Below are 144,179 nucleotides of genomic sequence, written 5' to 3'. Positions count from 1 at the left end.
CCGAACCGAGACCTTTCATCAAGTGTTTTGCGAGACAAATCCGAACCCCAAAAATAATGAAAATCCGGATCCAAAACACAAAACACGAGATCTCAAAAGTCACCGGTGCACATCCCTAGTCTGGATATTGTAGATCATGGATTCCAGGTTTTTCTATTTTGGCATTACCATTCCAGGAGTTAGTCTCATCCTCAAAGCCTGAGTGTGTTACACACACAGAGGGGTCAGAGCAGGCATCTTTAACCTTAAAGAGAGTCTGACTAAACCACCTGCTTTAGGAATACCTGACTATGAAAAGCCTTTTGAGTTATATTGTATGGAAGCTGATGGTTGTGCAGCTGCTGTCTTGACACAGAAACATGGTGACGCTAGCAGACTGGAAGCATACTACAGTGCACAATTTGACACTGTGGCAAGATCACTCCCAACATGTTTAAGAAGTGTAGCAGCAACTGCTCTTTTGGTAAGTAAGAAGAGTCCTAATATGTAGTATTAGGACATGATTCAACTGTCTATACACCACATGCAATATCTGCTCTGTTAAATTCAGCTCAAACTAGACATGTCTCCTCAGAAAGGTTCACAAAGTGGGAACTAGCTCTGATGGCACCTGCAAACATCACCATCAAATGGTGCAGTACTTTAAATCCAGCTACATAACTTCTATATGTGCCTTTCAAAAAGGGTGAAAGGAGAGGAGACTCTAGCTGAAGGTGAATTTTGCAGGTATACTGATACACATGACTCTATGGAATATCTGAACCAGACTTTTACTGCGAGACCTGACATAAGTGATACCCCTTAGGAAATGTAGATTTTATGTTTGACATGCATGGGAGTTGTCATAGACAGACACAGGAGAACTATTTATCAGTTATGCTATTGTAGATGATGAGGATGTTATAGAAGATGAACCCCTTGGCCCACCTCACTCAGCCCAAGTGGCCGAACTCGTGGCACTAAGGAGAGAGTGTGAGTTGGCAGAGGGTAAATCAGCTAATATATACACTGACTGTAGGTACGCTTTTGGGGTAGTGCCTGATTTTGGGGCCCTTTGGGCACCTTGACAGCAGCAGGCACAGCAGTAGCACACTCACAGCACATAAAAGGACTCTTGACAGCGATACAGTTACCTAAGGCGGTAGCCATCATCAAGTGCAAAGTCCACACATACGAGGAAGACCCGGTATCAGTGGGCAACAGCAGGGCAGAAAAAGCTGCCAAGTGCACAGCAGGGTTATCTGTAAACATGTCAACTGACAATATGATGGTTTTCCAGACGACAAACATACAAAAATGAATTGAAATGCAGATTTGTGTTCCCTACAGGAAAAGATGGTCTGGAAGGCAAACAGATGTGGTCAAGAGTCCTCTGGATAAGGTAAGCCTGTAGCTCCCAGAACATATTTCCCAGGCCTAGCTGAGGTAGCATATGGTCTGACTCATCTGGGTAAAGAAAGTATGTGTAAGCTGGTTAGAGCATACTGGTGTGCACCAGTCTTTTCTTCTCAGGCCAGTAAGAAGGCAATGCCCTGTCTTACCTGTTTAAGGAAAAATGTCGGGAAGACAATACTAACTGAGCCATCCCATATCCCTCCTACAGATGGACCACTTCAGGTAATACAAATTGACTTCATCCAATTACCAACTTGCACAAATCTTAAATATGTATTAATGTGAACTGATGTATTTTCTAACTAGGTAGAGGCATTTCCAGCTGCCACTAATACTGCTGTTTTTACTGCTAAAATAATTGTTCTGTAATTTCTATGCACATATGGTATACCTAGAATTATAGAAAGCGATAGGGGTACTCATTTTACTGGTGATATCTTTCAGAACATGTGTAAACTTATGGGAATTGATAGCAGACTTCTTACCCCACACCAACACAAGCCAGTGGTAAGGTGGAAAGGGTAAATGGTACCATTAAGAACAAACTGAGTAAGATAATTCCTGAAACTGGATTGGCGTCCTCCAGAGCATCAGAACCGCTTCCAGACCTCCTCTTAATCTGTTATTTTTTGGCAGACAACCTCTTTTGATCATAGGTCCACAGGATGATTTAAAATGCAATAATGAAGTGACTGTTCAATATCTCATAAAAATGAGCAAGCAGCTAAGACAACAGCAACAGAAATTCAAATTGTTGTCACCTGGTATGCCAGAAACAAACTGTCACAATGTTGAACCTGAGGAATATGTCATGACCGCAATTTCTTACGCTCAGGTTGTTTAACAGACCATTGGGAAGGCACGTTCCAAGTATTGATGGCCAGCACCACATCTCTGAAAGTAGCAGAAAGAGACACTTGGGTCTATTCTACTCACTGCAGAAAGTTCAACAATTCGGAAAAGGTGCAAGGCAAAGCCGAGACTGACACCACAGATCTGTCACTCATGAACCTGTTCCGGGAGACCTAAAGACTGCAGCTACAGACACCTGAACCAAAGATGTTGTACAGACTATCATCCCAGCATGGAGTGGCAGTTCTTCTACTCTTCTTCTTCCAGGATTTATCTCATTTTTATTCTTTTTAGGACATTCTACTCTTGTGATGGTGGACAGATGATGGACAGAAGGTCCGGTAGTGATACTGATGAATTGGAGTTGGAGGAGAGGTTGTTAGAACAATCAGTACAGCCCTTTGTCAAACTCAGTTCAGGGGTAATGAAAAGAACTACTAACTCCGGAGACAGTATGAGGGGCTATTGTCTGAGGAATATTGTATCTGTAAGTACTGTGACTCCCTAGTTGAAGAGAGGTGCATCCAGCGATGCCAGCCCAATAGTAATTTTGATTTCAGCGGGCATCCCCTAGATGATTATCACTCCCTAGTAGGTAAGGTCTTAAACCAAACTGAGTGCTGGATGTGCTCTCATGTGCCTCAGGGACAGCATAATCTAAGATTAGTAGAGTTCCCATTAAATATCTCTCAAATTAGGGAGGCCCATATAAGGGAGATAAAATATCTCTAGGTCCCCTAGTCTAAAGCACCGCCATTACTCCATAGATCGGTCATTGTTATGTCTGAATTTTTCACATGAAAAGAGGCTAAAGAATTGGGAAGCTGATCTACTTGATCAGACAATAGCTTACCACATCCTCGGCACACGGGCAGCTGCCGAAACTCCCAACGCCAGTAGCTTCTAGAAGCAAAAATGACACACACCCAGAAGTCTCTCCTGCAGGCCTTCTTAAATGGACAGCATTTCCTGTGCGGGAAATCCCTCCCTGCAGGGTTATCCACAGGTCACAGCTGCTGGGATTGGCTGGGAGGTATGAGTGGAATGGAGATGGGAGTGGAGAGCTGTCATCCCCTCATCGCTTTCCCTCCTGCTGTTTTGGAGTCTAGGAGTCTGACACAGTTCCAGGGAGAACAATAGCTGCTCCAACAGTTGCTGATTGACTTATTCCTGGTTAAGTAAGAGAGACTCCCTATTTTAACCCCTTTCTAGTCATTTGTGATGTCAGAGGGGCTCCAGCTGCTTTCAACTTCCTGTCTGTAAGAGGGGGGGGGGGTGATGCCTTGATCAGAAAACAGTACCATGTTGTAATCCGATATGATTTTCAGATGAATACATGTAACCCACCTGGCTTTATTTAAGAAAAATATGGTTAACTTAAGTCCATCTTACAGGTTTTTATACACACTTAGATAATGTAACAAATGAGGTTAATAAATTAAAGCAACCCAATGTGCTTAAAATGACAGATGGAGAAAATGATGGCTGTCAGACCCATCGTGTCACAATTAGCAATATTAGTAAAGAGGCATTAATATTTTTTAAACCTTGTCTTGGACAATGAAATTACAGCACCCTCTGAATCCAAGAAAGCAACAGAATGAAAGGATACCTCAGAGTGTAAGATCAAATCATCAACAGTCAATTTTGATGACACTCCCAAGGATCATATAAGGGTGTGTTTCTGCTCAGAGAGATTAAATCGATCTACTTGCATTGGTTCCTGAGAAGAATGAACACAGGTATTCCCGAAATTTGGTTCCAAAAGAAGAATGACTACTACTACTAGTACATTGTTATTTCAGCCAAGCTACAAAACCAGTGTGCAAAAGCAAATTCCATACTGTCCTGCAGTCATAGAGCCCTGTTACACATGTAATAGTCTAGGAGAAGAGGAAGAGATCCAACTGGGCTCATTGAACATTTTCAGAAAATCAGAAGCTTTGTGTACATTTTTCAGTCAAAAAATACTCTTTATCAGAAAGTAGGTGATGTATGCCACCTTGGCTCATTTGGGGAAAGTTCTCAGATAGCAATTGAAACTAAATGGTATACTTAGTTAAGAAAACCACAGAAGACTTGATGATCCCCATTATGTTGATGTGGCAAATTAATATGCGAGTAGAAACTGGTGGTACAGGTGATGACACGGCAGGTTTGGGAACAGAGCTGGTACTTGAACCTGCTGTACTACTGGAAAATGATACCTAACCATGTAGGTAGGCAGTTCTTGCAAGCACTGAATTATGTTGTCATGTTTTTCCTGCATGTTTTCCACACTTTCCATGTTCAGGCAGGTCAATAACAGGTAAAGGTAAAATTGGTAATAAAATGTAAGCAAGGTCCATGGGTTGTACAAATTGTCAGACTATAAGTGATGTTACAACCCGCGGGTGTTGTGGAAGTGGCCCATGGTGCAACTAGTGGTTGGTGCTTATCTGACTGAGGTGTGGTTGGTGTCTAATGAAGGTCCAGTGCTTACCAGAAACCCTAGCAAGGATATGGTTAACTTCTTGGTAAGACACCCACAGATCATGATCACCAGGTTTGCTCTGCTAGGAAGAAAAGAGTATTACATATCACATGCTGCTCATGCCCCCTTATCTTGAGAAGGACTGGGTGGCACCAGAGCATGCTCTTGCTCCGGGCACCATTGCTCTATGCTACACCACTGCTGCTGTTAACATTCTAGTGATTTGATTGGATAACAAACTGTTGAAGTCCCAGATAAGCAGGAGATAGAGATTGATTACTACAATGCTAAAAGCACATAAAATATTTGGCACACAGAAGAGGGAATGTAGGTGATGTTTTTGAACAAAATTCAAAGCAGGATGAAATGCATCGAATTTAAATCTATCTGCTTAATCAATGCTCATTTAGAATTATGAAACCAATATGCAGCTTAATGAATTTAAAGGAAATGTGAACCTTGGTAGACGATGACGTACATGTGATTATTCACTAACTTAGCTTGTTCTTTATGCTGCCATCTGAAGAGGAATACGCTGTTATATACTGGGTCAAGTGTTTTCTGGTCTTACTCTATATCGTTTTCCCAGGTTATTGTACTTGGTCATTACTAATATGACTTTTCTTGTATTTCATACAGCTATCATCTGACTATGCAAGAACTCAGTTTATAATTTATGAACTCCGCTCTGTCACCCTAGGCATATTCAGTGAAGTTAGCTGTCGGCATCCTGTTGTGAAGACCAAGCACCAATTGGAGGTATTCATGATAAATACTGGGTACCTGTTAGATTCTGTACCCAAATTAACTAGCACAAACCACATATGGCTCAGTGGGTACATTTTCCAGTATCAGGTATTACAGGCAAGTATTGCCTTTACTACCAATTTATTTACTTCCCAATTGCTTTAACCCTTTTGGGAGGGTAGACACTTAACTTGCACTTTAAGTTTCAAATTAGACAATTAATCAGCAGGAGCCTCTCCAACCTTTAGGGACTCCTTTCCCTACATTATTTGTATATTGTGTCATTTTACTTTCAAGTCAATAAATACTGTATTAAAACATAAGAAGTAAAGAGAGTTATTCCCACAAGAGCTTGCAACTATCAAAATAGATCAATTCAGGTACTATTAGCACAATGGTAACTTGACTGATGACAACATAATATGTGACATAACAATGGGTGACATTACTGAAGACATCACAATGGGTGACTTGATATTATAGTTGGTGAAATCACTCATGAAAGAAGATGAAGAGATGGCTGATGACATTAAAATATATGTTTCATTAGTTCACATCATTGATGCCACCATGATGGCTTACATTAATGTTACCATAAAAATGTATTACTTTTTTAATGTGTGCTATCAATTAAAAATGGATTACAACACAAGTGGGTGACATGAGTTATATCACAGTTGTGACATCATCAGAACACATTGCTTATTTTGATGTGATGTATTCGGTTGACTTCACAATTGTTGACATCATAAAGGTTAGCATCCAATGTGTGACATCACTAATAACATATGCAGAGTTATATAATTGATGGCATCATAATGGGTGACAATACTGGCATCACATTTTACATATCCAATGGCATAAAAATAGATTACTTAGGGTAACCTTACTGATGTTATCATAATTGATATCACTAAAGACACCACTATGAGCAACACATTGCATTACTGTTTGACATCACTGATGATTTCACAAAAAGTGATATTATGGAGGACCTCAAAATGTGTAACACCACTGATAATTGGTTACAATACTGAGGAACAAGAGTACTGAGAGTGGCACAATACAGCCTTGAAAAAGGTTTTGGATTTTCGGATTTTCCCTTAACATAATGTTTTTTGACCTGCAGTCCCCTCAGAGCTCTCTAGAATGAACTCAAAGTATGAGGGTGCCATGGGAAGTTTCCCTTGGTGCATTGGACTGCAAGAGTTTCATTTCTATGCTAAAGACTGTCTTTAGAGCATTTGTTTTATTGCAACATTCTGCCTCCTCTTAAACTACAGTGGAGGAGAGTGGGCATTTACCATGTTTCAATGCTAAATACTGTAGCTCACAAGATTTCTTCCAGGAACATTTCAGGGAGATGAACATCAGGACAACCTGGCATAAGTGCACATGGGGCAAAAGGATCCAACAAGGACTTTTGACTATATGCACAATTTCTAAATATACATTGTATGAGTCCATTTCTGGGTTCTGTGCTATACACTGTAGATTGTATAGGGTCGTAACTATCACCAGAGTAGCCCATGCTGGTGCTATAGGGCCCAACATAGAAGGCATCAGCTCCAGAGCCCCCTCTTCTTCTTTTTTTTCTCAGCAAGCAAAGCGGTTGGTACATGCGTAATGGAGCCCTGTTTAGACCTTTAGCGCTACTACAGGAAAAATAAATGCCCAAACAGGCATTCACTGTTTGGGCATACACTGGCCCCATGGAAGCTGAGACAAGCTGAAAGAGGGGACTCTGATAAGAAGACTAGTATTGCTGGGCCCAAAAATTGTGTTACCGCTCATACTGTGCATTTTGTTTAAACATTTGAGCTGTAAATGTAGTTTCTGCACCTATAGCACAGCTTCATATGGTCCTGCACAGTACTACCCAGGAGATTTTATGAGTTTGCTGACCCTCTTATTTTCATATATGGTTCTTTAGGCATTTGTATCAGAGTTGAGGCTAGGACAAAACTGGCGATTTTCAGCCTCATGAGATTAATTGCTTAGTAAATACTGTGTTGTTTTATGCTACTTTGTAAGATCACAGTATACAGTATAAACTAGCATTTAAATGCTTGAAGTTAATACAACGCAATTAAATTGTGGCATTGCCTGATGAAAAGCAATATTCATGCTATATAGCCAGTGTATATTAACATATAGGAAACATGCTGCTGCAAAATGGTAAATCACAGGTAAAATTATTTGTGAATGTTTAATTAGTTGGTTTCAGTGTTCAACATTGATATTGGTGTGAGAGAGATTTTTATAGTGAGTGCTAAAAAATTCTAGTGATGCTCCTTGATTCAGCATTACAGGGTGTCAAGAACATAAAAAAATAATTACACTTTATATGAGCCAGTCCAGGTAACAGGCAGACTCCTACATCACAGACCTAGGAAGATATTATCTTGAATCTATTTTTTTTTTTTTTAATTTTCCTGAATGTATTTTCTACACTGTCAGAAGATATATTGACCTCAACTAGTTATTCATTTTCCTTGGTCATCTGAACAACTCCATATATTCAGAAAAATAGGTATATATATTTTTTATAATTCTTTCTTTTTGAGTGGTCAATAACGTTGCAGGTAATAGTGGAATGAAACAAGAAGCCAGAGAGCTTCAAATGTCAAATACATAATACATAATATGGCAGCGTCAAAATATTCTATTGTGGAGATATTAATTTATTTCCTCTATTGTTGCTATATAGCATTTTAAGTGCGAATAGAGATGATGGGGAGGAGTTCTTCCAATTGAAAGCTAGTAGACATTTCGCTGCTGCCAGGATGTGCACAACAAACTTTCTAGAAAATGTATCAAGATCTTGGGGTGGGTAGCACAGTAAGAGTACCCTAGTATTCTTTGGTACCGGAGCCTCAAGGAGGTCATTCACGAGTCTATGAACTTTGTACCAAAAGGGAGTGATCACAGGACATGCCCACCAAATATGGACCATGGTGCCCTTATGACCACAATTCCGCCAACAATTAGGTGGAAAACAACAAAACATTTTAGGGGGTATAGTACCATCAATAGTAAATTTTCTTGTAAGTTTCTTTTACCTTAGTTGATATGGAAATTTTAGCAATCCCCAGTCTCATGTCCTCCCAGGCACTCTCGTTTGGGAGGATGTCCCAGGTCCATCTGACATTCAGCTTCATGATATCTCTGTGAGGGACGGGTAGTTTTGAGGAAAATACTATAAATTTGGAAGATCGTGCCCTTGTCCAATGGATGGCATCTACAAAGTATCTCAAATGGAGTGAGATCCCGAAGCATGTGGGTTGGGGGAAAAGAGCAGAGGAACTGGCGTATTTGGAAGAATTCAAATGCGTTTAGTATCTGGGAGTGAAACTTCTGTTGGAGCTCCTCCAGGGATAGTCATTGTCGATGCCTGGAGAGGTAAACAGGAAATTTGAAATCATCTTGGACCTTGTAGTAAATGATCCATGGGGGAGCGTGGGATTGTGCCAAATGGGAGTCAAGGGGAATACTAGAGACGTGAGCTTCAGCTTTATGGAATATAAATCCCAGATCAAATTTGAGAGCAATTTGGAATTTGGTGGCAGAAGATCATTGCTTATTAGTTAGGCCTCACAGGGGGGTCAGTTCAGGCAAATTTAAGTGGTCAGATTCGATATCAAGCTGAGAGGCTGGGCATGGGGGAACATACAAAGCAAGGATCTGGGAGAAATGTGAGGCCAAGTAATAGAGCTTGATATCATGATATAAGGGAGACCCCTCCTACCACTATGAATAGATTTATTTATATCTTTTGATTTATTAGCTGAAAGCCTCGGGGGTCTGTTATTTCAGGTGAAGCGAGTAAGGGCTTTCTGAATGTTGTTTAGGACAGAGAATGGAACAGTTACTTGGAGAGTTTGAAAGAGGCAGAGCCATTTTGGGAGGATATTCATTTTAACTGCTATGATCCTGTCCAGTCAGCTTACATTTTGGAGAGAAAATTGGATTTTTATACTTAGATTAAATCATGTTCTGTTAATCCATGGGGAACACTGGATCATGGGTATAGTGCATGTTTTAGGACATGAACAATTTAAATTATTCTAAGAGGGAAACAACATAATTCCTGAATTTTGTAACTTTGGAAAACTTTTTCACAGGAGAACTAGAGCATAATTGGGTGGGTGCTTAGTATTTCCCATGGATTAAGATAAAAATATTTAATGCAAGTATAAAAATAAATTTTCCTTTGTCATCCACTGAAGGACACTGGATCTTGGGAATGTACCAAAACTACTCCTTTAGGGTTGGTACGCTCATGAGTTGTAGTGCGCAGCACCCTACACCCAAAACTTGCTTCTTAATATTATAAAATAATTTTTATTAGACCAATTTATTGGGAAACCCTTAGAGTCATAACACGTTAGGATTGTTCCTGATTGTACTATGCAAGAATGCTTGGTTATACGGGCTTAGTAAAACGTGATCCTTTTGGGTGAGAAATTGTACAATAACAATAACATAGAACCGTGTCGGATATTTCAATCTCTTTGAATAATTCGGTCTGTGTGTCCTTTTTCGCTGATTAATGTGGATAATCTAGTTAGCCGTTTAATCCTTTGATTATAATATGGAGACTGAGTCAACTATGTGAAATACTTTTTATGTGAAATACTTTTTATGGAATATGTCTACCTAAATGTAGATTTACTTATTTGGTACCTATACTATTGATTGATAAATGTATCTGGAATATGCATTGTGAATGTGTTTTACGGACAGAAACCTTTTTATATTTATCTGTGTGTATATGTGGATGTCCTCACATATCTCCGGATTACCACTGACTAGCATAATGAAATAAACCTGGAAGGTCATATGACCATTTTTTAAACGAGTTGCTAATTAGAGGACCGTTGGGTCTAGGGGTTAAATACGAAGCGGTGAGGACATCGGGAACATGCTTCTGATGAAACGGCAGGCGCCGAGAAACGCGTCAAGCAGTTCCGATTTTACGTTTTGGAGAACATATGCTCTATACGCTTGGCATAGAACAACCCCGGGGTTTCACGTTTGATAGCGCCTGGAGAAAGACTCAGCTTATCCGCCCGTGAGGACGAGGACAGGGAGTATCAGCTGTATGCTGACTACAAGGGCTGGTATTACAATGTATCCGGCATTTCATCACAAGGTACCTCTTCTCACAGAGAAAACATTGTTGCGAGGCACTGTGTTCTAACTACGTGGATTAATTGCACAACAGATGGAATGTGTTATATAGTGGATATGATTTGAATCTATGTGGAATCGACTCGTCAATACAGTCATTACATGTATGTATAGTGGTGTGTGTGTATACCTAAGAACAGCTGATCACGCCTATACATAATATTAGAAGACAATTGTTTGCAGGAAACTAATACCACTCTTTGACTGTTCATACGGGCAGAACTCCATGATATACCTTAATTGGATCCAGTTCAGCTGACTCAATACATAAAGGGTTTTGTCCCTATTGTTAAACAGTGGACACTTCATTTTCCACATGATCCAGTGTACTTATAAGCAATATATCATCTCATCTATACAATATGCTAAAAATCTAAAGGTGATATTTATGAGTCAAGACCATCTTTAATCATCAGTGCTTCAACTCAATACCCCTAATAAGGTGTATTTGCTATATTCTATACATTGTATGTTTTGTTATTTATGCCCTGTGGGGGTGTTTATGGCCATAACCACTGTGTATGTAATTGTGCATAATATTTTTATTAAATTTTTGTGTGTTTTACCTAGCGCTTTATCATCTTTTATCTTTGTTTATCTACCCCATGGGTCTGGAGCCCATTTAAAGCTGCTGGTAAATCATCTTTTAGGTTGCATTAGCGCCCGGATGTGTTTGTTTGTTTTTTAATATTATAAAAGTATGCAGAGAAGCCAATGTGGTTGCCCGACACAACTGCTCAGCTGAAGCTCTGTGCCACGCCATCCACAAGACACTCACAAACTACAACCTTAAAAAAAACCAGTTGTGCTAATCTCTGCCGTGGTTATCTTTGTCAGTCTGGTGCATCAAGTGCACTTGGACTACTTCCCATTTCATCCTTTTTTTAGGCTCAGGAATCATGCCAATAGAGGGAAGAGGTAATTAGCTGAAATAACCATCATAACGTTGACAAGTAACAATTGTGGACCCCTGGTCCTTTTATTGCAAGGACGTTATTTGTGCCTCCCTGATGGTTGATGTATGGTGGTGTCTATTTTTCCATTTTTCCATTTATCTTAAGCTTTCTTCATCTGGGGACCACAGGCCCTGAAACGTAAAGTGAAAGTAGACAGTCCCCCAATGCTAGAGACTGGCTTCTGTAATCCCAATTATCCAATTCCACATGGCAAAGGGACAGCCCCTGGTATTGTTCACACCCACTGTCAGGAATGTGTAATTGGCTAGCAGTATGTCCTGGCATTTTAGTTGGTCCATAGAGAGACCGGTAGTGAGAAGTTAGAACATTGATGTATCCTGCTGAATCTATAAGTCCACTCACACAGGAACCTGATGTAGAACTGAACCACTGATCCTTATAAAGCAGCAGAGCGGCTCCCACCCCACAGCCTCTACAGGTGGGAAAAATGTACGTCATGTAGCATGTTTAACTGAAGGCTTGCTGATGGCTTCTTAGTGGACCAATCCTGGCTACCGTCCTGCTGTCCTCCAAGAGGTGCTGAGAACTGCCGATTCCTGGTTCTGTGAAAAGGACTGAAACCGAGGGTCCTGCACTCTTGGAAAATAGGAAACAAAATATTTCCATCCGTCGCCTGGCTTTTCTTATCCAATTTATGCCTGAATAAGACATCACAAACAACAATAAATGAGGGTCGCGCTGCTAAAAAGTCAAGTCAGTATTAGCTAAATAAACACCACAATTTGCGGAGGATCTCCTGTCGGGCAGAAAGATTCAATTGACAAAATGCCAGGTAAGTATAACACTGCGTTTAATATAATTGTCAGTAATCCACAATCAATTAGACTTAAGATAATGCTCCTAGGTCATTCAAATAAGCCCTGTGATAGGGTATACATAATTAAAAACACTGTATTAAAAACACACATATAAAAAAAGACACAACCGCGGCTGTAGAAAAAGGTTGGTGTACACAGAGAAAAAAACATCCAGATATAAGGTAATCAGTCATAAATCCGGAACATCCAAAGCATTCAATATGTGCTAGTAGAATGCACACTGTTTTATAAATAATGTATAGAGTAGCTCATAGATACGGCCTCCTTCGAAATCAGACAGTGTGTGTGGCAAGATAAAATCTCAGTCACCTTATTTATGTGATCCGTCAATAAAGCTGATAATCCGTTTCACAGATGATATCGTTCCCTCCGAGGTTAGCCGGTCTATATAGCGCGGACTCCGCTGTACAACACAGATCCAGTAATAATGTTGTCTCAATTCTGGCTGGAGCGCGCTCAACCCAATGGTACAGGTGATTGGAGCCAGTGGTATTAAAGGCTTCTTGTGGACCAGCAGATATGGTATAATACCCCAGAGTATAGTATGAATAATTAAAGATGAATCGCCACTTCAGTAAACACACTTGAATGGTACAATCGAAGGCACACTCACATCCATGTATAGGACACACAAAACCCCCTGACGCGTTTCGTGCTTCTCAGAGCACTTTCTCAAAGCTGATGAGGGGTTTGTGAGATGACCTTAAGAAGAGGACTAGTCAGCGGATATATTAGTTGATTGGATCCTCCTCCGTGGTGTTCCATTATTTAATTAGTGTCTTAGATACACACATCGGCCTTTAGGGCACCCTTTCTAGGGAGTGGATAGTACGCGGGGATTCAGTTGTATACGAGCACTTATGTGCATCTCCCCACATAAACTGTACTCATTATAATTAATGCTATATATATATCCCCAGGTCATAAATAAAAAGAAAACGTTACTCCTTAACACGGAGGTGTAATACACACCAGAGTAGCCCCCTGTTGTAACCTGTAGAATAAGGGCTAATTCTAGCTTTAACATAGTGGAACAGAACTTATGCCTCTCATTCTGTGTATGGGTAAATCTCATAAAACTGCTATATAAATGTGTTTAAATATTTAAAGACCTTCTTGTCGTATCCACAGTTTCACAGAGATATATATGCATAAAAAAGCACGGATCACTGAACGGTGATCATTAATATGTTATTCTAATAAAGGACTACCGTCTCATAAGGCAGATATCTTAACAAAAACAACTTAATATATAGCCATGTATCAATGCACGCAAAGATGTATAAGCATGTATTTATATGCAACATAAATATATATACACACACATAAATGAATATATACAGACATAGTAAATGAGTACTCCTCAACCATGTTGCTATGAGTTGTATATTTATAACAAGTATTTTACCACTGCCCTGAAAGAAAATAAGTTCAGGCAGTAATGGTCCAGTGCTTCATTCAGGCCAGATGGATATAGAGTGGCCAATTTAAAAATCCATGATGATTCGCACAGACATAGTTTAGTGAAACGATCACCCCTTCTCTCCGTGTTATTAACCTCTTCTACTCCGATAAGTTTGAGACCATTTGGGTCATCCCCGTGGTGTTCGGCAAAGTGCCTAGAGACACTATGATTTTGAACTTTATTACAGATGTTCCTCTTATGTTCTCTAAAACGTGTTTTGAGGGATCTGGTGGTTCTCCCCACGTACTGGAGTTTACATCCACACTCCAAGACGTACACTACATAATTAGTCTCACAGTTAATGAACCCTTTGATTGGAAACGTAACACCAGTATGATTAGATGTAACAGTTTTAGATTTATTAGAAATATAGCCACAGGTCAGGCAGACTGATTTTCCACATTTGAAACAGCCTTCAGGAGGTTTCGGTAACCAGCTGTTAGTTGGGTTATCTTTAGTTTGTTTCAATGAACTAGGTGCCAATATCCTTTTTAGATCCAAATTTTTTCTAAAAATAACAGTAGGCTTTTCCTCAATACAGTCACTTAGAATGTTATCCAATCTTAATAGATCAAAATTCTTTTTGATTATATTAGTGATATGTGCCGATTTAGAGTTATATTTGGATATAAAAGCTGGTGTTTTATTATTTATACACAGATCCTTAATTTGTGATTTTTTATTATTTTTAGTATGAGCAAGTAGGCTTCCTCTATCCAGGGAGAGTGCATATTTTTTCGTGTTTTCTAGAAGGGTTTATTAGTGGGATTGAGCTGCCCACTGTGGGTCTGCAGCAACGGAAAAGTCTGCCTATTATTAGGTTTCTCCATCTCCTATTTCCCTCATATTTACTACGGTGTAACCCCTATTTTTTCTCCAGTGTGCGCCCTAACCCTTATTGGGATTATCTGAATAAGACATCACCAGAAAAAACAAAGACTCTGGAGTATTTTTTGACTCTGCGTATGCCTCCCAAGCATTAAGCCAGAAGCTTGCAAGTGGAGGCCATCAAAGCTAAAATTCTGGCTCCGATCTGACCAGCATCTAGAGATGTGTCCCCAATATATTTAGAAGCCTCCTGCACCTGTACCACCAAGGTCGCCCTTACAGACCTCCCAAACATCAAGCCTTATAAGATTTGCTCTGGCCACTTTTCCTTGGCCTTGTCGACAAAATGCAAGGCTAAAATGGGTCTCAATGAAGCACCATCTGCCACATAACTAATTTTAAGAATGGTCTCAAACTTCCAGTTCCTACCAATCTTAAGGACTGTAGTATTCAGAATAAGAATAGAGGTGGCCTTAGACAATCACGCTATAGGGGCATCCACTCTTGGTGGAATTGTATACTACTTTGGTAAATGTAAAGGATCCTCAATCTGTGTAAGTGGAAACTTATGTACAGGTTTTGTCTGCGACTCGCAAAGCGATTTTTCTAATTGCAGAGAAATAGGAAGGAAACTGCTTTATCTCCCTTTTAAACATTGTACTTCCAGACTCTGCTGACTCTCTGCTGTCCTAGATGTGTAGTACCTGGTGAACTGCCCACACACAATAATCCACTGCATACAGTCTTGCAGAGTGCTTGTCAAAACACAAGGAATTCTAAATGTCTGATTGCTCTGCTACCTTAATCTCAACTTGACAGGAGCACTCAGAATCCGACGTACTCCAGGACCAGACCAAGACAGAACTCTGATTTTTCCATGACTTAGCTGGTGTGGCATTTTCTAGAATCCTCTCTAAGGAGGAAGAAAACTTTACAAGACTCTAAAGTGATTTAGCCAGACATATCACCCAAACCGGCTCATCTTGTGGAAATACTATGAGATGCATGAAGTAATTGGCTAAAGATTCAGTGAAAGAGATGGAAGGACAGGTCGCTTCACCTACAACCAGGGCATGTTTAGCGAGAAATAGTGTATTTTATGGTATATTAAGGGTTAACGGCTAGTTATGCTTAAATCAGTACTTTGATGTTATAATGGAAAGCACCTATGGCAATATAGTTGTAAGGTACTTTCTGTGCTTTAACACATATAAGCAGTTTAATGCATACATTAACCAATGATATACAGCTATTCATGTTTATACCTTATATGTATGATGTGTCCAGGTAACAACATCCTGTATCTAGTATAGAAGTATAAGGGCTAGATCTACTAAGATACAAGTATGGTGGCGGTTATAAAATGCCACACCTCACCAGCGGTTTAGTAGTCCACGCCGCCGCATTTACTATTTGGCGGTTTGAGGCTGCAATTTAAAATGGCTGCTGATGTGTGGCGGATTGAAAACAGCTCAACCGTTGGCCATCCAAAAGGTTGTTCAGTACCTGCTTCTGAATGACTTGATAGCTCATACATGCTGTTTGTGCTATTCTGCCATTTAGAATATATGAGGAAGCACCATTGGTATTTAAATTATTGGGGCAATCATTATTTATTGATTAAGAGGCAAAATTAATTTATAATTAACTTATGGGGAAATTTTATTTTTCATTATTTTAAGTGGACAAAATTATTGAACTATTAAGTCATTTGGGTACTATGTAATGCCAAATTGACCAACAAAAATATTTTTATCCACCATTAACAATCAGTTAATATTATTATATATTCACATTTCCCCCATATTATAATGCAATACTAGTGTCCCCTTAAAATAAAGGAAAAAAAATCCCCAATAAATTAATTAGAAATTAATTTTGCCCCTTAAACAATTAATAATGATTGCTCCAATAATTTAAATGTCAATGGTGTTTCCTTTAATGTTCTGAATGGCAAAATAGCTCAAACAGCATGCAACTTGAGCAATCTCGCCTCTCACAGCCACCTCTTTTATTTTGCCCATTTGAATGGCGGCTTTGCAAACTCCAGCTTAGTAAGTCCAGCGGTTTGTATGTTGTATCATTGTTAAAATCGGGATGGCGATTTGTAAAGTGATGATTTTGTAAAATGTTAATTCTGGCTGTTTTAATGGCGGTTTGGGCTTTAGTAAATGTGGCGGTTTTAAAACCACCAGAAAAATCATCATAAACTATCTTGTCCTAAAGCTGCGTTACAGCAGCAGCCTCATCCCGGGACTGACTGCAGTGGTGCCAGCAATAACCTGACTTCCAGCACTAATACAGTGATGGGGCTCTTGGAGCATCAAGCTTGAACTTTTACACTGTCTTCATATTTGAAGTTGTGTATATAATCATGTACGCTCAATATATTGTTATATTTGATTGAAACATGTTTCCTTGTGTTTGACCTGATTTCACTGGGAACATTATTCTGGCATCACAAACAGGATACAGGGGGTTAAATACACAATGAGTGGAATACGTAAATAGTATAAGGGCCAAGCTGAATGGCCAAAATACCCCGCATGGTATAGTAGATCCGGGCCCAGATGCATTGTGATAGAGGAATGTTGTAATTATATTCAGGCTATGAAATTTGATAATCCTTCTGATGCAATAGAAAGTATTGATTTGTCTGTATATACTCCCCATCTATATTATGTAACTATATATTGTGAAGTATAATTTATAACAAATTAACATAATGTTATCCCCTCTAAAACATGTTCAAGAAAGTAGAGTCTGAAGGGCTGTCTACTTACTTTGTTCTAGCTGCTTTCCACAAGCACAATGTCTTTTTGTAACTACGGTCTGCCAGTGGTCGTAGTGGGGGTGTATACGGTGCTATGCCATACCACCACTTCTCCTACTGCCTTCAGTGTAATACTATAAAATTCCATTTACTTACATTCCCATTTCATTTTCCATACCACCACTTCTGCTGTCTGCTATAAGTTTGTGAGAGGTTTTCCCCTCTAGCAGGCCACCTTATCTAATCTGTGTGCACATGACACCTCCATTACAAGAAACTCAATCAATATTACAGTGGATTCCATAATACTAAGAGCAAGATGGAAAAGTATGAAAATGCAAGCAAGAAATAAGATGAACCTACTATAAAACCTGCAAATCTGCAATTATTTCTATAGTTACTAGTACTACAACTGAAAATGTTTATCTTCACTGTTATCACTGTTCCAAGATTATCTGTGTCATATACTATCCATGCTAAAGGTTATATCAGTCTGCACAGAAATTATATATATATATATAGTTAAAAACATAACTAGTCTGCAGCAGTAGGCTGCAGACAGGGTTAAAGGTTTCCTGGGATCCTCTTTTAGCACACACACACACACACACACAGGTGTTCCACATGGGTGTGATTGGTTTGCTGTGATTTGTTTGTAGTGCTTGGGGTGGAGGATAAAGACACTGTCTGTATGTGTGGGTGGGACCACCTATGCCAGTAAGTGCAGTGGCGGATCCAGGGGGGGGCGATCTGGGCGATTGCCCCCCTAGCAGACACATGCTGCCGACGGCTGCACAGTATGTGCAGGTCCGTCCAGCCGTGACAGGCAGGGACAGTGTGCTGCCCGGCTGCTCTGACTGTGTTTAAAACACAATCAGAGCAGCTGGGCAGCACACTGTCCCTGCCTGTCACGGCTGGACGGACCTGAGCCGTCGGCAACCTAAGATGTTAGAAAGGGGCGGGGCCTAAATCCCCCCCCCCCCCCCCCCCCCCCTAAATCGCCCCTGAGTATGTGCCCGGCTTGCAGACAGGGATGTAATGTCTAGCCAGATGTAGGTGGTTGTGAATTTTTGTGTACTGCTCCTGATATGATTGCTGAACCAGCGTTGGAACTGTTTTACCATCCTGACAACTGCCAATGGTTACATGGTTCAGTATACCTGTGTCGGATTCCTGTGGATGCTGTACTTTCTCACAATATGTGTGTGTATATATATATATATATATATATATATATGTGTGTGTGTGTGTGTGTTAAAAAAACATACTGCATTGCTAGTGTGTGTGTATATGTATATATTTGTTCTGTTATTTACTCCCAGGTCCAAACTCCCAATTCCTTGTCAATCTCATTACCAGATCACAAATTTCCTATTCTTTGACATTACGACTTTCATACTAGGTGATTTCCATATTCCCATAGACTCTGCTACCACAAAACTTTTTTTCACTTTCAATTCTGGTCTTCCAGTGGACTTCACCTCTGAGCCACTGTGGTGCACACTCCTGTAATTGATCCTGCTTCGTCTCTAGTTTCTCCAACCTGGCCTTCCCGCTTTCTCACTACAACCTTCTTTATTTCAGTCTCGCCTTATCTCAAGCTACCCCTTTACCCAAATCCACACACAGCGACACCTAAATGCCCTTGACCTAATTCACTGCTCATCTTTACTAAAGCTACTCCTCGCTCCTATAACTACACTGTCCTGTCGTTATCTGGGTGCCTCTTTCTACAGTAGTACACTTAAATAAAACAACTGGAATTGAAGTGTCTCTTAATTCACCGGCCACTTGTCTCTTTGGGCTCCGATTGAAGGGGAAAGTTAATAAACTGACAAAAATGTACATTTCACAGTTATTGATGTTGGCTAAGGTCTGTATAGCGAGGCTGTGGTTGGCCCCGACGAGTCCTACGGTTAAAAATTGGAAGGCACTGGTCAATACCACCATAAGGCACGAGAGATTTGTTTATACTAGCAGACAGGCTCTGAAGGAATTTGAGAATATATGGTACAGATGGTTAGAGTCTGCATTCTATCCTATGTCATCTAGTACAGATGCTCTATCTACTTAAATGTATGGCTACCGCAGTTCTTATAATAAGTATCTGAGTCCATGTAATAAACCCTGCATGTGTAACATACTTATGTATAAGCATTTACAATGTATGATCCTGAATGAATATAGCACATTTATTATTATTATGCTTTAATGTAATCTTGTAAATTCCGTCATTTAAATCCGATATGTATGCGATTGTTTTTCTTTTCTTTTTGTTGTTTAGTATGTTTATATCTTAAAAAATTTCAATAAAAATACTGGATTTTAAATAAAACAGCTTCAGCCACCACATACTCTCCAGTGATCTAAATGCGACTGGTGGACCCAGCCACCCTCTACTACACTTCCTAATGCACCTGCAGTTTATACTTCCATGTAATTGGGGACAATGTACTGCTAGAATATGCCCTTTCTTACCCACTAGGAAACCAAAACTCGTATCCATTCTCTCATCAATTCCGGTCTCAACTAGTGCAAGGATCTCGTATATGATTTTCTGCACCTCAATCAATCCATCCTAAATGCCACAAGATATCATATACTCCAGACTCCAAATCAAATAATTAAATCCTCACATACAAAGCCCTCAACATCACTCCTTCATACTTACCATGAAATATTCTCCTACACCCTTAAATCTGCCTGACTTGCAGCTCCTCTCTGATAACCCCCTCTCACTCTTGCTTTCATGACTTCTCCTGTGCATACCCTTATGGAATTCCACAGACACTCAAGCCTTCAATACTAAAGGCGCTCTCTGAAAACCCACCTATTAGAGCTTACCCCTTATTCACACGTATACTACCCACAATGGTACATTCACTGTGGTCCCAATATCCACACTCAGCTAATCTTGTCTCCCCTTTGCTCTTTTCACATTAGAACATAAGCTTTCTCAAGAGTAGGGTCCTTCTAACCCCATCTGCATTTATTTTATCTACCTTACTGTTAGGACTCTGCCTGTAATTTGTATGTGGTTGCAGTACCTCAATTCCACCAGAGGTGCTGCTGTTTGCCCCTGAACTTTGCACCTCTCCTGTAGTTTATCTCCTTACCTGATTTGTACCATCACCTGTCTCACAGCTTAATCTACCTGCCTCAATCTCTGTTCTGTGCAGTTCATTGTTTATACCTGCTTGTCTCTTGTTTATTCCTGTTCCAGTTTTGCTTTACTGCTGTCTGATCTCCCATTGTGACCCTCTGCCTGATTACCGGAACTTGCTTGTTTGCCTGTTGCCTTGACCTCTGCCTGATTACCGGATTACGCTTGTTTGCTTATGACCCTGACCTCTGCCTGGCCACTGGATCCTGCTTGAACTCTTGTTGCCCTGACCACTGCCTGGTTACTGGACTCAGCCAGTCTATCTGCTTCCCTGGACTGCATATTGGTATTACCAACTGTAAAGTTTGGTGGAGGAAGAATAATCATCTTGGACTGTTTATCATAATTTTGTCTGGGCCCCTTAATTCCAGTGAAAGGAAAGCGCAATTCTACACCATACAATGACACTCTAGAGAATTGTGTGCGTCCAACTTTGTGGAAAAAGTTTGGGGAAGGCCTTTTCCTGTTTCAGCATGAGAATGCCCTGTGCATAAAGCGAAGTCCACCAAAAAAAGGTTTCCAGAGTTTGGTATGGAAAACCTTAACTGGCATGCACAGGGCTCTGACCTTAAGCCTATTGAATACCTCCTCAATGAATTGGCTTTATTACCCAACATCAGTGCCCAACCTAATGCTCCTGTGGTGGAATGGATGTGAAACCTCAGAGCCATGTTTCAAAATCTAGTGGAAAGCCTTCACAGAAGAGTAGAGGCTCTTATAGCAGCAAAGAAAGGACCAACTCCATAATAATGCCTAAGGTGTTTAACAAGCATGGTGTCCACATACTATTGATCATCTACTGCATGTGCTGCTTGTTCAGGCTTTGGTTTTCTGTGCTGCCGATTTTCACTTTAAATCCCCCTGCTATGTGTTTTCTTGTTTGGTACACTAATGTTTGCTGTACTCACAGCATTTCCCCCTCTTGTTTTTTGTATATTACAAAGCAACCCCCAATAAAAGTAAAAACAAAAATCATACTTTGAAAACAGAAGAGATTTTTTTTCTTAACATCTTAAAAGGGTGGGGGGACTTTGGTCTGACCCTAGGTACCAGACTTTCTTGCTATGGTCCTGACTGTCATATACCATGGTTACTTGACATAGTAACCTAACATAAAACAAACTCAGATGCATAGATTGCCAGTACATGCCATTGGTGAATTTGATTTGCCACGTTGCTAAGCAGGTGCTCCTGATTAGGAATCATGTGGCCTGCCAGCCATGATAGGCTCACTGCAGTGAAGAGGAACTGGGGTGCTGCTGGACAGAGCAAGAAAGGTAAGTACATACTGTGTATTTTACATAGCTGTCCCCCACAAACTAAAGTCTAGTAAAATATAAGTCTAGGGTAGAAACTCCTTTTAAGAGATCGTACTCATAGTATTTTTGTGTGTAAAGGAAAGAGTAAGTTCTTCCCTAACTATAAAAAATAACTTGCTAGCTAACAGGTTCCCACTAAATTCATTGTCAGGATACCATGGCGACCGTACAATGTATCCAAGTAACCAGATTCTGCCTATGTCACAAACCACATATACCATGATGGCTTATGTAAGTCTGCTGAAGAGATGGAACCGTTTCACTGAACATAATCATAATGTTATATTATGATGTCATACCTACATTCTCTATTAAGGAAAATGCGTAATGACCTACCAAAGCTGAGAAGCAAAACAGATGCTAGGATTTTGCTTCTGTCATTTCTGAAATCATACTAAAATGATTCCTTATGCAAGACATTTAGAACCCGATAGTACAGCAGAAACATAAACTACATTTTGTAAAGCATCTAAATTTGACTTTGTGAGCTGTATGCAAATAGCGGCTTCTGCAACCTCACATAGGAGAAGATTGGATGATGGGCAGTTTGGGGATGGCCAGAAGTAGACTAATTACTTTAGTTGTGTGAATGATGAAACAAAAAAACCCAAAATGCCAGGTGTACCCTGTAACATCTAAAAAAACTCAAAGAAAAATAAGCTAGTTACATTTGATAGTGTTCCCTTCCTTTGCAATGGATCATAAAGCTTTTCAGAAGCGCACACAAGATTTATTAATAAAGATAAAACTTCAATGAGAAACTGTTCACATATCAAAATTTCACAGTCCAATCACCTCCACTTGTGCACATTGAAAAGCAATGTTGCCAAGTCCACAAATTAAATAAATAATACTTTCGTGAAAACGAACCTTTGTCCCCTTATTCACCTGCATTGTTTAATAATAAAATGACGGTCAAACGAATAATAAAAGACAGTCCTTTGATAAAGTTGCTTTAATGGAGGGAGGGCATAAAAATAAAGATGGGTATGGGTTGCACACAGGTAAGGCTCACAATGTCATCCAAAATCGCAGAAAATAAAAAATGGCTGTTATTTGCAGTTGTGTATGTGCACAGTAGATACAAGAGACATGCATATGTGTCCTACAACATGTGTCCTAGTCATTAAGGAGAGCAAAGAACAGAAAAAAAAGAAAAAGAAAAAATGAGTAACTTTGCACCTTGGCAAAACCATGTTGCATTGGAAGGGGTAAATTTAAAACGTGGGGAAAGATTTATAGTTGGGGTAGGACATGTCCCAGATCAACTTTAAATTTGAGTGTAAAAATAAAGCTATCAAGTATTTGTGTGCTAGATGAAAAAACAGCCAGTATTTTCCCTACATTCAAAATAATAAACTAATTTGCACCCCTTGCATTGTAACAGTTTGTCCAGGATCAAAATTACTCCTTCTATTTGCCTTGCTCTCCTTAATGACTCAGGCCCTTAATGTGGGAAGCTTCCTCTACCTAGTAATTGCTGCATACTGAGCCTCGGTGGTTTCAGTGTTTTCCACTTTTAACTCTTCTGTTTATACAGAAAAGTTTTCTGTGGCAAATCCATTTATAAAAAACAAAATAAAACAGAACAAATACCATTCAAATGGGTATGTTTCAACCACAAAATCTACAATAATATGGAATGTACATTGTATAGTGTAAATGACTGGTTTCTGGTAACATTACATTGAGGATTGGACTATAATACCAGCATGTCTTGGCTATGGACTGGCTTGGTTTAAATTTTATGTGCTTTTTTACAAGAAATTCTTTGGTACGTGTATATTTAAATGGTTTTATACCATTAAAGTCTGATGATGCACTATGGAAGCGCCCCTCTCTGTTTGATTTTTAGACTATTCTTTGCCTGTGGAGATCGGGTTAAAAGAGAGAAGATGCGCGGCTTCTATACCGCTGGTGCTATAAGGAATCCGGCTATACGTACCAACAAATATGGCTGGACTGATATTTTATCAAGGGACAATTGGGACTATACTTTTGGCGCACTGTATATGTTACATATATATATATATATTTTATAACTATCTAAATAAACAGTGTCTTTAGCTGTCCGTTGATAAGTTTGGGGTTTATATTGGAGGCAGATAATGACATCATATCCTGTAGAAATGTATATAGCCCTATCAGGTTAGCCTCTACTCTCCAAAGGCTTCAAGTGTGCCCTTAAACCTTACTTCTTTATTCAAGCCTATAAGCCCTGCCCCTAATTCCTTTTCCTCGGCTATCCCCTCCACTTGGTATAACCCTATTTATGTCTTCTCCTTTCCTTTAGGATGTAAGTTGTCTTGAGTAGGGCCCACTTTCCTCATCTTCTCCTTCTACTATTCCATCACCCTCTTTACCTCTAGGGCTGCTTCCCTAGCATTGTTATCTTGAGCCCAGGCTTACTTCACATTGAACATTACCATTACGTTCACTCGCTGTCCTGTAAAAAACTGGATCTGAATTACCAAGTTATAAGTATGTCTGGTCTTTGTATTCTTTTGATTTTCATGTATTTGTAATGTGTTAAGGTTCATTGTTGTCCGTTATTTTATACTACTGTAAATGTCTCCATGCGTACCTCTAAAATTATAGCGAATATACAAAGACGTTTTGACTTGGAAACCATTGGTTATAAGAATACGTTCTCTGCCTCCTCTCCTGGTATACCTATAAACGGATGCCTAGCTCCAACACTTTCCAACACCTAACCATGTTAAGCTGTCAAAACTAATTTTCCTGTATATGTACATTATTTTCTATTTTACTTATGGTGCACAATGTATAGCACCACTTACCTCTTTTTCCCAGAAGTTGTCTTCCCGCTGTTCCTTGTACCCCCTTCTGTGTGATGGTTTTGTGTTTATTATTTGTTGTTGTATTATAAAAATTCTTGAATCAAAATTTATTGAGCTATAAAAAATCTCAACTCTTGAGTAAATAAAATTATAAGATGAAGCCACCACAAACTGTAGTTTGACAGATAGCTGGTAAACATAGCGGGCCTGATTCATTAAGGATCTTAAATTAAGAAGTTTCTTATTTCAGTCTCCTGGACAAAACCATGTTACAATGCAAGGGGTGCAAATTAGTATTCTGTTTTGCACATAAGTTAAATACTGACTGTTTTTTCATGTAGCACACAAATACTTGTTAGCTTATTTGTACACTGAAATTTAAAGTTGATATTTGTGTGCTACATGAAAAAACAGTCAGTATTTAACTTATGTGCAAAACAGAAAACTAATTTTCACCCCTTGCATTGTAACATGGTTTTGTCCAAGAGACTGAAATAAGAAACTTCTTAATTTAAGATCCTTAATAAATCAGGCACAGCATGTGCATCCATGACTTCTCCTTTTAATGTCCAGACATTGATCAAAATGGATTCAACTATAATGTCAACAGAAATTAATATTTGTTTTGATTTGCAATTGCGTGTCATATACTATACCAAAATTCTGCATACATTTTTTTCAAACAAAAATCGGAGGTGTACATGTTGAACTGTGTTGAATATGTTGTTGCTTATTAAAATTCAATGGAAATCTCCAAAGCATGGTACAAAAATATTTCCACACTAGAAACTATAATAAAATTGAGATTCTTCCCTTTTGTTGTGCCACAAGCAACATTCCAATTGTACAATGTGATAACTGTAAATGATTATGTAGTAGCATGAAGATAATGACACACATTCATTTTATGCTTTTTTTGCCATACACTATTTGCTGTGTGGTTTTCCTGGGTTGGATAGTACCGGTATAAAACAGTGTGAAATTTTATCAATATGGTCAAAGTCTCCATATTAGAAAAAATATGAACAAGAACAATTCCTGCACCAAAATAATTTATTAAACTTTTGCAATATTTTACATCCCCATACAAAGAGAAGACCGTGAAGCAGGACAGTGCAGATGCAAAATGTTGGCATTTCTTCTTGAGAATATAGCAACCTCATTATGAAGCATCAGTGATAGAGTAAGTTTGGGGATTTTGGTGCTGGTCTTGTTTTCATCTTATATAAAATACAAACACTATGTCTTCGTCATTCCTAAAACATTTAGTTTTTGAAAGGTCCTGTAGTGATGTCAACCACTTACAGAATATCAGTGCTTTAAAGGCCCGGGATGAAAGAATAAGGATTATAGCAGGCAATACTACAACTTAACAATTGTAGTATATTGATATAACATATGGCTGGATATTCATCAATGAGCATTCTGATTACATATTGGGGAGCATTTCTGAAAACTGGTTCACAGATAACGGTCAAAATATTGTGCTACAACTCATACCGCCGTATCTGCTTTCACTCTCTAAACCAGTGATGGGCAAACTTTTTCAGGAGCGGGCCAAATAAAAAAGAAAAACTTTAGGCGGGACGATATAATTTATTAAAAAACTCAAATATCGAAATATATAATACAAATTTTTTGAATGGAACGGGAGGGTGTTATATAGCAGTGTTACCTCTATAAGTGCAGTGAACGTACAGACACGGCACTTATTTCAGCAGGTTGTTGCAGATCCGTCTTTCTGGTGAGCCACTAACTGACAACACAGCAGCCAATCGAAATCCGCCTTAGTATATGGCCCAGCCCATCTCTTCTCACATAACTTTCAGCCATTAGGGGGCGGGCAGGTGTTTGAGTGATTGACAGACGAAGTGTCCTTTTAGGAAGGAGGATGAAGTGTAATGGAGGAAATAGCTGGGAAGGCATAAAAATGAAGGTTCTGACACACAGGGTCGGCCCTAATAATTGTATGCATATTTTAATGAAATATTTTAAAATATTGGCGGGCCGGATTTGGCCCGCGGGCCGTAGTTTGCCCATCACTGCTGTAAACGGTACTATAAAATGCTGTCAGATAGAATCGGATTAGTCATTGCACCTTTTCATACAGTTCTCTGTGCATCAGATTTTATAAATGTCCCTACTTTGTGTGTTTCTTAAAGAACCCTTATATGTGTGTCTTGCAATTTAACAAGTTGGTAACCTTCTATTGCTGTACTTTAATAGAAGTATTAAATGCTTTGTTTAAGAGGCTACTTTAATTAGAGGACATTACAAAAACAAAAATACAAAAAAACACAAAAATGTCATCCAAAAGTATTTTTTTTTTTAAAATAATAAAATATATATATATATATATATATATATATATATATAAGTAAAAATTAAAACAGCCATTTATATCCTTATAATTTTAGACCCCACAGATTAAGATTAAACAGATATACTGCATAAGGATAGGGATAGGTATGATGCTGTAACCTGCAAGTGTTTGGTGACAAAATATATTTTATGTGAAACATTCACATTTCTCAAATCACTAATATAAAAGTTTATGCTGAAGTTGTTTTATTTCAAGCATTTTTCATCTTAATGATTTCCATTGTTGGTGAATTCAGTTAATAAGTGTGAAAGATTTGTCAGGCAGCTGACCGCAGCAGGGGCTGTTACGAGTACGCATGATGTGTAACGTTGCAGCTGACCGCAGCAGGGGCTGCTAGGAGTACGCATGATGTGTAACGTTGCAGCTGACCGGAGCAGGGGCTGCTACGAGTACGCATGATGTGTAACGTTGCAGCTGACCGCTACTTTCCACTCTTTATATTGACAGTCACTGGCATTGCAGTGTTTTGGATGTCTTCAACATTTGGCTAGGTGGATGAATTTACAAAGATAAATTATGGCTGCTCATTGAGAAGTCAAGAAACAAATAATGCTAAAACAATTGAAAACATAGTAAAAATATCAGTATAGATTAGAGCATCAACTTTCATATAAGTCAACTTTTTCTTTAAAGATACAGGTTTATAGTGATATAAGCAATATTAAAATACTCCTTTTCAAGTGGATTTTGATATAGTTCTGTTGAGTAATCAGATCTGCTTCTTTAATATAAGAGCAGAAATTAAACATTTTACATATATTACAAAATAAAAAATAAAATAAAAATAAAGGCAGAGTCTTTTCCTGATTACCGATTATAGAATTACAGCGCCTTCTTTTAGAACAGGCTGCCCACATTAAAAATAGCTTACATTCAACTCTTGAAATTTTCTTAAAATACTGCAATCACTAATATTGTCTTTTTACAAGAGAAAAAAAATAACATATTTCTAACACTTAAGTATACTATTCAGCTGTTCTGTTTTGATATCCATAATTCATCAACAACATACTTTGTGTGACAAATGTGCAACATAGAAACATGAAATATTTGGTACAATAGTGCTTGAAATAAACTTTTTAACTAAATTACATAATAAATGTACAGACATTACCATGTAAATCAACTGCCTACTGTAAAAGTAAACATCAAAAATCTGCTTTATCATAGGTATTTGTTTTTTCAGTATTTCTAGTAAGTGACAACTCTTCATAACCTTTCAGACATAAAATATGCTTTAAAACACGATTTTCTTTAATCTTGTGCTGTAATCCTGTTACAACTCTCTTAATCCAATTATAAAAAAGTATAGCACTATAGACCCTGTGTACAACCATTTCTGCGGCAGTGATACGAATCTGTCACCGCTGCCTGCTGCTGTCTCATGGCCAAGCGTCGGAAGGCCTGGAATGCATTGCTCTGCAGTGTTTTGCAGGTCTCTCGAGCACTTAACAGGGTCAAAATAAAACTCTCACTACATTTAAAAAATGTAATATGTTATATAGATTAGAGTCACCCTTATGTTGTGACTGATATATATATATATTCATTTGTACATTCGATTATCTAAGAAAACTCCTCCTCGGATGCCTTGTCTTCCTGCCATGACCTGGATACCCAACATGCTATATTTTTTAACCTTTGATTGCATTTTTGAAAAGTACATTTGTTGGTGACTGGGAGGTTGGCATCAGTCGCATATGGTCTGCGCTTGTTGTACTGTGGTGAAATTTAGGCACTTTTGCAAAGTCTTGGTTAAAAAACATCATACGCTCACAACTAAAATAAAAATATTCAAGACTTTCTTGTGTATGACAGTCATACTGTGCAAATGATTCCTTTTTTGTCTTAGTTTTTTTTTTTTGTTTTGCTTTTTTTTGCTTTTTTGAAATCCCATCTATTCCAACACAACTGCGTTTATCTTTTTATTTCTCTTTTGATACACTGGGTGTGAGACTGGTTTAGAGGATCTGAATTTGTGCTTTCAATTAAGCTTAGTTTACATGTTTGAGAGTGCTTTCTTCTTCTTGGTCTTCTCTACAAAGGGGGAAAACTCCTAAAACTAGATCGATGGCTCAAATAATGTGTCAATATTCACAATCTAATGTTTTATATTAGCCATAAGAAAAACATCAATCTTTGTACATTTTAAATGTTTTTCAGCATTTCAAATCTATGAACGGATGGGGCAGAACCCTCTGAATTGGATGTGAACGTAGATAGGACAATGTTGTTAAGTGGGAGCCAGGTATACAAAATATTAAAAAGTAAACTTTACCCACTAACATCACAGCTGGTATCAGGTAGTTAACTATTTTATGTTGGAATATATTAAGCATACCATATATATTATCAATGTATAATATAGCAGCACTAGCTTTCTAAGAGTTTGTAGTTTGTCCATAAAGAGAACAAGATCCTTTTTTTTTTTAGCATGCAGTTTGTGGCAACTCTATAGAGGAGGAGACTGGATAGTATGTACAATATGAATGCTTTGCTATCTTCTGCGAATCTTCCTGCTGCTCTACTGCGCTCTTGGCGATTATTTCAGGATGATCTGGGAAAGGAAAACATAATGCTGTAAATTAGTTCTGGAATCCAAACTGTGGTTAACACAGAAGTAGCACAGTTATCACAAAAACATGTAGATCCTTTAAAATGCATGCAAGATTCAAGGTGCAATGCAATGGTTCCACATTTTTCCCATTCTTCTGAATAATAATATAAGATTCCAAAAGGTTCTAGCATTCCATTGTTTTACAAAGTACCTTTACTGCTGTTTAGAAAAAAAGCCGAAAGGCTGCCTCCATCCAAAACAAAATATCCTAGATGTTAAACAAAAATGCAGAATATTGTTTAGCTGGGGTCCTGCCATCCAACCACTCAGGAATTTCTCCTGACATCTGCTGTGGTCATGAGGATGTCCTCAGTGCTGGTGGTAGCATGTTGTCCATCTCCATCGACAATGACAACTTGCTGCCAGCAGGAGTGAGGCCAGTTGCCTACCCATACTGCAGCAGAATCTGCAGCTCCTCTTGATCGGGTAACTAATATTCTACTTTTATGTTTAACTTAAGGAATTCCAACAAACACTGAATAATCAGTTTTGGATGAAATTATCCTATAATAGTATAAATAGCTGTTTTGTAAGTGCAACCAATATTTATGGATGCAGCCTTTCCACTAGGAACTATGCAAAATGAGTATTGGTCATGAGGTGCCACAGTGATGTCACTGGTTCCACCTGAAGTGATAGGCTGCATCCTTAAGTCGGCAGCTATTTTGTAGGATAAGATGAAAGCAGCCCATTAATTCAGTAGGTACCAGTGACATTACTGAGACACTAAATGACCAATATTCATGATGCAATGCAGATGAAAAGGAATGACTATGATACTAATAGCCCAATAAATGGCTAATAAACATCCATACAAATTAACAGCAAAATTATGTAGCCAAGGATCTAGACTGGTTATCCTAGGATAAAATATGTCTCTATCTTGAAATATACAACTATCACAAGTAGATCTTGATTGGAGACTGGGAATTTCCAGACATCCAACCTCTGGCTGTATCAAAATCTGTTTTGTGTTCCAATCACAGCAATACTACTGTTTTATATCCAATTTACCATTAAGCATCAATTTTGTCAATATTACTTAAAAGAAATCATGCTCAGTTGTTAAGTCACAGGAATAACAATGTTTGTTTTATTTTGAATTGCCCATGTAATAAGCCTGCTTTATAAGATGTACATAACTATACATCCTGTTCTCAGGCTCTGCAGTAGATCTATGTTGTAAGTCTACTCTTTAAGGTGCAGTTATCATCTCTGTTCATGACTCAACAGATATAGTACACAAAATGTACTACAAGAGCTGGAGATGACAGGTGCAATTATGTAGCCAAAATGAATACACTTAGGTATAAATGGACAAAACTAGTAATGCCACATGGAGGTGTTGACAGACACATTTTAAGTGCCAAATTATCAAACTGCCCAGCTTGGGGTCCGGTATAGTGTTTTGTCATTTATACCTATATTAGAACATTGCTTTCTTGTTTATTTAGTGGGATCAGTGCTTTGCAGCCTTCTTCAGCTGTTGAAATGTTACTGAGTGTGAACATATGGGTCCCTTATGGCTTACTCACTTAATTATTACTGTGAAAACATTTCCAACTTGTGATTCATGTTGTAAATCCATTGTTCAAGCTGTTGTAGCTGTTGTAGTATGGAACATCCAGGGAAAAGACATTAATTACATAAGGTGATGTAATGCATTCAAATTAACATGGAGAAGCATTAAGCATTGGAACACTTGCACAAGGTGGTGTGGGGCAGGTCTAGTGAGACACCGGGTCTCATGTGATTACACACCTAGGATGGCAGCCATGGCAACATTGAATGCTGGGCTAACTACAACACAGTACAGTGTCTGCAGATAATAAGTGCTCCCAAATGAACACAACGGTAGACAGATTTTACTTTGATCTACAGTTTATCTCAATCAGTTGCTCCTGTTTAATCAGAATAAATAACCAGAATGAATACCCTTCTGGGATATCTTACTCTGCTAGTAGACAATGCAAGCACAGAAATTAAAGAGCAGAATGCCTACAAGACGACAAGGGGAATTGAAAGCACACAAAAAGCAGAGCTGTGTTAGCAAGTATTGAAAAAGTACATTTTGTGTTTGTTTAAACAGATATAACGTACGTACATACATACATTAAGATTTATCCAAATCATAAGTCATTATTTATAACTTCTATTACAATTTCATGGATATAATCACAAGAGCACACAAAAAAAGCATAATGTCAAACTTTAATACATGTAGTGTTGGTAAAGCACTTTATGGAGAGCAGTGGTTCTTAAAGAAGAACTCCAACCTGGATTTACATACACTGAGACTGCCTTGTGTGCACATGGCTACACAGCACCACTGTGAATTGTTTAACACTGTATTGCACTACCAGATATCGTTACATTAATAAAGCAATGTTTGAATACTTGGAAGCAGTGACTGCCCTCTGTTCTGTGGAATAGAACATATACTCTTTTTGCTTGTTTTACAGATGCACCCAGGGAACTTTTCCTGTTGGCGTTTTAATATACACCACCGACCTCTTCTTCGCTTGTGGGATCTGTGTATGTATTCAAGAGTGCGGCCCTTAACTACGCCTTCGATGAGTGTGGTATCATGTGTTAGCTTATTATATGCAATCAAATTCAAATTTCATGGAATTTACAGATTCAATGATGACGTACAGGTTTGTGTGTGTGTGAGGTCATCATTCCACCTAGTAGCGCAGGAACACGATGTGTAAGGGCAAATTGCTAAATGATCCCTCTGGTTATCAGAGATCAGATGGCGTGTGGGGGACCTCAAAACCAAAAAGGTAAAAGATACTTTGTTATATAATAAAATATATGTGAAAAAGTAAAATAGAGGATTGTTTTTACCTTAGTACAAAAGTACCTTTAAATATCATTACAGAAAAAAGTGTTGTTACAGTCATATTGTGGAATGTTATGAAAAAATGTTCTCTGTACATCAACTGCCTAAATAAATGTGCTTAAGTAAACAATTGCTTCTTCGTTTTCATAATGTGTATAGTGTATACCCGATTCACTTGTGTACTAAGAAGACAGAAACCCCTTTCCTGGGTTTGCTTAATAGATGACTGCTCCAAAAGTCTATGGGCCTGATTAAAGATAGTAAAGCAAAAAAAAAAAAAAAAAAAAATGAGTAACTTTGCACCTTGGCAATACCGTGTTGCATTGGAGGGGGAGCTAAATTTGAAATGGGGGGGGGCAGATTTATAGTTGGGGAAGGGTGTGTCCAGGTCAACTTTAAATTTCAGTGTAAAAATTAAGCTATACAGCCAGTATTTAGCTTATGTGCAAAATAATACTAATATGAACCCCTTGCATTGTAACATGGTTTTGTCCAGGAGAAAACGTACTCGTTGTTTTTTACCTTACTATCCTTAATGAATCAGGCCCGATGTTTTCTTAACTGGAGTTCTGTGGCTGAGTCCCTCCTTCCCCCACACGTGCTGAGGGACATGTTTTAGATTATTGTTTGGCGCTACATCACCTTAAGGATTACCGGTAACTTAATGAATGAATGGTCTGGTGCAGTGCGCCTATGTAAATTGAAAATAAAAATGCTTAAATATAGTAATGTTTTTAAAAATGTATTCGTAACCCCCACTGGTGGTCCTGTGGGGACATGGGCGCATCTGGTGGTGTTATGCCACCACTCTGCTTACACTTCTACTGGGACTGGAGCACTGGTGTTCTCGGAGCCCCAACAGTAGCTCTGCACAGGATTCGCATGAGCTAGTGTGAGAGAAGGGGGTCAGCTGTGTTTTGAGCTGGCAAACCAGGTTCCCCATGTGGCGACTGGAGAGCTGGCAGGAATCCTGCCAGTGCGCTACCCACTAGAGGCTCTCTGGCTTGCCAGCAGCCACAGTGGTGCTCCAAGGCTTAGGTGCTATCCTCTTGGAGCCATATGTGGCTTGGAGGGGACAACAGACCTTAGGGATCCAAGTACTGGAAGTAGTTTGGGGGAGATTTAAAGATAAATCTCACATCCCAGATTTGGGATGGAGAAGCGACTGAGACCCCCACCCCAATCTCACCCAGACAGTGTGTGCAGAGGGAGGACACACGCTCTGCCAGTGTATACAAAGTTTAAGGTGTGAATAGGCTATTCACGTACAAGATGTAAATCAACCTGGACTGGTTAAGGGGAGAGGGGACTAGATTACCCCTACCAACCTGTGTATAAAAAGGGTAGCAAAGCCCCATGTAAAGTGTATTCTATCTATTCATACATCAATCGTTTAGTGGTGTGTAATAGAATTTTTAAGAGCTATTATTGAGCAAGAATCACTACTCTTCCTAGAGATCCTTCTATATTATTACTGCCCATTATCTGCTGAAATTCTGTGACTAACAGATAAGAGCTACTACGCTAATCCTGCCCCATGTTGTTCTGTGTTCAACCCAGCGACCTGAGTAATCTCTCTGCCTGCTACCTTGCAGACCGGATTAAAAGTAAGAGGTCAGGAGGAAACAACCACAGTCACCAGCAAAGAGGTGCTACAGCAGCTACAAACACCAGCCAGTGGTGGCAGTGAGCGACTACTTTCCTTGGGTCAGCATGGTGGTGCTGAGTTGCTTTCGGTGAGTGTCTTGTGGCCTAGTAGCACCGGTAGGGGTGGTCTATAATGGTCTGTAACTGTTTGCTGATGTTGAGTTCCATTTGTCCTTAGCAGCTAAAGGATTAATAAAAGGCAGTCCTGTCACATTATTATCGAAGTGCATCTATTTATCTATCTCCCGAATATTCTCTCTTTGCTATAGTTTTTTTCTGTAAACATTCAGCTGATTTATTTTTTTATTAGCATGGCAAATAAGCTGATATGTTCTCCCTACACATTCTTACACATATTTTTTGGCCTCTAGTGAACTATAGAGATGAAACATTCCATGACCTTACAACTGGATTTCCTAATAGGTCTGCACAGCTGAGTCTGATACCGGATTATTACTAGTAAAAAAAAAGCCTTGCTTTAGGCTTGTGTACAGTTTTCCCCCGATATATATTGTCTTTGGTATATTGGATAGAACATTCTTATAACCTATACTTGTCATTGTTGTCTATAAAGTTTAGTTGACTAAAAGTTGTCAACAGGAGCATTGTCACCTGCAGGCAAGAGAAGGTACTACACTCCGGTAACAATATTAGGTTATGTAGGTAGTTCAAGAAATCACTAGTCCCTATTAAACATAAGAGTTTACTATTTGTTTATTCTTTTATATTAACACAGCAATGTTGAGCCTTATGTGCATCTACTATATCCCCCCCCAAAAAACAAACCAATCGTTCTAATAAATCAATTTCTATTTTAAAAAATGTGTTTGACATCTCCATAATATAGCACTTTTATAAAAGCTACGGGCCCCTTTCCCAAAACAACCATATGAATTGTTTAATAAATTCTGTGTACAATAACTAAAAAAACCCCAGCATGTATATTTGCATACATGTAGAATTGCAGAGGATCCTTTGAACTTAGGATACATGGATCATATCTTATTTGTTAACAAGACATAAATTACAAAAACATTCAAGGAAACACAAAACAGAGAAACCAATACTTGCAAAAATGTTAACTCTGAATAAGTGCAGCCTGCTCATGAACACATTTCTATAAAAAAAAAAAAATACTTAACAAAATAAAAATTTTTGATGGGTAGACATTTATAAAAAAAATTCCGTGGAGAATTTTTTTTAAGATATTAGCACTCATTTAGAGTTTGGGATTTGTGAAAGAAAGCTTTAAAAGGAGCAAACCTGATTTGCTGTGGCTGTTGCGGCGAAGGGGACACTTGTTGCAGGAGTTGTTGCTGCAGAGACAGTGGCGGACGTAGCGCTGTGCATCATGGGTACTTTCAGGAGGGGAACCATGGAAGCAATGAACAGGAGGGTGTAGCATTATGGTAATAGAAGTGATTTTGGCATGGTGAATATCACATAGCAGCAAGCCATCATGGGTTAAACCAGCAGATGGCATGCAATCACAATGCAAAGCAAGGAAGCGTGGGAGAGAAATAAAAAAGGGAAAATAAGCTTATTACAGGTACAATTAAAGGAAGTTTGTAAAAAATATATTATCAGTGATTCCCAGAAAAAGACGGTTAAAGTCGTTCTAGCAGTCAACATGAATTTGCCAGTTTTCAAATAAATTAAAAGTGTTTTGTTTGTGTTTTCACTATAAAATGTGTCAGTATTCTATTAGCGCTATTAATAGCTCTAATCTACAGTTATTATAGAAGCAGTAACAATCAAGCAAAACATATATGTGAATTGGTAACATATATCATAATAGAAATCATCCATATTTGTACAATGACATACACACAGATCAGTAATTGTAAATCTAGCAATAGAAGGGTCTCAGATGCTACAACACAACTTCCCAGTGTTTAAAAGAAATGGTGCAAGAATGAGTCATATGCTTTGAATTAATTGCTCAGCTATTAAACCCACTCTTATAATAATGTGATAGAGCCTGCTGAACATTTATACTAATATGCTATTCACTTTGTAGAAGAAATTTCTGGGAAACTCTGATGAAATATTCGAAACATAGCAAAAAGGAGAAAAAAAGCACAACACTATGACATGTTAAGACACAGGTGATACTACTTACACTTCAATTTTCATTAAACTCAAGCGACATCATCAACAAAAGTAAAAACATATTTTTTTTCCTCTACATAATATGTGACGGGTAGAATTAGAAAGCCACATAGAAAGAGAAGACATATGACATATTCTAGGTGAGTATATAATATTCTAGAGCATTGAGTACTACAGTAACATACAGTAGCTGGATATAGTCTACGGCATTTTAGAAGGCATTCAGACCCACATAAGGTGAATTGTGTAGTATAAAAAGGCAAAAAAGTAGATAGAAACCTACCAATACTAGTAGCTGGTGTCATGCACAAAACTGACCCTTCACAGCATGCAACGAGAGGTGGGAAAAAATGAAAAAAAAAAGGGGAGAGAAACTTGTTAGCAACAAAGAGTTAACATTTGGAGTGAAATTCAGGCATAGCTCTATATAGCAGTTAGTGCATACATCATCACATCATATTACTAAGGCCATTCATGGTCTCACACCTGTCTTCACATCCATGGGCTAACTTGCATCATCTCAGTCTCACTGCCCAGGTAAAGGTAAATTAATTGTCACCTTCAAACAACTTTCATGTATGTATTTTGCATGCCCACCTGCCACTTTTACTAAACACATTGCTTTATCTTTCCTTTCTTCACCAAGGTCTTTCCATCAACCAGGCTTTATTTATTTTCAGGTCATTAGATTTCAAATAGATCCACTATGCTGTGTGGATACAATTGTAAGAAATGCACAGAGCAGTACTGTGTCACATGCAAGGGCAACAAACATAAAGGGTTCAAAGGGACCAAATAAAGAAATGTGTTTTGGAAAACTTGCAGATAAAATAAGTCTCTTTTGTTACAGAAGTGCAAGTAAGAATGGGCCGGAACATAAATTCTATAAGAAAACATTTGCGGTTGTATTGCCCCCTATATGGTATGAAGTCAAGTGTCCACAAATTGCAGTTTTTTTATCCGTTTCTGTTTTTAGGTATAATTTCTGAAAAATGATTTACTATTTTATTGTGAAGTTATAGTTCTTCAGTAGTGACGAGGCAAACAGTTAAGCAAATTTCAAGCTCATCAGTGCAGTTAATTATCCTAGAAATGTGCACTTTAAGGAACTTGTTTTGTCTTTATGTGTTTTATAATGAAATACTGCTTAGGAAACTGATGAATGGACTTAAAGTGCAGGGCAGCAGCACACATAAAATACACATTAATACACATTCTTAAAATAAACATTTGCAAGGGTAAACCATTCCAGCTATCTACAGTATAATGCCATGGCACAGCAAATCAGTCCCTGAACATTCATACGGAGAACAAAACAAAATCAATTTAGTCATGTCAGTTATGTGTAAGAGATGAAGTAAGTAACTTGGGAAAAAGGGTGTCAGTCGGTTTTCTGGCTGGTTTATTGGTTAGGAAAGGCCAAGTCAAAAGTATTTTTTTTTTAAAAATCAGGCATGAATAATCACATGGTTATATGGATATCAATCTGAATTTTGTAAATGATTTAGGTACGCCTTTCCAAACCAAACAAAGGAGTCATAGAAAGAACCAAGCACAGACAGCTTTAGTGACAGACAGAAAATCCTTCACAATCAGGCTTTTTTCCTAAACACCTGTACTATTAAGCCAATGTCATATTACTGCAGAATAAAAGTCACCATTATACGCAGTTAATTATGCTGATGAAGAATGCTGGTTTCAAGCTAAGGGGAACACATTTCAAATGCTAAATTTTGTGCCCGTGCATGATAGGCTTTGCCCGTATGAGCCTGAATGCAGTGGACATGAGGATCATTGCCCTATACAAGAAACGTGATACATTTTCACGTACTAAATGCGTATGCCCCAATTGTGGCACTAATAAGTGACCATTGTCAGGAATATTTATTTACAAAACTTTCTTATTTTTAACGGAATGCAAAGTTAAAGCATACTTCATTCTAAATTCTGCAAAACTACAACTTACAGCAAATCCCTTGAGAGTAGAATATTACACACAGGGTAGGTTACAAAGCAGCAAATGGCAGTATAACACGAATTCCAAAACGAACCGTTTTTATGTTCACTCCACTTGTTTGAAATGATTAAAATTAGTGCCTCAACCAACAAGTGTGTCATATAAAGTGCTTCCACTTCTTTGTTTAAAGGAATAGAACCTTAATGTAAAGTAACTGTAATGAATTAGTTCATTGGCCACATCTGCACAATCCATGACATACACTGACACCGATAACAGTGAGTCACTTGAAGTTGATTTATGACGTGAACAATAAAACATTACTACATCTCAATTGCACATGAGTGACAGTGCTTTGTATACATTTTACATTTTCCGCACTTAAGAATAATATGATGATGGCATACAAATTGAACCCCATACATGGGCAAAATTTCTCCTCACTGTGTATTTGGTTATCAATATTGAAAGATTTTGCTATGCACAGACTTTTTCTTTAGGGATGAAAACTAAATGTCAAATTCACTTAGATGTACAGACACAATTCATTAATCGGATGCTATGTATGAGGTAGAACTTACATGTAACTGTCAGCTGAGAAGACCTCAAAGCTCTATTGGAAACTCCTTATACACTTTGTTCCAATCTGACGGATGGTTAGATTTAATAGTTTTGACAAGAGCTGTGTTATTACAATTTGGATATTATGGACCTCATTTAGAGTCGGACGCAATGTGCGTCTAAGACGTGCAGGAGTGGGAGTGTGCTGCAGCTTGGTAGGGTATTACGAGTGCCATGCAACTCCAGTTGCGTCCCCCTCGTAATACCCTACTGAGCTGCGACCAGTTCGTGCAGCTAGCTAACTACTTGGCCACCTAATTTCTGCCGCACATTTTTAGCCCTTTTGTGAGGTTTGTTGCGTCTGCGCCTCACTGCGTCCAGGATTTACTTACGGGGTCACACCCCTTGTGTCTATATTATACAGGTTCACGCCTTCAGAATTCTGCTTTCCGCCCTTTCCCTTGTATGGAGCCGCAAGCTGTCGCAAGTGTAAATTGCGTCCGAGATGCAGGCGGATATGGTGCTTGCTGCACATGCGTGATAGTGGTTTTATGGTCAATGTGCCTAAAACGGACTTTGCGTCCGACTCTAGATGAGGCCCTATGTTGGTAATGGCTAGAGATAATAATGGGTTTCAATGAAATAACTTTCTATGCCTGGGAAGTGGATAAAACACAATGTAAATCCTCTGGGTGTAGATATTGTATAAAGACTATCAGTCACCTGCACACGGTGCTTTCAGCCACTTTGTGGGGTAAATCCATATTCAGCCTGACTTGTGACATAACTTAGGCTTATTGCACAAAGTGCCTCATTTCTCTATGATATCACTAGTTCTGAAAAAAAATTGCTGCCTGCACTAGGGGGCAGATAGAATTTAAATATAACTTATTAAAGCAAGCCCTAACAGCAAGAGTAACTGCTTAAGCTTGATATAGAACTATCAATAAAAAGTAAATTTGTTCTTCTTATGTGTTTTCTGTTCTACAAAGATGGTAAGACATACCTGCTGGAAAAAATGCTGTTGGCTGCTGCAACTGTGCACTGGCCAGAGCCTGTTGGTAGTGCAAGACACTAGGATTAAAAAGTGTGCTGGCACCATTGCTTTTTTCTAGAGCTTGTCTCTTTGGTAAAGGGTGAAGGACGCCGGGTGGAAAAGCCTGTTAACAAAGAATTAGATGACACTTGTAGAGATCAGAATGTTTAGACACGCCTTGAAATACACACATAAAAAACTAAATTGGAATTGTGATAAAATTTGAAGTAAATAAAAAAAAAAAAAAAATCAACTAAAATAAAGATGCCTTGCCATGCACCTTAACTCAAACTGAGGCAATGCAGAATGAGTGAGATTTGGTTATTGGTAGCGAAAGCATGGTTTCCTTAACATTACGTCTGTAGTCACAAAACTACAGAAACAAAATAATTTACAGCAGCGTTATAGCATCTGTGCGGATCAAATTGTATTCCTGATTTCAAGTATCACCTATAGACATATATATGTATATGCAACAACATGTAGTTTAAAAACATTCCATATAATTTTTTTTTTCTCTCAAAAATCAAAGAGCTCCATAACTATAATAAATCAGATACAACATAGGCAGACTTGTCTAGTTTTATCTTGTGTACAAGTACTTCAAAACGAAGCCATGTTAGCAATTTAACAGCAAGGTGTTTATTTGTATTTGTAACATATGAAAAATGAAGATGGCTAATTACGACTTGACAGTTTCCATACATTAGTTATATGCATTGGTTGTCTCAGATGATGTTAAAAAAAAAAAGCAATAAAAATATTAGTTGCTTCATTGAAATAAGCTACATGCAAAGCAAAAGGTGAAAGGTCAAAGTACCAGATCTACAGTTGCTTCGAGAGGTCGCTTCATTGCTTTGGCAGTCGACTGCGTCTTTTAATAACAGGCAGCGAGCACATGATGGCAGTGGGCCAATGGGATTCAAGCGAATTAACATACAGGTAAACAGCAAGCAGAGGTGCATCATGGGAACGGCATTGCATTGTGGATAGGTGAGAAGGAAAAAAATATTCTGAATGCAATATACAACATATAAAACACTAGGCATGCACAACAACAAAAATGTCTCTTTAAAGAAATGAATATTACACTTTGAATTAGTACTAAAGCAAAAATGCATCTACTATACCTTAGTTAAAAGCAGATAAGAGAGTAAAATACAGATGTTTCAGGTAAATCAAATTAATATAGCATTTCTCAGACTTCATGAAGCATTTGCAAATTAAAAAAATCAATTCATAGCAAGATTAAAAGGCTTCCACCATGGCAGACGAGAAGTTAGTTGCTGTTTTGTTCTTTTAACACGTGCTGCCAACTGAGCAAAACATGGTCATTGTATTTTACTACTCTTAAAAGTATATTGATGCCTAGTAAATTTAAAGCAAATGAAATAATATATTATTTTGTGATAATTTCTTGTATTGCATGATGAATTTTAACCATAAGCAATTAACATCATATTTGACCCTAATGTATACTTATTTCCCCTGTACACATATGTACATAATTTGCAAATGGCAACATTTATAAACCAGTTGTTTTGTTTGTTTTTGCTCACTTGTCAAAGTCTCCAGGCTGTAAATTTAGTATATTCTACTGCATTATAATGTCACTATCACTGAAAATATTCATTATATGAATAATGCTTCAGATTTGTATAAAAAGGTGCGTATGCTAAAGTAACAAACAATAAAACATAACAAAATCAAGCTTAACAACAAGAATTCCCTTCGTAAGATACACTATGTAATAGATGGTATATAGCTAGAACATAAAAATAAACCAGTAACATAAATTATCATTTGCGTTGATGAAGTTTGTAGCCCAAAGACTTTCATAAGCAGCAACTGAATGCAGCAGACAGAAATACTGCAGCTATAGTGAGGCACACAGCACCAGGGAGGCTTACGAGACAAACCAAGCAATGTTACAGAAATGATTCTGCCGCACTGCTGTAGCTGATGAGAGACTAAAACCAGAAATAGGTCTGTACAATTATTCTTTCATAGGTCTGTACAATTATTCTTTGCCTTTCTCTTGTGGAGTGAACTATTTCTCAGCTATTAGTCTAGTGTAATTTAAAATCAACAACTGGAGGTAGAGGAATGGAACAAATACTTGTTTCTTAATATACTATTTAACATTAAACAGGTTATGTAAAAGTACATATATATGAACTTTGCAATTTATCTTATTATATACTGTTTGGACTATACTTATTCATGATTAAACATCCTGCACAGACAATAACAATACACTACAAAGAATAATTGTCAAAATAAACAAATAGTTTCCCACCTAATAAAATACATTGCAAAACTCAATTGTATATACTTATTAGGCTATAATCTTACACAATATATAACCAATTATATGTCTAATGGTATTTTAAAATTTCAAATGGATGAAAAGTGATTGTTGGGTAATGAATGTATATGCATAACTATTTTAATGTTTTTTTGGGGGGGAATAATAAACAAGTATTTATCATAAATTCATCCATTTTTCCCCAAGTTAATAAAGCGGATTATAACATGTGAACTGTACTCTAACTTTCTGGTCACATGATTTGGATGCTCTTCCCCACCTTACTGAATGCCCTATCAAAGTCCTATAAAATACAGAAAATAAAGTTACCTCATTTGAAGATAACGGCACAATATACAAATATTGTATCTGAATTAGTATATTTGTGTATTAATTGCACACAAGAACATATTGTTGATGTAACCAATATAGTGGATACAGAGAAAACGTCAAGTCCATTGTGCTTTTTTTATGGATCTGTACTTTATGTATGATGATAACTAGCTATAGGTAACAGGTATGCATATTATTTCTGCCCAATCATCTGAAGCAAACCATTACAATAGTAACTTTGAATCAGTTCAGCACAACAGGTAACAAATCACAGTTACAGCTCTACATCTAACACACGAGGGTAAATGTATCAAGCTGAGAGTTTTCCGGCGGGTTTGAAAAGCCAATCAGATTCTAGCTATCATTTATTTAGTACATTCTACAAAATGGTAGCTAGAATCTGATTGGTTGCTATAGGCAACATCTCCACTTTTCAAACCCGCCGGAAAACTCTCAGCTTGATACATTTACCCCACGGTATCCATTTGGTTTTGATGGGTAAAATAACACGTCAATCTGTGCAAAGTAGCATAAAACAAATCAAAAATAGAACAGTGTATACAGAAAAGACGGAAAAAATGGAATTTAATATAATTTACGTATGCATTAAAATGAGCTATTTATATATTATATTTCCATAGCCTATTTGACTTATTTCCTTCATGGATTCCAGATGCTACAATAACTGAAAGGCATTAGGGAATGTTCACTATTTATTATTTGCAACTCGGTTGCAACATCGTTTTAAATAAAAAAAAATCTTAATGTGGGTTTAAATTGTTCCTTGTTAAGAAAAAATTAAAAATGACTAAGAAGCTGGCAATGAATTGCAGCACTAGAACAGCTTCATGTACACTGCTATGAGGACACGTGGTGCTCTTTTTCAATCAAATACTTTTCATGGATAATGAAAGAAAAATATAGATGTGTGTGAAAATGTGATTATAGGATTGACTGCTACACACCTACAGGAAAGCTGCATTCACAAGAGACAAATTATCGCAACAGGGCGTGCTCACTCTAAGTACAGAATTACAGTGTATTGTTCCTGGCAATCCTAATGCCCTATACACCATTAGTTATTAACTGAATATTAACTGCATGTCAACATACTTTATGATATTTGTTATAAGACAGTGATACAATTTTTAAAATTGTTTTGATCATTAACATTTGATTGTTCAAGCTGCATACATATGTGAAGGATCAAGTACAAACTTGGACAATATCATTATGTATGCACATTTTATTAATTTGAAAAGTCTGAGCAATTTTTAAGTGAACTTCTAGAGGAAGGATTGTCAGGATTGGGTGAATAGTTGTTAAGTTGAAACAAAGTTTTTGGAAACCCTTAAAATATGAAGGCAACCTCTTACTAAATTAGTGAATACAGAGAAAAATCCCTCAGTAGCACTGCTGTGAGCCAGTAAAGGGACTGCCTTTCTACTTGTACATAAAAATTCAGAATTCTCACGTACACACATTTGCAAATGCACGATAAGCCACCCGCCACATCACGGCGCTTCTGCTAATAGGGTGGTCTTAACACTAAACAATGAGAGTCATACATTCATGATTGAGGCAATAAATGGGCAATGCTGGTCCTCTATTGACATTTGGAGACTTTTAAGTAACCCCATGAAAACTTAGCCCTCAATTTAAAAACACATGAATGTATGACCCATTATAAAGGGACTCTCTTTGTTTAGAGTTAGGACCACCATATTAGCAGAAGCACCATGAAGTGGCAGGTGACTTATCATGCATTTGCAAATGTGTGTAAGTGAGAATTCTGCACTTTTATGTACAAGTAGAAAGGAAGCTCGTTTACTGGTTCATAGGAGTGTTGCTGGGGGATTTGTATCTGTTATTTTTCTTTCCTGGATAACTCCACCCATTCAAGCACCTGCTGTGAACCTATAAAATGATTGATCAACTTCCATTTCTGTAAACCAGTGAATTGCCAGCTGTGGGGGAATTTGGCTGGTAAGTCTCCCTGCCTACCATGAAATTCACAATCGAATCAGAATCATGACATCTGGTGGTATAAATAAGGCCACAAACTAAAGAGGTGGCAACAAAGAGGATCCGACTCCCAGATGGTCATCACAGTGCAACAGTGGGGAGTAAGTTTGGGAAGTAAGGTACATGCCAATAAATGATACTGTGTGCTCTCAGCACTAGGCTGGGGGCCAATTACTTATTTATATACAGTGATATGGGTGTTCAGTTTAAATATTTTTTTAAAAGTGGATCAAAATTGCTGTGTGTTTAAGTAAATCACTGACTATCTTGACCAATATTTGATTGGGATCAATCAGAAATCAATTAAGAATGGCAGAAAAACTGGTCAGCTGATGACTGAGATTTGCCAATGTGCATAATCAACCACACTTATTGAGCCCATAAGATCTGCTCTTGTGCCCCGAGGAAACAATTGTTCATTATGGCTGCACATGTATAAATGAGCAGATTAAGACTTGTACTCACTAAGAGATCTTCTGTACTGGGTGAAAATCCCCCCTTCCCTGGAAATATGCTCAAATGTTATTATTATCATTTATTTATATGGCGCCACGAAGGGTCCGCAGTGCCGCACGTAGAGCAAAGTCAAAACAGATTATATTATATTTTAAAATAAACAAGATTCACTAAGGCTATCTCTATTTGCAACATTATCTGTAATACAGAAATGGTTTCTGGTGAAACTTGAGCTAATATTCCAGACATACAAATGTAAATTTTCTGTAACAATATTCAGCACCCTCAATGAAGACTAAGCAAAGGAAAGATCAGAAGATGTAAAAGACAAACATAGGGAATTGAAAACTGAAAGAACAGAGACAGGAAGAAGCAGGGGAGTAGCAGTTGACCATAAAAGGAATACTATAGCTAAGCATTGCATCGACTTTGATTACAATAGTTTATATTCAGCTCCACCACTACAATCTAAGCCGTTAAATTGAGTGACAGCATTTTGCTCATTACTTCAGTAGTACTTGTTGGGTTAGAATGGCGATGTTATTCTCACGTGATTTGATATGACAAGCCACACTTAGTAATGTATTCCTAGTCATTGTTTAAGACTATTAATATGGACAATGGGGTTTTGTATATTAACAGCTGGATAACAGAATATAAGGTACAATGGATTCATTGAAGTGTATGTACAACCACTGATAGAGGCGAAGAGCCTGGGCTATCTGTACCAACCTCTGTAACATAACAAGGTACAAGTGATTTCCACCATCACAAATAGGGGAACACTGGTTTAAGACATTATATAAAACAAGGGCTCTCTGATCTTTGGATTGGATGACAAAAAACAGTTTGACATGGACAACTGTGGATTCAATTTGTTTTACTCTTTATAAACAGACATAAAACAAATGTGTATTAATATAAAGAAAGAAAAGTAATGTGAGATCTGGAGTGAGTGTTGCTTGATGTAATAGATTAGAACTACAACAGAAGAATTGAGCCCTATATTGTGTTAATACAACATATTTCTTCTCACTTGAGATAATCTAGCTTCATGGATACACCTATTTCACAACTCCTTAAGTACTCGAATTTAACATTTGAAAAGAACAGGGATATCAATTGGCTTTTACAATACAGATATGTGTCAATCTTTGTATAACTTTGCTTCACTTGCAGTATGATGAAGATTGAAAAAATATTTCATGTAATGTTGATATTTTGCTACATAAAGCAATAAGAGCTGGAAAATGTGCTATATAACAATTCTGATTTAATCTAGACTTAAATATTAACTGACCTAATCAGCTTCATGCACACCTGTCAGTGACTCATGAGATCACATTGGTGCCTTTCAAACATCAAGAAAGATAGTTTTATAGCAGAATGAAAAACAGAAACAATCTCTTTAAGTAACCTTTCATACCTTGGGCCATAATTTACATCAACAAGTTCCTTTTTTTTTAAACTGCTAGAAAACCTACTGAATATGTCTCATCTCTTCTTACAATGGAGGTAAGCAGAAAATAAAAGAAATAAGACAGCGATAAAGGAAATTACAAAAAGAAAGGCTAGAATGTAATATGAGTAGGTAGCCGAATTCTACTACTGGATTAAACATGCTGGTAGAGCTGCAACCACGATTACAATACCTGTTCTGCTGAAAATGTTATAGTGCAGTGAGAAACCACACAAGACAATAGTATTCCAATCACTGCACAACTGCATGTCTTACCATTTTGAAGGACATTTGGGCATAGGCAATAGGAACATGAATGCTTGAAGTGGGCGAGTACTTGCACTTACCATCACTGTTGCAGCCGCAGCAGCTGCTTGTGCTGCTACTGCAGCCTGGTTGGCTTGATGTTGTGCAGCTTTGATTTTGGCCTGCAAATGTGCAGGAGGGTGAAAATATTTGCATTTCTCCCTCATGCAGCGACCCTTAATGTAATCCATACAAACGGTTACAGTGTTATCATTTGTATCAATCATCGTGCTGTCTGCTGGGTGAGCAAAGCGACAATCAGTCTCTCCCCGTGCACAGTTTCCTCTCTGAAACTCCCTGCATACCTACATAAGACACACAAGGACACGTCACTGAAGGTCTGCCTAGAAACAGGTGTTTATAAAGCTGAACTAATGCATTCAAATCTACTTAAAGATTGACACCCCTTTAACCATGCAGTGGGAAAGTAATGAATCCATTTGTTTAAAAGCTAATGACTTATAGTCTTGTGGAGAAAGCAAACTTTCAAATCATTAGGTGCACACTGTAAATATCATGTGTGCCACTTAAAAGGAATGACCTATGAACTTCCAATAGCAGAGCCCTTGTTACCGAGATTAAACTGGTGATTTCCACCACAGATTCCAGACGACACTCAACTGAATGGCTGCTGCACATGTGGAAACGGGTACTGATGTTTAGAAAAGCAGTCCCGTCAACTCAACTGTAATATCCACAAGCAGCAATGCTTGTGTTATAGAAAACTGGGTGAATATTAGTTGTTTACTCTCAATAACGGCATGGGTTGCAGGGTAAATATGACCTAACATGGACATCACCTGATACAACATTGTACAATAAACCTCGGGCAAATTGGAAGATTTAATTTGGCGCGAGGTGACGGGATGTGTCTCCAGAGCAGTCCCCGGAGACACATTGTATCAGTGTTTTCACAGAAATCTCCGCTCACTTTCCCTCGTGTCCCATAGAGGTGCGCAGAAAAATGAGCGGAAATTTCTTATCGTAATAGTCGGCAAAATGCGTAATGTTCAGTGACAACTCGTGCTAAAGTGAATCTGTCCCAAAGAGTGACTGGTGGATAAGACACCCAATAATAGACAATCAATGTAAATCAGACCATTTGATGAACAGATGAGAGCACTGAGCTAAGAAAATTATACCATCCTTAAAATGTTAACTCTCAACCCAAACGCAGTATTAACAATAAACAAAAACAAATATATATGTTGTACATACAATAAAAATAAACAGTAAATGGTTAAGAGTTAGTTAGTTTTATTTCATGGATTTTTTTTTATCTAACTAAAGTGTGTACAGTCTTTTATTACAGTCTTTTATTACAGTACGCTGACATGAGCTTCTCCCTGCTTAGTGAATGTCTGCTATTGTTTGGCGGAGAACTGTATGTGAATGTACAGGTGCATTTCACTTGTGTCCTTATTCCTGTAGATAAGAGAAGCCTGTTTTTTGTCAATTTACTTTGCCCTACTTTGTGTAATTTAGAATGTCTTGTACTCAAATTACTTAAATTTGATTTTAGAGTAATTAGGCCAAAGATAATACCTCAGAAGACTGCATTATGGTACAGAAACAATCGTCACACAATATCACGATTGAATTAAAACGGAAATAAAAAGATGAGGCATTAGGGTGAAAATAGGATTACATAAGATCTAATGTTTCCCACTGCATACCTTCATTCCAATTAGAATACAAGATAAATCCAAGAGTTGCACCTTAGCACACCTTTCATCCATACCACCTGCTGTCTTATCCACAAGCGTTAGATCTATGGAGATCACAATGTGTGTCCCAGGTGCATAAACTTGGGAACACTTCAATAAAGTGGAAAACCCCTGTTTATTAATGAAATGGCCACACTGGTAATTATTTATAATAACTAAAAAAGAAAAAAGAATAGAATATATAAATCTGGCTGCAAGCAACTACAGTTCCTAATTGATACCCCATTGCTGATGTATTTCTGAGATTAGTTTTGTTTATTTTGTTATTAACTAAAGTGTAATACATTTTATCATATATTGTAAGCTCTGCAGGTCACTGTTATTAAGGATACATTGTGAACTGTACCTCCAATTTATCTGTCCTGAGAAGTTTCTGAGTGGAAGTAGAACCGGCGACTGATACAGGAGGACTTCCGGGAACAATGACAGGTGTAGAGGGCAGCATTTCAGTTGGAACTAATCCCACACCTGGTGTCATTTGAGTAAGATATGGAGCAAAACTTATAGCTGTATTTGTTCCTAACGCTGGACCTACAGGAAATGTGGGCTGGAAAAAAAATACATTAGTAAGTGCAACTTCAAGAATATATATTTAGTCAAATATGTAATCAACATATCAAATCTAAAAAACATGCAATACATTTGTTACAGTAATTTAATGGATGCACGTTATACTGGAACATGTGGGGACAGTCATGACTTATTACTGAAAGTTACATCCACTTTTCCAGTGTATCATACTTGACCCCAACAGACTTTAAGGGGTATATTTACTAAACTGCGGGTTTGAAAAAGTGGAGAGGTTGTCTATAGCAACCAATCAGATTCTAGCTGTCATTTTGTAGAATGTACTACATAAATGACAACTAGAATCTGATTGGTTGCTATAGGCAACATCTCGACTTCTTCAAACCCGCCGTTTAGTAAATCTAGCCACAAGTCTTATACCCACTGACATATGATTTGCATTTAAAAACGCAAGTTCAACTGCCAGTGAAAACACAGGACAAATGCAAACACATTTTATATGTGGTTATTTGTGTGCGCAATTTCAAACTCCAAGCAACATCATAAGTCAGTATAAGGGTTTCATACCCATTTTTGTGTGTTGTATTTGTGTTAAAAGTGCAAACAATTAACATCAGTGGATATGAGACATTGCAGAGTGAATATGTAAAGGAACAGTATGAAAATTGAGAGGAGAGAAGACAGACAAAGAATGGATAGCAAAGACAGAAAGAAAATTGCCACAGATTGTTAGACAGGCATCCAGGTCACATGGCTGAAGAAATACTGACATACAAAGACATTTATGGAATGAGTTACAATCAGTCATGTAAAATGCATTCCAATGCCTTTATATTTATTTACCAATCTTTTCAAACACTGTGAAATTATATGTTACTGCGAACCCCATCTTTGCTGTATATCATATTATATATTTCTAAATGTAAGCATATAGTATTTGCAATAAATTTGAAATGGCATATACTAAAATATACTACTGTAACATATTATGCCTAATATCTAAAGCTGAACAGTACAATTAACCTAATAATACCCTGTATAATGTACTCAGAGAATTCTAGAGCTAGGGCGCACAACCACATGGTACTAGATTTACAACATTTTTCCAGCACTGGTTATTTGCTTATGAAGAAAGAATGGGATCAATGTTTCTTCTACTGAAATTCCAATCTCATTGATTATTTCATAATAGCATCTCCTCAAGATGTACAATCCATTTACTTCTCTTTGAGATGTGTTTACTTAGTTCACAATGCCTAGTACACATTAAAAAAAAAGTCACGAGTTTATAAGAAGCATAGCTGTGGTAAAATTACTGTAAGCTTGTAGGCAAGGCCTCTGTCTGTCTGTATTACCCAGTATTGTTTTATTACTGTATTTCTTCCCAATTGTAAAGCGCTACAGAATTTGCTGGCGCTATATAAATAAATGATGATGATTAGGATGAGATACTACATTTTAAATCTCAAAAACAGTGGAAAGGATGACGGCATACATTGTTTTTTATTACACCTGTATGTGTTAAGTCATGTCTAATTTTCCATGTATGATTTTTTTTATAGTATGTTTTCCCATGAAACAACAAAAATGTGTATTAGTTTATGGGCATATAACCTGATTATTCTGAATACACATGAACCATGTCAAATATTTAAGACTATCAGTGACTTTAGAAAATAAATATATTTCTCCCAAAACACTTTTACTACTAAAATCAATAACTTTAGTAAACTGTCACATTAAGAAATACTGAAATAAAGCCTATAGTAATTGTGATCTTTCTCTACACTGTTTGTACTGGCCTCTCTCCTGTCACCCATCAGATCAGTAAGCTGGTAAACAATTAATTAAACGTCCAGAAAATAATCATCTTGGTTACTCCTTAAAGAGCCAGGTTAATGTTAGAGTGTGTGAAGTGTACTCACCATTGGCTGCAGCTGTGTTCCTGGGAACATGAACTGCATCTGTTGAGCAAGCATGGCTGCAGCTGTTTTCTGCTGAATAAGATTGTTCCTGCCATTTATTTCTAGCTGAGTTTTTAGGTGCGTTGGTGGATGAAGATATTTGCAGTTCTCCCTTGAGCAACGTCCCTGAAAAATGTAGCACTGTCAAATCTTGGCATTTCTTTCAAGAGTGATACATAGTAAATAAAGGACACAAATCATGAAACCTAGCAAAAATTATGTAAAGTATGTACAACAATACAATTAGGTTAGAGTTAGGTTTACAACAACATTATACAAGCTGTAGTTTGCCATTAGCACAAGAGCATAGGTGCTGTGCCTTGAAAAAGTATTCCATTCCAACATATTTTTCACATTTCGTGTTGAATCAGACGCAAAGTGCAGTACGCTGCGTATAATACGCATTTCTCTTCTGCGCATGCACGCAAAGTCGCATCTTGTGCTTACTGTCCCAACTGAAATCAGTAGCTGCAAGAGAAACTAATTTGCAAAGGTCAACAATCTTCACTACATTCCACAAAAAGGACCAGGGTGACCTTTATACGAAGGTCGTCCTTGCTAAAGAAAACTCATATTCTTGGCCGAATGGAGTTTACAAAACTCCATCTAGAAGATAATGCAGAGATGAAGCAGAAAGTCTTGTGTGCTGAAGAGACTAGACCGGAACTTTTTTTGCCTGAATGATAAGAGGTATGGTGCTAATCATACACCACACAACATGTAACACCATCTTAACCAAACTGTGATCTCAGGCAGTGGTAGCATCATGTTCTGGCGAAGCTTTTCAGCAGCAGGGACTGGCAATATTGTCAGGATTGGTAGAAAAATTAATGGTGGACATAATAGAAAAATCCTGGACAAAAACCTGCTACCAACTATGGAAAAGTCTGAACTGTAGAAACTGTCTTTCATCAGCAAAAGAGCAACACTGTAGTAGGTTACAATGAAGAAAACAGATGTCCTTGACTGGCGGAGCCCTGACTTTAGTTTGATCAGAAATGTGTGGCAAGACCTTAAACTTGCCATTCATTGCGGGTACCAACTAACCTGATCAAGTTTGAGAAGTTTTGAAAGGAGCAATGGGTAAATATTACTCCATTTAGGTGTTCATAGAGACAAACTGTATCCAAGACTACTGACTATAATAGCTGCAAGAGCTGGTTCATTTAAGTATTGCCCAAGGGGGGGCGAATACTTATTAAATGGTGATATTTATGTTCAGGAAATCATAGGTTACTAGTATCTTTCATTTTTTGGGGGGAGGGGGGACATGTGACTGTGAGCAACTGACATATATAAATCTCCATTCTAAAAAAATCCAGTCTCTGAGATTATATAAGAAAAAAGGGACAGGGGCTGAATGTTTTCCATTGGGCTCGATGGGCAGCTGCCCGGGGGCCCCACGGGCAAGGGGGCCCCATAGGCACGGCTCTTAATGAGAATAAATAATCCTGCAAAAGAAAAAAAACCTGCAAAAAAAACCTACAAAGGTCACTGAGCAAGTACATCTATCTATCTCTATCTCTATATATCTATATCTGTATCTGTATACATATATATATATCTATATCTATATCTAGGGGCCCCGCTGCACTGCTTTGCCCGGGGGTCCATAATGTTGTTAAGATGGCCCTGGTGACAGGTGCAAAAGAGCATGTACCATGCAAACCAATACATTAAAAAATGGAGGTGGAAAACTCCTGCAAAGTAAAACTTGCCTTATAAATATTCTTTTCATACCAAATATTAAACCCATATTCTTGAAGAAATTTACTTTCTTTCTGTGCTAAATGTTTTTTTTCCATGTTAACGATCTTCTGACTAACACAGTTTTTGGTTGTTTTTCCGGCGGTTTTAAAACTGTCGGATTTACTAAAGGCCATTAAAACATTTTTAAAAATCCCTATTTTACAGATCACCGTCCCAGTTATAATAATGATGGACATACAAACAGCCGGGGTTTGCACAACTGCCACAAAACCGTCATCCAAATGGGCAAGAAGTGGTTGTGAGAGGCGAGATTGCTCAAACTGCATGATGTTTGAACTATATGGCCATTACGAACATAAGAGGAGGCACTATTGACATATAAATTATGGGGGCAATCATTATTTATAGATTAAGGGGCAAACTTAATTTATAATAAACTTATGGAGGCATTTTATTTTTTTTATTATTATATTATGGGAACAATATTATTGTATTATATTATGGGGAAATATGAACATATTAACTGGGCAATACTACTTTATTGCTAATAGGGGCAATAAGTTTTTAGAATGCAAAATGTGGCATTACATACTGCCCCCATAATATAACAATGCAATAATAATGTCCCCTTAATATAATGAAAAACAGCATGTTTGAGCTATCAAGCCAATCAGAAGTAGGTATAGAGAAACCTGTCTATTTCCTGGTGGTTATGGCCAAACCACTTGTGCTTTAGCTGTTTCCAATCGGCCACACATCAATAGGCATTTTACATTGCAGCCTCAAACCATCCTATAGTAAATGCGGCTGTTTGGAGCACTAATCCACCAGCAATGTGAGGCGGATTAAAAACGCCGCCAAACACGATGTTTAGTAAATTTACCCCTAATATTTTCTTCTTACATAATGTTTTCCCATCTACATCAGATGTACATCCTGCATGAACTCATTGATTGGAGCATAAGCAGCAAAGAAGAAGTTAAGTGGTTGTAATGATCGATAGAATGAATATTATCTAAAAAGACTACAACATATGTAACAGAAAATACTTCTTTGTGTGTCAGATTGTGTTGCCAGAAAATAAACGAGAAAACATGTATGAAAATGATCTTCGTGCTTGAAGCCATCTCTCAGGCTTCATTTTCATGGCTGGTTTTCTTTTCCACTTTTCCATATTGCAGCTTGATGAAAAGCCTTGTCTGTATGCCAGAATGAGGTGCCGAACAACACAACATCCTGACAGATGGCAGCCTCGGCTTTATTTCAGTATATTAACAGATCTTCATGTATCAGATAGCTAAGCTACTCATGGTCAGACTGGTCTACTTTATCCTCCTGAGCAAATATCTTCTGAGTCAGCTTTGTTTCTGATCTGGCCGTAAGGAGAAGATGAAGAAGACTCATATTTCCCTTGGAGGATAATTTCTTTATTTAAAATAAATGACCTGCCTGTAAAACTAGAAATGTATGATTGAATCAATAAGAGAGTCTGAAGATATAACAATGTTACAGGCAGGACGGGAGTAGATTAAGGAGTTACACACTGTTTGCTAATATACATTAGATAAAAAATTATCGCTCACAGCACAATGTTTCCTTTCCTTTTCCTGCTACTTTATTTTGCATCCTTTTTTTCTTTCTTAGGTTCTATTAATATATGATTAAAGAAAAAACTCAATATTTTCAGATATTTGCGTAAGTAGACGTAAGTTAGTTTAAGTTCATATTATTTTCTTTATTGCCCCAACCTACAATAAGGTCTATGTCCTTCCTGGTAGACTATTTATTGTTCTCATATGGGAAAGTTGTTTAGCAAAAACAGCACCATGTGACCTCATCTGCCTTAAGTGGTTCTAGTGAGGAGATGTATTTTTATGGGCAAATACTTTCTGGTCTAAAACTGTTTATCATACTGTTGGATGTTTTTAAACATGATCAGTTAATTAAATATAGTAAACACACTGATTATGCCCCTTTACGTATGAGACAAGCCAACTTAAACAATCTGCTGCATTTCAGTGTAGTTCTCATGAAACAAATCTTTAATAACAGATCACAATAAAACATGTATAGCGAGCTTAATAGTAATACAATTGAAGTATACTAGTTACAAGGGTAAAAATAATCTTGTATCTCAAACTCTTCAGTCACAAAATGTCAGGCAATGATGAGCACAAAAGAGTATTGTCACACACAACCGACCAAAAACCTATTTGCCACTGGATATTCAACTATAAGACTGCTTAAATCTTTGCAAAATGCGATTAACCGCACTGCCGATGTGTGCCTCTTCTTCACTCCCGATGTGTGCCTCTTCTTCACTCCCGATGTGTGCCTCTTCTTCACTCCCGATGTGTGCCTCTTCTTCACTCTCGATGTGTGCCTCTTCTTCACTCCCGTGGTGTGCCTCTTCTTCACTCCCGTGGTGTGCCTCTTCTTCACTCCCGATGTGTGCCTCTTCTTCACTGCCGATGTGTGCCTCTTCTTCACTCCCGATGTGTGCCTCTTCTTCACTCCCGTGGTGTGCCTCTTCTTCACTCCCGATGTGTGCCTCTTCTTCACTGCCGATGTGTGCCTCTTCTTCACTCCCGTGGTGTGCCTCTTCTTCACTCCCGATGTGTGCCTCTTCTTTACTCCCGATGTGTGCCTCTTCTTCACTCCAACACAGCACCCCTACATACAATTTCCTAAATTGGACACATATTTAGTGCAGCAAAATGCTCAATTACCTGCAACTGGAAAAAGGCTGATCCCCTCACTCTCACAGCTATAACTAATTGGGTCTGGCTGGTATATTATTTGGAATACATTTCAAGTATCCTCAACAATTGCCTCATCAAATTTCATAACATATAGTCACCCTGGTTACAAGGCCCCGGATCAGTCCTCATAATATATATTGAATATCTAAAATAATCTAAGCTAAATACATTTGATCTTGACTCCGGATAATCAGTTTCCATTCCCAGTTTCCCACTGCTAATATATCCACTTAAATCCCCCTCCTCAAACTCCTAATTGTGATTCCTTATTCCACTTTAGCCAATTTGTGTTTTTGCATTTTCTGTGTTGCGTACGGTTAGCTAAATGTAACACATGGTTTGTGTATATTATTGTCTGTATCCTGGACTTTATTTGAACATGAGAACAACGGTTAATTTTTGCAAGATGTTATTCATTTTGGAATCCCCCTCTCCTTCCCTTTATGCTTCTCTATCCCACTTTTCCATCCAAAATCTGCATTTAGCAAAACCCTCAATAAAATGTATTTCCAAAATAAAATGGGATTAACTTTGATATTTTGTCTGTACTTTGTGTATTCCTGTTATTCTATGACACCTATGGCTACTGATTCAGCTTGGCTTGTTCTTGACTACACTACTGATGATTTGCTAGCTGGTTGGTATCAACCCAATTTTGCTTCTCACTACTCTGCTATTGATTTACTTGTGACCTAGATGTTATTTATCACTCCTAAATCTGTTTTGCCTTGACACCTAACATGTGCACTGTGCCACTTGTACGGGCAGCAAGAGAAGAGGGTGGTGATTTTAACGCAATGTAGGCAGAGGCGTGGGCTATTTATATAATAGTGAGGGTGGGGTCTACTTAATAGGGAGGTCATGGCAGTGCAGCATGTGGGTTGGATTAATACTATTGTGGGGGCACACAAAGTGGTGTGATGCTTTTGTGGGGGGCATGCGGGCTGGAGTCCTGCTATTGTGGCGCATATGGACTGGTGTGCTGCATTTGTGGGGGCATATGGACTGGTGCACTGCGTTTGTGGGGGCATATGGACTGGTGCACTGCGTTTGTGGGGGCATATGGACTGGTGTACTGCGTTTGTGGGGGCATACGGACTGGTGTACTGCGTTTGTGGGGGCATATGGACTGGTGTACTGCGTTTGTGGGGGCATATGGACTGGTGTACTGCGTTTGTGGGGGCATATGGACTGGTGCACTGCGTTTGTGGGGGCATATGGACTGGTGTACTGCGTTTGTGGGGGCATATGGACTGGTGTACTGCGTTTGTGAGGGCATATGGACTGGTGTACTGCGTTTGTGGGGGCATATGGACTGGTGTACTGCGTTTGTGGGGGCATATGGACTGGTGTACTGCGTTTGTGGGGGCACAAAGGCTGGTGTATTGCCCTTATTATGTGATTTAGTACAAGTTATTGTTCTTTGTTATCATCCTATAATGGTTCCCAGCAGTGCCCTTTTACAGACTTACAGATGCACATATTAAAATGCATCCCTATGGTCACAGCCCTATCTAAAATAGCTTTCGTTTTGATAAGTTCATAAACTTTTACATTGTGATGTTACTTGACTCTATTTTATATAAGGCGTCTTGTATTTCAGATTTAGCGATCCATTAGATGTGAAATGAAAAGCTAGCTTCTCATGCTATGAATCATACAGAATGTGTCTAACAACATGAAATACATAGTTGCATACACAGCATGTCAGCACAGGAAATGTGGCTGGACTTCTCACAACCACGCTGCTAGCTTTCCCCTACCTAATTCTATGCTGCACTGAGAACTGGAAGCAGCGGTACACCACATATACACCTTCAGAAACACCTCATATATTGAACATGGTGTGCACTGGCTTTAAAATAAATACAAAAGACAGACACAGACAGCGTAATACTATCAGCTTCAGATCATAATATAAAAGTGCACCTGTCGTGTGTAGATGCTTAACTGCATTTTAACATCATTCACACCAAGACCATTGCTGATAAAATAATCTATAAAGCTGAACTATGGCTTCTTGCTACAATAAACTCTTAGGCATTACTTAAGCTAACACTAAAGCTAAAAATAGAAATTTATTTTCAGCTATGATAAAGGTAAAATACACTGAAGGTACAATTCCCTGCAGCTCTGATGGGATCTGATGGCAGCCAAAAAGCTGAGGCTCCAGTCATTTTAGCTACTGCAACATTACTGTCCCTGTTCCTCTGTAAAGAATCCACTAAACCACACACTACAGTTCTGTAAAGCAAGGCTGCCAAACTGTCAGCCCCTCTGTGTTGGAGAAGCAACACAATGTTGGAGAGCTACGTTCTCCTGCAAGTACATGGGCTGTGTACACCCTTAAAATTCATGTATATATTATACCAGCCCAGAATATTGGTAACTTGATGCAGACATGTAAAAATGAATCTTTAGAAAATACTACACAGTATATAGTAAATGTAACATATGTTTATTTATTCTGTTGTGTGTTCTATGTCCATGTGTTGTTGTGCATAGGTGACGTCTCTTTTAACTGTGAATGCAAACATTTTAAGAACCTATCTTCTTCCCAAATATAAATGTTGTAGGTCTTATTATTATTTCAGGTCAAGAAATGTTAAAGTGAACCAATCACCGGGAGTGTTTGATATTTTTAATAGATAAATAAGAGTTTTTTTAAAAAAAAAATCAGTGTTTTGAAATTAATGTTTTTCACCCACTCATTCACCATAAGTGCTGCATTGTAATGTTTTCAATATGCTAAACAGAATGGCCACTATCTCTCCCCACTTCAACCCCCCTCCCTTCGACCAGTGAGAAGTGCCTGAAAGGCAGACATTCAGGATGGAGCTATGACTGGAGAGCCTCATCTCTGCCTGTTTGACACATGAGTATTCATCTTGAGCTGCTATAGCACCAGCTTCCTTCTTGCCTGTCAGTCCTCCCAGTGATTCCTACTGCTCAGGAGAACCCACTGTTTAGCATAAAGGGTGTGCTAGAATGCAGCCCTTCTATTGGGTGGAGGGGTGGGTGGAAAACATTGTACTCTTTGAAATAAATAAATGCAGTTCCTCACCCCGCACCCATTTCATTCCAGTAAAAGTGTTTTCAAAGTTTTTAGTGCAGCAAAATGCACCCCAAGATTGTACAACATTGTGCTTCATATTTATGTTCTGTTGCGTTGTAGCATAAGTTAAAATAACACAGGTTATATCTTTGGATGTAAAGTCAACAGTGAAAATTTATACAGTCATAAAGTCGACATTTTGACTGTCCACTTTACAACACTGTACACATTTTACCTTACATGTCGACCTTATGAACATGTAGACATTATGACTGTAGACATTTTGGTGTAGATATTTTCACTGTCCAACAAATACCAACAAATATAAGCAGAGTCACCTAAAAAGCTTCTTATTCTGAGCTTTGGTAGCATTATACAAATTGTTTGTACCACGACCTTCATTCCTGGCCTTATGTATGTATAAGTACGTGTCTTTCCCAACAAAGCAGTTGTGCAGTACCCGCTTTATCCAGCAGGAGAATGTGAACTCACTAAGTTACATAGCGCTATTTATAAATGCTCTGTAGATAACAAAATGCAACAACAGCATTTTTGTGGCATAATGTAAAAAATTACTTCAGGCCACTCTAATCAGCCATTTTTCTTTATTACTCTCATGACCCATGTCAAAAACCAAAACTTGACTTGCGTGACAAGAGGTTAATCACTATAAGACAGCATGATCTATCTAATTAAATCCCCTTTTATATCACGTTTAATATTAATACCAAAACTGCCACCATCAGGATTTGACTTCATCGACCATATTGTGGGGAAGTCCTAGGTTACTCTACTCACTCAGAATACCAATCAGCCACATTAAAACTACAAAGACCTCTAAAGGTGTCCTGTGGAATCTGGCCCAAGACGTTAGCAGCAGATCATTTAAGTACTGTAAATTGGAAGATGAAGCCTCCGTGGCTCGGACTTGTTTTTCCAGCACATCCCAGAGATGCTCAACTGGATTGAGACCTGGGGAAGTTGGAGGCCAAGTCAACACCTTGAACTCTTGACCATGTTTCTCAAACCATTCCTGAACAATTTTTGCAGTGTGGCAGGGCACATTATCCTGCTGAAAGAGGCCACTGCCATCAGGGAATACCGATGCCATGAAGGACTACATCGACCCATGTGTTACATCAATCCATATCTTATGATTTAACCCCTGATTGAGTCATAACAGTGACAACCAGTTTTACACAAAAAGGAGTCCTAGTCAGAAATCATGGTAAGGCCCCTTATACAGTGAATGCTGGAACAGTGATTTGGTGCAATTTACAGGTCTTATTTACATCTATACTACACAGCTCACAAGTCAGCCACATTGCACATTCTACATGCCAACTACATTATACACTCCCATTGCACAGACCACACAGTCATTTTTATATACATAGTAAGGTTGAAAAAGACACATGTATATCAAGTTCAACCTTAAGTAAATTCTAATTGTGTTGATCCAGAGGAAGGCAAAACAAAAATGTCAATGCAGCAGTTGCCAATTAAGCCTCCAAGTAGGAAAATTTCCTCCCTAACCCAAAAACTAACAATGCAAGTGAATTTGTCATAACCAGGTCATGGGGTAAAGCATTCCATAGCTTAACCTCCATTACAGTAAAGTAACCTCTTCTTATGTCGATGGTAAAAATGTTTTTATTCCATTCAAAACTGATGACCATTTTTTATGGTTCTTGGTCTCTATGAGTTAACCCTTGCATTACCTGTACCCCTCCCCTGTAATTAATTTCTACCACATCATCACCCCTCCCCTGTAATTCATTTCTACCACACCATCACCCCTCCCCTGTAATTCATTTCTACCACATCATCACCCCTCCCCTGTAATTCATTTCTACCACATCATCACCCCTCCCCTGTAATTCATTTCTACCACACCATCACCCCTCCCCTGTAATTCATTTCTACCACATCATCACCCCTCCCCTGTAATTCATTTCTACCACACCATCACCCCTCCCCTGTAATTCATTTCTACCACATCATCACCCCTCCCCTGTAATTCATTTCTACCACACCATCACTCCTCCCCTGTAATGCATCTCTACCACACCCTCACCCCTCCCCTGTAATGCATCTCTACCACACCATCACCCCTCCCCTGTAATGCATCTCTACCACACCATCAGGGCCCTCTTAAGAACATCTTGGGCCTCCGGGCACAGCAGTGCACCGGGGCCCCTATATGTACAAAAAAATAATAAATTATTATATATATATACTTACCGGGCTGTCAGCTGGCGACCCGGCTCCCTCCATGGTCTCCTCCTCAGTCGCGCTCTGCAATGGATGTCGGGCGGCGTGATGATGTCACGCCCGACATGCACTGCGAGCGCGACGGAGGAGGAGACCAGGGAGGGAGCCGGGTCGCCAGCTGACAGCGTGGTAAGTATTTTCTTCTTTTCTTTTTCCAGGTTTTTTTTTGGCTTCCTCCGATGGGCCCCCGGGCACCTGCCCATTGTGCCCTATGGGAAAGACGGCCCTGCACACCATCACCCCTCCCCTGTAATTCATTTCTACCACACCATCACCCCTCCCCTGTAATTCATTTATCCCACACAGCTCTCTTCTGAAATTTACACCCCCTGTAGTTCATCCACACACCTGCCTCCTGCAATTTTGCTCCTCCCCAGGACTCTTTACCCGTAATAAACTAAGCAATGTCCATAACACAGGAGGAGAATCTCAGAGGTGAGACAGCGGGAAATAATTTGAAACAAAAGTAAATAGGGAACTAATCAACTTCCCTGCCTGTATCCTCATCCACATCTGATGCCCACTAGTTAGCTTGCAGTCCTTCGTGAAAAATAGTCAGTTACACACTTTGGGCCTGATTCATTAAGGGAACCAAAACAAAAAAATTAGTAACTTTGCACCTTGGCAAAACCATGTTGCATTGGAGGGGAGCTCAATTTAAAATGTGGGGACAGATTTATAGTTGGGGTAGGGCATGTCCTAAATCAACTTTAAATTTCCATGTACAAATAAATCTATCAAGTATTTTGTGCTACATGAAAAAACAGCCAGTATTTAGCTCATATGCAAACTAACAAACTAATATGCACCCCTTGCATTGTAACATGGTTCTGTCCAGGAGAAAAACGTACTCCTTTTTTTGCCTTAGTTTTGTTAATTAATCAGGCTCTTTACCTCTCACCCTTGAGTGGAAAGTTAGCGAAATGCCCAGTCCACCCCACCCCACCTAGATGGGCCATTAGCAGTACATTACGTGACCTGCATGTATCTGATGTAACATTACAATTCTGTGTGTTCTATATAAGACTCTTCTTCAGGTGGAAACAATTAAATAAAACATGGGTACCTGAACTTTAACACAATTACATTTAAATAATAATAATAATGTGCTGTCTTTTAGACGACTTGTGCACTCTGTATGACATGTCCCTTATCTTTTCATAAACTTCAAAGGTCATGTATAAACCTCATCTCTACCTGGGAAAAATAGTTTAGATTTATCAATAACTCTGGCTATCAGGAAGATCGCCTCTGGCTGGATATACTCCTAATGCTAAATGCCCAAGGAAACCAAGGAAAATAACTCTCCTGTATGATATCATGACACTGGCTTCTACACCCTCATGAAGTTAGGGGTATTCCAACATATTAGATTTATTCATGAATAAAATAGATTTTTCGATTCTCAACCATTACCCCTTCCTTAAGGTCTTCTCAACTTGGACCTAACGCAATTATTTTCTTTCACAAGACCTGGCCTCTCACTCACCGTTTAAACATACAGGAATTTTATGGCATTTGGACATCTTTCTTTCATTTTCAGAAAAGCTGTTGACGCAATTGGAAAACATTTAACTCGCTTTTGTGTTCCTGTAAGTCCCAGAACAAAGGGAAATATTGACTCAGAATAACTTGAATTTCAGAGCATTTCAAGATAATCAAAGTCCACTTCATGAAGTTGTTTATTAAGTTTTTGTATCACCTCCCACAGGCTGCTGCTTAATACTACAAATTCTATAAAAGGATAATATATAAAATAGAAAGATATGTGTTGCAACCTGTGATCTCAAGAGCATCCTTTCCCACTCTGTGGGCCTTTACCGTAACGTACCAATCTGGCCAAGTCCAACATACAAAGCCAAATCAGGTGCCAAAACTAATATGCAATACAAATAAAAAAGTAATACCAGCACAGGTGGGAGTCTACAGGGGTAAATGGATCAAACCTTCCAAAATAAAAGTGTAAGAGTTGCCTATAGCAACCATATAGATTTTAGCTATAGTTTTCTAGAATATACTAGATAATTGATAGCTAGAATCTGATCGGTTACTATGGGAAAGACCTCTATGTTTCCTTTTTGGAAGGTTTGATACATCTAAAACTAGGGGGGGGGATAAAATGGGCAGAATATGTCTGTTAATTTTTAAATAAGAAAAAAGAAGAAGCTAGCATCCTTTATCTTACTCAGGGTATTTGCAAATTGCCCAATGTCTTTCCAAGCACTGGCTCTGATGACTCATCAGTCCTAACAAAACAGATTTTTATAATGGGTATTTTCTGTTAAATATTACGTTGTTACATTACTTATGCTAGCACAAGTGCAATACTATAACGATCTGTTTTAAATAATGTTACAGTGTGATTCTGATACCGACAAACCATTATAAAGCTGTACAACTGCTGTTATCACATAATCCTTTTGTGGTTTCAGTTTCCCTGACAACTATATAGACCATACTGGATTGTGGTACATAAATTTTGTTACATTTATAAGCAAAGCCCTGAAATTGAGGTTTGTATATTATTCATACATATGTCAATTGAACAAAATTACTACAAATGTATATGGTGCTTAAGGTTCAGATATTACTTCAATACAAAAAATATCACCAATTTTGCCAAATCTGTTGTAATGTGAGGTTGTGGTAATAAATTAACTTACTGTTTAATAAAAACAAAATAAGTAGCACCCAGTGATGAACTGCAAAAAACATATCTGTAATATACAAAGTACATAATATACATAATAACAAATGACTTAAATCAATGGGTTTATCTACTGAATTAAGCACATTTAAATGGCTTAGATGACACAAATTGAATTGCTTCCCTTGGTGCTTCCATGATATAGAGGTTAATAACTAATTAGAGAGAATAGTTTCATTCTTAAAACCTATTAATAAAACCCTCAGCTTATTAAACACATTCTGTCTGCACTCTCAGCTGGCACGCTTAAAAATAGGATAAACTGGGAAAAGATTTAAGAAACTTATCCTGCTAGAGAAATTAGCAGAGAATAACTGTGCTGATGTGCAGACCATGCACTGTAGACTCTACAAAGTTATTGTATGTAACACAAGCTGTATTTTAACTAAGTATCATCACAATTAATATATATCTTATACGCTCAAAACACATTCTAATGATAACCCATTTATGGAAATTTACATTAGTGTCATTACTGAGAACCAATGCACTGTCTATCTGGGAATCTTTGTAAAAGGTGCATTTGACCCATATGTCCTTTATCCAGCTTTAAACTGCTGTGTCCATCCATGTATTAATTCAGTGCTAACGCAGCACATGATAGCAATCATTGATTTCTATCTAGAAAGTGGGTGGTCAGTATTACTTTTTGTATTAGCACTGTGTCATCTGTAGATGTTTGGGCAGCACGGTGGCGAAGTGGTTAGTACTTCTGCCTCACAGCACAGGTGTCATGAGTTCTATTCCCAACCATGGCCTTATCTGTGTGGAGTTTGTATGTTCTCCCTGTGTTTGTGTGGGTTTCCTCCGGGTGCTCCTGTTTCCTTCTACACTCCAAAAACATACTAGTAGGTTAATTAGCTGCTATCAAAAATTGACCCTAGTCTCTCTGTCTGTTTGTGTGTATGTTAGGGAATTTAGACTGTAAGCTCCAATGGGGCAGGGACTGATGTGAGCGAGTTCTCTGTACAGCGCTGCGGAAGCAGTGGCGCTATATAAATAAATGGTGATGATGATGATAATGATGTTGGTTACAAGGGACTGTCTGATGTAACCCATGCTCTCCGGTCAGCCTAACCAAGTTTGTAGTTGGTGACATCAGCAGTGAAACTTTTGTCTTCCCCCCCAACATAGAACACTATAATGTGTGATGACAAAATGTGGTGATCAAGTTACATCATTGCTCCGGAATAAATCAATCGCTACCGTCTGGGCATTACTGAACTGAACTTTGTCCGGGTACTACTTTGGAGGCAGCACTGTTAATCAGGCTGCTAAGGATGTGCTCCCAAGAATCCCACTGACAAAAAAATGTTAAAGGGCAGAATCAAGGAAAAGGAAGGTGAAAAGAAGTTAACAGTAATCATTGTAATGATAATTGCATTTAAACTACCTTTCTGCTAAAGTACCTTAGAATCACAAGAAAACATTAAAACCCATATTTGGCAGAGTATTCTCAGTCATATAATGTAATGGTAAATCAACCATACATATGAAATCTATGTTTACTAATCTGAGATGTGTGATAATACCTTTCAATTAAAATGTAAAAATATTTTCTAGCAACACTGGATCACCTGAGGTGATAATCCTGTGATAACAACCTCTCCATCTGCTGAACAGGAAATTAGGAAATTGTGCTAGGGAACAATAGGATTAGCAGCAAGATATAGATGATTGCTGTTGAGTTTGTATAAGACATTATATCAAAGGAATTGGAAATATGTAAGAGTGCACGTGTGGATCATTTGCAGCCACAGTAGAGTTAAAGACTTACATCCTTTAATAAATTAATAGTGAACATAGGACAACTTGAAGGGGATATCCACTATGCTTTAATTGGTTTTGTGCGATGTCTGAAATTCAGTGTCGGTATGTAGTTGGCTTATCAGCTACTGTTAGTATAGTACTTGTCTGTTCATCACAAAATACAAGACATTATTAGAAAGATATCATTTATTTCATACTTCAAAGCTATGAAAATCAAGACATGAATATTTGCGCTCATAAATGACCCATAAAGTTCCACCAAATTGTGTTCAGTACTGTAGTGTACTTCCTAATCTTCATCAGATCACAATATTTTTTTTTCATTGCAATGTTTAATTGTTTTTGTACATTGCAAATGTATGTTAATAGATAAAATGCAAAATGTATGTAATGGTTTAGTAAAAGAGTCCAAAGACATAACTGGCTTCTGTCAATATAGACCGTAGTGTGTGATTGTGTGTGTGGTAGGGAATGTAGACTCCAATGGGACTGATGTGAATGATTACATATTCTCTGCTCATGTGCTGCATAATATGATGGGAGCTATAGAAATACACAATAGAAAAAATGATAATATGAATATAATTTTTTTGGGGCACAGTCAATTGTTGGCGTTACTGCCTAAAGTAACGTGGCGCGCACACTATTACCATAATGATGGTAATAGTGCGCGTAAATACCGTTATTACGGTACTTTTCTCGCTGGCTCAGGGAGCCGCGAGCTGAAATTCGGCTTAGTATTACCGTAACAACGGTAATACTTTTTCTGCGTCGGAAACCACCAACAATTGAATATGCCCCTGTATGTCTATTGCAACAACTTTACTTTTGGTGATGTTTACTATTGGGACCTAAAATTACATAGTAGTCCATGGCAAAAAATGATTTTCAGATATAGGTGGATCCAAATGGTTTATAGGCAGTGTAACACAGCAAAAGCAGCAGCACAAATAAAAAAAGCATAATAACAAAACAAAACTTCTAGTTCTTGACAGCTAACTAATACACTGTAAACACACCTGTCAGCTGGGCTGCTTACTAGTTTTATATACCTCCCAGTACCTATTTGGGTGGAACTGTCCCAATTCCTTTAGGGGATTCAGCCTCTCAATAATGTGGGCACAGTTTAAGTGGATATGGGCATGGTATAGGGAATCATAAGAGGGGCTTATTTGTGTCCCAGTTTTTAAATGTTGGGTTGTATGGCATTGATTTTGCTGCCACAGGCTTTTCCTCCCTTTTACTGAATTTGCGTCAGACCTTCCTGAGTATGTCATCCTGCTCACTTAACTTTAGCACCTGGAAGGAATGCCCAGAATAAGCCTGCCTCTTAGATTTAAATAGGAGTTTTTCCTTTTCTAATTGATCAGGTAAGATTAATTAATTTAGGAGGATACTTGCTAAATTGTACTGAGTGTAGTACAGGACTTGGACTGGAGTGCTACTCTTCACACCAAATATTACACCTCAAGGTCCCATAACATAATTGCCAACCGTTATCAACACCCTGGAAATTTTCATTTCCCGTTATTATGGGTAAGGACCACAATATATGCCTCCCCCTGCACTAAGACTTGTTGTGTAAAACAATGTCAGATGATTAAAAAACAATTCTTCAAAACCAAGTATACCCTTTCCTGAAATCCCATACTAAGCACTTCAAATTCAATAGTTACAAATAAGAAAATAATTCACCATCAGAAAATTCTATCTTCCAGGTAGATTTATTTTTTTGCATTTGGATACAGTAACAGATGAGGTCTATGTAATGAATACAGTTGCTGCTTCTAATGATGCCCTTCCTGCCCTTGCACCAAGCATCGGAATCACTATGCTGAATGGTCTGGTCACATCGAGCTTCTCTGGGGCCTGTTGGTATGATGGTAGACGACAGCACTCACAGACAGATCACCATCCTCTTATAGTTTCAACAGGATCATTATTGGGTATCACAGTCGTCTTGGAGCTAATTCCCTAAACGGACTACAATATCGCTAGATAAAATACTCTGGAGGTGGCGTTTCCCCTTTAACAATTCAAATCCCATTCAGTGACAAAAAGTTGTAAACTGCACCCTACGGTATAGTCAATTTCAATTAAATTATTCTATAAAGAGAAGCTATTTTAATCTGCCGTAAGTATGTCATTGTACTAATTATTTTACTTCGCACCTAAAAAGATTTTCATGCTAATTAAAATCTAGATTGGTACTCCCCCCACCCCCATATTACACATGATCTCAATATGACCATCTGCTGCTTTCTATTTTTTTGAGTAAATTATACTATTTACATGCATATATAATTAGATTTTTTATCCCGATTTCATGGCTAACTACTATGCATTATGTAAATAAATGGATTCACACATAGGCAGCATTGGCTTTCTTTTGAATTATGACATCTTAATTTCTCCCTCAAATATTACACATTCCCCTTCTACAAAGTGCTAAAACTACTTTTTTAAAAGTGCATAACCATATAGGGTGGTGAGAACTGTGCAGAGCACATGCTTTTACATAAATAAATGCTTTCATGTCTAAAAATGGTTTATTTGTAAAGCGCTATTAATGTACTAAAATGAACGAGGTGCAAAATTGCACAGTGCAGTGACCCGTAGCACTCCGAGGCCTGCGCCATAATTACAGCTGTAACGTTTTCACAGAGACTGCAATGCTCATTCTCGCTAACTAGCAACACATCTGCAATAAATGTTCATAGCTTTGCTTCTGGTGATACGTGTTTTCAAGAATGCTCAATGTTGAGTAAGCTACAACGTGTAATTGGTCAGAACACTTGTCTTCACAAAAAAACAGCAATTAGTCTAATTACTGCATTTATCACATCAGTCATTATAAGTTTATACTAGTACACACTGGAGTTGGCAACGTTTCTGCTCATAGGAGTAGGAGATATAATTACCAATACCAGTTGTTCTATTTATGAGAAAACATCTTGGGCTATATTTACTAAGCTGCGGGTTTGAAAAAGTGGGGATGTTGCCTATAGCAACCAATCAGATTCTAGCTGTCATTTTGTAGAAGGTACTAAATAAATGAAAGCTAGAATCTGATTGGTTGCCATAGGCAATATCCCCACTTTTTCAAACGCGCAGCTTAGTAAATCTAGCCCCTTATATTTATTTACAAATATATAATGTCCTGTTCTTAAAATTCTCCAAACCTTGAGAGATTGAGTGCTTCTGCCACACAATACACGTATCTTCTTAGCTCATTTATAGGGTAGGGTACACATTTGCGACACTGTAAATGACAGCACTTAACCTGCCGACATAAAAATGACGTCAGGCTAAACGGTGACACTTACATTATGCTGACAGGTTGACTGTGTACATTGTGATTGGTGATATGCACAATGTCGCCAATCAGAATGCAGACAGTAAAAGACCAATGCCGTCGGATCCGGGGTATAGCTGGCGATCCCGCCGACATTGGTACACATTGTCAACCTGTAGTATAATGTAAGTGTCACCGTTTAGCCTGACGGCATTTTTATGTCGGAAGCTTAAGTACAGACATTTACAGTGCCGCAATTATGACCACGACAGCATTTATAAAGCATGGCGACAGACAATGTGCGAGCCCTTTAAAAATGATCATTATCCCTGCATTAATTTGACCTAATTGAAATCTAACCTTCAGCTATAGCAAATCATAATAATAATAGATAAAGGGAAATCGATTAAACAAATACCACACATGACGCAATGTTTACTGTCCTTGATAAAACAATATAGGAGCAAGTCTAAAACAGTATTCTGTACTAGGACTCATGCAGAACAGTGTTATTTAAATGTTCTGATAACATGACCGTACAGGAATTGTGCACTTTTGGTCTGTTTTACATCCAGTAATAGGCGGCTCATTGCAGTCCAGCTCTGTAGACACATTTTAACAAGACACAAAAGTAATGTCTAAATGACATTCTTCAGTATGAGACCTTAAAGATGTAATTGGAGTCAGAGGTTCGTCTAGATGAGGTAACAATCAGCTTTAACATTCAGGAGAACTTCCCTATTTACAAGAAAAAACTATAAAAAACTTTTAACATTAGAGTTTCATTTTCATTTCACATGGGCACTTATGGATCACTTATGGATATTTTTCTCTGGAGGAGAAAAATATAACGTAGGCAAATATAGTTTTTTAGGCAATGTAAGTGTGCATATATAAGTGTGGAGGCTGCTGGGAAGACATAGCGGATGTGATGGACCTGGGCTCATTACAGGTAACAAAATGGACAAAGTTTAGAAGTAGGACCACAGAGGAGCAGCCCAAAGAGGCTAAAGAGCAGCAAAATGTAAAATCGCAGCTGCAGTGATTTCAGTCACACAAGTGCTACAGAAAGAAATGTAATGTTGCACAGTTAAAAATGTGCAAACAAACACTAAAGGCGGCCATTATTTATTAGGGAACGCACTCTGAAAACAGAAAAAAAAATGTCCCTAGGTGACTATAATCTGCCATCCTGTGATAATGTCTAACAGTGAAGATTTACTAATTTTAACATGCACGAATAGCTAAGACCAGCTCCCTTTACTCAAATCACAGCTGTGCTACTCACACAGCTAGTATGTAAAGTCACCAACACTTTAACCCTGAAAATCTGAACAGACAATGTATAACTACACCCATCTATATATATATATATATATATATATATATATATATATATATATATATATATAAAACACAGAGACAAAGGGGCAATTTTATAGGTGACTTTTCTCAATACTGTATGTGCAATATTAAAGCAGCAATCCCATTGAAAAACGAGGTAGTCTATGCACTTTTAATATTAATCACTGCAGCAAGTTATAAGAAGAAGCTGGGTAATTACCATTTTCCTCTGTTTGTTTCTTCAGGCTGCTACTAAGGTTTCTGCACTAATGTTTTATAATTCTGCAGAATTATAACAGCAGCCACTGTCACATGGCGCATGATGTAGTGAGCACAGAGGTTTGCAACACACACTCTGAGCTCTGACGAAACTGTAAACTCCTCCCCCTCTTATTCCCCATTCTGCCTTCACATGACATGTTGAGAGCGGTGAGTCTGTGAGTGTGTTTGCCAGCCATACTTGTCTGCCCTCCAGAGAGCTTCTGAAAATGAGAGAATGATTTGTAGGAGGACAATCAGTCCCATGCTGGTCTTCATTATCAAAAGTTAATGCAATAATTTGTTGAGAAGTTGCCTCTAGTCAGTTTTTATGTTTGATCAATGAAAGTTACAATTATATCCTTTATAATCATTTGTCTTGTGCTCAATAACCCAAAATAATTTCAACGTATGAAATAATATCTTAATCTTAAGCTATTTAAAAAAAAACAAAAAAAAAAAACACAACAAAAACAATAAAAACTTGTGGCCTGATTCATTAAGGATCTTAACTTAAGAAACTTCTTATTTAAGTCTCCTGGACAAAACCATGTTACAATGCAAGGGGTGCAAATTAGTATTCTGTTTTGCACATAAGTTAAATACTGACTGTTTTTTCATGTTGCACACTAATACTTGATAGCTTATTTGTACACTGAAATTTAAAGTTGATATTTGTGTGCTACATGAAAAACAGCTGGTATTTAACTTATGTGCAAAACAGAATTCTAATTTGCACCCCTTGCATTGTAACATGGTTTTGTCCAGGAGACTTAAATAAGAAGTTTCTTAAGTTAAGTTCCTTAATGAATCAGGCCCTTGTTTACTAAATCCAAAGTCTATTTTACTCAGCTATGGCCATGTACACATTTAAATAAAAGTGCTTATAATATATTAATTCTATATATAATGTCACTTTAGCCACAATGCCAGTCTCGGATGCTGGCCAAGCTGGTGTTATGAGTAGTTTAAAAGCTACAGTGGTATAACATGAACCATGTTCTTCTGTATGTCATCTTGTGAAGTGATTCAATAATCATGCAGTAAATGCATGAGACGTAGTTTATAATGGACTGAGTGTGGTTTTGTAATGCACCTACCAATAAAGATCATTAAAAGATTTAATCTCTTCACACTTCTCTGTATGTAAGAGAAATTCCCACAAGTCTCAGCTGGTGCACTGCCAACACCAAAGTAGCAACTTTAAAAAGCAAATTGACTCCTTCTGGCGAGTGAAACGCATATACTTGTGTTTTATTCACCAACACAGATCACAACATTTAATTATACATGCCCCAAATCATGTATACATGATCACACATACTTAAGTTACCGGTAATGGCCACAGCTCTTAACTTTCTATAACAGCTGTTTCCCTTCTCCCAGGAAGACATATGATAATGGAATGTCAGTCAGCTAGTTCAAGCATTCTCAGTATTCTAACAATATAAACACAGTCAAATTAAACACGTTTAAGGCACACATATGTTACCTCTGGCAGACAGGGCGGATGAAATGAAAGAAATCCTTCCCACTGAAGCCTAGCTACATTCTAGTGCATGGAATCCTTAAGTTATCCCACGGTGTTTAAAGTTGTAGATGTTTTTACTGATAATATAGAGTGTTCTCCCCAGCACCTATTTGGTGCTCCACCCGGCTGCTTTTACTTGCCACCCGGCTCTTGGAGCCAAACAGAGTCCTATTATAATAGAATAAACCATTGTTTCTCCTATTAGAACAGACACTATGTGAGCACTGTAGCCAGAAGAGCGTGTTAGATCACTGACCACCAGTCTGACCAGTCCTGGCAGGTGTGGGCAATAACCTCCAACATTTGTCATGATTATTGCTAAGTATTATAACTTCCCCCACCTGGCTGCTTCCTAATGCCACCCGGCTGGCAAAAAATTCTGGAAAGAACTCTGACATAATATTCCCCAAACAGATATTGCCTTTCTCTGTCAGCTTGCAAAATTGTAAAAGTACTTTTTCCTATTTTAAATAAATAATTTTAGGTGAAAAACTACTGTAGCAAGGACTAGTGCTGGCCGTGATCTCCAAGCACCAAACGAGAGAGGAAATCTACGGCACGGCTAGGATCGGACTAGAAGAGCATTGTGGTCCTTCAATCACGGGCCTTTATCATTTACAGGCATAAACCTGATCTTTATGGAGGGAGACCAGCAGGGATTTCACAAATTTTAAGCATGGGATCCTGCTGAACTGAAAAAATGATGGTGGTGGGAAAAGAGAAAGGGGGATTACAAATTAAGTTAGGGATTTGAAAAGACAGACAGAAGTGTAGAAATATGTCATTTAAAGTGGTCATATTATGTTATCTGATACAATGCTTTAAATATAGCGACAAAGTGTCGCTAATGAAATGCAAACGTGCATCTTTCTATTTATCTTACATTTAAGCTAGTAATTAAGTAATTAAGAAGTTACTTTTCACCAAGGCAAAAAAGTCATAGTTATAAAGGGACCTAAGTAGTAACAAATAACTTCAAAAAGTCATTAGAAGCTTACAGTTATTGTAAAGTCAGCTTCACAATATCAAGGAAAACTTTAAAGAGGTACTGTGACTGGATCACTTATAAATAACCTATGGTATAAATTTATTGAAAGGAAATAGCGCAGGGCGCTTATTTATATAATTGCAAAATACTTATTTTGATGTTGTATGTATTTTGGCAAAGGAAATATCTTTAATTCTGAGATCAGGGGAGGAAATTCGTTTTTATTTTAACTTTGCTAGAGGAAATGCATTATTTCCGAGGTATATACCTGAAGCAAAAGCATTTGTTGAGGAAGTCTTTTGTGCATTTTGGTGTGGTAAAATGTAACTTTTCTTTGGGAATGTATATTCTGCAACTGTCTGAAGAAAGGACCCATGTTAATCTCATGTTAATTTGACCTTTTGATGTGTGAGGGTCCAGCACCAGAAGGCACAGGAAGGTTTAATTAGACTTACTGATAGATTTCCAGTGTCTAAAGCAAGATGCAGGAAACCACAGCAAATTTTAGGATATCACAGATAAGTGTAATATTGTTAGCTTTGCATTGCATGTAAATCCATGTTTGGGTAAACACATTGTATCCTGATTCTAAAAATAGCTCAGACCTAAGGGGACTGGCTTACCCTGTGAAGTTGTGTCCAAAACTGTATAAAAGGCACTGTTTTGTATTGAAAATTGTTGTTCTTGTTTCATCTGACCTACTCACTGGTACCTTCAACAAGGGTGAGCAATTAAACATCACTTGCTTCAAAGACCAGCTTGGAAACTTCTCTATCCCTGTGACCTACAGATTAGACCCAATTCTAATCTGTTCCCGTCTGTTCTGAGATTTGGACCCAGCTTCCCGGTACCACCGCTCTGCCTGCTACCCAGCATCTCTGGTCCGTGTGATAGGCCAGGTGGATCCATCCACAGAAACCCTGATCCATAGGACAAGGTCAGGGGTACCAGCCCAGGTACACCAGTACCCCGGTACACTAGCAGCGGCAGTTACCCAGAAGAAACCCGGTACTGGATGCTGGTAAGGAGTCTAGTGGTGGCAGCATTTGTAAGCCCCTCCTACTGCGGCAAGAGGGGGCATTTGGGATAACGAAAGGGAACGGTGGCAAAGTAAGCCCAGCAGGTTCCCAGCAACAACAAACAGGGTGGCATAGGCGGTCCATCCTATCACAGGTACATCAGGTGAACCAGGTCAGTCAAGTTGGGAATGACATTTTGCTGTAAAGACATACTGTAAAAGTGATTTATTCTGAAATAAAGTAAATACTCTAACATCTCTAAACAGTGCACCATTGAGTAAGACATACGTACGCTGCATATATTATTAGTCTTGACTCAGAAGTGACCATTCTATGTACATTTTCTGGGATGCCATGTAAAGTTTAATTTGAGACTAGTTACAAATACAGATGTAAGAACACTGTGAGCTTCGGGTATGCCCCTTTATAAGAATAAAGAGGTCATATATGTAATTTTGGATATGGTGCAATGGTTGTGCTGTCATCATACACTGTTTTATTTACCATTAGTGAAATAAGTGTGTGGGACTTTTATTCTCTTTACTTCCAGTAAAAGTGATTTGATATATTTTAATGACTACAGCATGACAGGCCTTCTCTCTTGCAACCAGGAACCTCTTTAACCTCTGTCTCACGTCTGCAACTTCTCTGTCAACCTTATATGTACTTGTTCTGATTTTAGTTTGATTTGTTACACCGACTGTCTGGCACTGCAGAGTTCTGCAGCAATAAATGATGATCCCTCTAATTCCTTCCCCTTCTAGATAATGCATGAAATGCTTCTTGAGTTTTCTGTGACTTTGGCATGCTTCTATGCACATTGCATTACTGGCAGGATGTAACCAATTATTAGATTACAGTCATTTTCAGCGTATAAAAATAGTTAAAAATGCCATTATTCCTTAACTGAAGATAAGAGTGAAAAAATCACGTCACCTTTAAATCAGGGAGGAATTTATAGTCACAGGTATGTGTGGGCTGCATAGTACACTAACGCAAGTCATTAATACACCCACTGTGTGGCCTTATGCAATATTCAATGTGCAGACACAGTCTATTGCTATTAATCACAGCAAGCAGAGCTGGACAAATCCATGAACCAGGTAGCCAGTGTCCCTAAAACATTACTACTGGCGCCTAACTTTTCAGAGTTGATTCTATGGATGCACACATATTCCTGGCTCCATAAAAGATCCTACATTTGACTTTGTCTGGCTCCTAAATTCAAATTGTTTTGTCCACCCCTGATAATCCTGAACAACTGTATAAGTTAATTTTATTGTTTCATTTGATGTATAACTTTTTATGAAAATGTAATTTTCATTAGATATTTGTGTACTGTACTGAAAAATAAAACAACATGCTTTCAAACTTTAAGGTTCCTTAAAATAATAAGGTCTGCAATATACATATACTGTACTAAATTATTCTATGAATGCGTCTATAGCAATCTATGTATGATTTTATATTACTATAAGATATATCGTACAATAGGGAGAAATATACAGCAATTTGAAATAATCACCACTAATACTACTACTAAATGTATATCTTAACATAGAAAATCGTATACAAGTTAGGGTTTACTGAGGACAACAATTACTGGTTAGATGGTTGATATCCATCTACCCACTTCATTAAATACATGTACATAGGTGGAAGAATAAAAACATTCTTACCTTTAGGGAATCAAAGCAGGCAATGACACGTCCATTTTCTACCTGACAACTTTTGGGTGGATGTGCAAATTTGCATTCCTCATCAGATCTTGAACAAGTCCCTCTCTGGAACTGCCTGCACACCTCTAGCGTCAGCCATTTCGTATCTCTTACCGGAGCTACATTCAAAGCCATGCTGGAGACGACAAAAGGGAGCTGATGTCTGATTGGTGACTTTCACGTTTAAATTCAGGTAGAGCCTGGATCCTTCCTCACCAGGTTTTGTTCAAATATAGCTGCTTTAGATGGAATAAACTGCTAATGGGAGCCCAAAACACGCAAAGCAGCATGAGAATAGCCAATTAATCAGCACAGAGTCAGTTATCAATCAAGCAGCCGGATTTAAACAAATGTGTTTGAGGAAAATGTCAGGGTGGGATAACAGTTTTGCCAATTGTTACTTTCCATAAAGTGACTCCAGTTCAATGGTTGTCCTCAATGGAATATTCGTTCTTGCTTGGCCACGATTTGGTATTGATACAAGTATGGTAAAACACAGTAGCAGCCTTTTTGGAAAATGAACAGGCGTTACTGGACTGAGTGTATGTCCCTTTCTCCTGCTGATACTAGTCCATTTCTCGAGGAGTCATTGGCAACGATACAGTGGACATACAAGGTAACTCAATAAAACTGCAAGGCAGACTTCTGGGTGCTTGCCATTCACGTTGTGTTAAAATCCAGAAGGTCCGCTGTAGCACTTACTAGCAAAAGTGACTTTGGAAAAAGGTGCTTTCCAAAGAAGCAGTTAACCTAAAAGACAAACAGTTTGAATGTGAGGTTATAACACAAAAAAAGCAGTTTAAAGTAAAAGTAAGTTTAAAAAGATGACCCCACCCTTCCCATGAGGAAGTGTCACATACATGAGCAGCATAGAACAGTTCTCTGTTCTGATTAAAAAAAAAAATCTATACGAGTGCAGAATAACCAATAGGAACACATATTGCTGTAATATTCTAGGCATCTATCCAGGACATGGGAGCGACTCAGAAATGGATGAATGTTGTAGACATTATTAGACAAGCCACTTTGCAAACAATTCAGAGTAATGTGGTTAGCCTCCTAATTTATTTACAGTTCCACTTCTAATTATGACATTTTAGTCATAGAGAGTACATATTCTGTATATAAAAACAGGACAAAATGCCATTATTCCTTAACTGAAGATAAGAGTGAAAAAAGTCAAATCTCCTTTAAGGGAAGAATTTAATGTTTTATTTAGCTATTGTTTTTTTGTGATGAACTACACATATAATGCAATGCATGATGTATAATATATACAAATGATGGATAATAAAATGTATTTTCTAACAACAAAAAAAAGCTTAACCTCAAACAGGAAACACTTGCAACAGTTTATATTTTACAAAGGGATTATTCTGCACCTAAAAAGCTATGCGACTTAAATGATTATATTGTCATTTTTTTTACTTTTTTCTAACAACAAAAATGAGTGGGATGAACCATACAAAAGCATCTGAAACAGTTTTACATACAAAAAAGTCTTTTGTCTTATGCATATAATAGACATTAATCAACATGTAAAGCTGGCCACGCACACTGTAATACTGCAGTTGATATTGTGGTATGTAGCCCTAAAATTGATGCTATCAAAATCGTTAGCATTATAATCGGGTATGATGGCAAATTCTGTGACTGCTATCAGCTTGGGTTCGGATCCTCTTCAGATCACACCTGCAGGCCGCAACAAAGCCACTAGGCATGGGTGGCCAGAATCTGGTGACCCATGCACATGGCCAAAGAGAACTATGATCCTACTTCTCGACCTGAGAGTCTTGTGTGGCCTCCTTAACACTTCTGGCAGCAGACATTTTGTTGCTGTAAACTTAAACAGATTTGTAAATCCAGCCCTTCTTCTTTAAACACCATCACACATTCAGTTATCATGGGGCTGCTTTGCCGCTACAAGCCAGACGTCTCAATTTGCGCAAAGGCATCTGGATTTCCGCCAAGGCACATAGGTTTATGGTGGAGCAGAAGTTTGTAAAGGCGGAGAGAATGTGTTGAGCAGAGTGAGGACGTTCCTTATCATATAAGGAGTAGGTACAATAGTGCGTCTCGTTTTGCAGAGGCGAGTTATTAAAATGAGGTAAAGAGGTAAAAAGGACACATTATAGGGGTGATTCTTGTTGGCCATTTCCCTTCCCCAAAAGGACATGAATTTTGCACCAGCTCAGTGTTGATGCTTTTTGGGTCTCATCCTATACTCTGAATGGTAACACTTTTTTGCCTCTATTTTGCACTTCGGCAGACAGGAATCCTTCTAGGCACATTCCTAACAATCTAATAAAAAGCGTTACACCCCCAGGAGGGACACATGTAGGAGACCAAATATTCCCTCACAATATTTTAGAAGAAAAAACTGAAAGGTTTAACTGAATGAAGGGGGAGGTTCTAAAGTGGTAGGGGATTGGATTTGTAACGTTTTGTGCGCAGATCTTAGATTAACAGCTGTGTGAATTTCTGTTGTGTTAGATGCTTGTTTCAAAATCCAAACTATTAGTCAGACATGCTTGAAATAGCAAATATCTGGTTTCCTTGGAGATCAGGCTGCTGATTGTTATACTAGTCACTGTAATGAAACTTATCAAAGGAATAAACTCATTGACCATTCTAGTCTAACAAAAAGTATAACCTTGCAACAAGCTTGCCTATGTTTCCACCGAAGCATATAGTTCTACAAATTAATGGCAGTGTTTGTAGAGGAGCAGACGTTTGCCTAGGCTGAGCAGAGTGATGTGGCCACTTTTGGGAGCAGTTGGAAAAAATGAGATATCATTTTGTGGAGATGAGGATATTGAGTTGTGATTAAAAGTTGTTTTTTTTAAGAGCATTAAATGCTGTGTGGCCCTTTTCACACCGCAAAAGGAATTTTGCCCAGCTGTGAGCTGGACATGTTTGGGACTCGTCCTATACCAATTGTCCACCTCCATGTTGCACCTCGGCAGAGCATATTTCTGGGCAATGTGATGAGCGCTGTAATATAAAGCTTCACACACATAAAAGCAGCACATGGAATACAAACCACACAGATTCATTCAAGAAATAAGTAAGACTAAACCAGTGATGGCTAACCTGTGACACTCCAGATGTTGCGAAACTACAAGTCCTAGCATGCTCTGCTAATTATCAGCTAGTTATCTACTGGGGCATGTAGTTTCACAACACCTTGAGTGTCACAGGTTAGCCATCACTGGACTAAACCAATCAATATTTTAGGAGAAAAAAAAAATCATTTAACTTAATGAACGTGGTTGTACTAAACTATTAGAGGATGGACTTTTATACCTTTGCAGATCAAATTACCTCCAATGTATGTACCCCTCGTTTTATCTATATTTTTACCCAGATACAAGGAATAATAAGGATCCTTTACTATAGTTTTATAATACAAATGAATGCACAATTTACAATGAATTTATAACAGTGTAAAAACTCACATTAAACTATAGAGTGTGAGACTCTTCTATCCTGCATTGTATTGCTATACCAAGCCAAACTTCTGTTCAACCAGTCAACACGCCACCTGTTGTTTTATTTCATTACCCATATCTTCCAACATCATCCAAGTGCAAATAGTCACGCAACCCAATTGTGGTGTGGTACCAAGCTGAGTTTGTGTATACATCCCATGGGACGTGCCACAACCCTAGGTGTGTGCCTAGCGCTTCTGAAGCACTAAACCATTGCTGCTTGTACCAGTGGCAGGGGCGCCAAGCTCCCTATTATTCTTTAGTAAAGGAGAGAGAGAGAGAGGGAGAGAGGGAGAGGGAGAGGGAGAGAGAGAATAAAAAAAGAAGTGGCCATTTCAGGCTTCACAAAGCCCCTTATCAAGACTGTATATTCTTGTGATGTGCTATATAATATATATATATATATATATATATATATATATATATATATATATATAGACGTGGATATATGCATATACATACATACACACACACACCTCACGTTTCAGATTTGCACACCTATAGCTACTTTTCACATTATTTTCAGATTGTCCAGCCTATTCCTGTTAATGTCTGAAGTATAATGTTGCTATAAATGAATATATTTTTTTACATAGTAAACAAATACATTCCTAGATGGATAAAAAAAACTGCTGGATTCTTAATAGCAATATGCATTCTGGTGCATGAAATATATGCAGCTACATTTCTTTTTCAAAAATAATGGATTTTATCAATTTTCAGACATTGTAGCCTTGGTCATTCTAAAACATTGCACTTGTGTTTGAAATAAATTAGGAGTAGAGGAAGTACTGGATATTAGTGGTGATTTGTGTTTATGAAGTGTGAGACAATGGTTTATGCCAGCTTACTATGACTACGGTGAGATATTGCTTCCCTGCAGCCCAGGCAACTAGCCATACATGGAATGATATTTAGCTGGGCGCAAGTAAACAAGTAAAATCCTAAAAGAGACATAGCCGTGTACATGTCAAATGCTATTAATTGTAATCTGTAAAATGTGCTGCCAACCCTACTGACAGTATTATTTAGTATATTACATTAACCTAAGTAATGTTTGGTATAGGACAAATATACAAAAAACTATAGAAAGATAATCCAAAGCGTATAGGTTAGAGATTATATTAGACGATTAGTCAGATGAACATCACCACATGTGCAGGGCAGGAGAATAAGATCCTAGCTGGCAATCTTACTAAATCTAAAGGTACATTCTGCAGATATAAATAATGTTACTTTCTGCTAATCATCAAAACGACCATGTCGATTGCTTGTTAATAGAACTTCTTAGGACAGGCAGGACTTGTGAATGGCTGCAATACCTCACTGCACCTGGGACCCAGTTAGTGACTAATCTAGGAATTCCCACCACTATCACAAATAGGATGAGAAGGCATTAAACAGTACCTGAATACCCCAGTTTGCTGCCCCCTAATACTTCTGCACTTCCTACAACACAAGTAGAGGCCTAGGGACCACATTTGAGTTGAATGCCGTTTGAGCACATGTAGGTGTGTGTCTGCATATTTCCATTTGCTCATCTGTATTTTAAGTAAGGAATATTTTTGTGCGGCCTTACTTATAAGCACCCCGCCAAGTTGCAAGGTGCATTCCTTGCACCCCAGTTGTGTGGTGACATTATTTATACTTTGTCAGTAATATTTTCAAAGATATATGGAAATCAAAATGCCGACAACATCTTAAGGGTCTATCTAAAGTCCTCCAAGCCCTTACTGTGCAACCATTGCATGTGAATGGCGCTGTTCAGCCTCTTGATCTGTAACAGGCCAGATATGTATGACTGAAAATACTGGCTCAAGCTGTGAGTGCTTCGGCCCCCTACTGTTTGCCAAAAAGTATAGTATGATCATAGTATTATACAGCTTTCACTTATTTTCATGTCATGAAAAATTCAGTATTCACTAATACTAAGAGAAGAATGGCGTATTTACAGTATGCTTTATTAAAAATATAATTGTAGCTCTTTTGGTTTTAATCCTTCCCAGATAAAGCATTATTTCAAATACAGGATGTCATGTATGAGTGGGTGGGAGACGTCTCTTCACACATTGCACAAGTAGTATTCACCTCTGGCAAACACACCTAAAATTGCTATGTTTTCAATCACCCACCTCTTTTTCTGAAAAGACTTATCGGGATTCATTTACAAACAGAGAAAAATGAGTAGGCGCAGAGCAAAAGTAATTTCTTTGTGCTTTGTAATATGATGAGCATGTTTTAATGAATAAGAGGCTATACAACGCTGACTGCAGGAGAAGGGTGGGTGAAGCTGGCTAGATATGGGCAGCTCCAGGAGTTCCAAGCAGAAGGTGGGATATCCGCAGTAATGGGCCTGATGGTGTACCAGGATTTTGCTTTACATGACAACATATTTTTTTTGCCACCCAAAACAGCAAGAGTTTTACAACATTTCGCTGTAATCAGAACATGGTCACTGTTGGACACTTTTTGCTCCATAGGAACATTTTATGAGGAAAAGACATTAATATGTGGAGATATAACAATGTAATCAAGTTGTGACAGTTGAAATAAAGGTAGCTCTGCTGAAATTAATTATATATGTCATATTTACAAAAAAAAAATGGGGGGAAAAATAATGAATAAAATAATATTTACTTTTGCAGTTGTACATTTACAAAATGTTGTGCAAACTGTTTATACAAATAAACATGAAAAAAGCAGAATGGAGGCATTTTACAAAGTATTATGTGCTTGGCAGAATGACCCCCTCCCCACCCCCATTCATACAATGTCAGCTACTGGACTTGTACAGTACACACACAAATTGCAGAACACTCGCTGTTATTTTCTGCAGGATGTCACACCTCAGATGTTCCACTCATGTTCCTCGGGTTTCAATGCAATCCAGGTCAATTGCACAGTGCCCAAAATGATGTGTGCTTTGTCATCACAGCCGATTAGGCACGTTGCATGATGCAAGTGTACCTGTTCACATGCAGCCATCCGGCCTCTATTTAAATTATTGTGCCTCATTAACCAGTACCTGAGCGACTTGCTTGCTATCTTAGTTATCTGATTTACTGTCCTACAGAATTAATGTTTGATGACCTGGCATGTTGGACTATGTGTAATTGCTTGTGACCCTGACCCTTTGCCTGGAAATCCCGTGCTACATGCCCTTGACCTTGGATTGTAGACTGATGATTTTTGTGCCTGAGCTGCCTGCCCTGACCTTGGACTCTATCCACCATTCCACTGTCAGCAGCTACCTAGCAAGACTAATCTGGGGGCCATGCACAGCTGTCCATCCTTCCTTTTCAGGGGTCCCTGTTGAAAGCTGGGGCTCCAATTAGACCCTGTCTCCCAGGTTTAACCAGTACCTATCACTAGTGGTATAAAGGGTCTACATATGGACAGTTACAGCTAACCCCTTAATTTGTAAAAGTTAACAGAGTACCATCTAATGTTTACTAAGAAATCACTAATGAGTGAAAATATAAAACAAGTATTATTTGACCATATGTATAAGTCTCTTTAAACAGAAGATGACAGAACAGACAGACCAATAAGGTCTTGCTGTCGTTTTCTGGCCACATTTACCAACATGTCTGATAAGGAGCCAACAAGTTCAACCACACACTGTGATCTCAGCCAACAGCTCAATATAGCTGCAGATATCGCAATCATGATATTGTATAAAACGTTGTATGAAAACAGCTTTTAAATTAATTTATTACAACAAAATATGTAGTTTTGACTGTATTTATAGGTTTGATACTGTTCTTCCTATCTAATCGGTTATTGTCTACGAAGGTATTAGTCAGACTTGTCAGTTTGCAAACAATAAACACAAATGAGCCTATGCCGATTGTAATGAGAAGAACACATTCCAATCAAACTATTGTGTTTTGCTAATGAAAATATTTTGATAAAGTCATAATCATTTTGAGACACATAAAGGTGTATTTTAAAAACTATATAAAAATAATAAAATATATTTTGTTGCAACTAATCAGTCACCCTTATAAAGATTATCTCTTTAATTACAATTTATCCTGCTGTTGCCAATGGCTTACACATTGCAGCTCATTAAATAGAAGAAGCAGCACATGTTCAATCCATACTAAGAACTACATAAGATAAGTGTGTTTAAATTAAATATTATAAATAAATGCATTGTGAATTGTTACCGGTTCAATAAAGCTGTGTTTAGTTAATGTCGCTTTGGTATTGCAGGGAAAAGATGGGTTTCAGATGATCTGTAAGCGTACAAACTAAGAATCTATAAGTTATGTATTATTATTATTATTCATTATAGTCACAATATTATGCAGTGCTTGACAGTAATTATTATTATTATAATATTATTATTATTATTATAATAATAATGGTATTATTACCATTTACAGTCCAAAGGGCAACATCTATAACAGTTTTCAAATACTACAAAAATTGTTAAATAAAAGGGGGGTGTGGGGGTTAAGTAGCATGAAAGGATTATCCAATGCCATTTACCATAAAGACGAGGTAGATTAGCAGGGAGACAATCCCTTACATTTAATTAAAATGCTACTCAAGTAATAATGAAATACCATGACCAATAACCAAACAGATATTTTTAAGCCATACATCTTCTTATCACAATGATTCCTGTATAATCAGCATGGTCATAATCAGAAATCTCCAAGCACTGCTTAAATATAAATAAATTCTCAATTTAAAAATAACTACATTTATTCAAAAGTAAATGTAATACTAAAACAGCAATCAATAATTGAATTGCATGTGGATCAACTTTATAATGATAAGAAAAAGTTCCTAAACAACAAAGTATGGACCATTATCTGCCATAGGATTAAGTTTACGGAGCTGTTTGTATGGGTCTTATATTACTACTCTTATCGATGCTTATTGTCACATCACAAGTGGAATCATATGGTTCCTTATTAATCTTCTTATTTTTACAGTCTGTGGATAAAATGTTTTACGGGGTGTTGCATCGGTAGAGTTTATATTTAAAACCACCGATTATCATAAGGTTGATCCATATGCAATTTAAGTATTGATTGCTGTTTTAGTATTATATTTACTTCTGAATAAATTGATTTATTTTAAAATTGAGAATTTATTTAAGTTTAATCAACTATTAGCACTTGTAGATGAAGCATTTGTGACGGCCTTTCACTTGGTCTCTACCCAGATTGTAACCAGAACACACTGCAAACATCGGCTTCTCTATGTCAGTGTACGACTCGAGTGACTGACAAACTGCATGCTGTATTTTAATAAATCTCTTTTTATTTCCTACACTTACATAGTGCTGTAGGATGTAAACATTATTAAGCATAGGGGCATCTGCTCAAAATTAATATCTGAAATAAGGTTTGGCAAAACAAATAGACTACTAAACCTAACTGTTTACAGCATGAGTCATATAATAACAATCCCAGCCACCCTTCTCTTTCTCAATAACTCTTGTGGCCCAGGTGCAACACATGAACATGCACACCCTGCCAGCTAAATAAGTACATACATGCACACTATGTTCTGCCAAGCACATGGCCATGGGATAGGAGATCAATATTATAAGGACACAATAAATAGTTTTGAGGCCTAACACTTTTTCTTATTTATTCTTGACACATGAAAGTCTAGTTGCATATTTAGCAAGATACGTAGGGGTGCTAATATGTAAACTAAGATAGTACAAATAACCTGATTGTTGCTAGATGTGGGGCACCGAGGCAGCACCAACAAATCGCCAGAGATAGTACAGCCTATGCAATGCTTTGCTGTCTCAAAGCTGGCCATCTTAGCCACTAACCTCTACAAAATAGTACTTTAATAGATTTTAACCTGGCTCATGAAATGCTTTCAAATCCTTCCTATGAAATGTGTTGGTTTTTTTTCATTTCACAAAGTCTTACTTTAGACTTGTCAGTGACTTTTTCAACAAAATGTCAATTTCTATCCTGCAGCCAGATCCCTAATCTCATGATGTTCATCCAAAGACAGACCTGTTTCTTTAGGCCTCAATGTGGAACAACTAGATCTGTGGATAATTTGGACACATGTCAACAAGGTCAAATTGCAAAGATCAGGTTTATTCACCTCTCTGGCAAAACTGCTGGATCTAAAAAGGAAGCGACCATTTCCTGCTGCTTGCTAGCCAATGACCCCACACAGGAGCCAATCCTGGGCTAGTTTGGTTGAAAATGATCAAATGCTTCTGGCTTAATTTGTTTTTCACCTCAAGTGAAAATTCTACACTGTTCCACCAAAGAAAAATAATTTTTTAATATCATGTCAACAACAGACTCTATTTGCAGAATTACACAGCTACCCAGCTTGAAGTCTAACCCAATAAATAATAAAATAAAATAAAAAATGTGAAAGAATACCCACAACAAAACAGACTGATTTCGTTAAACAATTAAAAGACAAATAAAGAAATGTCGTTTTTCAATAAAATAAAAAAGCTGCACTCAAAGTACATTGGCAACTGCGATATTTCTTTTTTGCACTACTATAAATACCTTCTTAACTTTAGCCAGTGGCAAAGAAGACACAAGATGAATAATAAGTAAACTAGCAGAAAATATAACACATTAATAACCAAAAGTTGCTCCTAAAATAATTAATAATATAAAATATAGGTAGTTTATGAGACTAATAGAGTAGAAAAATGTTTCTTACAACAGGTTCATTGGAAGTGATTTGTTTTTTTTTTAACTAGATACATAAATTAGAGAAAGTAAATATAATAGAAGCAGTTGAGTACAAGAGATTGTTGTAACTCTCCAATTATGCAGCTTGTTATAAATGTGGCCAACAAGTTATTAATCTGGTGTATATTATCCAATGGGCATTTCTGTCAATATTTTATAACGGTTTAGCGAAAGATAACATTTGGAGTGACATCACTGGTCATGGCCATGTGTCTAGTTCCACTACCCAACAATTCCATTCTATGAAGCTGTAGATTTCTGAGCACTACTACCCCTTACTCTCAGAATTACAGAATAATGCAAGATACAGCCCACATCCCATCCCTGCCACAGCATGGTATTAACCAGCTTGCTGCCATATAGCCAGTGGGTGATGGCTCATTTTTAACTTACGGAGGTCAAGCAGAAGAGGTTTCATTGTGCAGCAGTTCCCGCCTCACAATTAACGTTGAGAGCCTATTATGAGAAGGAATGTAGGGGTAGTAAGATGATTCTTGTCTTCTTACAGGATAATAATGGCTATACCTTATTGTCCTTTTGGTGAGGTGTAACTGCTCATCTAGGCTGAGAAGACAGAAAAACAGGCACACAAGGTGCACTGTGTAGTGCACTACTAGCAGCTCTGAAGGAAGAATAATCCCTCACAGTACTCACAGTGCTAGTTCTTAGCAGACCTGGCAGAGTTCAATGCCACTCATTCAAGTTGGGAAGCATTAATGTCACACTAACTGTGAAGGCTTGCAATGTGAGATACAATACCCACCGTCTCTTTTAAACACTCTGTCAAAATGAAAGCAAGTGGCACCACATAATGTATATATGGGCAAATCCAACATTACGTATCATAAAAATATTATTATATATAATACATGAGGAATATATATATATATATATATATATATATATATATATATAAATAATGAGGTCTGTTGTCATCCCCTCGAAATTAAGTAGGAAGAGTCTTGGATGTTCGACTGTAATTACTATTAAAAGACGCCTCATATCTCTGTGATTGTATAAAAGCACCCTTCACAAAATCACTCTGTGGGTGGGTTGGTATGGCTGCCACTGCAAAAAAAAAAAGTGTTACTCAGCATTTGTTTTCTGCACCTTCCTGAGAATAGTATAACCTGATCTCTGGGTCTAAGCCAGTCAGTGAAGAAGCTCCTTTTTGATCATGATATAACAATGGAAGGATGAGGGGCAAGGTATTATGCTATAAACATTCATGCTGGGAAAATATATCTGCTTACTGCCTCCTGTATCATGATTGTGGTTGCCATGGTAATTGCATGACATATAGCATCATGTAAATCACCAACTGCTGCTTGAAGGTAGCACAGCTCCATGTGTCTTCTGATAAACCATAGTGGCTTATAATAAAAACACCCACCTTTAACCACTGCCATTAATACTTTGACAATTAACAATTTGTTCTGGTAAGTCATTATTTGTGCAATCTGTCATTTGTACTGTAAGAATTTTATTGTACTGCATACTTTTTCCCCTAAATTGTTGGCATAGTAATTAAGACAAGCACACTGCAGAGGTTCTGCAGTCAACTGCTCCCACTATTACAAAGTGACTCTTCAGGACTGCAGTAAAGGATTTTTGTTTAAAGCGGAAAAAACAAACCACAGAACACATGATCACCTGCACAATTACCCTTTTAATTCAAAAAGGATAACCTTTGTCTACATCTGTATTTAATATACACAGATGTCTTAAATGTATAGGCATTACACACAACTAAAAGCATTCTGCAATTTTTCCTGAATTTTCTTACCTTCAACATTTTATTCCCAATGCCTCCTGCACTATCCAGTACCTGTCATGGCTGCACAAGTAAAATTGTCATGCACTCGAGGCCTAGCCTGCTTAGTAAAGCTTGCCTTATTGGTAAATACGCCCTTTGGTACAGATACGCCAATTTCAAATAAACCTTCCTTATCTCACGCCAAGGCTGGGAGAAGGCAGGAAAGTTGATCAGGAGCTAAAAGCAATAGCAGGGCTTTCAAATCTGTTCTCATTCATTTATTCTGCTGGCTGTGTGTTCTCATTAATATTGCATGAACATGGTATAATTGCAGTAACTTTTATTATCACAGATAATGCAATATACACTTGCAACTTGTCAGATCAAAATATAAAAAATGCCATAATAAACAGAACCTGTAATCCACCAGTCTATATTTTATAGTTACATTTTAATGTACGTAATAAGAAAAGCAACACATAATTGCTTGCATATAACATACAGGCACTGTATAGAGCATCTACATTTTTATTTTAATTGTCTAGAAAGGAAAATGTATGTTATCTGTTGCGATTCTGGAACTAATCTCAATGCAGCATAATCTCATCTCCTGATGTCAATTTGGTAACACAAGGTGTATTTGTGAGATGCTTTAACCCACAAAGTACCTTAAATTGCAGGACAAAACATAGCATAACACTGTTAGAAACCCATCTGTTATTCATAGTTCATGGGAGATCTGGCTGTTTGCCCTCCTCTTTGCACTAAGATTGATCCTGACTCATGTAAGCAACATTCTGTATGCAGCAGACTGCAGCAAACTCTTCTTACATTCAGGGGCACTAACGAATCCTCTTACCTTTCACAGCACTTATTATTCCTCTGCATGGTCCATCCACAGCTCCTTCACACACAGCAGCATCTTTATCACTACACTAAGAAATTATCAGCAGCAAATACGGTCTTGTCCCTATCTTTTTTGGCACACTCAGAGGAGCCTTGCCCTTCCAGGGGATTTTCCCATCAGATGATGAAGCAGAGAGAGATGGCTTATACACTGTGGCTGGAAAACTGCAGCCCTTTCTTTCTAACCCGCCCACTCTACAGGAACCAATAAGATGCCAGTTCCTCATCCCTGGCTTCTCTTAACTGGCTCTGGCATTGTGACTGACATTGCAATACAGCAGAACTAGAGTGCAAAAAACAACAGTGCATCCATACTGATGAAAATGGAATTTCCTTTACAGATTCTCAGCGTCACCAACATCAGGATCAAATGATAGCATCTGCATCACTCTACTGCAGGGGTAGGCAACCTTCAGCAATCCAGCTGCTGCTAAAATACAACTCCCACAATCCTCAGCGGCTGCTTGAAGGTGATAGGAACTGTAACTCAGCAACAGCTGCAGTGAAATTATTGCCTGTCTCTATCCTGCTGAGTAAACAAGAGAGCTTTCTGCACCACAACTGGAAATGCAGATCACCATTAATGACAATTTCAACATCGATGCTGCAGTGACACACTGCTGCTTATGTGCTTAATTCATTTCCCTTAATACATTTGCTATTTGATGCAGCCATTTTCTTGTTCATTAGTCAGTGCATCAGTCATAAAATCATCAATAACAACTCCCTGTAAAGGACTGTACCTAGATTACAAAATAGCATATGTCATTTTCAGCATTAGATCATCAGCAGTAAGACAAAAACTAAGCAGAGCACAAATGCTTACTTGATTAAAGTTATTTTATGCTTTAAAAATGTTTAATTATATGGCCGCTAGTGGTCGCTGTGTGCACAGCTGCTTAGCATGGCATGCTCACACTTGTAGTTCAGCATAACTAGTAGTGCCTCAGATTACCTTGGGTTAGTGAGTTGGATTTCAGACAAAATTTGGGAAACAACAAACTGCAGTATTCATTTTAAAATAGTATTGCTGTGAATATCTGAATTTATACCACACAAATGATAAATGTAGCACTGACAAAATAAACGGCATTATGACACAATTCAGAAATTCAATTTCTCATTGCGTATACCCTGTTGTATCATTCTCCACAAACTCGTTGTGTAATAAAGACTTATACATACTGCGTGTGCAATTAACAGATTTGCCACCAAGTACTTGGGAAATAACTAAATAAATGCAACAGACTGATCTTACCTGCTTTGTTTTGATACTATGTGGTGGTGCATTCTTTGGGCGAACCTTATATTAAAAAGTTATTGCACAGATAATGCTTTAGGGCCATGGTTATAAGAATGACACTGGTGGAGTATGTAATCGGTTAATTGGTTTAGATTTCCATACGTACACTTGTCAATTTAATAAAGAAATTGTAATTTCTTATCTGCCTGGTTGCTGCACTAACACAAGCGTGGGCATATCAGTGAATAGCTAGCCGGTCCATGTAGACCGTGTGTATCCTTCATTAAAATAATGATCTGCTGAGATGTATATTAAATAGCCTACATTAATGGGTAATCTTTGCAATGATTTTTGCTTACATATTTTCCAAACATTTAGCCAGCTGTGGCTAACTGAGCAAAAGCTGTAAAGTTAATGGTTGCCTACCAATGCTGCATAGAATTTTGATTATTATTGTTATTATTATTATCATTCCGGTTGGTTATTTATTATTGGTCTCCAGTGGTGCTTTTCTGTATAGACAACTGGACCATCCATTATGTGCAAATAGTACATAAAAGTGCTCACATGTGAACAGCAAGCCTTGCTGTGTAGTGCACTTCACTTGAAATATGTCATTCATTTTAATAAAGGCAAACTTGCTGAACATCTATTACATATACAACCAGTCAGCAGACAGTGGCAGAGTCTAAAAGAACATGACATCATGTTATACTGAAACATTAAACTAGCTGGCTCTAAGCTGCTGGTGATACTTAGCAAAGAGCAAGTGCCTACCATTAGAAAAAGGAATTGTGTTGCCTACGTGCCACATCTGGAAAATATCCTACAAGGGACATAGCTGTAGCCTAAAAGCATTGCACACTGCTCAAACAGTCCTATCATGTAAATACATCATATACCTGCCCCTTATAAGGTATTCTGTTGACACTTACTGTACATAGCCCACAGCAACTTGTACCAGAGACACAGAAAGTAGTCTCTCAATGGCCACACATAACCCTTTTTAATAAACAATAATGCCCCTTAAGTATTATCAAAGGGACTAAACTGTACGCAGAGATAAATAAAGGAAGATTACAGCTCAAATATACATTGACATTCAATGTGTTTATATGGGGCATAATTGAGCTTACCCGATATGGCAGATTGGTTGGGGTTTTTTTTTGCAGGAACCTGAGCACAAGTTTCCCAATATGTGGTATTTGAAGATTAAAATATTAGCATACTTCTTTATTTCTTTTAAAATGTTTATTATACAATGGAAATACAAATGTATTTTAAATATAATTTATAATCTATATATTATTATATGTAGTGTTTCAGGTTATTTAGACTGGTCATAAACGCATTGATTTATTTTCCAATATAATTAAATTGGCTCAATATCAGTGTGTCTGATCCAATCATTTCATTTCCAGACAAAATGCCACACAGTGATCCAATCTGTTCATCTGCAGACGTCCCTGCAATCTTGTTGGTAGATGCCACAATCGGTCGGCCATGTTAGCGGCCCCTTGTGAATGTCCAGATCAGGGCACCATGATTGGCTGTGTGTGTCCAATATTACTATAAGAATATAAACAAATATGTTAAATAGCCCTTCTGCATTCATGCTGAAGACTTCCCTCTTACAGGACTTCCTCATACTGTCCAGGAGGGCAGTCTGAATAGATAGCTGCCAAAGTGCAAGACTACAAAACTGATATCGCCTTAGCATAAGTGACATTCATAGGTATTACTTAATGCATGTTTATTCAGGATGGCTCTTAGTTTCTTACTTTATCTCCATAACATCTGTTAGGCAACAATCAAATAATGTACAGCACATTTCAATGAGACTGGCGTACTAGATAAACATATATATTAACACCCTAAAATGAGTTTGAATTAGAGTATCACAATCCTACAAAGCTGTTGAACAAGAGAAGACTTGCTGGGAAGCTGGAGTGAATGTTTCAAACGTTTCAGAACATACATCATAGTCCATACAAGACAAGCAAGTCCTTAAAGGATACTTGTTATGCAGTTTTACACTAATATCGCTGCTTGTTTTAGAAATCCATTACAATGTTTAGTTATTATGTGATATATAAATAATAATTTCTAAATGTTAAATGCATTTACAAATAAGTAAAACTTAGCAAAACTATACTCCCATCCCGACACTTTTTCTTGCATTCAATGGTTGACTTTAATGTAAGACTTAGTAATAATAATTGTAAAAAATGTTGGTGTAAATGTGAAACTAATTTTATCAATCAGAGCCAATAGTCTTCCTACAGTTTTATGGTGTCAGTCTCACAAGAGCACAGTGAACATGCTCCTGCCAATTAAAGTTCTCACAATAATTTTATCAATGCAGCTGGGGGACTGGACAGCAGCGGCATATATATCTAGCTGATGTAACATTCAATCCTGGAAAGACCTCTTAAAACAAGTATATCCCCCTGCTGCCCAGTTCATTGCAATATTTGTTGTGATGCTGCTTGGGTTTTCCTATACCTTTTAATATGCATGAATTTCTATACTTACCCAGAAAATGGCTGACACATCGCTTCACAGTTTTTACAGAAATTTCTGCTCATTGTTCCTTTGTGTCCCATAGAGGTGCGCAGAAAAGTGAGCAGAGATTTCTTACCGTAATAGTCTAAAATATGCGCATCTGAACATTGAATACACACATATCTCACACAAGAACAACAACTTTAATTCATGCACTCATCATCTCCCGCATTGACTAATGTAATTCCCTCCTTACTGGTCTTCCCAAAATCAGACTCAAGCCCCTTCAATCTATTTTGCATGCAGCGGCTAGATTGATTTTCCTTGCAAACCGTTCTTCCTCTGCTGAGTCACTCTGTCAGTCTCTACATTGGTTGCCTGTTTTTCAAATCCAATACAAAATTCTTCTACTAACATACAAGGCCATCAACAAAATTGCACCGACATACATCTCCTCACTTGTCTCAAAATATCTCCCAATTTGACAACTCCATTCTGCATAAGATCTGCGTCTCTTCCACTCTCGTCACTTCCTCCCATTCTCGGTTACAGGACTTTTTTCGGGCTGCACCCACTTTCCTTAAAATGCTGCTTAGAGGTGAGTAGATGTCATATAGTATCATATTACGTCTTACCCTTTACCTTTATATTTAAGATTGAATTTATTATTTTTAATTTTGTATTATATAAGCATGTTATAATATTTATGTTATAATTAGTTATTTGTGGCATTATTTGACAATTATCATTTTTTCTGGTTTGGTGTCCTATGTAATGCAATGATAAGTTCTTTAGATATACCTAAAAAACATACAAACCCCAGTAAAATGAAACATGAAATGAACCATTTCATGGGTTCAGTAGACTGGCAGACCAGAAAGTTATGTAGTAAAACGTTAAATAAAAGATAAATAGATAAAAGAGCTACTAGTAACATTCCCAAGTGTAGAAGGAATGGTGTGTATGTATGTATATATATATATATATATATATATATATATATATATATATATATACTATTCTTTCTGTGGGTTTAGAAAAAGATGATTCATGTGTTGTTTCTCCTTTAGTTTCAATTCAAGTGTTTGGCAATTTTATGTCTTTCAAAACTTACCCCTAACTGCAAGTGTATAATAGGGCAGCAACCGTACCCAACAGTCGGAGCTTATACTATAGTGTCTCGTTTCTTGATATATCATCACCATCACCAGTTATTTATATAGCGCCACTAATTCCGCAGCGCTGTACAGAGAAATCATTCACATCGGTCCCTGCCCCATTGGAGCTTAAAGTCTAAATGATAAGTATCTTCATAACTGGTATGGTTCCTGCTTGGGTACATTTTAGAAGCAAGGACAAAACTTTTCTAAAGGCACTTTATTAGCAATCAAGTCACAAATTGATTAATGTTTTATACCACTGGGAGATAAGAAAGCAGGTTCAAGAGCAGTGTCACATCTAAATGAAACAATGAAATACTGAATACGGGAACTAATGGAAAATTGTCCGCTCTCTGCTTTTTGATAAAAAAAAAATGACAGACCTGCTAAATTGTTGAAATTGATTGTGTTAGACAATGGAACTTTCAAAAAGTGCTAGGTCAAGACAGTTTACTATTGCCTGTACACACTTCATTTGAACAACAAAAACTCTCTCTTTACAAGAGCAAGAAATAATTATTGGCAAGTTGACCTTTCAGGATGGAGGATGTTGATGCTTTATGTCAGGAAAACTGGTGAGGAATAGTTTCACCAGAGCAAAATTAAATACATTATATATAGATTATTTATATGATATATACAGAATACCTCTATAGGTCAAGGTCAATTTAATAGCAGCCAATTAACCTACTGGTATGTTTTTAGAGTGTAGGAGGAAACAGGAGCACACAGAGGAAACCTACACAAACAACATACAAACTGCACACAGATAAGGCCATGGTCAGGAATTGAACTCTTGACACCAGTGCTGTGAGGCAGGAGTGCTAACCACTAAGCCACCGTGCTGCCCCATTCATTGGTTATCATTCATTTGTTAATTACAGTCATGTGAGCACTGACAATTTATCACTGACTTTAATGATGCAGTGATATTAGGTGACTCTAATTTCTTATTTATCACTCTCAAGTCTAATCCAGCTCTTTTGTTTAAAATTGAACTTAAATTACTCGAAAGAGTGCCAATAACTGTGTCATGCAATCTTTCAAATTTCATAGATTTTCCCACTATTGCTTTTTAAGTTTCTATTGTTTTATCCTTAGCTATGCCACAGCTGTTTCACTACATTACTTTTGTTCAGTAGCTATTGTACAGGATGTATAAATATATTTATTAACATATATCTCCAGCGCCTCAGCTCAGAACTGGAAAAAAACAGTGGGACCCATGTACACCCATCTACTGTTCGGTAAAATCTTGCCAGAAGTAGTCTTCATGGAACAATCGCGGCCAAAAAGCCAACCTTCAACGTGGAAACAAGGCAAAGTAACTCAACTATGCATGAAAACATAGGAACAAGGGTGCAGTAAATGGCAGCAAGTGCTCTGGACTGATAAGTCAAAATTTGAAATATTTGACTGTAACAGAAGGCAGTTTGTTCGCCAAAGTGAAGCATGGTGGAGGTTCCTTGCAAGTTTGGGGCTGCATTTCAACAAATGGAGTTGGGGATTTGGTCAGAATTAATGGTGTCCTCAATGCTAAGACATACAAGCAGGTACTTATCTATCATGCAATACCAATAGGGAGGCGTCTGAATGGTTCCAAATTTATTCTGCAGCAGGACAAGGACCCCAAACCTACAGCCAATGTCATTAAGAGCTATCTTCATCGTAAAGAAGAACAAGGAGTCCTGGAAGTGATGATATGGCCCCACAGAGCCCTGATCTCAACATCATTGAGTCTGTCTGGGATGACATGAAGAGACAGAAGGATTTGAGCAAGTCTACATCCACAGAAGATCTGTATTTAGTTCTCCAAGATATCTGGAACAACCTCCCTGCTGAGTTCCTTGATAAACTGTGTGCAAGTGTACCTAGAATAAATTATATATTCCCATCTCTTTGTCTGTTTTACCCAGTTTGTTTATTACTGTGTTTGTCTCCGATTGTAAGGTGCAATGGAATTTGCTGGCACTATATAAATAACTGTTGAGTATATATATCTATATATCTATATATATATATATATATATATATATATATATATATATATATATATATATATATCATGGGCATTTTACATTATTATCATTTTTATTATTATTATTTTTTTGAAAAAACTTTTTTCTCTGCTTTCCTTTCGACACGATAATCCTTTTTCATACAACAAACAAACCTTCCTCAACATGGCTTCCTGATCTCCCCCTTGTCCATGAAAATGAAAAGTCAGGGCCTGGAAATGGCCTTGGGAGATATTTTGTTTACTATAGCTGATATTATGCCACTGTAGTGAATCCCTTATGCTGCCAGGGGTCTCTGCTACGTTTACCCCAGAGGTCCCTCCACTTTATGCACCTTCACCCAGACTATTGTTTTTACTTTACCAAAGCAATTTTTATATTAGATAGGACATTTTTGTTGCCATAGTTAAATAATAATCTTTTTTAATTTATGGGCATTATACAGATGGGGAAAATGGGAAATGTTTAAAAACGCACCTATGTGTGGTTTTTCCTTAGCTACTTTCAAAAAGTTCATACCAATTATTTTATTCCACTTTTTCCATCACTTTTTTCTTAACTTCATTTGTTAACATGTGATACAATTGTCAGACCCAGACCATCTCTTTTATGCAGGAAATACAGCTGATGAAATCAGTGGCATTTCCTGCCTACCTGTGATTGTAGCACTGACACACGGTGACAGCGGTATCTATGAGATGGCTTTTCCCATGTGTCTAATTAGTGCTTGCAAATTATATGTTAGCTGGGTACCTTCCATCTTGAAGTTCTTATCTGCTTAGAACTGTACAAATGAGTATCAAGCAACATATCATTTATAATATCAATGGCCAACTAGGTGAGAGACAGTGTAAGGTCAATGGTTAGGCTGGCACCACATGTTGCAAACTGGTAGTTCAGAACATGTACAATGTACAAATTGTCACAGGACACAGGCATCCAATCATGTAACTTGCAATAGGCACAATATTTTTTTATCTACTAAAAACATTTTCCGCCTTAATTGAAATTTTATTTCATCCTTGGATTTTGCTTGAACTGGAGCTGTTGCAATTTTGGCGAAATTTGTTTACAACGTTCAGACTGGCTGAAGAAGTGACAACATGTATGGCCAACTTTGGATCCTGGCAGATTAAATTACAATTGGTTCACTACTCTAGATATCTCTACAGTTTCATTAATTACTTAACAAGTAATTAATGTTACAGTTTCTTTATCTCCAAAATAACACTTAATTGGAATTGTTATACTTCTTTTTATTGATGAATGATAAACTTTTCCAATAATGTATTTATGATATTCACAAATGATCTATTGGTTAAACTAATCAGCACTTGTAGAATGTGAACAAGTAAAATCACTGTTGCTGATATAAGATATAGCACACAAAACAGAGGTGTATGGTTGGAAACCTTACATGGGCAAGTAACTCCTTGGCGTTATATGTATATATATATAGTATATATAATTAGGTGGTGGTGGTGCATTATCCTATATATATATATATATATATATATATATATATATATATATATATATATACACATACATATATATATATACATACATATATATATATATATATATATATATATATATATATATATATACACACACACACACACACACACACACACACACACACACACACATATACATACATGCATACATACACACACATTTCATCTGTTGCTCTTCAATACAGATGATAACACTCTGCATTCTTCACTAATATAACAACTATGTACCTTTATTTCTCTATAGTGGTTTTAAATAATTTAGATTAGAACGCATTACCTAGTATATATTCAATAGACATTGTCAGACATATAAGCTTTAAATACGATTAATCTCGGCAGCGGTTTAGTAACATCTTCCATGTAATGTAATACTTTCTTAAATATAAAGACCTGCACAGTGATTGTCTATGTAACAAGATACAGTTTTGTAGACAAATATTAATTATTATCCTAAAGACAATTTTTGACAATATAAATAAGATGAATAGCAGAAGGTTGGATTTTCCCTGCAGATTGATGTTATGGTCTCAAGGAGGTGCCATGATTGATTATTGTTACTGATTAAAGGACATATGTTACTACTATACAGATTATACTAATACAAGAAACCATAAAGACAACCAAACTTATATCAATGTAATTTTCAGTTCAGTAAAGGTTGCATACGAGATGCATTACCACAAAACAACCCAAATGTGTGGTAACGGACTGACTACAACACTCAGGAAATAACCATAAATAGCACAGTGTACCACACCAGGGTCTATCTGGTCATTTATGCTGTCACAAGTGGGCATGTTGCGAAATGAGCAGAATACAGAAACACTCTTCCATTCTCTCCAGAGGAAAGAAAACATTTACATATAAGTACTGCACAATTTTTTTCATTAGCACCCTTCATCGTGGTGCATACGAGGACGGTGAGGATATATACCGGGTGATTCACCATACATTCCAGGTATCTGGTAAGGAATTTATCTATCTGTTCCAATAACCCGATGAACATCCATATTTTGGATATATCTATACCTTGAATAAAATCTATACCTCCGTACCATACCTCCAACTGATTGCCTATACCAAACACTTTGCGGGACATTTATTAAATACTTCTTGGTATTACTACTGCCCCACATGACAATATTGGGTGTAGTTACCATCTAATCAAGGTATTTTGGATCACCATCTATATTGTATATTTATACTAAAGAGACACCGCTCAAGGAGCCTGGGAATTGGAGTGACTTTATACCCGCACTTAATCATAGTGGTTTTCATATGGAGATTCACAAGGATCAAGAACTGATGTGTGTTTTTTGAGCTGCTTTATGAATATACCTGGTTGGATAAAGGGTATGAGCCTGATGTAGTTTCCACCATTTATATTGCTCTTTGAGGAATTCATATTTGGATTATTATAGGTGCACCTATATTGTTGTTAAAATCCTCAAGAGATGGTGTTTAATATCATATAAATATCATGTATTTGTTTTAATAAATTATTTTTAATATTCATATTACATTGCCAGTGTTTTTATGATCTGAGGGCGTACTGCAATTTGTTCTTTTTATATACAATTTTTTTTTAAACTAGTCCGACTTAACACACTTTTATTTAGCATTGTGAAACACAGTACAGATGAATATTCAGGCACGCTACGCCGTGTACAATGAAAATGATGTAACTAATAGTTGTTCTTACTGTGAAATTTACAACTATTAAATATTTCTGTAATGCTTTTCTGCATTTATTTAAAGAAATTTCTAAAGAGCAGCATACTAAGTCCAAACAGTTCCAAACTTAGATACGTCACCCCACATTATGCAATGCTCCATGTTTAGACTTGTCCTACTATATCATTATAAGTGACTAGGAGGGAGGACAAACATGTTTATTTTGGGTGACCAACAGGTACGTTATACTATTCTCTTCAGTACAGAAAGCATCTGCTTCATACGTTGTCCCCACCCCCATCATTCAGCTGCTGTAGTGCAGCTGACAGGAAACAAGCACACTCAGCAATCACTTTCACCAATCTGTAAGCCTGGCTGGCTGTCTCAGGGCTGCATACTATACTACACTGTACACTGCAGTTATTGATGCTGGATCTCTGTCACAATCACCATTTTAATAACAAACTTCCTCACTAAAATGGTCAGTGTTTAATTCTGGGCTAAATGTTATCAGCAACGTTTTTAGAACCGAAAGCTAAAGCTTAGCTTTTGATTTACTCAAATTTTATTGAGTTTATCGTATTATATTTATACCATTACTACACCATTTTGAAGTACAGTTGACAGATTACTGTAGTGAATTTAATGATGTAAACAAAAGTCAGATTTTATATGACATTGGGAGTATGAGCAAATGCCTTTTTGGAGAAAAAATCCTATCTCTGAATTGGTAGACATTGCAGTTAATTCCGCCTGTTTTACGTTGCGTGTCTACTCTCTTAGACCAATTCTTCACAAAAAAGATATACTATATATATATGATAACTACTAGTAGAAGTCTCAAAGAAATATATGTAAATTGTTGGGAGTTTATTGAGACAAAAAAATTCTGATTTGACCTCTTCAGAAGCACATAAAGAGTGAGCCCCTCTCTGTGAAATGGAGAGTATAACAATATCTTGCACTTGTGAATGTAATCAGTACATAGTGAATGGATATATATTGCCAGATCCTTTCATGGGCAGAGATGGTCACTCAACCCATATGGCCATATATTTAGATACAAATATGGAATCATTTTTGACAGGCATTTCCAGGGCAGACATGCATATCTAAGGATGACCTCTTATCCACATGCACAATGTCCTTAAATGTGCCTGATGCTCCCTGTCTAAAAAGCCTAGGCTGGCATTGCATGACCCACAATAAGCTCGGTTAGCCAATAACCTATGCACTAGGTGTAAGATGACGTGTAAGGATTAGCCATCTCTACTCTCCCCCGTTACATCACTGCCTTACCTTACTACTGCTACATTAAAGCTTCTTTGACAATCAGATTTATGTTACATCTCTTGCGTTACATCTACAGCAGGCCTGTCCAACCTGCGGCCCTCCAGATGTTGTGAAACTACAAGTCCCAGCATGCCCTTCCAGCTATCAACAGGTTGTCTACTGGCAAAGCATGCTGGGGCTTGTAGTTTCACAACATCTGGAGGGCCGCAGGTTGGACAGGCCTGATCTACAGGGCTTAAAGCAGGGTACACACTACAGGTGTTTCACCTGATTATCGTGCCAATCACACCATAAACAACTGTTAGGTCCATTGTTGAATTAGTGTGTACGCTCCCACGATCATGTTTTATCCGTACCAAAGAACATTGTATCGTTTCATTTGACCTTATAACCGGACTAAAAATGTCTATAAACGATGGAACAATGTCAGGCAAATTCTGCAGTTTGTATGCACTCACGGCCAGCAGTGTAAGCAGATGACTGTGGCATTTACAGAGTCACGATCTTTTTAGCAGATGGTTATGACAGATGAAGAGCACAGATCTGAAGGTAATTTGTGTATAATGTGTATACATGAATCACCATGCTAATCGGGACTTTCAGTCGTTGGTAAAATTGTTAAAGATATTGAATCAGGAGAAATTTTCTGTAGTGTGTACCTAGCTTAAGAGTTTATTAAAGAGTCAGTTATGTTTGTATTATGTGTGTGAGTACCAAAGTTACCAATGGTGAAGCTTAATATCACATTCAAACTAAATGTAAAACACCAACGATCTCTCACACACGAAGGTAACTCATGCCATCCCATCAACTTCCCTTTTAGTTCATTTACACATCAGTCTCACACATTTGTCATATTGTTTTGTGACTTTGCACCATGCTAGTAATAAGCACACAATGTAAAGTGAAGTTCAGTGTGCAATCTTATCATAAATATTATATTTGGACATCCACCATATTGCTTTAAATGCCTGCTGAATATTTTTAACTGCCCAATCTAAAGAATCAATCTAATGCCTAGTTCTGGTGCGCTCACAAACACTGCCATCTTAGTAAGTAAACTATCATAATTAAACTGTTGCTAACACACAAATACAGGCACAATTACATATAAAACAAGCATATGTGCATTTGCTCCGTAATACCCTGAAAATAATAAATAAACGAAAATAATGTTATATTTGTTCGCACAATAAGACTCTCCTCTGGTCTACAAACTTTCAAGCGTTCTCTGAAAACCCACCTCTTCAGACAAGCTTATAATATTCCTCAACCACTCTCTTAACCTCACTACATTACCGTATTACCACCCGTTACACAATTTCACACAAGACAACTACCTCTTGACCAACATTGTTTTGTAACAGGATCATTTAGCTTATGAGTCACTTTTACCTTTGCAGTCTGGCTGGGCCGAAATGCAAAATGTAGACTTAACCTCATGTGTCAAACTCCCATTGTCCCATAGATTGTAAGCTTGTGAGCAGGGTCTTCTCACCTCTTTGTCTGTTTTACACAGTTTGTTAATTAGTTTACTATGTTCATCCCCAATTGTAAAGCGCTACGGAATATGTTGGTGCTATATAAATAAATGATGATGATGATTTGTTGACAAGATAATATTCCAGTTTCAACAATTTAGACTTTTGATACACATGAAACTTTGAAATTAATACAATTTTTAATAGTCCTCTAATGTAGAAAAAAGTAAATAATTACAATAAAAACAGCTGTATTCATTTCATCTAAAAGCAGATGTGTATACACAGTGCAACTCTGTATAAACATGACAACGTATACCAATCATATTACTCAAGTCACAGTCTTTAGGGGAATTTAATGTAAAACTATTTTCCACTTCCTCCTCCCATTAAGTATAACCATTAGGGGTAAGTATCTACCATTCATACAATTCTCACCCGATGAACACTTCAGCAGCAACTATTGTTTAGGTTATTGTCCTGTAGAGGTTTATGAAGATAATAGTATAAAAATAGTATAAATGCGGCTACCACGACCCGTAAAATTTGTTGCATTTACGCAAAAGTGGGCATTTGATGTCACAAAAGAGCATGTGCACTCCTATTAAGGAAATATAAAATAAATATTTCTGAAAAGATTTAATACATAGACCTACTTTAAACCATGTAGATAGTCCTCAATAGATATAATCTAAAATGACACAAATCTAATCACACCACTATTAAAGTAAGCAGGTATACATAAGAATGCTGAATTTATATACCTAAGGTTAACTTTTGGCAAGTAAGAGTTAAAAATAAACTGAATGTGGTTTCAGAAATCTGGCAAAGTGTATGATGGAGCATGTTGTTACTAAATTTTAATAGGGGTAGGTTCAGCTGTCACAATTTGATACTGGGCTCGTTAAAATATGACTCATTATATGATAGTCATATGATTAAAATTACACTTAAGAAATGTAATTCCTGCCTAGGGTCATATATTACTTTTTCTAACAAACTGCATATTTAGCAAAATTGAAAACCCCAAGGAAAAATGTAATACACAGAAATACAAATTGGGAACCAGCTTTAATAGCTAATAGACACTCATACCTTCTCATAATAAACATCCGTGCCAGTTACCCTAGGAGACCTCTCACTTAATCATCCAGCTAACTATTTTAAGATACTGCCATCAAAGGCCACACATGCAACCTTTCTGTAGTCCATACCGTTCTAATCACTCATATAACCACAGATGGGGAAATAATACAGTGGACTTTATCATCTACATACATGAAACACATGGAAAATGAATCCATATATACAGAATGACTGTTTCTTATGTACATATTATGTGGTCACCAGTTTTTTGAAGCCCCACTTATGTTTAATGGTTGTATGTGATCAGTGACTGACAAAATAATTAATCACATATGAGCTACCAGGGGGTCAGAAAATATGTACACTCCGGGACATGTATATAAATTATCTCCAAAGGGCCTTTTATAAACAACATTAGTTTACAGCATCTACAATATTATATAATATTCCTTTTTAATAAACAACAACATTCTGCAGTTCTGTACACAGTTGGGCCTATGAATGTGTAAGTGCAAAAGGAATCCCCTCCACATCAACAACACAACACCCCTGCAGCATATACTGGATCCATACAGTTATTGGTATTAACCAGGGGGGTCTGCCTAAATACTCTTTTTTTTTTATTTACAAAGCAGAGCAGAGGTGTATGTGTATTATATATAATGCATAAGTATTTTCATCTGTCATTTCACAAAGTGTATGTTAAAGTTCCATGACAGAACATTTATATATTTGTTATTCTATATAATCATGTTACTTAACTGACTACCAGCATATATTGACTATAAAATTCCATTTTCATGCTCCAAGTGGCTCTCTGCAATACCCTACACACTTAAAGTCACTCATGGTCAGCACGTTAGCTAAGTGGTTAGCACTTCTACCTTACAGCACTGGGGTCATGAGCTCAATTCCCGCCCATGGCCTTATCTGTGTAGAGTCTGTATGTTCTCCCTGTGTTTGCGTGGGTTTCCTCTGGGTGCTCCGGTTTCCTCCCACACTCCAAAAACATACTAGTAGATTAATTTGCTGTTAACAAATTGACCCGTGTGTGACTGTTAGGGACTTTAGACTGTAAGCTCCATTGGGGCAGGGACTGATGTGAGTGAGTTCTCTGTACAGTGCTGCAGAATTAGTGGTGCTATATAAATGATGATGATGAAAGCCATATGCACAGAATAAAAGTTTCTTCACACGAACAAAACTCTGGCTCCAAATATCTGCAGCTTTGGCGAATTCCAAAACATTTGAAATGCTGCTTCATGAAATGTATCTTGTTTTTTTAGATAATGCTCTACTTAATCCTTACATGTGATGCTAGGTAAAATTAATTACTGTAGATAACAGAATATTTAATCCCATGGGAGTGATGGTCTAATCAGATATTTACACTGTGCACTATGACCACAATGTATATAATGTTTCATCTACCCTCACAGGGGTTGATTCAGCAGAATTATTCTGGGACCTAAAGTTGAGTTGTGGCCAAGGACAACAGACTTTCTATTCCAGGACTGTCACTGCTAGACAGGGATCTCTTCACCTTCCTGTCTGGACGTTAATCTTAAGTGGGATGAGTAACAAAATTGTAAATACAGTATGCGCTCTTAATATACAATATAAAACATATATAAAAACATGAAAAGTAATTTTCATTGACTGTCCATATATTTTGAAGTGACCAATTACACTTAAGAAACTTTTATATTTTGCAGTAAAAAAAAATATTTTTATTTTTTAAATAAAATAAAAAAATTATTATGTTAGCTAGAATTCTGTTCTCTTTTATTTTATGTGTCTCTTCTGAAATGAAAGGAGTAGTGAGTAGTTTAACCACAATTATCATACACAAGTTCCCCTCTGAATCATACCATTCAAAGAGCATTCTCAAAGCATCTATTCAGAATAGTGTACCCAGGCCCGGCGCTCCCATTAGGCAACGTTAGGCAGTTACCTAGGGCGCCGGGCTCTGAAGGGCGCCACAGGATTAAAAAGCAGATATACTTTATATTGTAAAACTGTGCGGCGACCGCGGGCATACCTTCCACGGCCGCCGCACAGCTATGGATCACCATCGCCGCAATGGCCCCCTCCAACAGCTGATGGGGCGGGCGCACCTCAGTCTCCTTCACTCCCCCTCCCCTCACTGACTGTCGGGCGTGACATCATCAGGGCGTGACATTGTCAGTCAGTGAGGGACGGGACCCTGCAGAGAGGAGCAGCGTTATGGAGTTTAAGGTAAGGAAAGTCCTGGGGGCGGATATTTTGGGGGGGGGGGGTGGATTTATTTTTTTGGGGGGGTGGATATTTTGGGGGTGGGTGGCGGATTTATTTGGGGGGGGGCGCGGATTTATTTGGGGGGGGGGGCGGATTTCAAAATTGCGCCTAGGGCGCCGGGGATCCTAGCACCGGGCCTGACTGTACCATGTACTTAATGAGGGGACCCATAGAAATCCACTGCATTTTACTTAGCGGTATTGATTTTGAATGCTATAGGTGAATTAGAAAGTGACACAAAGTGAGCAAACGCTTATTACAAAGTGTGTGTATACTGATCCATTCGTTCATATTATTTATTGGGCAATCTGCATCAAAGAGAATTTTAATTGGCCTTGAAGAGCAAGTAACTACTATTTGATATTAATAAGAGGCTATGCATTACTGAGCCGAATAGTATACATGAAATAAATGGAAGCAGAAGATCATGACAGTAGGGAGAAGATTCTCTAAGTAAGAAGCAGACAGTGACTGACAGCTTAGCAGACTTGCTTTGCAATAATGGGCAATGTGGATTGGTTGATTCATACACCAGGTGAGAACTAGTAATGTCCCAGCAACTCAGTCTCAGCTTTATTCATCTGTATGCGATCCCATTGGACATATCCTAAAGATATGGTAGGAGCTTCATCTGAGTGTAATGTAGTGGGGAACTAATACTTATTAACAGAACTGCAGCTGGAAAAACAGCTTAACTCATAGCACTGTTTTATACCTCCATTGTTAATATTTGGTCAAAAATTTAACTTTGATGTTTGGTTGTTCTTCAAGAACTTGTCTTAAATGCAGAAAATTATCTTCTGTATGAGCAGAAAATAACAAAACACTGCAAGTGAACTTAGTGGACACCTCATTAAATACATACCATTATTTTACTCAGTCATTAAAATCACATAAAATATATCTATATAACTTTAAAGCCTGTGATGGGTGGACACTAACCTACTGCACTTTTGTTTGAGAATACAAAATGCACAAAGTCCCCACTGTATGCTGCCATATGATTTTTATAACAATTAATGCATGGGTTAGTTATTTGAGGTTTCTTTATCTCAGGCATAATTAGTACCTTAACATTTTAAATTAGTAATTTTTTCCTCACTGATGGCTGAAATATCTGTATAAATGTTATAAGAACGTCAAATACTCATACAATTACACCAAATGAAATATTATATAAACCTTATATGATATCAAAAGTAAATGTTACATAATTAATGTCCATCTTTATATCCAGATTAATGACAGAATAATTTATATATACACATGGTATCGGTGGTATTACCAACAGTATTTGCCTCTAGGTATTTTTTGACCAATTTCTAAAAGTATTAACGTCACATTTTTCTCAGACCACAAATGCTTCATATTAGTGGTTTCCATGACAACTCCCGTCACCACTGGCTCTCCCTGCAAGATGCACACAGGTCGGTACAAACGTTCTGCATAATGGCCTTGAGAGCAATATTCTTCCTATTTAGAGGATGTTAACTGTCTTTTAGTCTTCTATAATGAGAAACAGCTGGGGTCTGCAATATAAAATGCTTGTGTTCTGTTTCTTGACAATATCAGCTTTATCTCTTGGCTGTGAACACAGCACTGACACAAAAAGGCAGAGGTGTGTTTGCTATGCCACAGATTTAGATTTTCTACAGACAATTATCAATTAATATTCAAATTCAGCTCAACCCAAACCTGCACCTGGTTTCAATACCTGACAATACTATTTGTTCTTATGTAAACAAACAAAAGTCAACAAACTAGCCTAAAAATAAATATTGTACATATAGCACTCATTATTTGCCCATATACAAAAGTATTATTTCAATTTCTTTGACCCCCTGTGTGCTAACCACGAGTCCCACTAATCCTTAGCACTGAAGGGTCTAAAGGGAGTGGGGTTGTGAAATAAATGTGTCTTCTCTACAACTACAATATTTTTGTAATTTAAGAGGTACATTTAGCAATGGCTTATGCACTGATTTATGTATGCAAATAAACTTCTACCCCATCCTTAGGACAACATGAGAAGACCCCAGAGTAAAAATTCTATTTGGGCCCCTTCCCAGATATATGGAACTGACAGATACTGCCCTATTGTGATTGGTGTTAGCGTTCACAAGTAAGAAATGAATGTATTGTAAGATGTCTTCCTACATTATGGACAGCCACCATGGCAAATGTCTATCACATATGTTCTTGGGCCTAAAGGGTGCCTACTTTTACAGATGTTTAATCATTGCAAACAAAACTTTTGTGAACTTATACAGGTACCAGACACCTATACAGTAATTTTCACACACACACACACACACACACACACACACACTGTTTTTTAAAACTGTGGGAGGAAACCAGACACACACACACACACACACACACACACACACACACACACACACACACACACACACACACACACACACACACACACACACACTGTTTTTTAAAACTGTGGGAGGAAACCAGAGCACATGCAAGACACCAAGGAAACACAGAGAGAACATAAGAACATGCAAACTCCACAGAAATAAAGAGTCTTGATTGGAATCAAACCCATGACCCCTAGAGCTGTGAGGCAGCAATGCAAACCACAATAGCACCATGCTTAATTCTGCCTCTGGTCTTTATTGCAATATATTTATAGCACTGACTTTTTATGGCACAGGTATTTTTTTCATTTGAAGTAATTACAAAATAATAGTATATATGATAATATGATATAAATAAACTTATTCTGCACATGAAATGTATCCCTACGCTTATTCAAACCTGCCAGCTATTGGAAAGAAACTTTTAAGGTTTGTATTTGTATTGTGTATTCTACAAGACTTCTCCTGTGTTGCTCCCCACTTATGGAATTCCCTACCCCGGTCAATCAGACTTTCCCTCAGCCTTCAAATCTTTAAACGCTCTTTGAAAACCTATATCTTTTTTTAGAAATGACCTAATCCCTGAAAACACTATTCACGCTAATGCACCCTCACAACTGTCTCTGAGCCCCATTTGCTTTTCTTGTTTCAGCTGTGCCCTCTTCCACTTAGAATGTAAGCTCTCTAATGAGCAGGGTCCTTCATACCCTTTGTTTTCATGTCTGTATTTATTTTGTCACCTTGTACGTCCCTGTTTTATGTATGTCCTGTTTTCCCTACTGTATAGCGCTGAGGAGCACTGTGGTGTCTTACAAATCTATGATAATAATAATAATAATTATAATAATAATAATAATAATTTAAAGTTAATTTAAATAGAAATGGATATGATGCAGATGAAAGATAATTTCTGACAAATGTAACATGGATTTCATTAATTATTATTTATTTAAATGTCAGATACAAATACACAAATATGCCACATTGATAAATAGACACCAGGGAGCCATTACTATTATATTACTTTGTAACAAAGGTGAAAACATTTTTCATGTTCATTGCCCATAAAGCATGATGTTACATTTCGCTGTGGACATATTGTCACCTCTTGAAATTAGGTCACCCGTGTATTCTACAAGAAATTAATGAGCTTTCATAAATCATCTTAGTAAAAGCCTCCTGTCCTTTAACTATTTACTCAATACCAAAGAAAGCAGATGTCCTGACAGTACAATATATGTGTTTAAACACATCTGCCACACACACGCATACAGACATAAAAATATTATTTTTCTTCAAAGCTGGTATGTCATACTGATGTTTTGAGAGCAGCATGTGCCAACTATGGAGCAAATGCAAACCACAACCTTTCTAAAGTGTGGCTGGAGACGGGCGACACATTCGGTGAGTATAGGTACAGGCACTTAGGTTCACTCTTGGGGCTAGATTTACTAAGCTGCGGGTTTGAAAAAGTGGGGATGTTGCCTATAGCAACCAATGAGATTCTAGCTGTCATTTTGTAGAAAGTATTAAATAAATGACAGCTAGAATCTGATTGGTTGCTATAGGCAACATCCCCACTTTTTCAAACCCGCAGCTTAGTAAATCTAGCCCTTGGTATAAGTAAATTGCTCTATCTGTAGAAATGGTAAAGTAATGCATGAAACAATTTCAATAATTACAGAACACTGTAAAAAAGTAACTACCCGCAGTACAATTATGCAGGGCCAGGCTAATCTGGCCTTCAGTATATGATCTGGTAGCTACTTGTAACAGAAGGTGTTTACATTCCTCTAGCTACTTTATAATAACCAGCAATAACCCACAGAACAAAAGCGTAACGGAGTAAAGAAAATGTTCACTCATCCTTTTATCCAAATGTATTAATTCTAATCTATCCAGTTGATAAACAGATTATGAGTAAATATTTTTTATTCATTGTTCCTGTTCCTTTATAGATGAAAAGAATAGAAATAGATGAAAACAAGGTAGACACATGATCAGCTTCTATGAAGCATTAGGGTCCTTACCCATTGGCATCAAGTTTGTGCGATGAACTAGTGCTTTTAATGCTAGTACAACGCATGAAAATGGGTCTGAAAATTTAAACCATTGTTTACAATGATCCCAAACCCACTCTCAATGTTATTCACATTTGGAAGACGGTGGTAGTACTGCAGTTTTCTAACTGCTGTCTGCTCTATTCAATGCATTTAGCACAAGTTTTCTACCTGTTGTCTGCTCCCACTTCTACTCCAGTGATCGGCACCTGATCACTTTCCTTCTTCCCTGCATCCAATAAAGGTAAGTTTGTTTTGTATATGTATTTCTCTCACTCGTCTCCCTATGTTTACCTCTCACTCCAGTGAGTGTGAGCCTCTGTCTCAGCATTGTGGGTGCCTGTAGCTTTCTCCCCCTTTGCGTGTCTGTCTCCTTCCTGTCATCCCATCTATGCCCCAGTCACACACTTGGGGGGCTTCCAGTTGCCCTGAACCCCCATAGGTTTTAAATAATCCACTGATATCAGCAACTGCAAAGATGCAGTATACGGACGTAGGGAGAAAGAAGAAGAGACGTGTGTGATTTTATCTCCATCACGTGACGGAGCCTGAGAGTGACAGAGCAGAGCAGGGGCAACATTAGAACTCACTGGGCTAGATTTACTAAACTGCGGGTTTGAAAAAGTGGAGATGTTGCCTATAGCAACCAATCAGATTCTAGCTGTCATTTTGTAGAATGTACTAAATAAATGACAGAGAGAATCTGATTGGTTGCTATAGGCAACATCTCCACTTTTTTAAACCCGCCGTTTAGTATATCTAGCCCACTGTCTTTATTCACCCAACATTTTGGATGGCAGGGAGCAGAGAGCATGTCAGGGGAGCGGTTAGTGGCGCTCAGTAATGCTGTGAACTATGTTAGAGACACTCTACATATCCATGGAGCAAGGGGCCAATTGATAAATAGGAGGATAAGTAGAACTTTTTATAATTGAAATAAAATGACTGAACACCGCGATTTAATAAACAAATCTTGTCAGGCAGCAGAACGATACTCAGCTTTCTTGGCGATACTGGTCCAGAGCTGTAAGGGTTAACTTACCACTTCTCCGGGCCAGTCTTTGCAGATGTACGCAATGAGCAGCAGCACTGAAAGCCCATTTATTGCGGCAGTACAAGTACTGCTGTGATGCTTCTTAAATCGGCTTCCACGTGCAAGCATTTGCATAGAGATATCCTGCGTTTGCCCCTGGAGGGGGAGTAAGAGCTTTATTATCTTTGCAAATTGAAATGAAACATGTCAGCTGAACTCTCCAGGGAAAAGCTTTCAAACACACTTATTTTTCTACAATATGGCAGCAAAAAGGTTAATAACAATAATTTGTAAAATGTTCTCTTTTAAGCTCCACTATAGGAATTCTGGCTAGAGATATAAAAATTGCTCCTTGTGAGCCCTTTGGCCACCCATGCTTACAGAAAAGATTTGTTATAAGAAGGTTTTCTCTGCATCATTTATTAGATCCATTTGACCCTTAACAATATACCATTAATGAGGGCATTATTTCAACATGTTCAATAAATTAACTATTTATTGTTTGTATTCTTTGCTTTTGAAAATGCATTGTGATCTGTAACACTCCATTAGAATGGTTGCTCATGATAAAAATAAGTTACCATGAAATGCCATTGCTTTAACCTGCAATAGACCATATTGTGATTGGATTATTAATAAAACTGGGTTTGATACATAAATGTCCAGTAGTGGGTTAGGTGACATCAATTTGTAAAGAGGGAAAATGAAAAAACAATCCATTAACAGTGGCTCCTAAATAAAACACAACATTTTGAATATCCCTATTCATAATTAATAAGTGTAGGAATTTCATTGTATCCTTTGGTATGTGTAGAAGCGTTGTGCTTTCTGGTATTATACAGTAGGTAGCATCTTGCCCCATACACCTCTGTCAGATGCTTTGGTAAAGCAGTGTCACAGCCTTACCTATGCAGCTGGCAAAATAAGGGCCTGGTATTAATAAGGCTTGATACGACTGAAACACCCGAGTTAGAATAATGCCTCTGCAGGTCTTTACCATTTCTATGGTTGTATTAAGTATAACTAAATCCCCTCTCCCCAAAGGATTTCCCCCCTTCCTCTTGTCATCCCAACAGCCACAAAACCCCAGAAGAACCTATTTCGACATATTGTCTTTTGACTACGTGCCAAATAGCCATAAATTAGAAACAACTCTCCACATCATCCATGTAATGGATTATTAGCAGAATATATCATGTCTATAAGATGGAACTCATGATGAGCCCTTATCATAACTCCTCCTCCTCCTCTTTTAATAAAATCTGGGAACCTTGGGCCTCACATTTCAACATACACATCCCATTGTAGTGTTCTGGTATCTTGGAACTACCCCATCTGGTCCCTTCCCCTTCCCTTGCCAATCATACCCCCCACCGGCAGCCCTTCCCTTCCTTTCTACTGTTTATTAATTGCCATATACTAAAATTTGATCAGCATATGTTGTTCTCGCAACCTTTAGTTGGTATAGCATGACGTTTCATGCTGTCTACATTACTTACTCTTCTTTTACTGTTTTGTATGCTACCAAACATTCTGTAGTTTTTAAATTGCTACCTAAAGTTTGTTACACATTGATCCTCAAATAAATAAAGTATTTTTTTTAAAAAAGAACAATTAATTAGGTAACCACACTTTAGCCATAGACTAGAGCCTATATGGTGATGGGAAGCGGCCGTCTAGACTGTCTGCAACATGCAGTCATAGGGGGAGGTCAATGCCAAGTTCTGATTTCAAGTTCCTCACTCCTCAATTCTATTCCGGTAATAATGAAATGTTGACAATAGTTCAAAAAGTCTTGCATTATACATTTATTAAGCTATTAGTACTGTGCCTAAAGTATTATGGTGCTATTGATTTTGAATACATAATACTATACATATACTCCCCTTTTTGTATTGTATCTTTATTACCATTATATAGAGCACTTACATCTACCTCAAGCTTTGGTGAATGCTTTTATTTTGTCCAAGTTTTCATATGAAGATGGCCACATATATGTTAGAAATACTATTAGAAAAACTATGTCATACAAGAAAGCCTATGGAGGCTGACTGGAATGTTGGGGTCCAAAAATGGCTTGGAGGGATGTATACAGCACGTGGGCAGCCAGACGGACAGTCCTGGTTTATACAATGCGTAATGTGCTATTTTCATGTCTCTACTCCTTAAAGGATAATTCCATTTTCAAACAAGTGCCTTCCATGAAATATATTAGGTCCAAACATACATATTTGCCAATACAACATGGAACTGATGAAGTTTAGAAGATACAGAACTGCTCGGCCTATAGTCATTTCCATGTGGACAGTGTTCTAAGGTCATATAACAACTGGCAGAGCACATATGTAAGTACAAACCTGCAGACAGACGCTCAGGTCAGATTAGCGCAAGATGAAAATCAACGAAATGAACAAAAAAGAATTGTGTTATATATAAAACAATTAAACAAATGTCTGTTACATACTAATAACTAAAAGTATTACACACCAGTTTGGCAACACATGGCTCACCTCACAAGATGGTATCTACAAAAACGTCTGAATAGCCCATGTTTTTCTTGTTTGACACGTGCAGAGAAGTTTTCTGCAGGATTGTGATCAGAGACCTGGCACGCCATGAAAGATTTCAAAATGAATACACAAGTGCCAAGACCTTGCACAATAATAATATCTATGTGATGGGGCCTGTGAAACGTAACGAAAGCGGCAAGCTTGGTTAATAAAGCAAATTCTGGATGTATGCCAACATGCCCCAGTGTATTCATAGGTTAAAGTGTATGTTACAGATTACCAAGGCGTAAACAAAATACATCATCCATTCTGTCCCCTGATATTGTGTAGGCCACAAAGCTCCTAAACAGATCACAACAACACAGCTCACTTGATGGCAAATAGGTTTTTAATTGCACGAAGTCTGAATATCTATCATAAATAAACTGGGGATTTGTCCACTCTTAATATGCCTTCTGTAATACTCTGATCAGCAGTGCTTTGTGGCCTCTATGAGACGTAACCAAGGGGCTCCCTCAAGGCTGATGCACCCTGTCACAGAATATTATGCTGGTTTACCTACTACCATTTTCAAATGTCTGGATTTTATTTCTGAACCAAATGCCATACAAATATTGTAACACATTTTGAAATGGAGAATTACAACTTTGACTTTCTCCAAAATATTGCGATTTTCTGTATATACATACTCTACAAATACCTACAGTATTCCTTTGTACTTCAACTTTCAGAACATTCTTCATATCTCAACTTAGCCTACTTTTTTGTCTTTCAAGTAACACATTTGTCCTCAAGAAATCATCAAATATTGTGATTACTAATAGCTAAAAGAAGGACTCCACCCAATTTTTGTGTACTAACAAAACTACAGGGGTCTGAATACCAGGCCCTCTTTCCCCATCTCACCCACCTTGATTGGGGTGAAGCTCACCGCTGAAAGTTCCTGCTGTTATTATTACTATTATTCTCTTTAAACATTTTAAAGTAGAGTGTAACAGTATGGGATAGGTTACTGCAGAGATGGGGAGTCACACAGGAATTTTGCATGAGAAAAGGATTAGAGAGAGGTTAACATTAGAAGGACAAAGTGCCGAGTGTGATGGGGAAAGTACTTATGGGTGACATCAGATTTATAGGGATTTGTAAACAAGACACATCAGGGTCATTCCATGTCAGTTCAACCAGGGGTTGTCCACCACCCATCTCAGATTTCTACGAAAATTTTTTAGTTAAGAGAGGATGTCAAAACAACTATTTTTGCCAATTATCTCAACTGTCTGACAATTAGTTGATTAAATATTGATTTTTCAATTTATTCAATAATTTACTAATTTTTAACTTAAAAAATTTCAAAAAAATCTGAGACGGGTGGTGGACATTTCATGTTTTTTTGGGTGATCTGATGTGAAATGACCCACCAGTTAGAATGTTAGTCTTGAAGCTATAGGAAGTTAATGTAAGATATGGCAGAGAGGAAGTGGTAGATGAGGAATTGTGAAATGTATAGATGAATTGATTACAAAAGTGGACAGTCAGACAGGAGGCTACATCTTGTGAGAGGGACACACTCTGGAAATGTGGGATTGGCAATACTTTGTCTGAATATGAGGAATGAAGTAGAGTGCAGAGTTCAAGCTGACTTTGAGACAGCAAACTTGGGAAGAATGGAGACTTGCACAATCAAGGACGGATACAACTGTCTGAACAAAGCAACTGAATCTATGTCAAAAACAAATGTGGACAAATCAGACATATTCAGCTATTTTACACTTGTGCCAAACTGCTGGGTTTAGTTAAAATTAATCCTGAATGAAGAAAGTTAGAAGAGAACCAAAAGGAAGCAGTATGAAAAAAACAAAGAATTGTGCATTAAAGAGATCAAGGAGAAGGGAAGATTTGCCTTATAAATTACCTGTGAGGCTAGCTACTTTTATGAGTAAAATTAACATAGAGTGTGCTATGCAATAACCCAACTGCATAGGGTCAAATAGGGACCCAAGTCCAACAAGAGTGAAAAAGTAGGTCCTAGCTAGAGGACATGGAATGGCCAAGTGAGGATATCTTGAGAATGGGAAAGATTACGATATATTTAAGGTAGAAGGGAAGTAACTCTAGAGATCAAAAGACTATTTAGTTCAGTCAAGGCTGGGAGCAGTGTGGTGAAATGATTGCGTCTTAGACACACAGTATGGTATTAAATTGGCAATTGCCAAAGCATGGCCCTGGTAGCCACCTCCCATGCACCATAGATGGGTCCTTTTTCTTAGACGTTGCTGGCACTGAAGTTTTGGCTACAGTCACAATTTGTATGCTTTCCTTTTGTCTCTACTTTGCCTTTTATCCAACAACATTCTCTGATCCTACATTCTGCATAGGTGTTGTCAGTTTATTCAGTCTAAAGAATGAGTCAGCTCGTAGCATCAAACAGAAAGTCTGTTAATTTATATTTTAATCTTCCAAACAATAACTATGTCCATTTGGGCCTTTTTATCTTGAGAAAAAGCATATAACAATGTGCTTCAACTTCTGTTATAGATTAATTAATAACACATCAATATTATCTATTGCGCATACAGTAAACAGACAATTGAATAATATATTTAGATGATAATAATATGCGTTGGAAGGAAAAACGGATAAGCATAAGGATCAAAGTGGCTTTGACAAGGGCCAAATTGTGATGGTTAGACGTCAAGGTTGGGACAACTCCAAAACTGTGTTTTAAATTACGTGGACAGCTGGGTGCGTGTGTGTAGTTTACCTGGGGAAGAGATGACTTCAGAATGCACCATGGGATGAAGGCAAGCTGGCGGAGACAGTGTGATGTGCTGGGCAATCTTATGCTGGGAAACCTTGGGTCCTGGCATTCATGTGGATATTACTTTGACACGTACCACCTACCTAAACATTGTTGCAGACAAAGTACATCCCTTCATGGCAAAGGTATTCCCTGATGGAAGTGGCCACTTTCACCAGGGAAATAGGCCCTGCCACACTTCAAAAATTGTTCAGGAATGGTTTGAAGAATATGACAAAGAATTCAAGATGCTGACTTGGCCTCCAACTTCCCCAGTTCTCAAACCACTCAAACATCTGGGGGATGTGCTGCAAAAACAAGTCCGAGCCATGGAGGCCCCACCTCACAACTAACAGGGCTTAAAGAATCTGCAGCTAACGTCTTGGTGCCAGATACCACAGGACATCTTCAGAGATCTTGCGGAGACCATGTTTTAAAATAGATAATGTCATACTAATATCTGCCTATTTGAGCTTTAAAATTTTCAAACGATTATAACTTATGTATTATGTCTTGACATGTAAAACCACAGATTTGAAAGATGGTGCACTTGATATTCCACATGACTGTACTAACATTTTAGACAGCAATTTCAGTAAAATCAAAATTATTTTTTATATAAACAACTCTAATGTAAACAGTTGGCATTGTTAAAATAAATCTGTGTCTACAGCTGGCCACGTGCACTGCAATATGTTTGCTATTTGTAGACTGCCAGGCTAGTCATTCACTTTGCTTGTGGCACAATGTTTCCTGTTGCCAAATGCTATACATTAATTAAACTATTTTCAATCATTTTCATTGGTATTATCAACACAAGCTTTTATCTTCGAATTTGCAGGTTATCACATCAACTAGGAGAACTAGTTGTAGCATATAATAAAATGACATTAAAATTATAATATTTAATTATTTCCTAGGTGCTACTGGGCTGGAGAACCCCTTATGTGTAAGCATTTGGGCACATTTAGCTTTTATTGGGTCTGTTGCTTTCTGGTGCACCGTGCAAGGAAGCACATGGAACATCATCTTAATGCACACGGTCTGTTCAAACATACATATTAACAAACTGGGCCAGAAACAAAACAAGTCACAACAATCTGCTTTCAAGTATCTAAATGATCTATACATTAACATTCTCCATTCAGATTCTGTGCACAGTCCACTGGGAACGCAGTAGAGTGCAGCGCACCACGCGCAAGTCAAATAACCACAACTAACAGCTCATAACAGCAACTCTTTCATGGGGAAGTGTGGGATTTTTCAAATACAGTATAAAGCAGTGATGGCTAACCTGTGACACTCCAGGTGTTGTGAAACTACAAGCCCCAGCATGCTTTGCCAGTAGATAACTAGCTGATAGCTAGCAAAGCATGCTGGTACTTGTAGTTTCACAACACCTGGAGTGTCACAGGTTAGCCATCACTGGTATAAAGTCATGCTATGTTAGTAAATACCTCACTGTGATTAGCGTCATAAAAGCGATTCCATTCTGCACGTGTTGCCTTCACGTCATTTATCCATGTCCTAGGAGGTATGATCAAAATTTAGCAAGATCAAGCCCTATTTTCAGTCACGATGAGCATTGCGGGTCCTGCCATTGAATTACTTTACAGCCATTAGGCGTGGATAAATGACGTGCCGGGCAACTCTCACTGAACTCAATCACCCCCTTTGAGTCCATATTTGTAGACTTCACTGAAACAGTGATCACAGAAAACAAATACATTTAGCCAACTGTTCAGATAACAATCTATATACTAGTAGCTTGGCTGATAACGGTAATTGCTACTCACATGCCAGATGTCAGTGATTGAGTTTTTAAAACATGACCAAGGTGCATATGCTGAAAGACTCTTTGAAATAACCGAAGGAGTTCATGTCATGAAATCATTGGATAAAACTCACAATTGTAAGAAAAGTACACCTTCATTTCACACATTAATATAATACACACAGATCAATTAGTCATCCACTTACAATGTGAAGAAGAACAATAGCACTCATAGATTAAAGTAGCAAAAGATAAATAGGAGAAAAGGAGATAATGCAGTGACACATTCAGAAGCTGCTGAACAACAGTAATAATTATACCCAACTTGTTACATCACTTCAACTTTTCCTTCTTCACACAATCCGTAAACTTCAACCCTTCTCCTATGCAGGGATGTATTCCATTATTAATAACAGGGAATCCAAGGTTTATAATAAATACCACAACTATCACTTTAACCTGCGCTTTTTAATTTGTTTTACTAAGAGGGAATATTATATATAGATAGCAAAACTCAAGACTAGACTTACCCTTTAGTTTCCAACAGGGTGACAACTACAGATACCTATATCTTACCAAGAAGGGAGCTCTTGTCCTAATAAAAGAGAGAAAGAGGGAAACAGCGGAAGAGGGAGAGAAAGATCAGGAGAGAGACAGAGAAAAAGAAAAAAAGATGGAGAGAGAGAGAGACCAAGGTTTGGAAAGAGGGAGGGAGAGAAAGATGGAAATGGAGAGAAAAAGAAAGATGGAAAGGGAAAGAAAAAGAGAGAGGGAAAGAGAGAGAGAGAAAGAGAGATAAAGAGAGAGAGACAGAAAAAAAGAGAGGAAGGGTTATCAAAACAGAGGAAAAAAATAAAAAGGGAGATAAAAACAGAAACAGATCGAGAGAGAGAAAAAGAAAGAAAAAGACGAAATGAGAAGAGGGAGAAATGCAGTCCGAGAGTGGGAATGAGAGGCAGAGAGAGAGGGGGACACATAAGGAGAAGGAGAGAAAGAGAGATAAACAATAGTTGGATGTTACAGTATCAGAGTGGAAGTGACCCAATCCATAACATGAAAAAGGTAATGTGGAAGCTTGTTCAAATTTTTTCTTTAATACTGGATTTGAATTTCCTGGTTGGACCGAGATGTGAATATGTATGAAGGTAAGTCCTGCTTACCATCACTTTTGTACCCCCCACTCTATTAATTACAGATTTCACATTTTTCCCCTAAAATCATAATTTTTGTCTCTTCCGGGAGTCCAAGAGACCTATATGGAATTTAGGAGTCTCCCGGACATTTTGGGAGAGTGGGTAAATATGTATATAATACTGTTCATTTGTTCCTCATTTATATCTTAATTAAGTCATGAGATTTACTTATAAGAAATGGGACTGTCTTTGTTGTGTCACCTTTGTACAATATCCTGTTTCTATTACATTGACAGCTGTGCAAATAAAAATGTGTGCCTGGTTAGTGCAAAAAGAATCCATCCCATTGAAAGTATAAGGCTAGGCCAAACCCCAATCCCCACCACCTTTGAGGATGTATAAAAATCAGGTTAATTTTTTGGACTGATGGGCTCCCCTACAAATGTGTTATATCCAGCAATTGAAGATCATTTAAATATCTCATCCCACAATAAGAAATCTTGTTTTTTTGTACATAAGCACAGAGTGAGGACTTTTCTACTCCTGCCCAGTAGCTGTCTGGATGAAACAATTCTAAGGTCACAAAATTGTACCTTTCTCTATCTGTACTCAGATGTAATAAAATCACTAACAGGGATATATTATCCAGTGTATTAACCACAAACATACATATATACATACAGTATTTATATGTAAAGATTAAAAATCTGTATACAAACGTAAAGATTGAGTCTATATACAGACCATTTGAAAGAAACAAGCACTCGGACACTACTGGGCTACCCACTGTTCAGGACTGTCCCCAGTGCTTTCCATAAAAACAGATACCTCATTCTCCCAAACAACAGGTCCATGTTTTAATTAAAAGCATGAGATCTATTATCCTAGATGCCTAGGTCCAACATACTTACATAGTTAGTAAGGTTGAAAAAAGACACAGGTCCACCAAGTTCCACCTTCCCTAGATTCATATTGGACCTCATTTAGAGTCGGACGCAAAGTCCGTCTAAGAAACGTAGGAGTGGGAGTGTTCCGCAGCTTGGTAGGGTACTAGGAGTGGCATGCAACCCCAGTTGCGTCCCACTTGTAATACCCTACCGAGCTGCGAGCAGTTCCTGCAGCTAGTTAACTGCTTGCGCCACCTAATTCCTTCCGCACAGTTTTAGCCCTTTTATTACGTGTGTTGCGTCTGCGCCTCACTGCGTCTAGGATTTACTTACAGGTTCACGCCTTCACAATTCCGCGTTCTGCCCTTTCTTTCATAGTGAGGCAGGCGGATATGGTGCTTGCTGCACATGCGTGATAGTGGTTTTTTGTTCAATGCGCCTAAAACGGACTTTGCGTCCGACTCTAAATGAGGTCCATTGTGTGGATGCAGATGAAGGCAATTTAGCCTCACAAACAAGATTCTTCCAACAAAAAAACTTGATGTACACTTAATGGAAGCATCAAGTTTTTACATAAATTATACAGTGTTCAGATGGGCCAGGAGTTCGTGTTTCATTTAAGTTCCCAAAACAAATGTACAAAAATTAATAAGAATGAGTAAAAAATAAATCATCATTTGTAAAGCTAAGACCGGAGTCTATATAATAATTTTCTTTCCCGAGATGTTAGCAAATCATCTCCAGGCCACCAAAACCAACAGAAAACCAAGTATATATATACAATTTAACACTGGAACCCACTATTTCATACAAATTTATGACAGATTTCAGAGTAACAAATAGGGATACATACTGGGTGCGTCTTGAAGGGTAATTAAAGAACATATGAAGCTTCAAATAAATAAATAAATGTCAGTCTTCATATTTCCTAAGCAATAATACTAGTCAATTCCCAGGAAGTAGGAAGTAATTTCTTAATTAGTGAAGCTTTTACCTAGCTTCCTCCAAAAAACTACAAACTACATACAGCTTCTAAGGTCTCTAGAGCGACTGGAAAACCCTTTTTACTACAAGAAGGTTAATAGGCACATTTGTAATTCCTCCCTGACTGTAGCTTTTACCCAACTTGCAGAAGCAACATGCTGAGTTAGCAGTCCCATAATTATCACCCAACCGGATGTAATGGGGAGTTAGCAGAGTTCCTTACACTGAACAATTTCAGCAACACACAAACAGAAACACGCACCAAAACAATCATATAAAAAAAAGCTTGATCAAGCAAAAATAATGCTAACACGACATTCACAGAGTATGACACACTAAAATCTTTAACGCTGCACTACCACCTAGATAAAATATATTACTAACATGCATGCCCTATCCCCTTAGCTGGAATCCCAGGAAAAACAGCTGCATGTAGCAGCCTCCTCTTGTAAAATAGAATTAGCAAATCATTTAGGTTAACCAACTTTAACTGGCAGCGCAGGGGAGGAGCTGTGAGTGAAGATTGCTTGCGATTGGTCCTTCCGCTCACCCTCCTCAGACTACAACACAATTTTTAGTCTGTAAGAGGAACTGAAGAGCCCAATGAAAAACATGTGCATGGAGCAGCCTATAAGGCTCTGGGTAGGGGGAGGAACAGCTTGTACACTATTTATGACTTATAAAACAACAAAGTTCTTGCTGCTCTCAATATGTTATATGCAAATATTGAATATCAGCTGTGAAGGTGTTTGCTCCTGGGAGACTCCCTAATAAGTCAGAGCAGAGGAGGAAGCTGGAAGCATGAGTCTGTCCCAGCAGCTGACATTCAGCATTTGCATATATCACAGCGAGATATTTCATGCCCTCTCCTGGGCAGGGATTGCATTGGGTGGCTTATTTCTTTTATTAAAAAGGACTTTATCTAAGACATTACAGGATCTCTTTAAACCCAGATTACGCTTTTTTGCTTACATTATGACAATTTTTTCCAAATACAAATCCATTGTGAAAAGTTTATATTACACCCACATTCAGTTGGATATGTTGGAGACAGCCAAACATTACATATTTGTTTATATGCCAACAATGTTTTAAACACATAACTGGGAATTAGTCTCTGAGTTATTAGTTTATTCTCCAATGCGAAAAAAATAACCTTATTTAGTAAATGCAGTCTTTTTCAACACGATAAATGCAGAGTAATGATAGTGGCTCTCAGTGTATGAAGTTAGTTTATCTGTGATTTTCAGACACACGGGGAACAAAACCAATTAAGAATACACACATATTAAAAAAAGATGTTAGCTAAAACACCATTTGCATAGTTTACAAAACATCTTCAGTATTTAGCAGGCTTGGCTAACATGTGACACTCCAGGTGTTGTGAAACTACAAGTCCCAGCATACCCTTCCAGCAATAAGCTGCTATATATTGGCAAAGCATGCTGGGGCTTGTAGTTTCACAACACCTGGAGTGTCACAGGTTAGCCAAGCCTGGTATATAGTGTCTGACTGTTGTTTATGGTGCACAGGGATTTCCTTTGCAGTTCTTAATTACTTAAAATGAAGTAGATGCTGTTGCTATTGCTGCTTATGGGCATTTTTCTAGTTATATCTCTAGTAATCAAAGGTCTAGAGGATCTCCATATGTCTTAATATGTTTTTAAAGGAGTATAAATCATAATTATAACAGTGACACATTCTAACTGATGGAGACACGATGACCATACTACACTGAGACCTTTGCATCTGAAAAGATCTATAAACGACTTGTATCAATGTCTGGTGCCACGCCCGATCAGATTCTCCCACAGCCTTCAAATCTTTAAATGCATGCCCCTCAAAACCCACCTCTTTTATTAGAGCTTGGCTTACTACCACCTATACCGCCCACACTAAAGCACCCTCACAACTGTGCCAATCTCCACTCTGAGCCACACTCGCTCCTCTTGTCTTAGCACTGTCCTCTCCCACTTAGAAGAGCAGGGCACTCCCTACCTTTGTTTTCATGTCTTCATTTATTTTGTCTACCTTGTATGTCCCTATTTTAAGTATGACCTGTTTTCCCCACTTTCCATCACTGTGGAGCATTACAAATCACCACCAATAATAATACAAATAATAATTCTAATAGTAATAATAATAATAATAATAATAATATAAATAAACACATACAGACATATATATTGTGAAATTATACTACTGATACCTCTATTAGAAGAAACTGATGACAGTCAAACCACACATTCATATAGATAAGTGATCACACAAATAATGACATATGTTCTCTAAATAACCCTGTACATTTGCATGTAGTATACACACTACTAGTGTCCCTTTAAAGTAGGTGAAATTGATGAGGTTGCTATAGGCAGATGCTGATACTGTGTGGTCCGGTGCATTAAATGCTTGTACAGTAGATTTCAGCCTTTTTGAAATGTAGCTATCTAATTCTACAGAACTGAGGAGCACATTCACAAAGGGGCCTGACATTCTTTTGCAGGAATTCAGACTGTGACCCTCGAAGCACCGGGGCATAACTTACAAACTACTGCAAGCAAAATTCTCCCAAAACAATTTATGGCTGTCACTTTTAAGATAATCTATATGTACGATCAAACATTTCTTTTTATTTAAAGATTATATCAAATTGGATATAATGTTTGCTGAAAACAAAGTGGCATTTGTAAAGTGTTATGTTTCTATTATCTTAAATAGTTTGCTTTTTCTGAACCTTTAGAAATACATTTTGATAGTGTCAATACCTTTCATTATTTCGAAGTGATAAAGGGGTAGAGATTTGCGCTCACCTCCTAATGGATGCAGGAGCTGCAAACAGGACCAGGGATCCCTCCCTAGTAATTTTGTTTGCCATTATTTCGAAGTGGTTTGTATCAAGAAGCCCTATGTGTTTGTAACCATCGCTTCTATATTTGTGCCCTTGAAACAAATATTCTATTGTAGAACACTGTCTTAGGAATAGTTCCCTGTTTGCTGAAATAAAGCATTATATTTTTTACAACATTGTAATCTGGTACCCGACTTTTTTTTTTAACAAGTAGAAATAACAGTGTAAACTCAACACAAATGAGTTTGACATGCTTTTTTTACTTGCGTTTACGTGTCTGCAAGGTGACAGCCATGAGTGGACAGAGAGAAGCCAATGAGTGCAGCCTACGGATGTGTTTAGAGCTAACTTGGACTGTATGTGAAAAACACACATGGACTGAGCATGACGTGTGTAGAAATATGTAATGTAAACGCAACACACCAGAACGCTAGTAATAATGCAGGTGGATATGATGACATTAGCAGTGAGTTCTATTGTCACCCCTGTTTACATACCATGAACTAGCGTTAATAACACTATTAAAATACATTACATTAGCGAGAGTATGTTTGAGGCCTAAGGCTTAAATCCCAACAAAAATCCTTAGATCAGAAAGTTCTTATTAGATATACCAATAACACTCATTTCGGGGTTATTCAAGTCAGTGTGAGGACCAGTAGGAGACTAGTGTGTTGTGTCTCTAGTGCAATAACCTATCGGTTATTGCAGTAGAGAAATCTTCTCTAATTTTTTATCGCACTTCAGTGAGCCTCAGGGCTCCTAATGAGACCTTGTGCTGAATTAAATACCACCAACCCCCCCCCCCCCCCACTGAATGTTAGCCATGATTTGCACATATGGGACCTCATTTAGATCGGACGCAAAGTCCATTTAAGAAGTGTAGGAGTGGGAGTGTGCCGCAGCTTGGTACGGTATTACGAGTGGGAAGCAACCCCAGTTAATACCCTATCGAGCTGCGACCAGTTCCTACAGCTAGCTAACCGCTTGCGCCACGTAATTCCTGACGCACAGTTTTAGCGCTGCTTGGACGTGTGTTGCGTCTGCGCCTCACTGCGACTAGGATGTATTTACATGGTCACGTCTTCACAATTCCACGTTCCTCCCATTCTCTCATAGTGAGTCGCAAGCTGTCGCAAGTGTTAATTGCGTCCAAGATGCAGGCGAATTTGCTTTCTGCACATGCGTGATAGTGTTTTTTTGTTGGATGCGCCTAAAACGGACTTTGCATCCGACTCTAAATAAGGTCCATGGGGCTAGATTTACTAAACTGCGGGTTTGAAAAAGTGGGGATGTTGCCTATAGCAGCCAATCAGATTCTAGCTTTCATTTATTTAGTACCTTCTACAAAATGATAGCTAGAATCTGATTGGTTGCTATAGGCAACATCCCCACTTTTTCAAACCCGCCGCTTAGTAAATCTAGCCCATGGTGTTTGTTGAAAAGTGGAATGGTTAAGTCTGGAATTGCTAATAATCTATTCTGCTAATCCTGAAATTAATTGAAAACTAATGTTCATAGTTTCAAGTTGTACACTGGCTGAATTACAATTCTGTATTGTTGCTACTTTTTAGTGTTCAGGCTAAAGCCATTTTTTCATACGTGTGTAAAAGGACCTACAAATTCCATTTTACAATAAGCTTGCATAGCACTGGATGAAAGCAATGTTTGTTTGTAATACTATATATACAATACCACCCATCCCATAAGTACTTATTTGGTACATCTTAATGGACAGCACAGTGCACTGTGGCATTTGTCCACATATTACTTGGCAGAGGCTAGTGAAAACCAGCACAATGATTGTGAAACTGTGTGTTCTCAGCAAGTCTGACTTTGAACCATCCGTGCTATGGTTGCCATGCTTGAACGTCACAAGTCATGTATGGACATTTTTCCAAATACATTAAATCATAACAATTCTCTCTCAAAACATTGGTTATTTGGTGCACCTATTTATTAAATGTCTAAAAATAAAAATGATAAAAAAAGATAACATTTTAGTAATCATGTCATGTATCGTGAATTACTGTCCACATAAAATATACATAGATCAGGCAAAACTGGGGTTCACCTCATACCCATAGACTACCACTATATCACACTCCTTTGCTCCATCATTTTGGCATTAGACATGGATCACTTCTAGAGATCACGGAGTTAAAAATACATTTCTGGAATATTCATGTGAACATGCATGCGTGTAGAAACACGCAATCCCCATCTCCGCTTATCATTTATGCAGGAACATCAAAAATGTTCATGAGTGAGTCATGAATATGGCAGAAATATAAAATATGGAAATTGAAGCATTATGTACTGTATGGCTACATCACAGCTAGCAGCAACGTGTCTGCAAAGCAATGGAGGATAAACACTTGCTGCTGTGACAGGACTGAGCTACAGGCTGACTAGAACATCTGTCTGACAGATAGACGACCTTATTTACTGTTCCCATCGCATCTATCTGTTTCTAGTTACTAATATAAACCAGTACTGGTAATAATAACACTTAACTTACATTAAACACGTGTATGTAAGGATCTGTTCGGAGTTGCAGAGGAAACCACTTGTTTAAAACATATGTTACCCCATTCCCTGGGATTGGAACAGAAATGACCATTGCACTGATCACACATTAGTAATAATAATTACCTGTTCGCTTTCCCCCAAACCTCTCTCTGCTCATTGGGTAGCCTATCCCGCTTCTATACTTGTAGAGACAGCCGGCTGTGTGCAGTGACAGGATGGGCTAGAGTGGAAGCTCCCCCTCCCCCAGCACCCTGGCTGAGGAAGCGGTGACACCCAGCCAGCCAGCCGGCGGAGCGCTGGGACAGGGAGCGGCTGACACATGGAAATCCCTGCATCACACACCAAGCACAGGCCTCTGCTAATGCCCGCAGCCGGCTCACAGCTCATCACACCCGCACACTAAAGTACAGCTTAGGCCAAGGCCTGTCGTTCCCACCGCTCTTACCTTATGGCAGATGTCTGCTAGGTGACAGCGATGAGGGGACAGAGAGAGAAGCCGATGAGTGCAGCCTATGGATGCGCTGAAAGTGGTGAAGAAGGCGGATCTGCTGCTAGTGTTGCTGTGTGTCAGTGAGCCAGGCACCGGGGGTGGAGATCTGGAGAGGGAGGGACAAGAAAACTTGTCAACTATCCTAATCTGTACAGTCTACTACACTGTAAAACAGCTCCAACACACAGACACACACATACACACTCACATACACACTCACACACACACACACACACACTCACTCACATACACACAGTACTGAGCCATCCACTGTATTAGCAAACCACACAAGTGAAGGGAGAGTCCTAATAATACTACTAATACACTAACTGTTATTTGTACTTATTACATTTGTACATATTATTATTATTATTATTATTATTATTATTATTATTATTATTATTATTCAGTGCTAGATCTATGCTCAAATACAAAATGTGCAACTCTAGTGTAGTTTCACAGAAAAAAGTATAGGACCATTGGGAAGCTTATGTTTTTACAGCGCAGTATATAGTGGTGCAGTTTCAGATGGCTGAGACTGAGCTATGCACAGACTGACAAATAAAGCATTGTGAGTCAGATGCTCTGCAGTAGGAGTAAGTGCAATGCTCAACATGACCAGAAAAAAATAAGCACATGATATAACCACCAGAAGTGGTTTGGTGAGTCACCACTTTAGGGCAGTGAAAGGCTCCTTTCTTCAAGATAGTTTTGGAAGGAAAAAAAAAAAACAAGTGACATAACAACGTGTTTATATACCACACTACATTGACTCAGTAACATTTGGTACCTACTGTATATTTTACACATGTTGCTGACAACACACCCTTAATTTACACTTTCCGTCCCTCCCCAGGCAACTTTTACTGTCTTTCCCCCCATTTATCATAAACACTCCTCCATGGACCAAAACTCCACTGCATCCCATGTCTAAAATAACTACAATTGTTTTATTATGCCAGTATAGTACAAAATGATAATAAATTATTATGCTGGCATCACATTCACTCTCTGATCTCCATTAGTCCAGATACTGTACATATACAATAAGAAAAAAATATAAAAGATGAGTAAATTATAATTTTAGGCTCTTGCTAATGAGAACCTAAGAGCCTGATCACTTTGTTTCTGACACTTTCTATAAGCCTGGGCTTTCCACAAATCTTGACCTGAATTATATCATTGTTTTTCTTGCTTTGATTTACTTTATATATAAGGTAGCAGCTGATTTAATAACCAGCCATTATGCAACCTACATCAAAAGAAGTTGCGGTATTGCACTCATTAGTAGAATTTATGTCAAAGGTGATTATGAAGCAGAAAAATCAGTTATGGGGAAGAAAGGTTAAAAGGAAGAAGTGAAGGCACTAAAAGCATGAGTTTTGGTAGAGTTTATGCATTTATAGGCTGATTTATCAAAAGACGAAAAAGCCCTGTTGCCGGCAATAAACGTGATACATAAAATCATCATCATCATCATCATCATTATTTATTTATATAGCGCCAACATATTCCGCTACCGCTGACAATAATGTTGCTATTACTAGCAATTACCCTGCCAATGGTACGTGGGGAAGCCTATATAACAAGCACCACTGCAATACCTGTTCTGTTGTCGCTTTCTCAGGATAGCAATAAAATACTAAAATATATATTATTATTATTTGAATAAAATATTTTTGAATGAATAAAGATTTTAAAATATTTTTTATTTTTATGATCTATTTTTATACTTTTCATTAATCTGGAAATGTTTTTCATTTTTTTTATTTTTATTAAATAAAAGCAATCTATTTTCAAACTTTTTAAACTTTTTAACATTTTATCCTCATTTTATCCAAATCTGGGATTTCAGTTCCACTACACATGCACAAGCCCGCGAGCCAGCTCACACATGAGCACAACTGCAGAGGCTGGCCCTACAAAGCGGTATGTTAACCCTTACTGCTCAGTATCACTCAGCTGCCCTGGCAATGTTTTTCGGTAAACAGCGGTGATTAGTGATTTTTTTATTGCTGAGATAAATACTATCATTTGAATAGAACTATCGAAATTACGTTCAATGAAACTAACTTTTAAACTAACATAAAATCTTTATAAATATAATTTGTTAAAATAATATTTTTTTATTTCTATTAAACTATTACATGATTTTTTTGGAGCTGAACATATTAAAGTAGACAGCTCAGGCAATCCGGCATGACCCATAATTCAAGGCGAATGTCATACAGGTATGGTTGAGCCATCTCCATTTGGTTGGAAAGAGCAATTGCCTCATCTACAGCATCTGCGGATGATAAAAAGGTGAATCAGTGTCACACAATCTTTTTTTTTTTACTAATTATGACTTTCCTAAATACACAGTACATATATCATTTTTGAGAATTGGGGTTGTTCTTTTCATATTTATGTTAATTGTTGTTATTGCCTATACCCTTTAAGATTATGCAGTCATCAATTATAGGTTATGCACAAAACCAACAGTTATACATAGCTCTACTTTATTAAGCAGAAGGCATCAAATCTGTTTCCATGGTCAGAATATGCACCTACCTATTTCAATTGTACTACTTAGACACATTTGCTGTTACTGGGCCTGATTCATTAAGGAAAGTTAAGTAAAAAAATTGAGTAAGTAGTCTCCTGGACAACACCATGATATAATGCAAGGGGTGCAAGTTAGTTTTCTATTTTAGACATAAGTTAAATACTGTCTGTTTTTCTATGCAGCACACAAATATCAACTTTAAATTTCAGTGTACAAATAAGCTATTAAGTATTTGTGTGCTACATGAAAAACTGACAGTATTTAACTTATGTGCAAAATGGAAACCTAATTTGCACCCCTTGCATTGTAACATGGTTTTGTCCAGGAGACTACTTACTCAATTTTTTCACTTAACTTTCCTTAATGAATCAAGCCCACTGTCTTTAACATCATGCCTTTATACTGCTCTTTACAAATATTTACATTTCTCCCAGACTTGTTACTATAAGCAAATACAGATTGTTGTATTTTGAGGGTTGCTAAACGGTGAAAATATTAGATATTAAAGTTAAATTAATGCAAACACATACACCTTCTCTAAAGTTACAATAATACAATCATTTGGACAATTATTGGATCATCTAAGGCCTACAATGTTATGCTTAAATGATTTTCAAATTTATTCACCTTCACCCAGACTTATCTTCAATGGACTAGCCACTTCCAAGGCCATTGCCTATTAGCCAGCTCTTCCTCTTGCCCCATCGCCTTTCCTACCTCCTCCTGTTGCCTCTCCTCCTCAAACACCTCCTTCTCTGGGGCCTGGATCACTAGGCAAACATTCATACAATAAATATAGAGAGAATTGATGTGCATGTGCGACTATATGGCAAACACACCTACAAACATTTCTAATCATACAATATATAAGGCTCCATAGGCAAGTAAACTAAATTACATGCTTGTCATTTTCTATAATAATAAAAAATAATTCTAATATAAGACCTGTCCTAGAATGGTGATGTCCTGACCCCAGCCATCTCCCAATGAATAGGCACCGGCCCTACTTAAGCTATGCTGAAGTTGAGGTTCTGGAGCTGAACATGGTTAAAAAGCTGCACTACACCACCAGACAGCTAACGGCTGGGGCCAAACTCTAGATCTTTGCTGAATCAAAATAATTAGCCAAAGAAAATGCAATGTTTATTTCTCTACTTTTTTTTTTAGAAGCGGAGCAACCACCCATTGGATAAGCAGGAAGAGTGGGAGGATGAGACACTTTCTCCATCTGTGTGCTTCCTGGACAAAATATAAGAACATGCAAGATAAAAAAAATGTTTTTTAATAATGATTAATAAAACCCTCCAGTAAGTGGCTTGAAAGATTAATAGGAGAGGTTGGAGGTTGACACAGCACTGGTAGCCATCCTGAAGCGGATGGTCACAGCGGTACCAAGGCCTGGTTCCGCATCTGACCCTATTGATCCTGAGGGAGCAGAGGCTTCCAGACCTGCCTCTGGTCCTACAGTCAATCCACACTGAGCAAAGGGCTGCATCTAACGTTTTCCTTTGAGAAAACGACTAAGAAACAATGTAATTTGGCTTTTTGTTTTTGTTCAAAAATAAAAAAGATAATACAGTATGCTGTTCTTCTTCAATTGATCTAACATATGTAATAGATTACACCAGAATATGTATTGTTCTTAGTAAAGATGGAAAATACACTTGGTTGATTAGAACAATATGACATTCCTGCTGCCATAGCTACTGTGGTCTGGAATGAGCCAGACAAACAGAAATGTGAAACAGCCAACAATTTAGTCAGTGGGGAAATGGTTTGTGGATGCTGATCATCGGCACTGGGTCACTGTGCAAAATCTGCAGTGTTTCTAAAAATGACATGAGGTGAGAGACAGAACCGACATATCCCCTCTGTGTTTGGTTTCCCTAGAGGCTTATACATAAGATGTAGACACGTTCCCTGTACCAATGCTGTTGTTGTTGTTTCTGCTTGTGGTGGAGGATGACATACTATGCCAGATGACAAGCAATGTGCGATATGCCACAAAAAAGTGAACAATATTATAATCAAAACATTACTGATAAACAAAGCAGAAATTTTTAGTGAAAAAATGTGTAATGCTATTATAACTTTGATAACAAAAAAATGGTATGTCATCGCAAAAACATATTATAGATTTGCATAATTTTAGATTACATAATGTTCTAATGGCTATTATAATCAGAGAAACAAATGTAAAACATAACACTGGTAGGACTTTTGGCATGTTTGATTTCCAGACACAAAAGATCTGAGGGGGGAAAAGAATTTTGTGAAAAAAAATGTCAAGACAGAGTAGTATGTTTACAGTGCTAATTTTAAAGTGTCAGTGGCAGTACACTAACCATACATAATTGCATAAGCCTAGACAAATATAATTGTAAAGTAAATATCCTAAGCAAAAAATGTTGCTGATATTTGTTTTGCGACCATGACATGCAGTCACTGTTTGGTGTGTTATATTAAAAAGCAAATTATATACCTCTATAAAGGTCCAGTGCTGTGTTGATCTGACCGCAAATAGTAACTGGCCGCTAAATCCTATTATATAGCAACTAGCTAATGGTCGTCATGATCATCAGAGTGTATTTGCACCTACCCTTTAGCAACCACCAGAGATACTGCTCCTGACAGGTGTATATGTGTATCCATGCTGGTCTGTCTCAGTCACAATTGTGTGTTAATGATGTGCAATTCCTGCACTGGTGACTGTGAACAATTCCAAATCATATGCATATACTCCCCATTTTGTTACAGTTGCCACAGTAGAATTTGGATTGGTTGAGACACCTTTTGTGTAGTCTAATTAGGAGTAAGGCAGAATCTATTTAGGAGTTTAACCTGCATCTTATGCCTTTGTATTAGTCTTGGTTCGGTCTGCTTCCCATCAAAGTTGGGGAAATTTAGAAGGGGATTTAATTGTAGTAATTGCTGATACCAAAAAGTAATTCCTCCTTTCCCACTACTCTTCATAATTCTAAAGAAAATTGCATCTGGTTGTAGGCGAATGGGACCCTGGACTTCTACAATTAGGATGATCCAGATGATTTGGTGGTACCTGTACAAGTCAATATGAAGTAAATTGAATTGATCTTGCAGATCATGGAAAGGCAGAAGTGATTCTTCTGATATTAAGTTATTTTATTATTTGATCCCCTTTGTGTACCATGAGGCAAGATACAGAATAGGGATCAATTTTGCCAAAGCCCTTGTGGGCAAGTTCCAGGTCGATAAAGTAATGTCTTAATTTAAAGCTATAGCCCTAACCCATACTTTCAAGGAGTCTTGTGTTGATGTTAGCAAATTTTGATCTTTTTTTGGAAGTTTCTGTTTCCATACATAAGTGAACATTATTGAGTGAAGTTTATCCATGTATTTCTTCAGTGTCTGGTATAGTGCGATATTTACACATTTTGGTAACAGCATTATGTATATGACGTCAAGCGACCCAATCAGGAGACCTAATAGTTTAGCCAGGCTCTCAAAAAGTTGGCCAGTTGTTCTGTCAAGGGAAGGATATTTATTTTGATAATATTAGCAATGGTCTGTGTAAACCAAGGTATAATATGGAGTCTCTTTTCCAGATATATTTAAATTTGTTTTGTAATATAGTCAAAGTAGAGTCAGGGATATTTATTAGAAGATTTGGTAGCATTACATTTATAGATGGAGGCTTTACTATATTTGTCCAATACAGAGGATGCAGGACTGTCAGTGAGTTTTCTGGGTTGGTAACAAACTAGAGGATGTCGTTTGCTAATAGACATAACTTATGGGCTACTTTTTTGACAGTAATGTCTATGAAGATAAGGGAGATATGGATTTTCTCAGCTAGGGATTGAATTGTCAAAACAAGATTAAAGTTTAAAGTGGATACCCCTGTCTAGTGACATTTTTAATTTTAAATGTGTGAGACAGAAAGCCATTACTGAATAATCTCGCAAACGCGTCTCCACATAAGGCTAGAATTGAGTCCAATCATTGGCTGTTAAAGCTGAATCTAAGAAGTATTTCTCTCATATGTTGCAAATGTAGTATGTTGAAGACTTCCTCTGCATCTAATGAATTCAGAAAAAATACAAGTTAAAGACCTAGGGCCTGATTCATTAAGGAACTTAAAATGAAGAAGTTTCTTATTTCAGTCTCCTGGACAAAACCATGTTACAATGCAAGGGGTGAAAATTAGTTTTTTGTTTTGCACATAAGTTAAATACTGACTGTTTTTTCATGTAGCACACAAATACTTGATAGCTTATTTGTACACTGAAATTTAAAGTTGATATTTGTGTGCTACATGAAAAAACAGTCAGTATTTAACTTATGTGCAAAGCATAAACGTAATTTTCACCCCTTCCATTGTAACATGGTTTTGTCCAGGAGACTGAAATAAGAAACTTTTTAATTTAAGTTGCTTAATGAATAAGGCCCCTAAAGAGCACTCTAGTCCACTAATTATACAATTTTAAAAATTTTAAAAATTAGTGCACTGGAGTGCTCATTAGGTCTTTCCCAACTCTAGTCTTGAAGTTGTAGTTACATTATTGTTGGAAGAGGACCTTCTCAGAGGTGTTTTAAAGGTCTACCTGTATATTCACAATAAAGAGGTCCTGCTCCTTGTGTGGAATTATATAAATTTCTTTATTTGACATCAGGAAAAACTCAATCTGATTACTGATTACATTTTCTACTATATTGAGGACCCTGAGGGCGTTGTCAGGTGAATCTTCTGCCTGTCATAAAGCCTACCTGACCTGGATGTGCTATCTGTGGGATAAGGGGGCTAATATGGTTTGCTATTAAAGTGACATAGATCTTAATATCAGTGTATAAGAGTGCAATAGGATTCATCATTATCATCATCATCAACATTTATTTATATAGCGCCAGTAGATTCCGTAGCGCTGTACAATTGGGAACAAACATTAATAAAACAGTACTGGGTAATACATACAGACAGAGAGGTAAGAGGGCCCTGCTCGCAAGCTTACAATCTATGTGACAATGGGAGTTTGAAATACAAGGTTAAGTGCTACATCATATTGCACATTGGACCAGCTACAATGCAAAGGTAAAAAGTATTGAGTGGGCTGTGTGATCAGTCACACAGCAATGTTGGTCACAGGGTTGATATCTTGTCTTAGCTGTGTAGAGGGTGGTAATAGGGTAACCTAAGCTTGTCTGAAGAGATGGGTTTTCAGAGAAAACCCACCTATTTTATTTTATTTATTTCATATTTCTTTTATTTTATTTATTTTCCCTCTGATGAAGTTACTCCGTAATGAAACGCGTTAGATGATTTGAATGCTGAATACTGAGACTTGTATTTATCTACGCTCTCCTTGTTAATAAGCTTTTCCTTGGTTGTGTGGTAAAGTCATACTACAGCCTTATTGGAAATATACCTTCCTTGAGCAATCACAGGAGAGATATTATTGCTTCTGGCACAGATCTTTAGAAAGCCGGCGGTGTTGCTCTAACGCTCGGAAGATAATCACTCATTCCCTCTGCTTGCGGGTTACACACTGTATTGTCAGTAGGTGTCACGTACCAGTAGGGTTAAAACCGGATCCTAGTAGTTCAGCCGGGATTGGCGTTACTCTCGCTAGGGGCGCGGAGTCTAACAAGTGAAAGGTGTTCACCAGTGATTCCCGCAAGGGAATATGGGCTTTTGCGGCTTCCACTTGCAGGTCGCGGTCCCCTAAGGAAGTTCCCAGTGAACCACAATAGAGAGAGCGTAGAATCAATGAGGGATAAACTTGCCACTTGATCGAGATGATGCCGGTAATGTTTTAGCGACGTTGCCACTTGGGAGTGGAAATAGCAGGGAGATACTGCAACGTAGATACTCGGAAGTTGGCTTGCAGACGTAGAATATATTTGCCACTTGGGGGGTGCTGACCGGAGCTTCGGTAGCGAAGCCACCAGAGGTTCCAAGGAATAGCGGCTTGGAACCTCGGAGAGGAGCAAAACACAGGAGCTGTATCCAATACTAGAGTCAGGGACTGACTGAAAGAACCAGCATTGAGTTCTGGTCATAGGGTTTAGATATAGTGCAGTTCCTATTAGGCAGCCAATAGAGGGCAGTGAGAGCACAGAAAAGGACTAGACAGTTCTGCGCATGCGCAGAACACTGAGCGCTGAACGGAAGAGGGGAACAGACAGCGCTGGACGGTGGCAGCGGCGTGGAACCAGGTAAGTGAGTTTTGTTGAACAGGGGGGGAATCCTGGTGGAGGAGACCTCCAGAGTCAGCTGGGACAGGCGCCGGCTCCCGCGGAGACAGCGGGAGTCCGGCGTGTGACAGTACCTCCCCCTTTAAAGGTGGGCACTGAACACCTAGGACCTGTTTTTTTCGGAAAACTGGAATGAAATTTTTTCAGCAGAAGAGGAGCACAGATGTCTGCAGCCCGTACCCAGGAGCGCTCTTCGGGGCCGTACCCTTTCCAGTCAACTAGATACTTGATTGTTCCCCTAGAACTCTTGGAATCCAGAATATGGCTGATCTCGAATTCATCAGTTTGTTGGAGGGAAAGAGGAGTAGTAGATGTAACGGGCACAGTGAATCGATTAATGATGAGCGGTCTCAATAGGGAAATATGAAAGGCATTAGCAATACGCAGAGTGGATGGTAGTCGTAACTTAAAACAAACCGGACTGATTACTTGAATGATCCTATAAGGACCAATGTAGCGAGGAGCCAGTTTCATACAGGGTACTTTAAGACGAATATTCTTTGTAGATAACCATACCTTGTCGCCAATCTTCAACAGAGGAACAGCTCTGCGTTTCTTATCTGCCGCTAACTTGTAGCGAGTGGAGGATTTTTTAAGCGCCTTCCGAACTCGAGACCAGATGGATAGAAAGTCCTGCCGAAGAGTGTTAACTGCTGGTACTTGGGTGGGAGGGAGGGCTGAAAATTCTGGCATGCGAGGATGGTGCCCAAATACCACGGAGAAGGGAGTGGATGATGTGGATTCATGAAAGGAATTATTGTGAACAAATTCTGCCCAGGGCAATAAATCCATCCAATTCCTCTGATTGGCTGAGGAAAATATCCTGAGAAACGTTTCAAGATCTTGGTTTACTCTTTCCGTCTGGCCGTTGGTCTGGGGATGATACGCGGAGGAGAATTTCAGACGGATGCCCAGAAGATGACAAAGGGACCTCCAGAACTTTGAGACAAACTGCACCCCACGATCCGAGACAATCTCCGCGGGACAGCCATGCAGTCGGAAAATCTCCTTTACAAAGTGTTGAGCCAGACATACTGAGGACGGAAGGCCGATGAGTGGAACGAAGTGTGCCATTTTAGAGAAGCGGTCCACAATGACCCAGATGGTATTGAATTTTTTAGCTGGGGGTAAGTCAGTGATAAAATCCATGCTAATATGAGTCCACGGTTTGGTAGGTAGTGGAAGAGGGTGGAGTAGCCCCTGTGGGACTTGGCGGGGGGTTTTGTTTTGAGCACAGGTAGGACAGGCAGCCACGAAATCTTTAACTTCAGAGTGGAAATTGGGCCACCAGTACTGTCGAGAGAGTAATTCTGATGTTTTACGGGAGCCAAGATGGCCTGCGAATCGTGAAGCATGGGACCAGCGTAGGAGACTCTTCCGTAAATGAGGAGGAACAAAAGTTTTCCCTTGAGGGGGAATAGGAGCTGGAGTTGTTGAAAATAATTTTAGACATTTAGAGTCCAAGATAGGACGTTCCGGCAAAGTGTCTGTTCCCAGATTACCTGGAAAAGCCCGAGATAATGCATCCGCCTTCTTATTTTTTATTCCGGGTTTGAAAGTGACCCGCAGATCAAATCGGGTAAAGAAAAGCGACCAGCGGGCTTGACGTGGATTCAGGCATTGGGCTGTCTGGAGATAGAGTAAGTTTTTATGATCCGTGAAGATCGTAACTGGATGACGAGCCCCCTCCAAAAGATAGCGCCACTCGTTTAGGGCCAATTTCATGGCCAGAAGTTCTTTGTCCCCGATGGCATAATTGCTCTCTGCTGGCAGAAATTTGCGGGAGAAGAATGCACATGGATGGAACCTGCCTTGGGAGTTTTTTTGAGAAAGGACTGCCCCCACACCGGCGGAGGATGCATCCACTTCTAGAAAGAAAGGAAGAGAAATATCGGGTTGCTGGAGGATAGGTGCAGAGGAAAAGGCTCTTTTGAGAGAATGGAACGCTTCCAATGCTTCTGGGGACCAAACCTGTGGTGTTGCTCCTTTACGGGTAAGAGCTATCAGGGGTGCCACAATAGAGGAATAACTAGCAATAAACCGTCTATAATAATTGGAGAAACCCAGGAAACGTTGAATGGCTTTGAGTGTGGTTGGTTGGGGCCAGTCGATTATAGCACGAACTTTCCCGGGATCCATTTGTAGGCCTGATCCAGACACTAAATAGCCCAGGAAAGGCAATTTAGAGGCCTCGAAAATGCACTTTTCCAACTTGCAGAATAAATGGTTGATGCGTAATCTGGAAAGAACTTCAGCCACATGTAGGCGGTGAGAGGAAAGGTCTCTGGAGAATATTAGGATATCGTCTAGATATACCACTACGTAGGAATATAGTAAATCACGGAAGATTTCGTTAATAAAGCTTTGAAAAACAGCAGGAGCGTTGCATAGGCCGAACGGCATTACCAGGTATTCGTAATGCCCGTCCCGTGTATTAAAAGCCGTCTTCCACTCATCCCCAGAGCGTATCCGAATCAGGTTGTATGCACCGCGGAGGTCGAGTTTAGTGAAGATCCTCGCACCCTTGATGCGATCGAATAGCTCGGTGATCAAAGGAATAGGGTAGCGGTTTTTAATAGTGATGGTGTTCAAGCCTCTGTAGTCGATGCAAGGACGGAGTGCTCCATCTTTCTTCTTCACAAAGAAAAACCCCGCTCCGGCAGGTGATGAGGAAGGTCTAATGAAGCCGCGTTGCAGATTTTCCTTGATGTAACGTGTAGTAGCCTCTGTCTCGGGTAGTGAGAGCGGATAGACTCGGCCTCGAGGAGGGGTTTTCCCCGGAAGGAGATCGATGGGACAGTCCCAAGGTCGGTGGGGTGGTAGACGCTCGGAAGAGACTTTGGAGAAGACATCCACAAACGAAGAGTACTGGTGCGGTAGGATAACCGTAGTGGGTTCTGGAATTTGCGTGAAGCCGAGAGGCTTGACTGGTGTCAGGCAGTGGTGAGAGCATGCTGGGCCCCATGCGATGATTTGTGATGAGGGCCAATCCAGATGGGGTGAATGAAGATGGAGCCATGGTAATCCAAGGATGATTGGGCTGATGGTCAATGGCAGGACGAGAAAGGAAATTTTTTCCCAGTGGAGGGCCCCCACTTGCATGGAGATAGGTCTGGTACGTCTAAGAATACTGCCGTGAGGGAGACGGGAGCCATCGATGCCAGTAGTGGCCATGGGCCTCCTCAGCGCAACAGTGGGTAGCGCAAGTTGTGTTACTAACGATTGTGATATAAAGTTCTCAGCTGCTCCTGAATCCAACAAGGCTTTGGACGACCTGGGCCCTGAAAGAAGATGCAAGGTGACAGGAAAAGAACAGGTTAGATCTGGAAAAGAAGTTGGAGAGGAAGTAAAAGTCCCCAGACTGACCTCTCCAGTGCAGGCTAGGGTTTGTCGTTTCCCGAACGCCGGGTGCAAAAAACCAGGAGGTGACCAGAATCTCCACAATATAGACATAATTTGTTTTTCATCCTTCTCTCCCTTTCATCCGGAGTTAAACGGGAGCGCCCCAGTTGCATAGGCTCATCCGTAGACATGGGTGGCTGAAAGCGAGGAGCTAGCCGGAGGGTAGTACGTCTAGGAAAATCTTTCTCGGACGATCTTTCCCGAAGCCGGAGATCTACCCGGTTGCAGAGAGAAATTAATGCGTCTAAGGTGGGAGGTAATTCTTGAGTCGAAAGGGCATCCTTGATTTTCTCTGACAGCCCTTGCCAAAAGGCAGCTACAAGCGCCTCATCATTCCACTGGAGTTCGGAGGATAGAGTCTGAAACTCAATAACGTATTGAGCCACAGACCGTGAGTTCTGACGGAGTCTTAGGATGCTTGTAGCAGCAGATGTTACTCGTCCTGGTTCGTCAAAAATCCTCCGGAATGCTGAGGTGAAGGCTGTAACATCGTTGAGGAGTTCGTCATTACGCTCCCATAGAGGAGAGGCCCATGCTAGGGCTTGGCCGGATAGGAGTGAGACCATATAAGCCACTTTAGACCTGGAGGTAGGAAAATTCTGAGGTAATAACTCAAACTGGATGGAGCATTGATTTAAAAAACCACGGCAGGAGTTAGGGTCACCATCAAATTTGGAGGGAGTTGGCAAACGCAGAGAGGAAGCAGCTGCAGGAGGACCCTCAGCGACTTGTGGTTGTGGTTGAATAGCCGGCTGAGGCGGAGCCACCTGTAGTGCGTCTAAACGGGTAGCCATCTTGGCGCTCCACTCTTCCAACCAAGTGTTGAAGCATATCCTTGGCGGAAGGTTCTCTATCAGGATCTGACATGGCTGGTTCTTAGTGTCACGTACCAGTAGGGTTAAAACCGGATCCTAGTAGTTCAGCCGGGATTGGCGTTACTCTCGCTAGGGGCGCGGAGTCTAACAAGTGAAAGGTGTTCACCAGTGATTCCCGCAAGGGAATATGGGCTTTTGCGGCTTCCACTTGCAGGTCGCGGTCCCCTAAGGAAGTTCCCAGTGAACCACAATAGAGAGAGCGTAGAATCAATGAGGGATAAACTTGCCACTTGATCGAGATGATGCCGGTAATGTTTTAGCGACGTTGCCACTTGGGAGTGGAAATAGCAGGGAGATACTGCAACGTAGATACTCGGAAGTTGGCTTGCAGACGTAGAATATAGTTGCCACTTGGGGGGTGCTGACCGGAGCTTCGGTAGCGAAGCCACCAGAGGTGGTGTTCCCGGAGGAATAGCGGCTTGGAACCTCGGAGAGGAGCAAAACACAGGAGCTGTATCCAATACTAGAGTCAGGGACTGACTGAAAGAACCAGCATTGAGTTCTGGTCATAGGGTTTAGATATAGTGCAGTTCCTATTAGGCAGCCAATAGAGGGCAGTGAGAGCACAGAAAAGGACTAGACAGTTCTGCGCATGCGCAGAACACTGAGCGCTGAACGGAAGAGGGGAACAGACAGCGCTGGACGGTGGCAGCGGCGTGGAACCAGGTAAGTGAGTTTTGTTGAACAGGGGGGGAATCCTGGTGGAGGAGACCTCCAGAGTCAGCTGGGACAGGCGCCGGCTCCCGCGGAGACAGCGGGAGTCCGGCGTGTGACAGTAGGGTCGGGTGAGCTCGGTTGGAGATTCAATTTAAATATGTGTGAGCTGCATATACACCTGTTATATTCTACATCTTGTACAGCTAAGGAGTGCCAAGCTACTAAGGATACAGAGCCATCGTGACAGTATTGTTGGACATTACGAGTGAGCACCCGTATGAAATGGATGGAGGTGAAGCTTCATCAGAGACCACCGCACTGAGTTATATGCATATACGTTTATCTGAGCTGTGGTTTTTGTACAAGAAGAAATAGGCTGATTGATGACATTGTATAACCAACGGCCACACACATGTTCCAAGTTATTAACACCTATACCAACATATTCTGTGGACACTGGATCGGATTTGTTATAGCTCATATGAGTGAAATTTTTTTATCTTCCTTTCACTAATGGCCAACTTCTTTTGCTATTTTTTGTGACAGCTGTCTAACATTGATTTTATATTATAGCGATAAGAAGGGATCAGTGTATTTTCAATTATATTTGTCAATTTCGATCACAGTGCACTGTGTCATTAACATTTTTTACTAATGGTGTTTATCCATTTGATTGTGTTTTTTATATTATTGTATGTTGTGTTTTAGCTGGCGTATTTTAGGTTTTCACCATCCATTTCTATAACATTCTATTGTTACATAGTATGTTTCTATGTTATTAATAAATATTTGCTATGGTGATTCATGACCATTTTTCATGATTTATTCAATGGTGTATTGTTTTAGTCATGATCAGCCTTGGAGCTTTTTAGCGCTGCAATTTGTTTTAGTATATGGGTTTTCAGAGAACTAGAGGAAAGTCTTACTGTGCGAGGGAGGGAATTCCACAAAGTGGGTGCAGCCCGAAAAAAGTCCTGTAACCGGGAATGGGAGGATGTGATGAGAGTGGAAGAGAGACGCAGATCTTGTGCAGAACAGAGGTGTCGAGTTGTGAGATATTTTGAGACAAGTGAGGAGATGTATGTAGGTGCAGTTTTGTTCATGGCCTTGTATGTTACTAGAATAATTTTATATTGGATTTGTTGAAAAACAGGCAACCAATGTAGAGACTGACAGAGTGGCTCAGCAGAGGAAGAACGGTTTGAAAAATTCAATCTAGCTGCTGCGTGCAAAATAGATTGTAGGGGTTCAAGTCTGACTTTGGGAAGACCAGGAAGGAGGAAATTGCAATAGTCGATGCGGGAGATGATGAGTGCATGAATTAAAGTTTTTGCAGTGTCATGTGTGAGATATGTGCGTAGTCTGAAAATGTCCTTTAGATGTGTGTAACATGATTTAGATATAGAGTCGTTGTGGGGAACAAAGGATAGTTGTGAGTCAAGGGTTGCACCTAGGCAGCGAGCTTGCGGGGTGCGATTTATGGTCAGGTTATCAACAAAAATAGAAATCTCAGACAGGAAGCTTCTGTTTTTGGGTGGGAATATTATTAATTCAGTTTTTGAAACACTGAGTCTATGTTGGAGAGAAGACATCCAAGATGAAATGGCAGAAAGACAGTCAGTAACGCGAGACAACACAGATTGTGAGAGATCAGGTGAGGATAGATAGATTTGTGTATCAGCTGCATAGAGATGATACTGAAATCCAAAGGAGCTTATTAGTTTTGCAAGAGAAGTGGTGTAGATAGAGAATACCAGAGGACCTAGGACTGAGCCTTGTGGTACTCGTACTCCAACTGATAAAGGAAGCGGAGCAGAAGTGGATCCAGAGAAATTAACACTGAAAGAGCGATTAGATAGGTAGGATGAGAACCAAGATAGGACAGTGCCTTTAAGACCTAGGGATTGTAGCATTTGTATGAGAAGTGAGTGGTCAACAGTGTCAAATCCAGGAGAATTAGAAGAGAGTAATGACCTTCAGTTTTTGCTGTGTTCAAATCATTGACAACCTTGGTCAGTGCAGTCTTTGTGGAGTGTTGAGAGCGAAAGCCTGACTGAAGAGAATCCAGTAGTTTGTTTGCTGTAAGAAAGTGTGTGAGGCGAATGGAGGCAATTCATTGAGAAGCTTGGATGGGCATGGGAGCTGAGAGATGAGGCGGTAATTTGTTTTTCAAAATAGGAATAATCACTGCATGCTTGAATAGTGATGGTAAAATACCAGTAGAGAGAGAGATTACAGATTTTAGTTAGAGGTGGAATAAGCACAGGAGACAAGGACCTACCAATTTGTGAGAGTATGGGATCAAGAGGACAGAAGGTACAGTAGGAAGATGAAAAGAGAGTATAAACTTCCTTTTCATTTGCGGGATTAAATGAGAGAGAGTGTCAGAGGATGCTACAAAGGAATTGCGCTGATAGCTTGTCGAGGGAGATTATACCATTTCAAGTCTGATCTTATGTATTTTGTCCTTGAAATAGGAAGTAAGATCCTGGGCACTGATGGTAGTCAAAGGGTTTGGGGTGAGTGGAATGAGAACAGATTTAAATATGTTAAAAAGGTGTTTGGGGTCAGAAGCCTGAGCATAGATGAGAGATTGGAAGTATGTTTGTTTTGCAGTGTCCAGAGCATTTCTATAGGAGTGGTAGATAGCAGTATATGCAATGAAATCATTAGAGGTACAAGATTTATGCCAGTGTCGTTCTTTATGAGAAAGTTTTTGTAGAGTTCGTGTTACTTTAGTGTGCCACGGTTGGCAACTCAGTCTACGCGGAGTATGTAGAGTCGCTGGAGCCACTTGATCAAGGGCAGTTGCTAGGGTTTGGTAAAATGAGGTACTGGCCTATCAGGGGAGGAAAATGTAGAAATTGAGAGAGAGAGGGTGTTGAAGAGAGGTGGAAACCTGTTGAAAATCAATTCAGTTAATATTCCTGTGGGTGTAAGGAGGCTTGGAAGAGTTTGACACTGGGGAGGCTAAAGAACTGGGTGTGAGCAAGTAGCTAATAAGGTGATGATCCGAGAGGGGGAAAGGAGTGTTAAGAAAATGAGAAACCGAGCATAGTCTAGAGAAATCAAGACAGTGGTCATCTTGATGAGTAGCGGATTCAATCCACTGGGAGGGGTCAAGTGAGGAGGTTAGAGAGAGAAGTTTGGAGGCAGCATTGGAACATGGATTAGTAATAGGGATGTTGAAATCACCCAAGATGATGGTGGGGATGTCAGAGGATAAAAAGTGAACGTGAGTGATGGGACATTTAGTAGAACTGAGAACGTGCACTGTGGGGACAGAAGTAGCCCAACCCCACCTCCTTGGCTGCCTCCTGGTCTGCGGGTGTGGATGAAATAGAGACCACCATGTGAAAGGGCTGCAGGTGAGGCAGTGTCTGATTGCATGAGCCATGTTTCTGTTATTGCTTGAATGTTGAGGTTGTTTGAGAGGAAGAGATCGTGTATGGAGGTAAGTTAGTTGCAAACAGAACGTGCATTCCAAAGGGCACATTTAAAGGATTTTGGAAGAGAGGGGAGGCAGATGATGAATTGGAGGTTTGCTGAATTTCTCTAGTGCTCAGATACATGTGTGTGGGAGAAGTGAGGGGTACCTGGATTAGTTAATATATCACCAGCTAATAGAAGCAGGGAGGAAGAAAAGTAGGAAATATAATTGTAAGATGTGTGTCCTTTTAGTTTCTGGCGACAGGGTGAGGCTGTTAAAGTTATTGAATTTAAATAGGAAAAGAGTTCATGAGTGTTAAATAGAGGTGAGCGAAGTAATGAAGGGGCAATGTGGACAGAGGTGTGTGTTGCAGGATGGGCGAGGGATGATATAGTCCTAAAGATAATGCCATGAAAGGAGGGGAAAAAAAAGAATTTGGCAAGCATTGGGATTTATGAGTCAAATAGCAAAAAATTAGGGAATTAAAAAAAATTACCTAGTTGCAGTATCATGTGCAATCAGAGAAGTAGTGTAGAGTGAGGCTGCAATAGATGTAGTTTATTCCTGAATGTCTGGATAGCATGGAGTAATGATGTGGGGAGCCATGTTGGGGAGTGGGTGGAAGTGTTGAATGGAGAGTAATAAGGCAGAGGTGATGAAGTAGCTGAGTTATTGCAGAGTAATGAGAGAGTAGAGTGGTTCAAACTCAGTTTCATGTCTTCATACTTGTGAGGGCAAACAAAGCCTTGAGTAGAATTGAAAATACAATGATAAGAGAGAGGACTGAAATAGCTGTAGCATGGGTAGGGAGTGGCTGAGCAAGTAGTACAGCAGGCTGATTAAACAGAGAGGATGTTGCAGGGAAAATGAACTGACAGATAAAACAAACTTTCAGCTGAGTCCAAAACAGTCTTCTTGTGGTGTGAAGCTTGCAGCCAGGGAGAGATGAAAACATCAGGAGTAGAATATGGAGTTTTAGGTGAATACTGACTGTCGT

General features: G+C 38.3%; 1 protein-coding gene across 16 annotated transcripts; it reads right to left on the bottom strand.

Moving 5' to 3' along the window:
* Positions 1 to 25,839: 25,839 nt before the first annotated feature.
* On the bottom strand, positions 25,840 to 126,118 carry MBNL2 (muscleblind like splicing regulator 2). Of its 16 annotated transcripts, none has more exons than XM_075199911.1 (11): positions 125,995 to 126,118; positions 75,461 to 76,249; positions 51,030 to 51,194; positions 48,923 to 49,123; positions 46,891 to 47,154; positions 40,783 to 40,836; positions 39,933 to 40,086; positions 36,692 to 36,727; positions 35,560 to 35,654; positions 31,340 to 31,409; positions 29,631 to 29,744 (listed from the first exon to the last, which is right to left on the bottom strand). In XM_075199911.1, exons 2-10 carry the CDS (start codon positions 75,632 to 75,634, stop codon positions 31,347 to 31,349), a joined length of 1,206 nt encoding a protein of 401 aa, XP_075056012.1. In that variant the 5' UTR covers positions 75,635 to 76,249; positions 125,995 to 126,118; the 3' UTR covers positions 29,631 to 29,744; positions 31,340 to 31,346. The 16 variants fall into 16 exon arrangements, 14 of the variants coding, with proteins under 14 accessions (XP_075056018.1, XP_075056016.1, XP_075056020.1 ...); XM_075199914.1 differs by having other exon boundaries at positions 40,783 to 40,830; XM_075199913.1 differs by lacking the exon at positions 125,995 to 126,118 and adding an exon at positions 125,673 to 125,775.
* Positions 126,119 to 144,179: the final 18,061 nt, after the last annotated feature.

Source organism: Mixophyes fleayi, chromosome 2 (assembly GCF_038048845.1).
Source record: "Mixophyes fleayi isolate aMixFle1 chromosome 2, aMixFle1.hap1, whole genome shotgun sequence".
Lineage (NCBI taxonomy): Eukaryota > Metazoa > Chordata > Amphibia > Anura > Limnodynastidae > Mixophyes > Mixophyes fleayi.
This window is presented reverse-complemented; position numbering and strand designations above follow the sequence as displayed.

Excerpts from the sequence above, each read along its gene's own strand:
- MBNL2 (XM_075199911.1), bottom strand. The coding sequence starts at position 75,634 with ATGGCTTTGAATGTAGCTCCGGTAAGAGATACGAAATGGCTGACGCTA. Across the intron at positions 51,195-75,460 it reads CCTGCTTTGATTCCCTAAAG|GGACGTTGCTCAAGGGAGAA; the intron begins GTAAGAATGTTT and ends TACATTTTTCAG. Across the intron at positions 40,837-46,890 it reads CTGCGGCTGCAACAGTGATG|ACGCAGTCGACTGCCAAAGC; the intron begins GTAAGTGCAAGT and ends TGTTATTAAAAG.